Source organism: Schistosoma haematobium, chromosome ZW (genome assembly GCF_000699445.3).
Source record: "Schistosoma haematobium chromosome ZW, whole genome shotgun sequence".
NCBI lineage: Eukaryota > Metazoa > Platyhelminthes > Trematoda > Strigeidida > Schistosomatidae > Schistosoma > Schistosoma haematobium.
In genome coordinates this window covers 31404719-31527236 of record NC_067195.1, presented here as the reverse complement: position 1 = coordinate 31527236, position 122518 = coordinate 31404719, and the positions used below count along the sequence as shown (strand labels likewise).

The following is a 122518-nucleotide window of genomic DNA, read 5'->3' as shown; positions in this document are numbered from 1 at the left end:
ACTGGTCACTAATGAGCCGTGATAAGGCATCCGCCTGACCGAATTGTTGAGTGCGTCGGTACTGGATCTCGAAATCATACCCCAAGAGTGCTAAGGCCCATCTCTGAAGACGATTTGCTGAATGAGTTGGAATGCCAGATTTCGACCCGAATATTGCGAGTAAAGGCTTGTGATATGTGAGAAGCGTGAATCTCCGACCGTACAGGAACTTGTGGAAACGGCGCACAGCAAACACAAGCACAAGAGCTTCTTTTTCTATCTGGCTGTATTTTTTTTCTGCTGGGGTTAGTGTGCGGGCTGCATGCATAACGGCTTTTTCCGATGCATCCGGGAACTGATGGGAGATAACAGCGCCTAAGCCATACGCGGAAGCGTCTGCAGCTACGATGATCGGCATGGCTGGATCGTAGTGTGTCAACAGCAATTCCGAACTAATAATGGACTTCAGTTTACAAAAGGCAGTGTCACACTGTTTAGTCCAGTTCCAAGAGCTGTTCTTCTGCAGTAAGCTATTCAGTGGAGCGCGAATATCATGCATCGATGGAACGAACGCTGAGTAATAGCTGACAAGTCCCAGGAAGGAACGTTGTGCCGAGACATTAGTGGGAGTGGGCATCAGTTTGATAGCTCGGATATTCTCAGGATCCGGCCTGCGGCCGTCGGCATCGAAAATGAACCCCAAGTACTTTACCGACTGCAAATAAAACTGGCATTTCTCTGGGCGTAACCGGAAACCGTTGTCACTGATGCGTTGCAGTACCAATGTCGTGCGTTCTCGTAGCTGTTCTAATGTCGTCGCTACAATTAAAATGTCGTCCAGATAAGCCGCGACTCCCGGGATACCTGATAGAATGGTATCCATTAGATGTTGGAAAATAGATGGTGCAGTTTTGACTCCGAAAGGTAGACGGTTATACTGGAACAAACCACGATGAGTATTGATAGTTAACAGCTCTCTTGATGCTTCATCTACTTCCACTTGCAAATAAGCATCAGCTAGATCCAGCTTAGCGAAAAATCTTCCCTCATTCAGCATGGTAAATAGGTCTGCGGGAAAAGGCAGGGGATAATGATGTTGTTCCAGAGCTGCATTGAGACCTGTTGAAAAGTCAGCACATATACGTATCGTGCCGTTGTCCTTCTTAATAACCACGATAGGTGCTGCCCATGCAGAGTAGGAAACGGGAGTGATAACTCCTTGTTGTTGAAGGTGGTTCAATTCTTCATCTACTGTTTGTAATGTTGCATAAGGGACAGGTCTCTTTGGGCGAAAAACAGGCTTAGCCCCAGTTTTCAATCGAAGTGTTGCTTTCATGACAGAGCAGCGACCCAATCCAGGTTGGAAAATAGTTGAAAACTGCGTCATTAGGTTCCTCGTATAAGCTTCCAAGTCGTGTGGTTGTTGTCGTAGTTGGAGTTGTGATACTAGGTTGCATATGGTATTTAACGGGACATCAGCTAAATTTAAGTGGTCGAACCAATCTAACCCGAGCAAATTTAGGTCAGCTGGCGTTATGTAGCATACCCCAACAAATGCCAAATCGCGGAAAGTGACTGTACATTCCATTTGTCTTAGCAGGTGAAGGTAATTACCACACGCAGTACGAGGCTTTTGCGTTGTATGCTGCAAGTTTGGGCTGCCCATTTTGATCCAAGTCTTACGAGAGAGGATAGTGACATCTGATGCTGTATCTATTTGCAATCTAGACGAATGCCCATTAATGTTAACAGTAATAAATTTTCTCTGACTTGGTGATGAGCTTTGACACGAAGATACTAAGCTCAATGAATTGGTGCGGGATCTAGGAAGGGTCTTTTTGGTATTTTTTGGATTGACTTGGAGTCTTCTTCCTCAGACAAAACCCATCCTTATGACCGATAACCTTACACTTCTTGCATCGATGTTGCTTAAATGGGCAGTTTCGAACGTAGTGCCATGCACCACATTGCCAGCAAGGAGCAGGAGGAGTTGCTTTAGTCTGTCGTCTCGGGCTGGAGTGGGATGGACTGGATGAAGCGGGGACGTATTTGTTTTTGTAAAGTGTCTGTTGCACCGCTCGTACTTCAGATCGGCTAGACCCACCACTCTGGACCATAGAAGTGTCTCGTTGAAGATTGATGAGACGTTGATATTCATTAGCTATATCGTTCAGGGTGAGTTTTGGCTCTTGATCTAAACGACTTAATAGCCTTGTTCGTAAGTCACTGAACTTTTGGTGCTGTAGGGTGCAAATAAGGATCAGGGCTTTAAACTGACCTTCAGTCAAGGACTTTAACCGGAAGCGTTCACATTCACGGTTGACGACGCCCACATGCGTAAGAAAATAATCATCTTCGTTCATAGTTAGCTTCAAGCATCGATAACGAGTATTAAACAGTGACGAGTTATCGCCAAAATGTTGGCTTAATGTTTGAACTGTGTCTGCAAATGATCGGTCATGTGGGTTCAACGGCAAAATCAGATTGCAATACTTGTCCAGCTCATTTGCACCCAGTTTACGAAGTAGCAACCGCACTTTCCAAGCATCATCTTGATTGGCGAAATCAAATTTAAATAGATCTTCATAACGCCTGAACCACATCTCAAAAGTAACATTAGAATCAGGATCGTAATGAAATTCAGCTATGCTGTTTGCGATGCCATCTACCGATGGTGCCGTGGTTGAACTAGACGTGCTTGGCTGTAAGGGAGGCGTAACCTTAGTCTCCATCAACATTTGCATCAATTTCAGCTGCTGTTCAAGTAACAGTTCAAGTTTCGCAGGGTCCATAATTCAAAAACCACCGTCGCCAATTTGTTATAGTTCTTTATTGCTTGAATGCTATTACTGATGCGTCTTACTCGAACGAACGAAGGATCAATGATTCAGCGACTCGATAGCTATTCTGGTTCGTTGTCCCCAACTCTGCTAACTCGATCAAGAAGTCTGGGTAAGGTGTAGAAAGTGTATTCTACAGACAAACAGCAGATAACAAGTCAAATCAAACACACAAATCAAGCGTATTTATACAAATATTTACAATCGATATTGTCATAGAAAATTTTTAAACATTAATCAATGTGTTCATTAATTGACCTATTTGCGCATTTAATCGATAGTTCATCAATTGACCTATTTGCGCATTTAATCGATAGTTCATCAATTGACCCCAATAAAAATATCTAACATTTAATCAATAAGATGATCGATAAGATAAAATTTAAAAATATGAGTTTGGGGATCTATCGTCCCCAACATTCCTCTTGGGCAACTTTTATAGTCTCATGGTGTTTTTCTAAGTAATAAAATAATGGCTCCGCCTGGAGTCCCTCCGGGGGCTATTGCCGGTCCCAAGCCCGGATAAAGGAGGAGGGTTGGGCATGGGGTTAGCGTCCCCATCCCGTAGAAAACTAACTCGCTAAAAAAACGCTAACCAGAAAAAATTATTCAAACCTTTTAAACTCTGCCCTGGGAGTCAGAAGGTCTTCATTTAGAAGAATTATGACGCTTCATGATGAAAGCCGGATTCCTTCAGAAGTTACGAGGCCGATGCCCCTTCTGACAACCAGAGCGACCATTTATTTAGGTACATGGAATGTTCGTACAATGTGGGACACCGGGAGAGCCTTCCAAATTGCTGCAGAAATGAGAAGATACAACCTAGATGTACTTAGGATCAGTGAAACACATTGGACACATGTTGGACAACAACGACTAACTACAGGAGAGCTCCTGTTATACTCCGGCCATGAAGAAGAAAATGCACCACATACACAGGGAGTTGCATTGATGCTGTCCAAACGAGCACAAAATGCACTTATAGGATTGGAATCTCATGGACGCAGGATCATCAAAGCCTCCTTCAAAACAAAGAAAGAGGGCACTTCAATGAACATCATCCAATGCTATGCGCCTACCAACGACTACAATGAAGACGCTAAAGATCAATTCTACGATAGGCTGCAGTCAATCGTCGAGAAGTGCCCAACAAAGGACCTGACCATTCTGATGGGAGATTTCAACGCCAAGGTTGGAACGGACAACACTGGATATGAAGACATCATGGGACGGCACGGACTGGGAGAAAGAAATGAAAATGGTGAGAGATTTGCAAATCTATGTGCCTTCAATAAGCTGGTCATAGGCGGCACCATATTCCCACATAAACGCATACACAAAACCACATGGACTCCACCAGATCACACTACACAGAACCAAATCGACCATATCTGCATTATCAAAAGTTCGGGAGGACGATGGAGGATGTGAGAACCAAGAGAGGAGCTGATATAGCATCAGATCATCACTTGCTGATCACCAAGATGAAATTGAAACTCAAGAAGCACTGCATAGCGAGGCGGACAACATCACAGATGTTCAAAGCGGTCTTTCTTCAGGATACTGACAAACTCAACAAATTCAAGATAGTCCTCAGCAACAAGTTCCAGGCCTTTCATGATATACTCAACGGAGAACAAACTACTATGGAGAGCAGCTGGAAGGGGATCAAAGAGGCAATCACTTCAACATGTTATGAGGTTCTGGGCCACAATAAGCCCCATCACAAGGGATGGATCACTGTTGACACACTGGATAAGATTCAAGAAAGAAGGAACAAGAAGGCAGCAATCAATACCAGTCGAACAAGAGCAGAAAAGCCAAGGCACAAGCTAAATACACGGAAGTAAACAAACAAGTGAAGAGGAGCATCAGAACCGACAAACGTAAATATGTGGAAGAACTAGCAATGACGGCGGAATAGGCTGCAAGAGAAGGGAACATGAGACAATTGTATGACACGACAAAGAAACTCTCTGGAAATCGCCGCAAACCAGAATGGCCAGTGAAAAGGAAGGAAGGCGAGGTAATCACCAACATTGAGGAACAGCGAAACAGGTGGGTAGAACACTTCAAAGAACTCTTGAATCGACTAGCCCCACTGAACCCACCCAACATCGAAGCAGCACCCACGGACCTCCCAATCAATGTTGGCCCACCAACAATTGAAGAGATAAGCATGGCCATCAGGCAAATCAAGAGTGGCAAAGCAGCAGGACCAGACAACATTCCAGCACGGGGACTGAAAGCAGACGTAGCGGCAACTGCAAGGATACTCCACATTCTCTTCAATAAGATTTGGGATGAAGAACAAGTACCAAAAGACTGGAAAGAAGGACTCCTGATCAAAATACCAAAGAAAGGCGATCTCAGCAACTGTGATAATTACAGGGGCATCACTGTTCTCTCAATACCGGGAAAAGTCTTCGACAGGGTATTGTTAAACAGGATGAAGGACTACGTAGACGCCCAACTTCGTGACCAACAGGCAGGATTCCGTAAGGATATATCGTGTACAGACCAAATCGCAACTCTATGGATCATTGTGGAACAATCAGTTGAATGGAATTCATCACTCTACCTCAACTTCATTGACTACGAAAAAGCATTTGATAACGTGGACAGAACAACACTATGGAAGCTTCTTCGACACTACGGCATGCCTCAGAAGATAGTCAATATCATACAGAACTCATATGATGGATTACACTGCAAAATTGTGCATGGAGGACAGTTGACAAAGTCGTTCGAAGTGAAGACCGGTGTCAGACAAGGTTGCTTACTCTCACCCTTTCTCTTTCTTGTGGTGATCGACTGGATTATGAAGACGTCAACATCTGAAGGGAAGCACGGGATACAGTGGACATCTAGGATGCAGTTGGATGATCTAGACTTCGCAGATGATCTGACCCTTCTATCCCAAACGCAACAACAAGTGCAGGAGAAAACGACCAGTGTAGCAGCAGCCTCAGCAGCAGGAGGTCTCAATATACACAAAGGGAAAAGCAGGATTCTCCGATACAACACAGAATGCACCAATCCAATCAAAATTGACGGAGACGATTTGGAAGATGTAAAAACCTTTACGTATTTGGGCAGCATCATTAATGAACAGGGTGGATCTGATGCAGATGTGAAGGCGCAGATCGGCAAAGCATGAGCAGCATATTTACAACTGAGGAACATCTGGAACTCAAAACAACTGTCAACTAACACCAAAGTCAGGACTTTCAATACAAATGTCAAGACAGTTCTACTTGGAGGACTATGAAAGCCATCATCCAGAAAATACAGGTGTTTACCAACATTTGTCTACGCAAAATACTTCAGATCCGTTGGCCGGACACTATTAGCAGCAACCTACTGTGGGAGAGAACAAACCAGTTCCCAGAGGAGGAAGAAATCAGGAAGAAGCTCTGGAAGTGGATAGGACACACATTGAGGAAAGAACCCAACTGTGTCACAAGGCAGGCCCTCACATGGAATCCTCAAGGCCAAAGGAAAAGAGGAAGACCGAAGAACACATTACGCCGGGAAATGGAGATAGACATGAGAAAAATGAACAAGAATTGGATGGAATTAGAAAAGAAGGCCCAGGACAGAGTGGGTTGGAGAATGCTGGTCAACGGCCTATGCTCCATTGGGAGTAACAGGCGTAAGTAAGTAAGTAAGTAAAATAATGGCACAGATAATAGTGTTTCTAATCTCTTATATCGAAAGAAGGTTATTGGAACAGTTTTCAAAGACCGGACATACTATTCTATAGCCTACCATATACCACCGCTAGATTAATGGAATATCAGTCATTGGGGAATGGGAACTAGAAGGAATAAATCACAAACTCTCTCGAAATTTCCCTAGTATTTGGGTAAGGCACATGATCAGCAATGTTATGGGTATAGTTTTAAATACGAAAGACGAATAGGTATAACTGAGTCTATGACGAGTAGAGTTGGAGTAGCCTGAAAATGAACAGTGGCCATGGATTCGATGATGACATTTTATCAGTCCATAGCGGTAGCGACCTTTTATTTTTTACCGTTATGTATGGAAACAGAATTCTAAACTAGGACCATTAACATGTATAAAATTAATAGTTGCAAATATTCAATTACACGACTAAAAACTTATGATAGTGGCTGAGAGCCATTCTTTTTCATGTCTTCTTAATAATGAATAAACTCTGGCTCTTCTCTATATCACTCACCACCTATTGATACATCATCTTCATAATTTCTCACTCTCCGATCAATTTCTTTATGAGTAAGGATGAAGAGTATGTCAAAATGAACTGATACACTTGTTCCGTAGTCTTATGTTTTACTTCTGTTCTACATCTACTACAGTTTACAATTAAAACTCACACTACGAAAATGATTGATTATTCTTTGTTGATAGTCATAATCTTGATTCAATATCATAAACATAGTAAAGTCTCGTAAAACAATGATTATTATCACGGTATTTCGTCATTTTTCGTCTTCGCGAACCAATAGCAAATTGAGAGGAAATTATGCAAAATAATCTCAATCCTACCACTGTACATAATTGGCTCCGTATTTCAATGTTGATCGAGAATTGTTTACTAGTTTACAAAAAATGATAAAATTAAATTATAAACTACTAAAATGATGGTAATAAAAGTGTAGAAATAGCAAGATACATTAAAAGTGGAGATTATAATTCTTGTTTAAATAAAAAGACAACAACGTTCATAAAATGAATTCATTTTTAAAAAAGAATACCTTAAGCAACAGGAGAATACTTGACTGGTTAAGTGATTCAAATAAGGTTACAATGATTCATTTCTCATTGTCATTCAAATGTAATTCGTGCTTAATATGAACGGCATTATGCAATCAATTATTCAATTAATCATTGATCGACTTCAAGTAGCATTTTACTTCACTCAGTAGTTCTCGTCGTAAGTATAATCCTTATTCATAGTTCACCATTCGTATACAAAACATGTTCTGTGATAGAAATCTATGCTGAAAAATGAAATCAACAAACTCTAATAAAAATGTATATGAAAAACCTTACTACTAAAACACTTTTAAGTAGACTAGTATAATCTGAGATATATTCCATGTTTGCATTACGTGATATAAAAGAATTTAGGCAATGAAAGAATTTTTCTCTTCGACAATTTCACTTACTCAAGATGTACGGTAGTATTTATTATTGATTTGCGAATAAAATAGTTAAAGTTATTTAACAATCGAGGATCGAAGAGAGATAATAGGATGAAATCAAAAATGAGGAGGATAATTGTCCGCTTGAAGAGTATGGGAAAGGTGTAGGATAAATAAAAAAACGTGAACGTGATAATCACTAGTAATTGAAATCAAGAATCTTAAAAACACTAGAAGGATGTAATGAAATGAAGTTACTGATTATGGAAATTAGGGGTTAGGGCCATGGAAAAATGATGGTTCGCACATGTCTCTCCTGGATGCAGAGTCCAGATTTGAAAAGATTGATTGCTAGAACCTCTCCAGTGCATAATTTAGTGGTTTTCACTCCTTTCGGATAGTATCATCTGACTACATAGACCATTTGAAACGATTTCTCAGGTGATGCCATGTAACCAGATTTTATAAGATGTGTAGTGACTCACATTTATCACGAGAACACGACTGGTTTATTAAAAACAATCATTATTATAACCAACTGTACCAGTGTTTGTTTTAATGTGCTTTTGTTTGACTGTGCTAATGACAGCTATTTTGTGCTTCCATTCTTATACTTACACTTTGATTGTAACTTCGCGCGAATTCGGTTACGTTCTGTAACCAAGCTTCTATCCTGGCACGATCTCGGTATCCTTTCGATGCCACGAGATCGCCAGCGAATATATCTCGATTTGGTCCATTAACTGTCTTCTGATATTTGGCTTTTCGGGGATTTTATGGATTTATTTGGTTACGTTCAACCCTCGCCTTCTGATTTATTTGGCACGTGTTTCTTGGTAGCGGTGTTCATAGTTAACCTCAACTCGACGCCACGCTACAGATGTTCCAATATTGAACTGTTGATTGAGTGACGTATGCCTTTCAAAAGCCGCATGGGACAATGTTCGGGACACAGCCTATGTAACCTCCTATACAAGAAGAAGTGGACTTATAAATTCACACTGATGTGGTCCGATGTAAGAGTTTATCCTTTTCACATCTACAAATTATGGGGTGGTTTTAAAGGACAATGCAAAGTTTGGCAGCATAAATATTCTCTTGAAGGACTTCGTTAGACGATTATTCAAAATTTCAGCAGCAGTATCTCATCTAAACCCAAGGTTTATGAAAAGTTTTATCAGGAACTGTATGAAGTATTGTAGATTGTAATTTGGGTTTCATGTTTTCGTCAAAAAATTGGATGGATTGAAGTATCTGTCGAAAGTAGGATAACTCCTCGTCTGTCGTGTCTTTCGAGCGTATTCACTTGGACATTGATAATAAAGATTGAATCAAGTTCCTCTTTCTTTGTATACGCATGCAGGTATAAAAATTCGCAAATTGGCTAGGCGAAGGATGTTGACGAAAATAAAATTTTCTTCATCGTCTTAATTCTTTTATATGACGCCATGAGTTGCTTTCGTTAATGTACAATCAATGGAAGAAGAGGGAATACTTTTATAGTATAATAAAATATAAACTCACCAAATGTTTTCCATCCTTTAAACAACTTGATGATTTACCTGAGCATGAATCTGTAGTGTTAGTGGTTCCGAACCAAACAATCCTTGAAGCCGAATAGACGATAACTGAGGAGATTTACATTCAAGATTTAACACCATGGAGAAGGTCAGGAACGGTGAACGTGGGAACGCTTGGTCTGTATGGTATGGCTCGGTCAACTGGGCGTAGTCACTATTTCGCTTATGCCTTTTCATACAAAATATATTATTCTATCTCCAGTCTAAATGTGTTCTTCAGAAATGCTGAACATCATATTGTTGACTGTCATGATAGGACAACTCAATATAGACAATGGTGCGACTTCCATGTAAGGCCTTATAGATTAATTAGTCACATCATAGGTAATCTACAATTAGGCCCATCATTCTGGTAGAAAAGATACATGTACTGAAAGCCGACGTAGACCATAATTCTACGGGTCTATTAAATGAAAGTGTACAGCATTTCAGTTTACTAGGAAGCGACTGTCTCCAAAACTTAACAATTTTTAAATAGACATATGAAGAAAAAATGTTTCTTTTCACACTAATCCACCAACATCTGCAATTATGAGTTTAAACCATTATGAAAAGCAGATTATTGAAATTACGGAAGGCACACTTTCGATGTGAATTTATGATCAACGCCCAAATAAATCATCTTCATTTCACATTCTCAGCTAATGAAAATGAGTTTTTTAAGAATTCACTGTTAATATCATGAAACTCATCAGTCTTGTATTTGACATGATTGGCCCAAAGCGAAGCTAACAACAGAATGAATGGGATTCAATGGAAAGAACGTGAACTAAAATACTAATTACTTTTAATGATTTTTGCATCTTTTGATATCACTGAAAAAAGAATTATACTTAGCTACATAAGTCGATTTCAACAGTCCTTTAATCCAAATCTGGTATGACGAAGAATAGGAAATCATGAATCATGCTTTGGTTGACGGGAAAATTTTAGTTAACAAATCTCAATTTTATATAAGTAAGCGAACGAGTATAAGATATTGTTGATTATATTGTGATGCTTGAACAAAGTATTCTCAACCTTACGCATATATATATTTACTTGCGCCTGTTGCCCCTCGTGGAGGAGCATAGACCCTCCCTTAACAGTCTCCATCGAACTCTGTCCTGAGCAATCCTTTCCAGTTGTTTCAAGCTGCTATTCACCCTTTTGATGTCTTCTTCCAATTCCCGACTCAATGTGTTCCTTAGTCTTCGCCTTTTCTGTTTTCCTTCAGGATCCCAAGTTAAGGCTTGCTTCGTAATACAGTTTGATGATTTCCGTAGTGTATGTCCTACTCACCTCCAACGTCTTTTTCTAATTTCTTCTTCAGCTGAAAGTTGGTTTGTTCTCTCCCATAGTTGCTTGTTGCTGTTGCTATCCGGTCAACGGACATTGAGTATCTTACGTAGATAATTGTTCATAAATACTTGTACTTTTTTATTATGGTTGTAGTAATTCTCCAAGTTTCAGCTCCGTACAGTAGAACTGTCTTGACGTTCGTATTAAAGATTCTGATTTTGATATTTGCTGACAGTTGTTCTGAGTTCCATATGTTCTTCAACTGTGGGAATGCTGCTCTTTCTTTGTCAATCCTTGTCTTTGAATTTGCATCAGATCCTCCTTGTTTATCGATGATGTTGTCTGGTCCTGCATCTTCCCCATTCTTGACCTGTCTGAGGGCTATGCTGATTTCTACGATAGTTGTTGGAGTGACATCTATAGGAAGGTTTATGGGTGTTGCTTCGATGTCCGGTGGGTTCAGTGAACTGGTCTTTTCAAGATTTCTTCGAAGTGCTCCACTTATCAGTTCCTTTGTTCTTGAATCTCAGTGATTGGTTTGTTTTTGTCATTGACCAGTCTTTCTGGTTTACTTTCTCTGATTATACCTGTATGATTAGTAAAATGTCAGTTGGAAGGGAATACCTTTAGTTCGTGTCATTTTAAGGAGGCAGAAAGACAATTCTGTACGAAACATTACTCAAAATAAAAGTTTAAATGAAATTTTTATAAATATTTTTTAGTTAATTTGTCCCAAGAACATAATTTAGATGAAGAAAACAATGAGAATCAAGAATCACTGATCAATTGTTTCTTCCTAGTTTGGTGGAGTTGTTTTCTACGCGACAGGGTTACTAACCCATTGCCAAAACCTTTCTCATTTCTCCAGGATTGGTTCCGCGAGTGAACATAGAAAGGCTAAAGTTGAAATTATTTTCATTCCCAGATGATATTTGATTAATGATCACATGACCTTTTCATATTCTGACTTGTTTTGGTAACTTTTTTCTGCTCAAGAAATAACAGCCAGTTGTTAATTTATGCAAGAGATAATAGGTCCTGTATTACGAGCGTCTGATAATTGAATCACTTCAACCCTAGATACATCATTAAAAAGTGATTTCAGCATTTTTCGAAGCATTTTAATAATAAAAGAAGTCCGATCATCCAATTTACGTGGTAAGGCCGAAACTCCTTGTATGTAACTCTAATGTTGAAATATCCCTATCTTTATCTTTCTATTGCTGTCAATAGCAAAAGATCTTCTAATAACACTTACCGATTCTAAGAACGAGTGACGCTTCGCCTAGTTGTATTCCTGAAGAGGAAAATGCGAAGCCATAATAAGATATAATTTTTCATGGTGTTCTTGCCATTACAATTTCATTATATATCAAAGAAGAAACTTTAAAGGTCGTTAAGCATTAAGTACTATATGGAATATGTTTACTCCAATACGGCCGAGCTGATTTTCTGAAAACGTTTCTAGTGATGGGACATTTTCGCTTCACCGGACTGACAATATTTCGTTATTCCGAGAGAAGGAATCTACTAGCTGGTAGTGGCTATCAGTTATGTTTTTCGGCTACACCGTAAGTCACATGATGTACATAGACAAGTGTATGAACTCTTCAACGCAAAATAATTTGTAAACCCACATACAATTTTGGTCAAAATCTGAAACACTTACTTCAGTATGGTTGCAAAATAAATAAAGGGGAATCATAGGTAAGAAATACAGAATACCAAGTTGAACTACAGGCATAAATTCACACCAAATGAGTGAGTGAATCTTTGAAACCACTATATTCCGAAGAATTTCAAGAAGTATTACAGGAGTTGCCTGAACAGAAGCTCAGCATTGTATTCAGATTTCGGTAAAACGTCGCTTGCTGATTAAATGGAATGTCTTTGAAACTCTTATTTCCGTCTGTTTACTGGAACGCGTTAATTATTCTTCACTGCTAAACACTAAAGCCTCTTCTAATCCGTTTATGTTCGACTAATAATATGTGAACCGAACTTCACGGCACAGAGAGTAGCGAACGAGTACTCTGTGGTGAAAATGTAAGATTAAGTAACTGGCGTTAACCAGTGTGATTTGTAACACTATAAAGACTTATCGTTGCTTCGAAAGTCAAAACAGAAGATGAGGATACTATCAACTCAGTTTTAAAATCCCAATAGTTTCAGTACAACGATAAAGACGAGATTTCAGACATAAGGTTGAGTCAGAGTCTTTATTCTTTCCGAAAATGTCCTGTCAACTAATCTATCTCAAATAAAAGAAATAGACAGATAATATAAAATGGTTGGTTGATGAGATGATAGGGATTAATTGTGTCTCAGGAGGATGACTTTCTTGTATATGAGTTCTGTCAGTTATATGGCTCAATACTGAGCGTCACTTCAAGTTACAGGAAAAAAGTTACGTTAGTAAGGCTATCCTGTTGGTGGTTATGTATCTTAGTTTTGTGCTTAGACGAATCATATTACTGGCGTTGTCCTTTCGATCACTTGGAACCTTTATTTGGTTCCTTAGCATGTTGAGAAAAATTGTCAAAATTGTTGAAGTTATGTCAACCACGACTCCTGTAACTTAAAGCTTTTTATCATGAAGCGAAATGAGTGTGTCGAATTTGCAGTGCTAGGATAGTAACAAAACAACCTATTTCGTAATGAGTACAAGAACCTTCAAGAAAGTCCATATTTCAGACCAAAGGTTAGTCTTCTGCTCATATCGGAGAGAAATAGCTTGCCGAAGTACCTCGATAGGATCAGGAATTTTTAAGGAATTTAATACAGACATGTTCAGTGAACATTTAGCGGTAAATAAATTCCTAACAACAAACAGTTCCATAAGTCTTGACATTAGCGTTGATCTTATTAGTTTTACTGAACACACTTAGCTGAAGAGGCTCGGTCGAGCATCCGCATCAGATCATGAGTGGGTATGCCGCGCTACGCATCCATTGCAACCATTAGCCAACTTAGGACAGATTCTTCTCGACATATTCAGATCCCAGATTTTTGTAGTTAGGACAGAAGGCCTACGGCCTATGTTATTCCTTTTCTGGTATGCTTCTCCGAGTGTCCAGTCCTCTCCTGAAAGATTCAATTGGAGGTGCGGACACCACTGCTTCGGGCAGAAGGTTCCAAGAACTGATGACTCGGTGTGAGAAACTGTATGCCACGGGTATTTTGTTCATTCTTGGCTTTTCTACTCGCCTGCTATGTCCCCTGATATATCCCGATCTAGTGGGAAGAAAAAGATAGAATAAGTTAGGTCCAAAATCATTTCCCAGTATTCTGTACATCAAAATTAGATCTCCCCTTAGTCTGGGATAGAATAGAGTACAGATGTCCACCTTTTCAAGTCGCTCTTCGTATGGTAAACCCCGGAGTTCTGGAATTGCACTGGTAGCCGCTCTCTGTACTTTATCTAAGATATCCAAGCCACCTTTTAAACAAGGGCTTGCAGCCTGAACGCAGTTCTCAAGTTTAGTTCTCACTAAGGTTGTGTATACTGTGGTGAACATGGTAGTATCTAAATCAGTGAATGTTCGTTTTAAAGCCCAGAGAGTTCTAAACCCCTTATCTGCGATCTCCCAGCAATGGGCTGTCGTCTTAAGATCATTACTCACTGTCACCGCTATATCCTTACGAGACCGGGCCACAGGTACAGGCACTTCCCATATGCTGTATTTATTGACTTTTGTATCCCCAAAGTGCATGTAGACACACTTTGCCACGTTGATAGGCATCAGCCACACTTTAGATCAGTTAATCACATTATCTAAGTTTGTCTGAAGTGGGCATTCATCTGCGTCTCCGGTTATTACTCGCCAGATTTTTATATCGTCAGAGAATGTTAGCACTGGGGACTGTAATATACTTGGGAGATGCATTACATGCAGTATAAAAAGTAAGGGACCTAGGACAGAACCTTGAAGTACTCCACTAAATACTGGTCAACAGGTGGAGCACATTGAGCATATTCTTGCTTTGTGTCTACGACCTACTAGGGAATCCTTAAGCCATTTTAAGAGAGGTCCGGCAATACCAAAATTTTCTAACTTCATTAGCAGTCTATTTGTCGGCACCTTATCAAATGCCTTACTGAATTCTATGTAGACAACATCCACTGAGTTTCCGTTGTCTAACGCCTTTATCCAATGTTCCCTTGCTATGAGAAGGTTTGTTGTGCAAGTTAAAGCCTTTTTGAAACAATTTTATTCTCTGTTTAACAAGTTGTTGGTTTCCACAAATGGTCCTTTTTAACTATTATTTCCATTATTTTAACTAGAACACTAGTGAGATTGACATGTCTGTAGATCGATGGAAATTGTCTTGGTCCTGTTTTATCTATGGGAGTGACGATTGCATCATTCCAGTCCATAGGTAACACACCTTGGCCAAGTGGCATATTGAATATCACAATCAATGGGGCTGCGATATATCGTGCAATATGTCTCAAGAATTTAAGGTGTGGTTCATCCGGTCCTGTTGACGTTTCCGTGTTCAAGGTGCTAAGAGCTTCAATTACATCGTATCGGTCAAAGTCCACGATGAGCATGAGGTTTTTTGACTTTGTGTTCGGGTCTAGTTCTTCGTCTATAACAGGTTCCTGAGTGAAAACTGCCCCAAAATAGTTAGCCATGGTGCTTGATTTTCCTGATCTTCCTCTATCACTTCAGATTCACTCCCTTCTTTAACTAGGTTGGGAATCCAATGATGCATCCTTGTTCTGTGGTTTATGTGCGAGAATATTCTCTTGGGCTGCTTGAGTGCAGATTGTGCCAATTGCATTTCATATTTTCTTTGAGCTAATCGAATTTTAGTTATACACGTGTTTTTTTTACCGATCTGTAGCTTTCCATCGGACCTACTGTGTCAAGGCGGATAGCAACATTCTAGCATTTCTTCTTTTGTCTTAGCAAATGTTGAGTATCCCGGTCAATCCAAGGGATGGTCGTGATTCTTCTTCTTCTTTGGGACTGTCCAGAGTATATATGGTTGAGCTACGTGATTGTGTAACCACCTAAAATGAGTCCATGCCTTTTCTACTTATGTCCCTGAGTCAATTTCCTAGTTTTCAGCCGATGCTGCTGAGTTCATTGACTCCATGTTTGCCTTCCATATGTTTGGAAGGGCCTGAGCAACTGTTTGTCAGACCATCTCAGCCATGAATTTGAATAAAATGACTGCATGATCATTTCTTTTTAGAGGTGGAAGGAAAGTCATTTGACCAACGTCATCACCGAGTGTGAAGACTAAGTCCAAGAGAGACGAGGAGCTTAGCAAGTTATATCTGGTAGGATCTCTAATGTGTTGGAATAAAGCTAGTGCGATTGAAGTTCCTAACAGTTTGCAATAGAATGACGTTATCGAGGACCCTACTTCTACGCTAACCCAGTCTATATACGGTGCATTAAAGCCGCCTACTACACGGCTTTTACTCTTGTTACACCAGGACTTAAGTTTACTTGGGAGACAATCATCTACTACACATTCTAGACTGCGGTATCCTACAACTAATCTAATATATTGCCATCTATACTTCAGCCTGCAACGCACCAGTTTATATGTCCCTGAATCATATGCCACTGACTCAACTGCTCTTGTGGTTAAGTTACTTTTCGTGTACAGGATGACTCCACCACCTATACGGTTTAGTCTATTACTTCTACTGGACAAAAATCCAGTCAACTGAGTTTCATTATCGAAAATCTCTGACGCTAACCATGTTTCTGAGATAGCAATACCATCCAGATTTTCTATGACCACCACAGTCATGAGCTCCGTCATTTTATTTTGTAGGCTGCGAGAATTTGTATAGCACATCTTTAACTATGTGAAGAATTTTCTCTTAACACCCAGAGTGGTTTAGGGATCGTTTTGCTTCGAACGTTTACAATTTGAAAACCTTTAAGAACAAGGTTTCTTTCACCGTTTCGGCAACGCTCATTTGTTTCCACTTCTTCAGTTCGTCTCTTAATACGGTCGACTAGGCTGAGATCCTCACGGACGTATATTCCGAGTCCAATAAGTTTACGTGAGTTGCCTAGAATCAAGTTCCTTTCTCCGACAGTGGCTAATGTAACCTTCAAGAGGCGGCTTTTCTGAGGACTTTCCGAATCCACCTTCTGTCCTATTCTTTAAAGCTTAAAGATGCTAACTCCTGAAACTGTTTTAGGGAGTAGCTTGCTTATTAAGGACTTGATATTACTGAGGTCATGCTCAAATCTAGCCTTTGTTTCTTTATCGGAAGATTCTCTTAACTTATGAAAAATGACTGACCTCTCAGCGAGGTCTGTCTTGATACGCTGTGGAATTTTAGTTTCTGAAACCGTTTCTTCTTTGGTCTTTTAAAGCTTGACCAATAATAGACACTGAACACAAATAAAAACAAAGGTTTGTTTATGACTCTACCCAACAATAAAAAATCCGACTTCAGCAGTGACCTTAACACTTATAGATACAAATAATACTGAAAGATATACTCAACGATGAAAAATAAATGCCAGTGCCCTTAGTTTTTTGTATCTGTACTCATAAAATACAGATAATAAACTTCTCTAGAAAGAAATCGGTACTCATAGAGATTACTTTAACTGAAATAAATTCACTTAAAGCAAAAACAGTAGACTTGATGTGCAAGTTAACGATTAACACCATAAAATAAACTCAGAGGAAAATAACCAGTCTTTTTTGAATAGCAGAACTTAGCTGTTGTTGTCGACTGCCTTCTAAATATATTTTCAAACCCCTTCATTTTCGACTTGTGGTTTGATTAAGTTGGAATACTTCGCTTAAAAAGGTACTACGTATAAAGGCGGTGTCAACATTCGGCACCTACAAACATAACCGTATACTCATTTCGGATTATGATATCTGATTGAGCATCTATCTGTCAAATGCACAATTTCAATTCTATCGGCCAACTTGTGGTCGGCTGTGTGACTGATTCAGTTTTCTTAATATTCTTTTGTCCGGTCGCTTGCCTATTTCTTCATCTGTTAGTCGCGTTTCCTTTTGTAGATCACCAACGTAGATGATTTATGTCGAAAATGATTGGAGACCTACTCGAATTAGACGGGAATGGTGTGATGAACCAGCGAACGTTTAAGTCACACCTCGTGATCAGCACCTTACGTGGACTACCCCATTGACGTATCAAGGTACCATAGATGCTTTGAAGACTGTACAACACAGAGGACGTTATTACAGAAACATATTAGTTAAGGTAGATACAAGCGAAAGACCACTGCCGCATGGGCCAGTCCATGGCATACGATTAACTGATGCGCGTTGGTTGTACTTGACCTTGGCAGGGAGCGATGATCTGTTCGATATTCAATGAAACAACTGTCGGATGATTTGGCTAGGGCTCAGTGACATTTCACTGGCCCTACACTTTCTATATTGATGCATAAATACGTGAGACACGTTGAGTTATTGACACTCTGGACAGCTTGGATCTACTTTGGTACATGAAGATTAAATGCAACCTTGGATTAATTACAGTACAGTACGATTGATGGGTATTATATTCCCAGTGTTATTTCTGTTTCAATACAGTTACTGGTGATTATAAGTGGCAGTTTCAACAAAAATCCAATTCAATTACAAAGAGATTTGATTCCGGTTTTAATCTAGAACTGCTACTATTTCAGTCCAGTCTTTTCTACTCAGTCTCACTGTGGTTTCACCTTTTATTATATATTCAGGAACATCTGCATCCTAGTTCTCGTTTGATTCATTTCTGAGTATGAAGACACGAATATGTAAATTCTATGGCACCTCCATCCACGATTCCATGTAGATCTCTTAGGAGTGCGAGTGGTAAGTTTCCTACTAATTTTATCCCTCATTTTCTTACTTCTGGAGAATAAGCTTTTGGGAATGAATCAGGCTTGTCCAGTCGTTGTCCCTGATAGCACTTCACCCCATGCTCAAAATAATTTCAGAGTACAATCTTCTGGAAACGAACATTCATTAATAGCTTTGGCTGTCCAATTAGTACCATCGCACTTGTTTTTATTTACGAATCGTGTCAGCTATTAGCTCAGTGTTCAATTAGAAGGTCAGATGAAATGGAGATAGTCGCGGTTGCCTGCTGCGTCTGCGGCAAAGAAATTCCAGAGGATCAGGCTTTATACTGGTACAGTTGCCGAAAGTTCCATCTACTTCAATTAGCTCTCAATGTAAAGCATTATTTTACTGCAGTGACAAGTGCAGGACTGCGGATTGGATATCTCCGGACAATCCAGATCACAGTCATCAGCAATGGTGTAGCAAAATGAAAGATTTTATGAACTTTGAACCCATTCTTCAGAAACTGCCTTTTACTTTTGCTCCCAGTAAGCTAAACAATTTGTAGTTAATACTACCAGTAACTACTGCTGCAGATTTTACGCAGTTTAAATTAGACGAGGTTCTCTCGCATTTCGGAGTAAATCGCCAAGGCCTCTGGAAATATGAGTTTTGTTCTAATTCACATCATTTCCAGATTTCTCCAGGTAATTTTATGGATCCAAATAAATTATATCATTCCCAACTATTAATGTGTTACCTCTTTATGTACTCTTCATCTATTGTTCTCATTGTGATATTTGTTGGTGTATTAACGTGGAAACCTCCATAACTGTCTGAGCGCATGGTTTCCTAGGTGGATTGAGATAGTGGAGAAATCAGGTTTCCAGATCTTCATCGGTTCGAAAAGCTTGACGGATCAATTTACTTGACTCAGGGCACTTAGAAGTCATTCACCATATCATCCTTTCTGTCTGATAAATATCAAATTCTAAAACAAAATTTGCACATTAGCTACAACTGATTTTGATACTTTTCGTTACTGTTTCCAAAACCACTCCATAGTTTTCGGGATTACTTAATTGCTAACATGTCCATTCATAGCGGTGGTTTTATCAGCCTACAGTCGCTTCGTTCTCATTTTTTTAGAATTATTTTTGATGAGACTATAGTTTATGGGTGAACCAATCCGGTATAGTATAAAAGGTTTCGGTTTTTAGCGCAAAATTCACTCGTCCATTTGGCTAAATAGAGTTTTGGCATCATAGCCAATGTAAGTTCGTGGTGAAAACTCTAAATCTAATTCCTAACATTGGCCATCAACTGTGAGTCATAATTTTGATTCATCACATTGGTTTATAACCCTCATTTGGTCCTAGTTATTAAGTGAACACTCAAGGTCACTCCAGCGTCGCACAGAGGTAGTCCATAAATTATAGTCTCATAATATTTTTGTTTCTTATCTGTTGCGTAGAAAAAAAGTAAGTTAGTTTTTGCTAGTTACAACGTAACACTTCCAGATTATGAGTCACACTTTCAAGGCATTTACACATGAGGATGCCAACATTGAGAATTTTCATACAAACCAGTGATTCCACGTTAAAAATAATGATACATACCTTACTCAATTTGCTTATTGATCGTTGTTTTAGGTGGTGATCTCCCACTTTTCTCAGATTTGTGGACTACCACCACCATGGATTCTGAAAAAATCTCACCGGTCACTCTGTCCTCGTCTTCATCTTATGAGGATGCTCTATTCCGGGCATTCGTGTCCCCGTCACTCGCTGTAATTATGAGTTTGTCTCCATTATATGACTCTCCTGCTCCAGATCTTCAAGATCCAAGCTTGGTGAATATAAATTTGCGTAATTGGCTTGACTACTACAAGTGGCGAGGCCTTTGCTCTCCGGATGAAGAAAGTATTTCTAATCCACTGGCCTTGCTACTTCACTGGCCTCTTACTCTTTATCATATTGTTGCTCACAAGCTTCCACAAATAAGTGAGTTTTCTTTTCAAGCTGCCAGTTTTATTCTATTTTTATATATAGTCATATATCCATTAACCAGTTGCTCCAAAATGGCAATAACATAATAAAGTACAGTAAGTCGTGCCATATCACTGGCCAGTTAAACTCTCCTAGCCCTAAATGGACGTGCTTTTAAAAATCAAGAATTACTTTATGGTGCTGTGAACTTTTGTTTCAGTAACGCATAGAGTCAGTGTTTCTTCCTGTTGAGGAGCCACTAGACAGGGTGATTTTAGTAGTTTTTTTCCTTACGTTTATCAAATCGACTGAATAATATGACGCCTAGGATATTAACTTTCATAAACATTTGAGGCATAATTGGAACAAAAGCTCCAGAAAAGTCAATCGGGCTCTATTTTGATCTACCAAATATATATTCTTCACCACAGTTCTATTTGGCAAAAACACTAATATGAATGAGTCTTGTAGATTCCTGACTGGTTTTTGTCAAACACAGTGTGTGCATGACTCTCAAGATTTCTTCTTACTCTAACTTTTATCATTTGTAGCCCATGAGTTCTGTTCGTTTACTCATCAAAGTGGCAGACCAAAGTATGACGACAGTCCATAAGCTTACTAGTCGTTACACTAATTTATGTACGTAGACACAAACTTCTGATTTTAAATCTGCGAGACGACTGTAATAAGTTGTTGGGGAATGACATGCCTAAAAAATAATCTCGGTATAGAATATACGTTCGTACTTTCTTACCCTTCTGTAGGTTTCAACTTTGTATTGTCCTTTGCCTAACTTCATTTGTTCTACCTATTTTTCTCAATATTTATTTTCAACCTGTTACTTTTTCTATCATTGATTCCCCATTTTCCTTCATCTTGGCGATCTCAACTCTATGTTGTAGCGGTTTGGTAGTTTGGGTTGATCCAACTGATCTTACGTTGACTATAACGCCTGATCGAAGCTGCTACCTTGACGCGGTGGTCGGGCTTGCCTATCGTGATGACCCAACCGAGCTATATTGGCTGGAACATATGTTCCTGCAGGTCGGTTGGTGAACGGTAAGACTAAAAGAAGCAACTCAAGGTCTGAGGGCGAAGTCGTACTGCTGACTGTAGAGGGGTGTGACAGCAGTAAGGTGTTTCCCTCGGACAACCAGCATGACAGCGATGCTGCCTTCCCACAAGGAGGGGTGGGGTTAGAAAAGGTCGACCCTAAAAATGTCACACCTCACCTTACCTCACGGATTTCCGTCTCCGGCGGTAAGGCCCTTTGAAGGACGGAGCTAACACGTCAAAAACCTCCCACGAAAAGGCCGTGCGCGACCGGCCTCAAGCAGTTGTCCCTTGGGCTCTGCGGTCACGCTCCCAGGTCGTCAAGACCAACACTAATCCAATTTCCTTTTCAGGTTCCTCAAGAAATACCCTTCCACGGTGTGGGCAGCCGGGAAGTGACATCAGCCCTCATACCCGTAACAGCACACGAGACCAAGTTGGTCACATTCAAATCCTTCCTACACCTCCTAATACCCCTCTTATCTCCCCGACTAACCCACCTCACGTCTCTTTATCACGTCGCACCGCTAGGGCAAACGATTCGAGTACGTGGAACGCCATTCCTGGTCTCCTGAAACCACGCTATAAACTATACATAGGAGCTTTTAACGTACGAACACTGTGCCAAATAGGACAGCAGGCTTCCTTAGCTAAAACTTCAGAATCTCGCGCCATCGATGTGTGCTGCGTCTCCGAAACGCGCATACAGGATCCAAGTAGCGTCATTCATTTGACCTCACCATGCCAAAATAAAGAACCGACTCGATTTACGCTTCGTGTATCTGGAAGCCCTGATTCTGCTTCCCGTGGCCTCGCCGGCGTAGGTATAGTATTGAGTCCTAGGGCAGAACTAGCTCTCTTAGAGTGGATCCCAGTAGACAGTCGTTTGTGCGCTGTCCGACTGAACGGAACAGTAAGAATCCGGAAAGATAGGGACACTCGTCGTTGCCTCTTCGTCGTCTCTGCCTATTCTCCCACTGACTGCAGCTCAGATGATGTAAAAGATGAGTTTTACAGAAAGCTTTCCGACATTCTCCGAAAAGCTAAGCGCTCTGATGTAGTAATAGTGGCCGGTGACTTTAATGCTCAATTAGGTAAACTAAGCGATAGGGAAAGACACCTAGGTGGATCTTATGGTGTCGTGGCTCAAAGAACAGATAATGGCGACCGTCTGTTGCAGCTATGCTCAGATAACCGCCTGTTCCTTGCAAATACTAACTTTAATCATAAGGAAAAACATCTTTTGACATGGCGACCCCTAATTCGTTCCAACGTTGGACCCAAATAGATCACATCGCTATCAGCCACCGATGGAGGGACTCGATAGAAGACTGTCGCTCATTCTGGAGCACATGCCTAGATTCAGATCATGCTCTAGTGCGAGCGCGTATATGCTTGCGTCTTACTGGACGTAGGAAAGACGCTGCAAGGAAACCTCTTAGGGGCCTACTTAATGATAGTCAAGCTAAGAGTATATTTCAGGAACAACTAGGAAAACAGTTAGGCAGCCATTTATGTGATGCCCACCCCGATGCAGCATGGAATGATATCCGAAAAGCTGTGGAAACAGCAGTGATATCTGCTAGTAAGGTAAACCAGAAGGTTAGGGAGCAACACTGGATCTCAACAGCATCTATCTCACTGATAGATGCTCGCAAGCTTATTCCACCTGGCTCTGAACATAATGAAGAGCGGAGTCAGCTTAAGCGCAAGCTGACAAGAAGTCTACGCAATGATCGCGAACAGTGGTGGGTAGCGAAAGCAAGAGAGATGGAAAAGGCAGCGGCAATAGGTAATAGCAGACAATTGTTCAGACTTGTTAAGGAAACCGGAATTAGGAACCCGACTGTTAGCGAAACACTCTCAGAGAAAGATGGACATATTATTCATTCTCAATCCAGGAGATTGGATCGATGGGCAGAACACTTTAGGGATCAGTTCAACTGGCCTTCAGCCACACTTCGGTTTCCCACGATCTCTAGTCAACCTGAATGGCAAGTTAATGTAGGTCCTCCGTCCCTTTACGAAGTTATCATGGGACCATCGAGTAAGTAACACAGTTGTTAGGAAACGGGTACTAGGTAAGGATGGCAAATCAATTGACGAAGTAGTGAAACTTCATCAGTTGAGATGGCTGGGACACGTGTTACGTATGCCGAACGACCGACTGCCTCGACGTGCGATGTTCAGTGGTATAGGAGTAGGTTGGAAGAAAGCTAGGGGCGGCCAAACCAAAACATGGCACAAGTCCATGAAGTCACTGACAAGTGAACTGAGTCATGTTGGTAGGTGTAGACTACCTGGTTGGGGACCGCGAGATGATAGCAACCGATGGTTAGAGACCCTGAATGACATGGCTCAAAATCGTTTGCAATGGCGCAGGTGCATCCACTCTCTGTGTTCTCCCAAATTCTAATCTTCTGAATTCTTCATGTCCCTTTTTTCCTCTTTCCAAATTTATTTCACTGGATTATACTCTTTAAATAACATCTCCAAACCCTAATCTTCCCGATTACTGCTTATACTCTTATTACCTCGACCACTACGGGATTTGAATTACAACTGCATCTCTGTGCTAATGTGGTGTGACAACTCGAACTGATGTACGTACGTACGAAGTTCTACGTTGTTACTGACTGACTGACTGACTATAACGTATCGAGCTCGCAGTCCTAATCTGAATTTTCACAACGTGGAGTCATGTTGGTTTCTACGTTGTTGAATGTGTCCGTTCGGCTTTCTAACACTCCTTTGCAAATGTATGTTCAACTTAAAACGTTTTACAGTATAAGCTGATAACTCGTCAAAAATAAGTATTGTCTTCTGTGTTCAGACGAATATCCAACATTTTTATGCTTTGGCATAATTGTTGTACTTCTTACTGTAAAGTTATGAGTAATTTATTGATGTGTTTTCATGTCATTTTTCGTTCTTCCTTCCTTTTTCCTAGTAGACCCCTTCTGTATCCCAAAAATTTTGATAAATCGGAAACTTATCATACATGTGATTGGAGTTGAAAAAGAACTCTCTCTTTTGCCAGTATTCAAAGTATGCTGAAGTGATCATTCCATAATTTTGATAATAATATTAGTCTTAACTGGATACGTAGGTTTAACAGTTCTCTTAGTGCATTTCTCTAAAGTTGTATTATTTCATTAGCGATTAATAAACAAGCGTTTTACTCTAGCACTATTTAAGATACATTGTTTTGGATCATAATTTGCTCACTGAATATGCGTTTATGTACTCGACTTTCAGCCGTATGGTACATGTTCAATCGTAGCTAAGTAGATAGGTTGTTTTTTAAATGCATAAACAATGAGTATTGAAGATGACTTCATTTTCTTTTTCTGTTATTCCTTAAAATTGTTTTGTATGTCCAAAAGGATGTGCCTCTGTCCAAATAGATCCTATCACGAATTGTATCTTTTTTTAGTTTCACAGCTTTGAACACAGTACGCTTGCATATCTTCATATAAATAAAAAGAATCTGAAAATTAAGTGCTAACCGAACAAACAAATATTTACGACAGCAGATACGAGTAAACAGTATTATTTTCAAATTTATCTTTATCAGTCTTCACTCTAATACTCAATAATATTAATGTGTTTGTATAGAGATATTAGACCAATCATGGCGGTTTATGAGTTAACGATAACAGAGGAGTGGATCATATGACTAAACACAATAATTGGGTCATTAAACCCTATCCGCCCAAGAAGGTAAGGTCATTGCAAATTTCCTATGAATATAGACACTAAAGTTGCTAGTTCAGATCCCTATGGCTCCCACTACATGTAAGTCAGTCAGTCAGTCAGCTACAACGTAGGACCAGACACATATGCGTCGGTCCAAGTTGCCACACCTCATTAGCACAACAAGATGAACACCAAATTCATATAGTTACTTCAATGGCAATAATATATAAAAGGGAGGTTTGGAAACCTATGTGCCTTCAACAAACTGGTCATAGGCGGCACCATATTTCCACACAAACACATACACAAAACCACATGGACTCCACCAGATCACACTACACAGAACCAAATCGACCATATCTGCATTATCAAAAAGTTCGGGAGGACGATGGAGGATGTGAGAACCAAGAGAGGAGCTGATATAGCATCAGATCATCACTTGCTGATCACCAAGATGAAATTGAAACTCAAGAAGCACTGCATAGCGAGGCGGACAACATCACAGATGTTCAAAGCGGTCTTTCTTCAGGATACTGACAAACTCAACAAATTCAAGATAGTCCTCAGCAACAAGTTCCAGGCCTTTCATGATATACTCAACGGAGAACAAACTACTATGGAGAGCAGCTGGAAGGGGATCAAAGAGGCAATCACTTCAACATGTTATGAGGTTCTGGGCCACAATAAGCCCCATCACAAGGGATGGATCACTGTTGACACACTGGATAAGATTCAAGAAAGAAGGAACAAGAAGGCAGCAATCAATACCAGTCGAACAAGAGCAGAAAAGCCAAGGCACAAGCTAAATACACGGAAGTAAACAAACAAGTGAAGAGGAGCATCAGAACCGACAAACGTAAATATGTGGAAGAACTAGCAATGACGGCGGAATAGGCTGCAAGAGAAGGGAACATGAGACAATTGTATGACACGACAAAGAAACTCTCTGGAAATCGCCGCAAACCAGAATGGCCAGTGAAAAGGAAGGAAGGCGAGGTAATCACCAACATTGAGGAACAGCGAAACAGGTGGGTAGAACACTTCAAAGAACTCTTGAATCGACTAGCCCCACTGAACCCACCCAACATCGAAGCAGCACCCACGGACCTCCCAATCAATGTTGGCCCACCAACAATTGAAGAGATAAGCATGGCCATCAGGCAAATCAAGAGTGGCAAAGCAGCAGGACCAGACAACATTCCAGCACGGGGACTGAAAGCAGACGTAGCGGCAACTGCAAGGATACTCCACATTCTCTTCAATAAGATTTGGGATGAAGAACAAGTACCAAAAGACTGGAAAGAAGGACTCCTGATCAAAATACCAAAGAAAGGCGATCTCAGCAACTGTGATAATTACAGGGGCATCACTGTTCTCTCAATACCGGGAAAAGTCTTCGACAGGGTATTGTTAAACAGGATGAAGGACTACGTAGACGCCCAACTTCGTGACCAACAGGCAGGATTCCGTAAGGATATATCGTGTACAGACCAAATCGCAACTCTATGGATCATTGTGGAACAATCAGTTGAATGGAATTCATCACTCTACCTCAACTTCATTGACTACGAAAAAGCATTTGATAACGTGGACAGAACAACACTATGGAAGCTTCTTCGACACTACGGCATGCCTCAGAAGATAGTCAATATCATACAGAACTCATATGATGGATTACACTGCAAAATTGTGCATGGAGGACAGTTGACAAAGTCGTTCGAAGTGAAGACCGGTGTCAGACAAGGTTGCTTACTCTCACCCTTTCTCTTTCTTGTGGTGATCGACTGGATTATGAAGACGTCAACATCTGAAGGGAAGCACGGGATACAGTGGACATCTAGGATGCAGTTGGATGATCTAGACTTCGCAGATGATCTGACCCTTCTATCCCAAACGCAACAACAAGTGCAGGAGAAAACGACCAGTGTAGCAGCAGCCTCAGCAGCAGTAGGTCTCAATATACACAAAGGGAAAAGCAGGATTCTCCGATACAACACAGAATGCACCAATCCAATCAAAATTGACGGAGACGATTTGGAAGATGTAAAAACCTTTACGTATTTGGGCAGCATCATTAATGAACAGGGTGGATCTGATGCAGATGTGAAGGCGCAGATCGGCAAAGCATGAGCAGCATATTTACAACTGAGGAACATCTGGAACTCAAAGCAACTGTCAACTAACACCAAAGTCAGGACTTTCAATACAAATGTCAAGACAGTTCTACTTGGAGAACTATGAAAGCCATCATCCAGAAAATACAGGTCCCAGAGGAAGAAGTGGATAGGACACACATTGAGGAAAGAACCCAGCTGCGTCACAAGACAAGCTCTCACATGGAATCCTCAAGGCCAAAGGAAAAGAGGAAGACCGAAGAACACATTACGCCGGGAAATGGAGATAGACATGAGAAAAATGAACAAGAATTGGATGGAATTAGAAAAGAAGGCCCAGGACAGAGTGGGTTGGAGAAAGCTGGTCAGCGGTCTATGCTCCATTAGGAGTAACAGGCGTAAGTAAAGTAAGTAAGAGATTTCATGTAAGGATATGATACAGGGAGAAAGAATTAGTTCGTAGAAAGAAAGGCATACAGTAATTTTAATCTCACCATTTGAGGGCAGATATGGAGATGAAATCGAACACCATAAAAAAGCAGAATGTATTACGTTGAGTGATATGATCCTATCTACTACCTCATGTTTTTATTATTTCAATAATTTATATTTTCTTGAGTCTTATCTTGAGTGCCTAATCTTTCTTATTACCATTATTACTGTTACCAATTCTACTATTATGGAATTTGTCCTGACAGTTTCATCTTTATGTGATAAAGAAGTGTGGTAATTTAAACAGATGTATATATTTTCCAGGTTTAAGAGTGTTTGGCTGATTGATCGCTATCGACCAAATGTGATAGAATGGAGTTGTGTATTTTTGTTATACCCTTTCCCAATAACGAAGGGAGGTGTTCATAAGCTGATTTGCTAAGTTGTCTTGTTGTTTGCCCGGTATTACTTTCTTCACAAGAGCTGCTAAATTCGTAAATGTCTATTGATGTGACAAAACTAGGTAACTTATCCTCCAAAGATTTAAAAACATTTGTACTGACACCGCAGAAAACGAAGCACCACTAAAAGAGTATACATTAGTTACATTTTTTTCATTATCATTAAATAAATCATAAAAATGCCATTCTTACCACATTTGAGCAAATTATGTTTTTGAAAACAGGAACTGGATCATTTGTTCAAACCACAACTCAGAATCTATATCTATTTCATTGGTAGGCATTTTGATGTTGCAGCAGATAGAGTTGTTTATCATCTTTCGTCACGATTGTCCGTAAGTGTTTGGAGTGGATTATATCATGAATTTTTGCATACTCAAAAACCAACAAGTGAACTGCCTGATTTAATTATTGGTAAGTAATGTATGTAAAGCAAAGGTGAACTTATTTTGCAAACTGAACATTTCTAACGATATTTCTAAGGGTCGTTACCATTAGAATTGTATATTTGTTGAGTTTTTCAGTTCATAATAATTTTTGGGTATATTTGAAAATATCCCTTTTATTAATCTTAAACTACCCTATAAATAATATGAAGAACCGACTGTTATCTAGATGTCTTTAATCTATGCATTAAAAAATGGATATTTATTCCACTCTAAATTACTCGATAACTTTTCAAATATTTATATATTTATTTAATTTCCATAAGTAAGGCACTGATGACATACATGATATATTCGTGCTCTAATAATCGTTCAGAATTTGTGTATTTAAGCTGTTAAGGGATCAAATCAATTCCGTAGTTTCCTGTAGTAAACTTATGTATATTTCCTGACGCATACTTAACTTAAGAAATAACATGTAGAATGTTTATTTTGAATTGCCTATTTTTAAGACTTCATCTAATACCTTAAGTTTGTTCGTATTACTTAACTTCCAATACAAACGGTTAGAGAATACTCTGGTGAGTACCTATAAGTTACTTGCTATATGATTTTTGATAAAACTTCCTGTCCAGTTCTCAGCACAAATCAATGATAATTACTACTGAAAAAAATGCTTTTACTTCAACGCTTATTCAGAAAAATCCTATTCACAGTCATTTGATAACATTCGTCACGCATCAAAATGGACACAGCTTCGTGTAGAAGTGAACGGGATCATATCTTTTATTCTAACTAAAGCGTTTCTAAGAGTGTTAGTTGTCTTATAGAAAGCTTTGATTTTGTATATTTTCAATATCCGTTGTAACTCTTCTGTTTTACCTTATCGTTAAGATAAAACCATAGTAACAATCCAAGATCTTTCATTAGGATTGTTATTTACAGACGGATAGTTTTATTTTAACCAATATTCTTAAGAAAATTATCGAAACGTAGGATGTGTATTATATTCTCTTTCCTTTAATTTGTCTTCTTAAGTAATGATCCTGATTGCTCTTCTGAAGAGATTCAGGGTTAGGGAAATATTCGCACTTAATGAATGTGCAGAGTTAAAATCAATATACCAATTTGAATGGGGATTTATTCGGTCTTATTTTTGATTGCACAATCAGTTAAATCTTCCAAAGTTTTACAATTACGTTAACCTTTAGTTTCAAGGCTAGCTGTTTTGTTTTCAGGTTTCAATGCTGGTCTCGCTGCCTATCCAACTTGGCCACTCACACTGTCTTCCATCGCTGTAAGTTTACGCAAATTTGTTTGTCGTATTTTTATTAGTGTTCTGGTCTCCTGTGAACTTATAATAAAATGCGTGTTCGAATTGTGATGTTAAGCTAATAATCGGTCTTAACGTTTCCGTAAACTAGGTATTTATTTATTTATTTGAACACAAATATTGGTACAAAGGGGCACCAAATACATATGTGCCCCACAATAACAATGAGAATGTGAAGAGAGAGAATGTAAAGTGCGTATAAAAAAGGCGAATAACGAACAGAAATTAGTGTATGAAAGTGAGATAATAATAATGGGAATCTCAGTTCAGTTGGCAAAGGTACAACCAGAAAGAACACTTCCAGTTAAAGAAGTTACGTCCATTTTTTATGAAGAAAATAAAAGAAAGTTATAAAAGAACGCCACTGGCTTCTGTTCTGAGCCATATCTGATGACATAAATAAAAATAATATATTTGTAATATTTGGTTATTTATTCTCTGAAGAAGTGGCTTACACTAAGTCACGAAACATCAGAAAATCTAATTTTCTACTTATTGGGATATTACAAATATATTATTTTTATTTATAACAATCAACCCAATGCTCGATTTATTCGAAATTATCAAATCAAACCTTGGTAATGATACCTACATATCTGATGACGTTGCATCATCTCTAGGACTCCGACCAGGGAGTCGTGATGGACCAACAGAAGCTAGTCTTGTGCAGCTCTCTTTCATACCATGACACGGTGTCATACACTAACCACCTTCGCTTTTTCCAACCAGTTCCAGCGTCGGCAATTAATACACAACGTGGAATTCTCTGGGACGACATTCGTAGAACATGTCCAAGCCACCGAAGTCGATGTTTCAAGATGGTGACACCAATTGCATTATCATCTCTGTGCCCGAACACACGATGCCGAACCTCTGTATTACTAACATGGTGTTGCCACTGGATGTCAGCAATCCTTAGGAGACAACGATGATTAAACACAGAATCATCTAATATCCTCAACTCGGAGAGACCAGGTTTCACAAGCATAGAGCAGAACTGCTCTCACCAACGCGTTGTAGATCCGACCTTTTACATCCAGACTAACATCACGAAGGCGCCAAAGATGGCCCAGATTGGCATAAGCCTCTCCGGCTTTCACTACACGTGAATTGATCTCATCATTCACGCCACCACCAGCAATTATGCAGCTACCCAGATACACGAACTTCTCGATTATTTCTATCTGCTCACCATCCAGGGTGAGTACAGGATTGGAATCCTGCCAGTCTTGTAGAAGTACTTTGCACTTCGAAGGTGCAAAGCACATACCGTACCTACGGACACTGATTGCCAACTGATTAAGTGCGGATTGCATGCCTTGGGTATTATCACACAGTAAGACAATATCGTCCGCATACTCAAGGTCGAGAAGTCTTTCTCCAGACAACAGATCCGCACCACCATTACTTACATTCATCAGAGCTGTTTCCACAATGTCATCGATCGCAAAGTTGAAGAGGAATGGTGAGATTGTGCAACCCTGCCTAACCCCACCGCTGGAATGGAACAATGGAGGGAGGTAGTTGTATGCCCTCACTCTGCCTGAGGTGTTAGTATATAGGGCTTTTAGGATGTTAACAAACTTCTCAGGCCGTTGTTGATATCTTGACGTGGTGGTCGGGCTTGCCTATCGTGATGACCCAACCGAGCTATACCGGCTGGAACAACCGTTCCTCTAGGTCCTACCATGTCAGACAGGTCGGTTGAAGAGCGGTAAGACTAAAAGCAACAAACCCAAGGTCCGAAGGCGAAGTCGTACTGCTGACTGTACAGAGGTGTGACAGCAGTAAGGTGTTCTCTTCAGACAACCAGCATGACAGCGATGCTGCCTTCTCACAAGGAGGGGTGGTGTTAGAAAAGATCGACCCTAAAAACACACACCTCGCCTTATCCCACGATATCCGTCTCCGGCGGTAAGGTCTCAACAAGTACGGAGCTAACACATAAAAAGGCCGTGTGTGACCGACCTCAAGCAGTTGTCCCTTGGGCACTGCGGTCACGCTCTCAGGTCACTAAGACCACCTCTAATCTAATTTCCTTTTCAGGTACCTCCAGAACAACCCTTCCACGCTGCGGGCAATCGGGAAGTGACAAACGACCTCACAACACTAACACCACTTAAGACCACTGTGTTCATAATCAACCTCCCTCTTCAATTCCTATTATTCCTCCTACATCGACTTTCACCTCTAAACTTCCTTTTTCGGCTTCCCCCTCAAGTGTCACCATAGCCAACGATTCTAGTGCTCCTAACACTGTCCCAGGTCTACTGAAACCTCGCTCCACACTACACATTGGAGCCTTCAACGTACGCACCCTATGCCAAATCGACCAGCAGGCCTCCTTGGCTAAAACCCTAGAATCTCGTACCATTGATGTATGCTGTGTCTCTGAGACACGCATACAGGATCCCAGTGTGGTCATTCACTTGACCTCACCTCGGCAAAACGGAGAGTCAACGAGATACACCCTCCGTGTATCTGGTGACCCGATGGCCAGGTCTCGTGGACTGGCAGGTGTAGGTATAGCACTAACCATGAAGGAGGAACAAGCACTGTTGGAGTTGATCCCCGTCAACAGTCGTTTATGTGCTGTTCGGCTAAATGGCTTCGTAAGAACTCGGAAGGATAGGGACACACGTCGTTGCCTTTTTGTCGTTTCTGCCTACGCTGTCACCGACTGCAGCTCAGATAAAGTGAAAGATGAATTTTACAGAAAGCTGTCCGAACTTCTGCAGAAAGCTAAACGCTCAGACATAGTACTCGTAGGGGGCGACTTTAATGCCCAGATAGGTAGTTTAAACCAAACAGAAAGGCATTTAGGTGGATATTTTAGTATTCCGACACAGCGAACAGATAATGGTGATCGTCTGTTGCAACTGTGCTGTGACAATCGTTTATTTTTAGCAAACACAAATTTTAAGCATAAGGAGAGACATCGTCTAACATGGCGACCCCCTACACCAAATCAACGATGGACTCAAATAGACCATATTGCCATCAGTCATCGTTGGAGAGGGTCGGTAGAAGATTGTCGTTCATTCTGGAGTACCTGCTTGGACTCCGACCACGCCCTAATACGGACACGCATCTGCTTGCGCCTCACTGGACGCAAAAAAGCCACAGTAAAAGGACCCATTAGAACTGAGTTGAGTAGCGGAAAACCAAAAGTAGGTTCCAGGAACAACTGAGGTCACAATTAGGTAGTTCTGAAGACGAGGCTGACCCAGATGTTGCTTGGAAAGCTATACAAACAGCTGTGGAAACAGCAGTGACATCTATTAGTGAATTAAACCACAGAGTTACAAAGAACCAGTGGATTTCTTCAAGGTCTATCACACTGATGGATTCTCGTAAACTCGTCCCATTAGGTTCTGAACACGATGAAGAGCGAAAGCAAATCAGATCTAGGCTAACCAAAAGTCTAAGGAACGACCGTGAGCAGTGGTGGGCAACGAAAGCAAAAGAGATGGAAAAGGCGGCGACTATAGGGAACACAAGACAGCTCTACAGACTAATAAAAGAAACTGGAATTAATAAGTCAAGTGTAAGTCAGACTATTTCGGAAGACGACGACACCCTCATCTGCTCTCAGTCCAGACGTTTAGAACGATGGGCAACCTCAAGTGGTGTCCGTCAAGGCTGTCCACTTTCTCCATTTCTGTTTAACTTCATCATAGACCTACTGATGGAAATAGCATTCTCGTTTACTGAATTCTCGGGTATTGATCTCCTTCCAGGAGGTCTACTTATCGACTTAGAATACGCAGATGATATAGTCCTTTTTGGTGAAGACGCTGATAGAATGCAGAGTGTTTTGGTAGCACTAAGCAACAATGCCAGAATGTTTGGAATGCGCTTCTCTCCCTCTAAATGCAAGTTGTTGCTTCAGGACTGGTCTGCATCAACACCTGAACTAAGGATAGGGAGTGAAGTAGTCGAACACGTTGACAACTTCACTTATCTTGGAAGTCTGATCAGCCCTAATGGGTTGGTGTCTGACGAAATCTCAGCACGGATTCGAAAAGCTCGTTTGGCTTTTGCCAACTTACGTCACCTATGGCGAAGGCGAGATATCCGTCTATCAATAAAAGGACGGGTATACTGCGCGGCACTCCGTTCTGTTTTAATTTACGGCAGCGAAACATGGCCTTTAAGAGTAGAAGACACTTGTAAGCTACTAGTATTTGACCACAGATGCCTTAGAAATATTGCTGGCATCGGCTGGGATCGCCGGGTAAGTAATAGTGAGGTTAGATGCGCAGGGTATTAGGGAATGATGGTAAATCAGTTGATGAGGTTATGAATCTTCATTGACTGAGATGGTTGGGCCACGTGTTACGTATGCCCGAACACCGATTACCACGACGTGCAATGCTAACCGGTGTTGGAGATGGTTGGAAGAAAGTTAGGGACGGCCAAACCAAAACGTGGCATTAGTGCTTGAAGTCACTAACTTCTAGTCTGAGCCATGTTGGTAGATGCAGACTACTTGGTTGGGGTCCGCGTGACTATCGTAACCAATGGTTGGAGACTCTTGGTGACATGGCTCAGAATCGATCACAATGGCGTCGGTGTATACACTCCCTGTCTTCCCTTAAACTAAGAGATTAAAATTGCTTCATATCTTTCTTTCTACTAACTAATTCTTTCTTCCTGTACTGTATCCTTATATGCAATATTTCTCTTATATATTACCACCTTTGACCTAACCACTCCTATGAATCCGGTGTTCATCTTGCTGTGCTAATGCGGTATGGCAACCTGGACCGATGCATATATGTGCCTGGTCCTACGTTGTAGCTGACTGACTGAAACTTCTCAGGCACACCATTCTTCAACAGACAATCCCAGAGAACAGTCCTGTCCAATAAATCAAAGGCAGCTCTGATGTCAAGAAACACTACGTTTGTTGGCCTTTGATAAGTATGACAGTGTTCTAACCTTTGGCAGAGGCTGAAGATATTATCATTACATCCTCGATCGGAACGAAAACCGGCCTGCTCCTCGCGAAACAGTCTTTCTCGGGTTTTGAACATTCTACGAAGTATGACGGGAGCTAATAGTTTGGACGCAATCGGAAGTAGACTTATCCCCCGATGGTTGTTACTGAAACGAGCAGAACAGTCTGATAGATGGTGCCGGGACAGCAGACCACTTAAATTGTTTGCCGAAAAACTCTGCCCATCGTTCGAGACGTCCTTAAATGCTATTGTTTATCATCCTATCATCTTCACAGATTGTTTAACTCACACCAGATTCCTTGTTGCCAGTGGCTCACATGAGTTGAAAGAGCTTCCGGTAGTTACCAGATGTAGCTGCTGGCACGTTCCGACCACCAGGCTTCTTGATCCTTACACAAGCTTTGCCTCATTACGCAACAGTCTTCGTTTATAGTTAAGCTCGCGGTCACTCGGAGTAAATCGACAGGCTTCAATGGGGAGGGGCTTGAAGAAACTCGGCGCTTATAAGCGGGACGTTTCGCAAAGCCGCAAGCGACCTTACTCCCCATTTTTATAGCATCATACAATTGCAGCCAATGCTCATCTACACTTTTCGGTAGGATGTCAGCTAGCCTTGAACCTAGCTCTCACATGACCGCGCGTATACAGCCACTGTCTGGGAAGTCTTACTCAATGCCTTCTCCCGACGGGGGTGTTTACGAAGTTCAGAGAACGGAAAACGAATGTCCGGCGCTTTAACCGGGTTGGTGGACATGAAAGGTCTACCTAGGGGAGTTGGGAAACCCTGATTCCAAACCAATGGTGCACATGGGCTCCAGTATCCTGAAGGAACAAATGGCGTATGAACCTGTTGTTGGTCACCGGCTTCCATGGGACTGCATCTCCTTACTATGCTCCATTGCCTTGTGGATCAGACCTTAAGGTCGAAGGCTCCAGGTGTGGCCCCCTAAGAAAACCACCTGTTTCAGTCTGGACACCCGGGCAGTATCATAGCCCACACGCAAATCAAATGAAATGACAGTAAACTAGGTTACCGTTGCACTTAAGTATTTCAGTAATATGTTGTCGACTTCACATTAAAATTCACTAAGTCCTGCCACACAAGCTAAACTTAAATAAGTGAGAGTTCAAATAAGGTGATACTAATTAATAGATCGTAATGGAAAGAAATATCGTTCATTTTATAGATGACATTTACTGTTTATAAAAGCAAGAAAATAGAAAGACGTAAGATAGTCAGTTTTAGTATATTTCCGATGATGTTTCAAGATGCTCAGTTATTCTACTATTCTTGGACCTATAATACTTTAAAAGTTGTCATCCCACATATGGTTATTCTTTTTGTTGGAGCGTGTCATAAGCTAACTAACTCTTGCATCCTCGAACATGTTCTAGCATCAAAAGACAATACTCGAAAAGTCGTTGAAGCATATATAAGACCTGTCTAAACAATATGGTTTTATTATGATCTCACTGACTGATTGTCTGTCTACACTATAGCCGGACTCGGACGTCAAATTATTTGGGCAATAATCTTACCAAGTGTAGGATTTCCTCCAAATGTAACAACAGTTGTGCAAAAACTCAAAAATTTTCACCTTGAATAGTTCGTCAAGTAGAGCTGCTTGTACTCAAACATTGGACAATAATCATTCATGACCGGGTTAACGTTGCTTGGTAGTTTATAAATAATTCCCTGTAGTTGAATCCTAACAAATAGAGTGACACTGATTGTGAGCATTGATTGAATCATCAAGGAATATATCTATAGTACTTCCATGCGGTTTTGGTCTTATTTACCGTCTGTATATTTTGAGTTTACTCGTTGAAAATACTCTATGGTCACAAAAGAAGCCGAAAAAAAAACCTTGGTAATCGACAACATTTTGATTTCATGACTAAAGTCCTACTGTAATCTGGAAAATGTTGGATGTCCGCATACTTATTGTTCAAAAATATCATCTATACCATCCGAGTCTGCGGGCAGCAATTTGTATTTCCTTAGTTTTATTTTATTAGCAGTTTTCATAACACTTAGCTTCGGTATCTAACACATTTATTGAAATAGTATTAGAATCTCTAAGTCAGTGTAAAATGTTTTCATTTCGTTTTGAAGGAAACTGGTGTGCCAGTGTTCTTTACAGATTCTTGCTTATACAGTTCATTATGGGGTTTCCAGGTATCAAGTTCTTTGGGTTTAGGCCCAAGTAAACCTGATGCCATTTTGGACGATAGTTATGACCAAACCAATGGTTCCAATCAAACATGTCTGTTTCTAAATCCGTTTCGAAGCCCTGTCCGTATTGAGGCGCCTGGTGTGCGATGGAGCTGGTTCTCAAATGCCTTCATATTCTCCCCTTTTTATCCTGCAGATTATTTACAGCAACGGTCAGACCTACCTCAGCGAATGGCTTCAATGAATGTATGACTAATTAACATAGTTTCCGTTTCGTTTTGCAGTGGATATACCCACGTCTCTTATCTCTGTAAATATTCCATCTCCAGTCTCTCCTAACGTTTTTTCCATGTACTATTAAGTGGCAACTCCTTAAAGCTGTTGTGTGCTTCAGTTCACACTCTTTCATTTGTTATCTATGTGAAACATGACCTTATTTGTTGTGAAAGCATTACCTGTTTTTCAAGTCACTATGATCGTTTTATAATTTACAGCCTTTTGTCGGCAAGAAGTGTTTAGCATAGGAGCTTAAATATTGATACACACTGCACTTATATAGTTTGAAATGTTCCTGAGTCGCCGCCTGTATTACTCAGTTTATTGAAAATGCTCGACTATGGCGATAATTAAGGTAAGCTGCTAAATAGGGAACCTAGGACATTCATTGTCTGTGATGGTATCCTTCCGTCACCTAAAAACGGGTCATTTATCACGTGATATATTTGTTTCTTGATCTCACGAACTCGTTTTAATATGCAGGTGACCAATGCTTATTATAGGGATCAAATTAGTGCGAATAACCATCGACAATGTCTTTGCTAGGCTGATAAGGCTAAGAATTAACCGTAATTATAAGAACGGGAAAGGTATATGTTACTCGTCTGTGATAAAGACAGGACAAGTTAGAAAAACTTCTAGGCAGAAAGATGAAGGTAAGCAACTATATATGCAGTTGGACTATGGTTAATTAATTTCAGTGACTTTGTTTTTTAAATGAATTCAGACTCAACTGGGCCTATTGCGCCTTAAGTATATTAATGTTATCAATTTTGAAATCTAGGTCTAACGGAGTTCAAGGTACCTTTCTCTAATAAATCCAAACGACCTCATAGATCTGCATGAAATTGTTTTGTCAGACTTTGAAACCAAATGTACAAAATTAGTGACTGATTAGACGTTCACTCCCACTAAAGATAGATGCTTCCTCTGGTTTAGTGTTGGACTTAAACCTTTCTTTATCTTTGGCTTAGAGTTACTAATAAAACTTGGAAATGTACCAGTATTCCCTACTGTCAGGGTGCGACACATTTGCCAGCGATTGGGAAGGAGGACACTGGTTTTCAGATACACATGTCCTTTATGCTGATAATAGTTCTTAGGCATAATAGTGCAATGCAGAACAGTGTTATTACAGTTACTTTCTGAAAGGCATTTAAATCCTGTGTAGTTGATGGTATGGGAGGACATAATCTTCATGGCACTTCTGTACGATACATACCTGATACATATATCGGTAGTGACTCATCTTTTCATAATGTTTATTCGTACATCAGATGCAGCTTGTTCGTCTTTAAAAGGCATATACTAAGAGACTTCTTGGCATCACAGTAGCGATTGGTCGTCGGAAATCATTTAGACTGCTTACAGAGAGAATTCCGCTAAACCTGTTGTCTAGTTACCCGTCACTAAATGGACAAACGGAAAAGCCATATCCATTACACAGTTTCCTTCCGAAGGGGTAGGAAATTTATTATAAAAATAGATTAGTAAAAGTAGATCAGTGGTCATCTCGTTCCCGATCCAATTTCAAACCATTGGAAAATAGTCTCATCATTCTTACATCGATTTCGTACGAAGGACCAAATGGGGAGCTTGCTTTATTGAGAATATATTCTTCAGTATCCCGTATATTCTGTGATAAAAGCACACGTGCACCTGTGCGGAACTTGATAGAGTAAATTCCCATAAGGATGCATGAGCATTCCGACACCTCACTGTCTGTTTTTGGTCAGCAGCATTTGTATAAATTATTGATCCCTATACAATTCATTGCACGCTCATTACGAATACGAAATGTCAAACATTCACTTGTGTTCATCTGGTTCTCTTCTCCCTACGCCTGTTACCCCCAGTGGAGCATAGGCCGTCGGCCAGCATCCTCCAACCCGCTCTAACCTGGGCCTTCCTTTATAGTCTTATCCAATTGTTGTTCATTCCCATGTCTGTCTCCATTTCTCTGCTTAATATGTTCTTAGATCTCCCCTTTCCTTTGGCCCTGAAGATTGCAAGTGGGGGCTTGCCTTGTGGCTCAGTCGGGTGCGTCCCTCAATGTGTGTCCTATCCACTTCTTCCTCTGAGACCTCGTTTGTTCTCTCGCACAGTAGGTTGTTGCTGATAGTGTCTGGTCAACGGATCCGAAGTATTTTGCATAGACCGCTGCTAATAATCACTTGTATCTTCTGAATAATGGCCGTGGTTCTCCAAGTTTCCGCTCCATACAATAGAACTGTCTTGACATTTGCATTGAAAATTCTGACCTTGGTGTTGGTTGACATTTGTTTTGAGTTCCAGATGTTCTTTAATTGTAAATATGCTGTTCTCTCTTTGCCAATCCGCGCCTTCACATCTGCATCAGATCCACCATGTTCATCAATGATGCTGCCCAGATATGTAAAGGTTTTTACGTCCTCCAAGGCTCCGTCGACTGTGATTTGATAGGTACGTGTTGTGCTGTATCGGAAAATCTTTCAGTTCCCTTTGTGTATGTTAGGACCTACTGCTTCTGAGGATGCTGCCACATTAATCGATTGAAGAGCCAGATCATCTGCGAAGTCTAGATCATCCAACTGCATCCTAACTGTTCACTGTATCCCGTGCTTCCCTTCAGATGTTGACGTCTTCATGATCCAGTCGATCACCACAAGAAAGAGAAAGGGTGGGAGTAAGCAACCTTGTCTGACACCGGTCTTTACTTCCACCAAGTCTGTCAACTATCCTCCATGCACAATTTTGCAGTGTAATCCATCATAGGAATTCTGTATGATATTGACTATCTTCTGAGGCATGCCGTAGTGTCGAAGAAGCTTCCATAGTGTTGTCCTGTTCACGCTGCTAAATGCCTTCTCGTAGTCAATGTAGAGTGGTGAATTCCATTCAATTGATTGTTCTACAATGATCCGTAGTGTTTCGATTTGGTTTGTACATGATCGATCCTCACGGAATCCAGCCTGTTGGTCTCGAAGTTGGGCGTCTACGGGGTCTTTCATTCTGTTTAACAATACTATATATAAGCGAACAATATTGTTTTCGATTAGATCCTCATAAGGCTTTACTTCTAATATACAGTAATATTTATATGCATATATGAAATTATTAAACCAATCAACGTAGTTTATGAGACAATGGTAACAATGAGAACGATTACGTAATAAGTGAAAAGTACAAATTAGTAGTGTGATAACAGGTGCATTAGTTTTTGATAAGAATAATAAAGGTTCAAATCAATGCTACATAATCGGAAATAGGTCAATGATTAGAAAAATATAGACAGTGAGATAAAATCTATAAAATCACAAGATGACGTAATAAGGAGTGTTCAGATAATTGGACCGTGAAACGTATATTTGAGAGAAAATAAACGGTAGGAGGGGGTGAAGAAAAATAACAAACGAAGGGAAAGTTTGAAAAAATAATAAATAAATTCATTTATTAAGGCCAATGGAGAGATAAGGGTGTTACAAATTTCTTTTGAACACAAAGACTTGGCTTGTTGGCTCGAATTCCCATAGCTTCTGCTATGTGTAAGAGACGAGATCGAACACCATAAGGAAAACTAGTGGAAATACGATAAATAACTTTGAACGACTTGTTTCTGTCTACTGTATGACCGCTATCGATCAAGTGTGATAGAACCGAGCTGCGTATTGTTTTGACGTTGCCTTTTCCTAACCACGAGGGGAGGTGTTCACCAACTCGTTGGTTCCGTTGCCTGGTAGTGCGCCCAATATAGCTTTCTCCACAGGAGCAGCTGAATTCGTAGATACACATAGAAGTGGCATAACCAGGTAACTTATCATTCGATTGCGGAATCACCATCGGTCGGGTCGAATACGATAGACAGAGGTTGGCAGCATTAAACGTTCTCTTTACTGCTCTAGTCAATCTATCCCGTAATACATCGCTAGCTAAATCACCATTGAATTGCAGCTTCAAGAAAAGCGGTTTCTTATTAGCCGTCAGTCACTATTTTCTTGTTTCGTACCCGCAAGTGTTTCTTCAGGAACCCCAGTGGATATCCCAATTCAATCAACATATTATGAATGTGCTCTAATTCCCTATCAATTGTGTCAACTGAGCATATCTTAATAGCTCTATTTGCAAGACATTTGACTAAGTTTCTCTTATAATGAAGAGGCACAAAGCTTAAAAAATTTGTGTATTGGCTTGAAGAAGTACTTTTCCTATACACACCTCTGCTGATAGAACCATTTTCTTTTCTACTTAACAAAACATCCAGGAAATTTAGTTTGTTATCTATTTCCTTTTCACATGTACATTTAATAGCAGGATGTTTGTTATTAAATCGTTCCAGTAGTTGTTCTTCTCTAATGTTCTGATCGGCAATGATGAAATAGTCATCAACGTAACGACAGTAGAAATCCAGTTTATTGATAACCTCTAGCCACTAGGTCCCATGCTTGCGGATTTTTTTCTGGCGAAACTAGAAAACGGACTTCTCAAAGAGGTTATCTTCGTTTATTATTTTTCTTCACCCCCTCCTACCATTTTAGTTTATTTTCTCTCAAATATACGTTCCACGGTCCAATTATCTGAACACTCCTTATTACGTCATCTTATAATTTTATAAATTTTATCTCACTGTCTATATTTTTCTAATCATTGACCTATTTCCGATTATGTAACATTGATTTGAACCTTTATTATTCTTATCAAAACTAATGCACCTGTTATCACACTACCAATTTGTACTTTTCACTTATTATGTAATCGTTCTCATTGTTATCATTGTCTCATAAACTACCTTGATTGGTTTAATAATTTCGTATATGCATATAAATATTACTGTATATTAGAGAAAAGTCTGATGAGGATCTAATCGAAAACAATATTTTTCGCTTATATATGTTGTTCTAAATTAACAATACTCTGTTGAAGACTTTTCCTCGTATTGAGAGAAGAGTAATACCTCTGTAGTTGTCACACTTGCTGAGATCGCTTCTCTTTCGTATTTTGGTCAGGTGTCCCTCTTTCCAGTTTGTTGGTACTTGTTCCTCATCCCAAATCTTATTGAAGAGAATGTGGAGTATCCTTGCAGTTGCCGCTACGTCTGCTTTCAGTCCCCGTGCTGGAATGTTGTCTGGTCCTGCTGCTTTGCCACTCTTGATTTGCCTGATGGCCATGCTTATCTCTTCAATTGTTGGTGGGCCAACATTGATTGGGAGGTCCGTGGGTGCTGCTTCGATGTTGGGTGGGTTCAGTGGGGCTAGTCGATTCAAGAGTTCTTTGAAGTGTTCTACCCACCTGTTTCGCTGTTCCTCAATGTTGGTGATTACCTCGCCTTCCTTCCTTTTCACTGGCCATTCTGGTTTGCGGCGATTTCCAGAGAGTTTCTTTGTCGTGTCATACAATTGTCTCATGTTCCCTTCTCTTGCAGCCTATTCCGCCGTCATTGCTAGTTCTTCCACATATTTACGTTTGTCGGTTCTGATGCTCCTCTTCACTTGTTTGTTTACTTCCGTGTATTTAGCTTGTGCCTTGGCTTTTCTGCTCTTGTTCGACTGGTATTGATTGCTGCCTTCTTGTTCCTTCTTTCTTGAATCTTATCCAGTGTGTCAACAGTGATCCATCCCTTGTGATGGGGCTTATTGTGGCCCAGAACCTCATAACATGTTGAAGTGATTGCCTCTTTGATCCCCTTCCAGCTGCTCTCCATAGTAGTTTGTTCTCCGTTGAGTATATCATGAAAGGCCTGGAACTTGTTGCTGAGGACTATCTTGAATTTGTTGAGTTTGTCAGTATCCTGAAGAAAGGCCGTATTAAACATTTGTGATGTTGTCCGCCTCGCTATGCAGTGCTTCTTGAGTTTCAATTTCATCTTAGTGATCAGCAAGTGATGATCTAATGCTATATCAGCTTCTTTCTTGGTTCTCACATCCTCCATCGTCCTCCCGAACTTTTTGATAATGCAGATATGGTCGATTTGGTTCTGTGTAGTGTGATCTGGTGGAGTCCATGTGGTTTTGTGTATGCGTTTATGTGGGAATATGGTGCCGCCTATGACCAGCTTATTGAAGGCACATAGATTTGCAAATCTCTCACCATTTTCATTTCTTTCTCCCAGTCCGTGCCGTCCCATGATGTCTTCATATCCAGTGTTGTCCGTTCCAACCTTGGCGTTGAAATCTCCCATCAGAATGGTCAGGTCCTTTGTTGGGCACTTCTCGACGATTGACTGCAGCCTATCGTAGAATTGATCTTTAGCGTCTTCATTGTAGTCGTTGGTAGGCGCATAGCATTGGATGATGTTCATTGAAGTGCCCTCTTTCTTTGTTTTGAAGGAGGCTTTGATGATCCTGCGTCCATGAGATTCCAATCCTATAAGTGCATTTTGTGCTCGTTTGGACAGCATCAATGCAACTCCCTGTGTATGTGGTGCATTTTCTTCTTCGTGGCCGGAGTATATTGGCAGCTCTCCTGTAGTTAGTCTTTGTTGTCCAACCTGCGTCTAACGTGTTTCACTGATTCCTCCAAACGCCTCCAGGTTGTATCTCTTCATTTCCGGTCTCCTACATTGTACGGGCATTCCATATACCTAAATTGATAGTTGCTCTGGTTGTCAGAAGGGTCATCAGCCTCGTGACTTTCGAAGGAACTCGGCTTTCACCATGAGGCTTCATAACTCTTCGTGAAAGCCTTCTAACTCCCAGGGCAGAGTTTAAATGGTTTGAATTATTTTTTCTGGTTAGCGTTTTTTTAGCGAGTTAGTTTTCTACGGGATGGGGTCGTTAACCCCATGCCCAACCCTCCACATCTATCCGGGCTCGGGACTTGAAGTAACCCCAAAAGGGCTTTAGAAAAACTTCTGCCTACCTTAAACTGCATTATTTCTATGATTCTTAGTTAGAATATCAATTCGGCTACTTCTAATTATCATTTCTAGGCGCTTGAACGCAGTACTCTAATTAAGTATGAAGGGAGAAAGTCAAAAATATTTTATTATCGACATGTCTGAAGATTACGTGTTAACCATTGATTTCTAAAACCACTGGCGTCTATCACACTGTAGTGTGCAGTAGGTTTCAAATCTTGACTAACGATGACTCATATGTCATTGTATCGGGACATCAGGCAGCTCACTGTTATTCGATGTGTATGTATCTGTACCTTGGTAACAAATATGCGTCATAATGGGCTTGTGGGCATTTATCGACAGTTGCCGAATTTTAGACCATTCTGATAATTTCTGCAGATAATTTTGGAACTCTAAATTGTTACCTCAATTCTTATTACTCTCCATATATTGATATTGTCAGTATTTTACAAAACCGACTATGATAAGAGAGTAGGATAATCATTTACATACAGGAGAAACAACACTGAGTTGTAAACTATGGTCTGAGACCTTCCGCTAAGCACTGTCTTCTGGACAGAAAACTTCGAGTTGATCCGTAATCCCTGTTGATGGTCATACAAGAAGTCCTTTATTCATATAAATAAGATGACTCCAACAATCGGTTGTGAGAAGCCTTCTCAAAATCATTTTTGAGGTCAGTGTAATCTACATCTGTAGGTACCAAATTTCACGAGATACTAATAAGTTTATGAGACATAATTATCCCTTAATAAAGCCATCCTACATTTAAGGAAGGATCAGATTCTCGTCCAAACAACTGAGCGACTCCTTCCGAATGATCTTTTTAGGAATTTTAATAACCACGCTGACTCCAAAGATATATTGGTCTAAATTATTTTCAGAATTATAAATACCTGCTGTTTCTGGAAGAACTGAAAGTATTTGAGTGAATAATAACTGTTATATTGAATACCACTATTTTAACTGTTTTTTTAATGCAATTGTTTACTCAAATTTTGAACTTGTTTTCTTATAACTTTGATCACGGACATCTCTGCTTTTTGTTTAATATTTTGGACGTTTTGCTGAAGAAACCCAAAAATTGAAGATTTACTGCGCGACTGTTATAATTAATATTAGACTAACATATCTGGTTTGATTACTTGCGATTTGAGGATAGATTTTGTTACCTGAACTAAAATTTAGTTCTCTTGTTATCTGAGTCGTAAGTTACTAGTGTATCGATCTACTGTGCTTCAACAACGGACTGGATTAAAGTTTGTACGTGAAGTAAAAATACCTCAAATTAGTTTTGGGATTCCTTACGTTTCGTATTTGTTCAGACGCTTATTTTGAGTCGAATTTCAATTTTATTCTTTCATTTAATTGAATTTGGTTTCATATAACTGAGTTTATTGAACGGAGATATGCTATGGAAACGATGAGTGAAAGGTCAAAGGAAATTACAGGTCAGAATCACTTTGTCAAGTCACTTAGGTTATGACAGAGTGAGACAAGTTTAGTATGAACTTTTTGGAAGAAAGTATTTGGTTGCCTGTATACTAATTATGGAGTTACCCGACCATAAACCTGTTGAATATTCAGCCGATGACTTAACTAACTTTGCGATTAGACTACACAATAAATATGTGTAACTTTGGAACAAATAGGATCAATGACCAATGTAAATTCCACAGCTAATTTGGAAATAATTGTCACGTCTGCCACTGGTATACAGAATAAGTGGGCAGAAGTTGCCAATAAGACCATGATGGTATGCAACGAACCAGACTTTGAAGAATTGCTTTCCTTTGCACAAGAATGGGACAGAGTTGTTTACGGTCATGAAAAAGAGACAGGAAGTAAGAGAATGTAGTATATGTCATCTGTATTTGAGAACAGATCACATAGCTAGGTCATTTAACTCAGGCTTAAAGTATGTCACTGGAAATTGAATGATTCATCATCATACAATACTGTATATTGGTGGTAATAATAACCATGTAGTGAACTTACTTTATTTGAGTATTATTGCGGTCAAAATATATAATCCCATAGAAAATTTGGAAACTAACATTCTTATGGGTGGCGGTTCTGATACTTTTCTCGTATGTGGAAGAATAGTTAATTATTTGAGTATTTGTGGTGTTTGAATGAACTAATGATACCATTGTACTTGTTGAATGCTTGATTTCGAACTCTAAATACAGTACATTCGTTTGTGCCTGTCTGGTACTTCTTGATCTGATTACGTTATTTTTGGGATTCTTAGTTCATACTATAATTCAAATAATTCGAAAGATTATAGTATTAAGAGTTAAGAATCCTCGATAAATATATTGACTGTGAATCACACTACTGTTTATAAATGCTTGAAAATAAATTTAGAGATATTTTCTTCGAATGACAATGGATCTGTACAGACTAGTAGAGCTTATGCAAAACCCCTAGTTGGATAACAATTGCAACAGTGGACGCATTTAAAGGATGTAAGTTGTCCGAGCTTGTGAGGCAATCGAGTAGGAGTCTTGATTGGATGTGATCCTTCAGACGCACATTGAGTTTTGTAAAAGCACTAGGGAGATAGAAGACATTGCTTTGGTTTGCTTGCGCAACTCGACTGAATGATTAGGAGTTCTAAGCAAATGAATAGATAAGAAGCGCAAGTTGAGTGGCAGCAGTAATCTCCAAGACACCTTGTGCTACGGGATCTGGAAAGATTGAATGGTCATGAATACGGTATACGGATTGCTAAATTAATTTGAGAATACCTAGGCTTTACCATAATTGTCCTTCACTAGGGATGCAGTACTCCTTAGTTTTATTCATCTTAACAATATGAAGTCTGTTTATGTTCGTACTTATGATTATTACTGTAATTAATATCATTATTAGTCCCTCGACACATAAGATATTCTTTCTATCCCTTCTAAACATATTTTATTCCTAAACATCCAAAGTCTATAACTAAAAACAAATTATCTCACGTTACACTTAAATAAATTAACTTCTTATATTCGTTTTAACTTCACCATGTATATATATATATATATATATATATATATATATATATATATATATATATATATATATTGGAATTAATTGTGATTTTCAAAGCATCATTCTTAATTATTATTAAACAAAGGTTTGTACTAATATCAAGTTTTACTCCGTATACTATTACATAAATCTACATGTATTTATCCGCGTGCACTAAAGGAACTTTTTTTAAATGGTGGTTTACTTCAGAGGTCGATATTCATCACAAACTTATTATTATTATCATGGTTTAACCCTTTCATTAGGTGTTCATTTCTTTTCTCTCTATTTTTTTCATCTAAATAAATGTTATTCTTAAGATTACGAAGTTTGTAATCAAGACAATAACTTGTGTTACATTTAAATTAACTCCTCAGACTCGTTTTATCTTCTCTATGCACATATGACTCATACATATTGATATTTCATTATCTTTTTCACTTAATTGAGACTTTCATAGCATCACTCCAAACTATGACTACATAAACATTTACTCTAACGTCATATCTTACTGCAATGATTAGCTATTTTCCTATTTATTTTGTTTTGTACTTGTTAATCATTTTGCGATACATACATAGTCGTTTATTCCTGTTCTGTGTTCATAAACACGCTTATTAAACTATTTGCGTATTTCACGTCTCCTCCATTTCTATTCCCTTATTTTCTTACTTTCATTCTTTAAGCTCAATTCAATATTCTTCTCAATTACACAGAACCTGAGTTATTATTATTATTGTTCTCTTTTTCAAATTCAGGTTTCCCTTGCTTATCTAACTAAGTGGAGTAATCCCATTACTATAGTCAGTATTTTATTTATTCCATCGCAGGTCAGCGTGGCAATACACAGTAAAATTTCAGCAAGATTATACACTATCGAGTAAGTATTCTGGTGAAACCCAAAGTTTTCGAGGTATATGTTTATTCTATCTGAAAAGTTTGCACAGCTGAAGTCAGTACACACTGTGGTAGACATTTATGTTCATATATCAGACAACCACACAAACGTACTCAGACTGACTTCCAATTACTGAAACGATATATAATAGGATAAGACTAGACGAAGTTATACTAACTGTTTTTATCCTAAGTTTCGTATCGCTAACTTATATTCTCTTTTTAATTATCCTACCTACATATTTATTCTTACTGCTATTTAAGCTATTTGACTTTATGTTTCGTTCTTCAGGTTCGCTGCCACCAAGCAAATCACTGACTGATGACCTGGCAGTCTCTGGCCGCAGTGACCCAAACGATCTGTTAAAAAAAACTAAATTCACCTGTCATCAAAAAGCCCAACATAATAGAGAAAAGGATTATTCATCTCTGATAGAGCCTGAGAATCGATCTTTTGAGCTAGGCTGAGTGCTCTAGCAAATAATTTGTTTCACATTGTCAAGACTCTTAGTTAAGTTTCCTTGAAACATTTATTAGCGTGCTTCGCGCAAGTTTCAAATAGAGCAGCAGTGAACCAACTGCTCTTGCTTGTATTTACTGCATCGAAAGCACAATGGCAGGAAAGAATGCAATAATGTCGTGACTGCTGTTGCTAGGTGAGCTAAAGACCAACTGCGATACATAGAATATGAAAATCTCTTTTGAAATAAACGGGGGGCGAAATGCTATTGGATATTGGTAACCGCAGTTATGAGGTAGTACCTGATGATGCATGGTGGCAATGGTCCTAACCACACAATCTTTGGAGCCGAGTATATAACTCTTGAGAAGGTTTAAAATCAACATATATGCTATGCTTGGAGAGATTATCAGATCACCGAGGAACGGAACGAAGAATCAGCGACACGATGACAAGACAAGCTAAACTAACCCGATGCGCTCTAGTCCCGCTATTTAAGAGGAGAAGTCCAGGTTCAGATGAAGGAAAGTTTACTCCACAAGCGACCAGAGGCACGAACAAAAAAATTCACGCAACTCAAGCATTTATGGAAGGTCATCAATGGTGAGCACCGATCATGCATACGCCTTACGGTAATCCTAGGGTCGGAGGAACAACGAAATCTTTCGTTAACTAGTACTTGAGTTCACGATAACACAGTTAGTGAAGTAAGCCCTGGTACGTCTCTAGAAGACAGAATGAAAAGGAAGACGGCACTATACGGACTAGAAAGACTTCTGATTTACAATTGGTTGCTCACTGGGTGGTAATCAATGTCATGTATGTCAGGTTCTTAGTGCAGATAGAATCCCATCGAACAAGTTGCATTGTGGCCACTGGTCTGGGTTACTCGGCATTGCGAGCACTATTTTGAGATAAGATGGTGGTTGGAGGTAGTCAATATGGTAAAAAATTTTCGCTCAGTGGGTACGTAGAACTATGGTCTAGTTCGGCATTAGTACCACTATAATAATAGATCCAATCTCAAAATTGTAGATATGCCATGGTGTGACAGCCTAATTTATAGGGTCTTACGTGAGAGTCTACACTGGCCCGTTCTGTCGCGGCGATCAGCAATATAACGACTGGCACTCTTGGAAAAGGCATTTGGGCGGGGGGAGGGTAATATACTCGGCTCCAATAGTAAGAGGTTGTAAAAAGTGGAGGCGAGTGCATGCTATTTCGATTCTGTTTTGCTGCGTTTGCCATTATTGACATGCCCTTAGTGTCACACGTTGAATGTAAATATCAGTAACTATACTCTCAGCTTCAAGATCGTGTGGTTAGGTACCAATATCATTACAGGTTTTCGAGTAGTCAGGTCTAGAAAGAGAATGCTACCGAATCTTTCATGAATAGACGCTTCTTTTAAGAAGTCATATACAAATGCTCGTAGTGTAGTAAATAAATTCCATTAGCTTGGAGTGTTAGTGAACGAGTAAAAGCCACTCATCGTAGCTGTAGCCAAACAATGGCTAGTTTATGACTCTGATGTCACTCCAGAATTATAGGGATACAACTACGTAAAAAGACATAGGAATAAATACAGGAAAGAAGTTGGAATCCTTATATACGTAACTAATAACAAAACATCCTTTCCTTTGCTTGTGAATCACATGCCAGTGAAACTTGTTAATCCACAAGCTGTGAGATCTCCTTTAAGGGCTATACATTTATACTCGGTATCATCAATCGTAGCCAAGTCTGGTAAGCTGATGACTTTATTTTAGAGCACATTCAGCTGTGATGTGAAAATTACAGATGCCTGATATTAAGAAACTTTAATGCACCTGATACTAGTTAACAGATATGGCCACCACAAGATCTAAAGACTCTCTTGACAATAGGCTCCCGATGACTATGATGTAGCGTGCTTTAGTACGGCATGTATCCGAACCCACATGTTCCGGTTCAAATCAAGGATATTCTTTGTTAAACCTAGTAATCGGTCACACGATCGAAAATATCGTCCATCTAAATGTTCACCCACTGTTTGCAGATAGTAGTCATGCTGTTTAGCCATACATGTCAACAGCTTGTGACATAATAAACAGTTGGATTAAGTCCCACCTAAATGTGTGGAGAGCAACAATGGACTGGTCAGTAAGTACAAGCTTATCAATTGAAGAGGAATGGTCCATATTTGAAGGTGCACTTATCTTAGTTGCGTCCCCATTCACGCCATGTATAGTACCATGTAGACCAAATAACTGTCCGCCATTGATAACTAAACGAGTCAAGAAAGGCATTATAATACGTTTATCTCTACAGGCTCTGGACAGTACAAAGCTACTTGCTGTGAGACTCAAAACGCATGAAAGCCGGTGATAAGGCTAACGAATCCCATGAAAAAACAATTGGTTAGGGATTGTGAAAATGTTTCTCTCATATACGGAGGTAAGTTCAGAAAACTGGTGGAATCCCACCAACTTTTGTACAGGAATGTCCGTTGATATCGGCAAGAAGTGACATTGGAATCGATGAAAATTTGTCAGAATATTTCAGCCAAGTATTATTTACCGATGATGGCGCGAGACTAACGATTAATCGTAACCACGGTGGCTTGTCTGCGGACCCTACGTTTATTGAGGAAAGAGCTGTCTTGTGATTAGTTCAACAACTCAGACCAGATACGTTCAGTGGTCCTGATGACATTCATCCTGCGATTATGGAAATACTGACAGATGTAACTGAACTCCTAGGCACACTGTCTGATAGTTCTTTGCGGCAGTATAAACTCCCAGGAGACTAGAAATGCGCTATCGCCAGTATAGTTTATGAAGCGGAGGGTATGAACTTACTTAGTAACTATCTACCAGTTAGTCTAACAGTTTAGTCGTCAAACCAGTGGGAGATATTATTCGGATGGGGATTTGAAACTATGTGGAATAGAGTAATCTTTTAGCCTGGGAACCGAAAGGCTTTGTGATTGGCTTATCATACTTGACAGACCTACACATTTCAAGAGATCGGTCCACAACGATGGATAGAAACCTTCTGGTAGATATAATTTCATAGACCTAAATAACAGCTTTGATAAGGTTCCTTACATGGGTCGTGAATTAAGACTGGAAAGTTTTAGGATCCATGAATTTGGTTGGTTGGATGGATGTGCAGGTTTTCGTTGGGAGTTAACTTTAGCATGAGTGTGGTGATACCTACTTACTTACACCTGTTACCCCTCGAGGAGGGGCATTGCTCGGCTATCAACATTCTCTATCCAACTCTGTACTAAGCAATCCTTTCTAGTCCTAGTTGCTATTCATCCTTTTCATGTCCGCCTCCAGTTCTCGACGCAGTGCGTTTTTTGGCCTTACCGATCTCTTTCACGATTTCGAGTTAGCGCCGGATTCATAATGCAGTTTGGTGATTTCCGTAATGTATGTCCTATCCACTCCCAACGTCTTTTCCTAATTTACCCTTCAGATGGGAGCTGGCTCGTTCTCTCTTATGGTAGCTGTTGTTCACGGTATCCAGTCGTCAACGGACATTGAGCATCTTGCGTAGATAACTGTTCATAAGTGCTTGTACATTTTTGATGACGATTGTAGTAGTTCTCCACGTTTCAGCTCCGTTCAATAAGACTGTTTCTACGTTCATATTGAAGATTCTGACTTTAATATTGGTTGGCAGTTGTTTTGAGTTCTGTATGTTCTTCAGTTGTAGGAGTGCAAAAAGTACAAGTGATTTCGAACAGTTTTTCTGTAGATATTGAATACCGTACATCTTTGTGACCCTGCTCGACCTTGATGCTGTTGTAAAAGTTTGACTTCATGGTTTGTCTATATCAGTAGTTTTTGGCCTTTTTTTTCTGTACTCATTATACTCAGTGGTGTCTCTCATTGTTCACCTTCTAACTCTTTTCAAGGAATTTAACATTTTATGACGAATTTAGGCCTGAATCCAAATTAGGACGTGGCTCATCTTCGAATGTGTAAAGCTCTATACCGGTTATTATCTAGGTAATATGAAGACGGTATAGAGATCGTCACACCATTCCATAACATGTATCCTCTTGGTCCTGTTTTGGAATGCCACCGAATTTCTCTAAAAGTAAAACTTGTTTATGCACGACATGTCATTTTTTACAAGCTTAATAGATAATTCCGTCCATTCATTTTATCTTCTTATAGTTCCACTCAAGTGTTTACTTAAAGCTATCAGTGAACTGTTGCTCTTACATACGAGGACTTGCTAGGTAAGTGTCACTCTGTCCACAAATTCGAAAATCTGTTTTTTGGCCTTTGACATCCTAAATTCAAAGATATAGTTCGTTCACCGTAGATTATCTACAAAATCATCCCTGTAGTTTACAAGTCAAGTGAATGTGGTGAGCATTCCGATTCAAGGGAGTTTGGAGATATCAGGTTTCAAAACCATTTACTGCTAACTTACATTTACTCCCTTCGGGAACATCTGTTAGTTGACATTCAGATCCATTGTTCCCTGCCTCATTTTTCTAGAAATGCTGGCCAGATCTTCAATGATTGTCTGACGGGTTGGTATGTGGTCTTCATGATTTATCATTTACTTAGTCAGTTAAGGCATTTTTATTCAATATAACTCTGAATTAGTTTTATATTAACTTCCATAGCGATACTAAAGTGTCGTTTAAACTAATGCTATTGTAAATATACTGGGCTTATTCAGCGCATGTAGATTGCTTGTGAAAAAGGCGGCGAAAAGATTGGAAATGTCGATTTAAAATAAACACACCTGGTCCACGGATTTGCAGTTCAAAAGATACGATTCCATCTTCCTCAGTTCATAAATTACTTCCTACCTTCCTTGTTTCATCTTAGCATCTGAAACTGTTGCCGACATATCTGTTATCTGAGAAATTATCCCTGTTCTTTTGAATTTGTGTTCAAATCTCCATTTCAAATCGTTCCGTAAACTAACTTCTTGTCGAGTCAAAAGACAATGTTCATTGGTCATGATTCTGGAATTCTTAAGTATAAAGTCATGGTGTCTGTTAACTTTAAGCGTAGAGAAAATTATCGTTTAATCTGGTGAATATCAACATTCGCTCAGCTGTGAACACAAATGAGTTGTTAATTCTTAGGGAATGCCATCAAAAGATTCTCTCGTTATGGGACATTTTTGGATTCCAACTATACAATGGTACAAGAGTGTGTTTGTGTACACTTTACAAATGAAGAAGTGTTGGCCATACCGTTATCATAAAATGCTTTAAAGAAATAAGCTAGGGACTGGTAGTTCTATAACTAGAAAAGCACCGACGATTAAAATACAGGGTTTTCTCGGGGAGTATTTTATTACCATTATAGTATAATACAACCAACAATATGACTTTATCCTCAGGCTCTATCATAGATTAAGGGTCTTAACTGCCAAAGTAACTTCTGTAAGCATTAGAGTCGGAAACGTGACCACCTTATTTCTCTACATTTTTTCACGGAATGTTAGTGAATTGCTTAGTTCATATTGGATTTTTGAGTCTATTTTACAGAAGAAGTGGTAAACCGCGCAAAATTAAACATTCAGTTGTTACGGCGTAGATATCATACCCTCATTTTACTTATAATACATTATGTACACCGAATTTAGAGCTAAAATATTCTATAATGTCCTTAAGTTTGGGTATAGAAATATAACTAATATCCAAAGGCTCCCAAGATGCTTTGATTAATTGTCTACTGAAGCACAAATTGGTTATTTATTAAATGTTTCACAAGCACTTCATTTTTGTAGCGAACATTCACGAAGTATTTTCTGATATGTTCGTCCTTTGTAGGCCACGAGCGTGCAATGAAATTGCTGTCGAGTGGAGAAACAACACCGGCATCAAAATCTTTGTATTGCGCCTATGCGCCAAGAAGTTGAAATTCCGCTCTCCGCCCCTTGGCACGATGGTCATAAAGTTAATCCCCCTCATTATGAATTTTTATTTGGAGCAGCAGCCTATTCTGTCAGCGTTGTAGTTCTTTTCCCTTTGTACAAAACAGTATTTTTTCAACAACTTGATGGTATTCCTTGGATTCAAGCCTTAGTTCGCTATCGAATTGAAGGAGTTCGTATGGCCTACAGAGGTGTTTTGCCACCTTTGCTACAACGGGCATCCTCAGGAGCGCTTATGTTTGGTGTTCAGAGTTCATCAGAGCGTTTCTTAGTAAATCACCCTGTGACTTTTAACTACTCACCTATTCTGCACAAAATCGTTTCATCTGCACTTGCTGGGTGGTCTGAAGCTGTACTAATGCCCTTTGAACGTGTTCAAACGCTACTGCAAAAGAAAGATTATCATGACCGATATAAGAATACTTTTCATGCACTAATAAATGTAACTTCAAATCACGGTGTCAAGGAACTCTATCGCGGTTTATCCCCTATCTTAGTGAGAAATAGTGCGGCCAATGGACTTTACTTTTGTGGGCACAAATGGCTAAATGATATTCGCGTTCGTCGCACGTGTGAAAGTACTATGGAACGTAGTTTGTGGAATTTCGCTCTTGGTGGTATTTTGGGAGGTACTATCGGTATGGTTACATTTCCTCTAAATGTCATAAAAACTCGAATGCAGTCAAATGTTGGTGGATCCTTTATTGGTTTTCGCCCAACTCTCGTATCACTAGTTTATGAAGACTCTGATAAACCAAATATTTTAAGACTTTTTCGTGGTGTGCCAGCTAATTTCATACGTTCTGTTTTTTCATGGGGTTTGATTACGATGACTTTTCATTTTTTATTGGAAATGAATTCTATGATATGCTAATATCGAAATTTGCACTATGAATCAGTGATTAGGAAACAATATATAACCTTATACTTTCATAGATTGTGCATACAAATTTGGCCTTCCTTGTTAGTTATAATGTACAGTGAAAATTCCTAAGAACTGCCTTTGTTCAGCTTAAAATTCTGAAAAGATTTTAAATCAGCCTTATTTGTTATAGAACAGATCATGTCGTTCTATTCAGTATCGGTTTGATATTTTGTGAGAAATAATGCTGCTGAACTTTGAAACCTCAAATAAATGATAATGTCACTTCGTCATTCAAATCTTCAATGATGGCACTTAATGTTAAATCCGTCCAGTTTACTGTCTAGCAAAACTGTTTTCCTGTCTGCTTTACTGTGCAAATAACATGACTACATTAGATTTACTTCTCTTTAAGCTTCAATAAAGCTGGAATTCCTATTTAGACACGTAGAGGAAAATAGCGGAGAAATGTTTATTCTAATCAGTTTTCATCATGGATGTACATTATGTACTTTAATCATTCGACATTATTTTCTTAAACAGTGAATTTGTAATATTTATGTAACATAACAACACTTAGTCGTAATCAACGTAAAGACGTGAATAAATATGCATTGGTCTAAGCTAATATACCACATTAGCACTATGTGAAGTAGTCCAAAAGATTTAGTGCCAATAATAATAATAAGGAAAACTAGAGATTAAGAGTGTAGTTCTAGAAAACAGAATAAAAAGATATGTATAAAGAAATACTAAAAATTCAGATCTAGAGTAAAGTAAATAGTAAATATAACTGCACCATTGTAACCAATCCTAAAACATGTCACCCAAAGTCCCCCACCAGTGATCGCGGTTATAGCTCAGATTCAAACCAAGTAGTCTGGATCTGCAAACAGTCAGTGAATATGAACTGATATCATACATTGGTTTGAGCACCTCTAACTTTATTTTGTCTTACTTCCATACCAGCTAACACTGTTTGCAGGGGTAGGCGGTTAGGTATACATAAAACATAAAGAAAATCCACAACCATATAAACTGATTGGCTATCTTTACCTAGTACCCTACGCCTAACCTCAAAATCGCTCACTTGGTTGCTCTGTGAAACGCCAGCGGTGATTTTAAGATGTCTATGGTCAAAAACCTGCGGCCTCTGGATGTCATCTGCTTTCATATGCTATGTTACACAGCCATAAATAAACAAAGCACACTTTTGTACAGTGTACACGCCCTTTGGTTGATAGACAAAAATTTCGTGTACGCTCTAACTGATGGAAGTAAGTTAAAGTCAAGAAAGCTCTCTAAATCCTTACCGGGATTTTGTCTGACACCTGCCCACCACTTGGTTGGTCCCGATTTTATTATTGCAAAATATATATTAGCATAGAATTACAAAAGATTAATTAAGATTTTACTCTGTCTACCTTCTTAAACTTGTTTTAGACATAAAGTACATACAATATCGTGTAAGATTTTTAAGTGAATATTGTCTGCGTAGCAGTGGTTGGGATTAGACTTGTTTTTGATTATAACAGAACATCAGTCACTTATTAGTGGAAAAAAATAAAATAATAAGACCAAATTACGTTTTAATCCTCTACACTATAGTATGTCGTTTTGTTTATCAAGAACAAAATTGCAAAATCTAGCATCATTAGTGTGTCCCTATTCTAAAAAACGTGTGATGACTTAAAATCCAATTTCATGTTTTTTCGACATGTTGACTCATCACTACTATCCTGCGTTCCATAGTGCCATGTCATAAACTGATCACTTTCGCCACCTTATGATGCACTGCAATAACACTTGTTATAAGATTAGTTGTGTCATATTCATACAACAGAAAACCAATATTTTTGTCGATCGCTTACAACTATTTTATCAGTGAGTAGAGACCGGTTTCACATATGCCTAGTTCCCTAATTGCTAATCGAAATTTATAGGTCAATTTGCAATTGGGCTACTACCCGAAGTGATTAACCATTGTATGCATTGTGCTGTGTAAGGCGGATGGAAGTAATCGACAAGAAACCTTTGACTTAAGTTCTTTATTACATAGTACACGTTAGTAGGGCATACCTGCAATGTTGGATGACACATTCGGCTCTAAGGGGAACACCATCCACCTCAAGATTACAAGTGCACTTTGTCGAGTAGTGCCAAATAGCGCGAAATTTATGTCTTGGGTTTCCTGTCGACTGCCTCTGATCACCCAACAGTATGTTGAGCGATATATGTGTATTTTCTCAAAACCATTCACAGATACTGCTCTAACGTTCTCATTTGCAAACTATATCACGTGTAATGTAACGCATAAATATCCATCATATACAGTTAGCAAGATCGTGTGAAGCGATCATAAAGCTACAACAGCAGTTTTTAATAATATGGGAATCTACAAAATGAATAAATAAATGCACATGATTTCGAATAACTAATTACTCTTTGAAAGATAGTTTGAACTCAGATTAGATTGACGGATTAGAACTAGCCTTTCCAGTCCATGTCTAAGATGAATAAATATATTTATTCTTGGTTTGTTCGACCTGCATAAGCGTTAGAAAATGTCATAAAGGTGTGTAAAACAAAATTACTCGGTATTATTAAGAACATCATTTTTCCGTTCTTCCTTGCATAGAATCATTACTTATGCTTGAGATAAATAACGTATATCTACTACCCTATGATGTTCGAATTGAGTAATCTATTCCATGAATGATTTTCAACAAAGGTGGAAACTATGACGTGGCATACAAATATGTGTTTCTATACTAAGTTGCACTTGGATTGCTGAATTTTCTAAACTATACATCAACCTTGAGTTATAATGAAGTATTGTGTACTTCGTGTAGAGGGACAATGTTGTGGTTAATACTCTACGTACGAAAACGATACGTCCAACTTGTCATACGTTCTTGGTCCTGATTCCCTTCCAGTGTGTTCTGGTCTTGCTTTTTTAAAATTATTGTTTTATAATTTTAAACCATTATCATTTATTATTGTCGTTTAACAAATTTTCATGATTATTATTCAGTCATTATTATGATATTTATGTTTTTCGTTTTCATATCTGTCAGGCGGACAATTATCTTTCAAAATTCTAACCCGTAAATTATTTTCATCCTTTTATTCTTTTCTAACCCCCTGATTATTACGCAACCTCATTTGATATTTAGAGTCTCGAGTCACTTTATGATGCAATCTTTCTATAGACATATACTTACCATACAACTATAAATACGAATGTACAGCTTAAGTAAATGATTTTGTCGAAAAGGGAATTTTCTTCGCTGAATTCTCTTCATTCAATGACATAATGGGTTACTTGACGCTTAGTTTGCTGTGATATATCGCACAATTTTTCTTTTTTTTAAGGAGTTGGTATTCGCAGATTCTGATTAAGCGATAATAGGTTACCACAGATTTCCATCAAAAAGGATGGCTTGATGACAAACATTCTGGTTAGCTCGGGTATTACGTGAATTCAGATATATAGGGTTAACGAAATAACTTTTCTGTCCACCCGATTTCGGTTGTTATCTGACGTTACATTCGGAGTAAAATCACGTACAGAACAGTTATTAGACATACCTCGCTTTTACCCTTATAACTTCCTACCGCTTATTGAAACTGACTTCCACGTATGCATCTAAAACAGTTTTTATATTTTTATTAAATCGGTGCTTCTATAGGTTTGCATTTGAATATGAATTCCCTGAAGTTTTTTTACTCCTATTTCACACAATCCTAGGCTGAATTTATTGTCTTTGACTTGTGCGAAACTAATTTCCACCTTAGGAACAATGAAATATGTTACACATTTCGGGAAATAGCTGACATTTTGATGTATTAAGGCTTTCATTTAGCACCATAGTACTGGTTCGCCTAGGTCATATTTCCCAAAAAGGGAACTTGAAATTTGAAGAAAATATTGTTATTTTAGTTTGAGTGCTTTATTTTTGATGTATAGTTATCGAAACACTTACCACTAGGTGAGCCATAATATAGTGCCGATTGTCTTTTCTCAGAGCGATGATAATAGGCTATACCTCTACTAACTCGATATCATGGGAAATAATCAAAACTTGCTATTTCTCAGTAATAAGACCTTGTAAAAAGGGTGACAACACAGTTTTTCTATAAAAAATAGTTTTGTTGTTAATATTCTAATTAATGTATTTTTAGATGTGAGGATTTTATCTCAGATACTTCAGAAAGATATCAACTGCAAAGGATAACCAAAAGATCGACAGCAAAGAAACCCATCCTGACCATCAATGTAACCATGGGCAGATGGACAAACTGTATTACTCGTTTCTACTGTCTACTCTAGACCTTATTCTAATAAATGTGTTTACTTCCGCTCTAGTTACGGTAAATTCTCAAATTTAACGCTGGACTTTGACTTCATGGGTCTATACGTTTTGATATAGATGTTGATTGTAAGACGAAAACGAAGTATGTTGCCCTACAAAAGATCAGGCTTCATTATCCGGATGCTTGAGAAGTTTCTGAATCAAATACGACAAGTAATCTTCAGTGACACTACTTATATTCAACTTTAGGATATATATTAACACAATATTTCTGGTCTTGATTATTTTGCTTTACTGTTTAAGTAGTCTCTGGAAAATGACAAAAGCTTATCAAATGAGTACGTTGGAAAAACGAATTCGATATCCTGAACGCAAGTCTGAAAATAGCATGGGTTTTTCAGTCGCTAACTTCGAAACAGTGCTTTAAAACTGATCTTCATCAATGCTTGATTTCACAATTTGAATTGACTTGATGTACTGGTTATTGGTCTGATGTTGTTTCTCGGTAACTAATGAACTACCAACTTGTATTTAAGAAGTTCACTAAAAATTTATCAAATATCAGTGCTAAAATTGTATCTTCAAACTCAGGAAAATCCAATGAAAATTACAATAGTTTACTCATTCAGAAATAAACTCAATTACAATTAAGTTTTACGAAGTCTCAATAAAAATAAAATACGGGAAGATAAACCATTCTGAAACGAAATATTATCTTTTTGATGTGATTCGTTGAGGAAAAACAATCACAGTATGTTTAGTTGTCGGCTAAATAATACGTAAAAACAGTAATTTAACTATATATGAGCACCATATAAAACTTTCGGAATCATAAAACAAACCGAATACCCTGATGTGAATGATATGTTCTCAATAAATCAGTGGCATTTTGTTATAAAATTACAGAACGGAATGATGGTTGTAATAACAATGAAAGTTTATCTAAAAAGTAACTTCTTTCTGGAATTTTATCTCACCGAATCCTTCAACCGATAATGGTGGGTAATTAAATGAGTTCGCCGTAAAAGCCACATCCAACACTGTATCATCTCCCACACCTAATACAGGATACAAAACTTCACCACCGCTGTCAATACACAGTGGGCTTTGTTCTGTTTGCTCCGAATACACATGAGCAATATCTCCATTGATTGTAAATCTCAATTCCCCTTTATCACAGATCACCCCAATTATATCACCCTCTTCAACAGATTGTTTTAACTGACCAATCACATGACCACGACTCCATATTTTCATATCGTTTCTAAGTATTCAACATGACGAATCATCAGTAAGCGATTGGACAGAATCCAATGGAGTCTAATTTTAGAAATAACAAATAATTCGATGAAGAATCCAAATTAAGGAAATAAATCAACGTTTACTAATTGCAAATAACAAGTGAGACAATAGAAGTTACTGACTTCAAAAAAGAAAGATTTATGAAATTGGTGTAACTTTTAAGAAGATCAAGATTGAAGCATTTACATAAATCTTGTGCATTAAACTTTACAAGACTGAGTATTAGAATGATTCATCTCGCTAGAATATACTTATAAACCGCTATCCATTACAACGTTCTCTATAAATAAATTGAAGTAGGAAAATGAAATTGTCTTCTCTTCTTTGACTTGATTCTTGGCCTCATATCTATTTATGACTTTTCTAGAAAGATAATGAAAGGCTCACGAATAAACCATCATAGTTGAGAACAGGGTTTCAACAAAATCGTCCCCATGAACTACAAATCTCCATTATTTCGGGATTGATTTACCGTAAAGTATGGTTGTTGTAGTTAGTATACCCTTCTGACTAGACAGAAGTTTGTGGGACCTACAGAAATGTTTTAATCCATTTTATCATAACTGCCTAATTAAAATGAAGTATAAGATTCTCAATAATAAACAAAGGTGTGATCTACTTCATTTAAGTTCGTTATAAACAATGTTTTTGTAATAATATTATGAAGAGCACTATAACTAGGTGTCATTAAACATGGACACATTCGTTACATTTCAAAAAATGAAATATGTAAGAGGAGAAAAAAGACAAATAAATCTTGTATTCCACCTGACCTACTGAAACTAAAGGTTTCGTGTCAGTTTGAGGCATCAGAAAAGATAACATATGATCTTGTGCATATTCAAGCCCAGGACCATTAGACTTTTTAACAAGCATGATACTTCCCAACTCACGAATTGGACACCAAGTGTTAGAACGTCTAAGTTTAAATAATTCATGATTTGTCAGTATTCTTAAGTCACACAAAATTTCGTTTAAGCCATTTAGCTAAATATTTTTTCATTAAACAATATTTGTTAATGAGATTACAGAACGTATTTCCCTCCAAAGCACTTGATCAAAATCGATCTATATTTTGAGATTCTAGAATACTAGATTTGGTTTTTGCCAAATCTGAGAACATTCATTTATATTGTAAATGATGAACTGTTTAAAGTGAAAATATTAGGATTCCGCACTTCAAATGAGAGAACAGGAAAAGTGATTTTCAAAACTAACAGGAATTTCGTCGATTGAAAGATGTCTTTAATAGGTTACTTCTCACATTGTAGATAAGTTCAGTTGTTTATCCAGTAAACCGAAGTTAAGACGTTTACGGGTACCATCTACCTAAGTGTTGTACGCTAGAAACCTCTCATTTAAAAAAAATATATGCAACCGTTCCCAATGTGTCGTGGCATATGTCATAGTCTCAAACCATAAACTTTTCACATTTCAACAATATAAGTTTTCCATCGTATTCATACCTGATCGCATATGATACGTTTAAAAACGCGTTTTAGTTCTGCTGTGTGATTGAATATTTATTTAACAGCAAAATTTAAGTAAGATACTAGATCGACAATCGAGAGGACATCAGTCTGCATTCAGTTACAACAACTTTCTTCATCTAACTTTAATTTTAGTGAGATCTTTTTGAAATTTCAAGCAGATTTTAGTTCACCGAACTACACATTTAATTTCAAACGACAAATTACGCAAATCTCACTCATATCGAAGACATCTAATGTTAAGCAAACCTAGTGTTCAAACACCTACCATCACAACGATGATGGTTAGACAAATCAAAATATCATGTTCCAAATAGTCAAATACACTTATTGATTGTAAGTCCAGTAAACTAAACAGACATAAAATTCCAAAACGCAAACAATTGCAACATAATTCATCTCAGCCTTTACTGGTCATTCGAACGTTAATTCTTGTCTTTGCATAAATCAAATGAGAGGAACAAAGATAAGTGGCTATCGCACAACAATTACGATAAAGAGGTTTATACAGAATGGGCGATAAAGTACCAGTTAAACGCCTAAATGTCACAATGATATTTAAATAGGGACTACTGACATGAAACATTCAATAAGATGATAGGAAACCGATGTTTATTGAAGACTTTTGTTCACTTCCTCGCCAATGTTGAAAAAAATGCTCTAATTTTTCTAGTAATAAAACTGTCGTAGATCTCATCAGGTAGTTGGTACGATAGGATGAGAAAAGGATTCATGTGTTTAGTTTCGTGTATTAATGGTTGAGTAACTTCTGCAAGAAGTACGGTACCTAATCTTGGTGGGTCTTGACACTCATCGGATTTTTCAGTTTTTAATAGACTCATTGTAAGAACAGAATGTGATTAACACTAAGAGTACGATAACATGGCAGTTTTAATCTTCTAGTAGTAAATTAAAATACTTCGTCCCTTTCTGTAAAGGATAGGTAAAGCGGAGGCCGAGTAGTTAAGGCATTTCAATTTCAGTCACTAAGTCTCAGCTTCGAATCATACTACACCTACTTTGGGTTGAACAATCAGATAGTATCACCATTACTCACACCTAAAGTGTATCTGGAAGCCAAGTATATGACTATATAATTGGTAAGTTAACAACAAAGGATGCATGTTAGCCTGAATATATCAGTGGTATCGTTTTGAGAGGGCACTCGCTCACGTATGATTAAAAGCAAGGATTAGTAGTAAATAAGAACACTTTAAAGTATTGATGATTTCCTGACGACTTGTTTTCAACCACGCAAGTTCTGGTTCCTGTTGTATCCGAGTGAAGATTAAATCACGAGTGACTTCTGAGACATATTAATTAACTAATATTAGTATAACTATTCAATAATTAGATTATGTATATTTATATTCCTCTTACTGTAAGCTTCATTTTGACCTATAATTTATTATTGTACGATTTACTGTTCTTAGGCTATGTTCAGTTTATTGACTACTGCCTCCCACGTTCACAGCCACTTTTTGGCTTTATTGTGTATGAATGTTATTTCCTATTTTATGGTGCGTTGCGGTCTGTTTGGTTGATATATAAACCCAGTATGTCTCAAATAAATAAATCGGTTCGATTCGCACAGTGGAAGCTGGTATTGTTGTTCTGGACTCAAGCGGACGGGCTAGGCGGGCATAGGACCAATAAGGACGCTAGGCTGCTCATACCGGTCGAACGTCATTGGTTTGGCACAGTGCTAAGGTTGTATAAGTCGTATTTTGATTGGTGGGTGGATCGCGTGACAAAAAGCCGAACATAAAGTCACAGCAATTCCAGATATATAACAAATGAGCCTTATGTTCAAAATATTGAAGTGATATCAAAGCCTAGTTAGCAGTCAAATAACAAAAGTAATTTGCTAGTGTAGCAAACGATTTTTAACTAAGCCTCTTTTCAGATAAAATACAGTGACTATTCGTATATAATTCTCATTTAATTATGCAACTGTTTTCTTTTGTTCTCTGACATTTTTTAACGTGATTGTTAGACAGTTATGAATGAAGAAGAATCTAGCTAAAATGTATACAGTCCAAGTTTGTACACTTCACATCAACACAGTAAAAGATAATAACCAAGAAAAAAATAGTGGGGTGAGGGAAATGTTAGCAGCAACAATAAAATGTTAGAAATGAAGTCAGAAAATGAAAAGTATAGAATAATATAACCGAAAATCATAAAGAGTAAAACTATCTTTTTCATTAACACTTAATTTAACTACGGTTATTTCATTGACACAAAATAATAAACCTCCACACCCCCACATGGTCTGAACCAACAAATAATAACTTCAAAGACTGATCTTATTTAGACACCAATCTTAACCTTTAGCAAGCTGGCCGTTTGCTAGTTAGTGTGGATGTGTTTATGCCACATAAACATTCGAAAATATGCAGATAATGATTTAAAGACATCTATAATCAAATACCAACAACCCTCGTATATTAACTAAATCGTATATCCTTCAAGGAGTAGAAACAATGATTTTATCTTTATGCTACGTGGACGAGATATTTAAAGGAAAAATAACATACAAATATGCTAAGTCATATATTGCTGACTGGTAGTATAAATGACTAATATGTAATGGATCATATTGTGTACAGGTGTTTTTATAATTAAAGTGTTGATCAAGATAATATGAATCAAAATATTGTATAAACAACTTACATTTACTGTACACAGCCCGATTCCCCATGACCCTCTATAATTTTGTAGTTTCACTTCGTAATAAGCATAATCTTGTATTATTGGTATATTTGTTCTAGCAGCACCATTAGAACAAATTCTTAAACCGGATTTTAAAATGAGTACAGATGGAGCAGCAGTGAGTACATTAAGTTTCACATAAAATTTCATCAATTCTCTATCAAGCAGTGTATAATCGTCATCATATATATTATCACGTCGACAACATCCAAATGCTGCAAATAATGACTAAAACAATTAATATATATGCATACATATTAGTTGGATACCGGCAACAATTTCAAATATACAAATAGATTTGAACTTTGTAAATGAATGTAACTGAGGTGATTTGAAAATATTTTATGACTAGAAATCAGTAACAGAAAACTATGGAGAATTGGACAAGTGTTTCGTCCTGGTTTACAACTTATTATCAGTACATATTCACTTTATACAGAATCGAATATAGCATACTCAGGTACTTTGAAGAAATGGATACTATTTAACTAATAAGTTGGAACCTTGAAAAATCCGTATTTTCTAACTTTGAAGTTTACAGTACGACACGATCACCATCCGGTCTCATAGATGAACCTACCTCTTAGCTTGATTCATTTGATGGATAGAAAACCTTTCACTAAGATGTCGAAAAATCCGATCCCAAAGTCATTAAAGAATGGGAAAACTAATTCGAAGGATTTTTTAAAAAATGTTAAGTACGTTCGCTTTCCAGAAGTGTATAAAAAAGTCGCAAATTACTAAATCCTCGTAAATGTAACAACAAAACAGCTAAAAAGTACAAATGGACAACCAAATCTCGTGTTTTCAAGTACTGACTGGATTCTGTCGATCGGTATATGCGACCAACCAACTAGAAATCAAAGTATTAATTCTTAATGGGGACAATTTGTAGGAAACCCGCAATCGAAATCTAAATGTGCTCGGTAGTGGTCAACTGTATCTTTAACTCTGAATTAAATATGCATGCTTCTAAATCCAAGCTTACACTGATTTTAATGATCAGTAAACTCAAACCCTTTGTCTTTAATACTGAACAAAAAGATATCATTTGAAAGATTATTTTATAAAGAATCAAGGACCTCACTAAATCAACAATAAGTAGTAGTAGCAGTCACTAAAAAACCCTTTTCTATATATTATTTCAATAACTTCAGATACGCAGAATTTCGGAGTTTCACATTTTATGTATTTAAGCACACGATCAATGCGTCATAATACCTAGGCTAGTTTCGTCAATATACATAATCAACGTGTGAACTATTTTATCGAAACAAGTGTTGTGTTGATAATTGACTCAGTTTGTAAAATTTAACTTGAAACACTAGAAAGTTTAGGTAGTCGGTTAGTTTATACAAACAGATATATGTATCTAATAGCTGGGAAGCCTTATATATATTATTTTATAGTCCATAGAGTAAGAACTATGAATTAAATACAGATTATTTGAACAGGATAGTGGTTGACTAAAACAAACTTTACCAAAAAGTCATCACTTTCATATGGAACTGCCAGTGGCTAGATGTTTAAAAACTTAGCTACTACTACTCGATTTGAATGCTACTCTTTTCAGTTCGATTTAATAAGGAACTTAGTAACTGAAGTCATGTAGAAAAACAAACAACTAACCTTTTCACAAGTATTTTTATGTCAAATATAAGATATTTTGATTTTCAACTGAAAACCAACTTACCACTTTCTTACAACTCTATGTCAACTGATAACCTAGTTGTGTGATATTTCGTTTTAAATATGAATAGTGCTAACAGTACATGAGTTTAAGAATATGATCACAATTTCACCCACTCCAAGATGAAATTTAGTATATCCATGAGTGGATAACTTAGCCATCTTAAATAAAAGACTTTTGATACAACATATATTCAACTCCTTACAAAATTAAAGCAACAGCATCTTATCCTTTTTTTCGTGTGTATAAATTATAAGTCAGTAAGTAAAATCGTACAACCGATTCTATTGTTCCAACTGTATCCGATTCGTGTTATACAAAAGTTATCATTATGTATAGTCACAAAGTGATTTTTCTTTTTTTTTTTCACCGATTAAACTGAAACTAGGTGCTGATAATACAGACCAGAAAACAAGAAAAACATATATGTTCCGTCATGAGACTGAAATAAACATCGACAGTGTTTTGAATGACCCATTTTTATTTGGCTTCAGCTTATGGTGATGTACCGATAAATTAATCAGCGTAATTAAAATATTAATCGAATAATAGTACGACAAAGGGACATTTAGTAATAATAATAACACTAGCCGTTGACTGAATTATTATTTTGGGATAAAATGAAAACAAGGCAATATTCTTGAAACCAGTAATATAATTTATTTCTTTGATGACATTATATGCATATACATATTATATATAAATCAGAAAACAAGTTGGGATGATATAAATACTATACAAGTAATTATATAGATACAAATGTCAAAAAAAAAAACATTTACACAACAAGCATATAGCCGGTGTCCGTCAATTTGATGCAATAAAACACCATTCACGCATGATGATTCCAAACAATAATTAAACCAATGCATAATAGACAGTAAGAACGTTGTAATCGGATAACCTTCAATCCAATAGGAATAAACCCCGAAACGTTGTATCATATACATGTCGTATAGCTTCTTTAAAAAACGATGGGAATGTAATATAAAAATCAATAAAATTAAACAAATATTTGGTGCTTAATAGAACATTAACGGCAGTCACAATATATAGATAAACCATGTAATAAAGTTTAAGAAATACAGATAGATAGAAATGAGAATGGCATTAGTCGATAAAATCAAGAACCGTTATTCCTTAAGATAACAAAAAAGAATATTTACGGACTCCGTACTATCACTCGAGTTGACCGGAACCCACTGCATAAATTTATACTTTAACAATTTGATTAGCTTATTGATTGCGCTTTTTGATGTTTCATACGCAATTTAAATTCCTTAAAGTTTAAGGAATTTCAGCCAATTTTTAGTTCAAGTGCCGGGAAAAAGGCCACTGCCCAAATGCCCCGAAACGCAGGAATCTGAAGAGTTAGATCTCTCTGTTTTGACCAAGTGAATAATTAAGGATACATATGAATCATCTATATACATTTTTCACAACCACACAGAGACTAAACGAAAATGCAGAAAAATCACATTTTTTTTCTTTCAGAAATAACAACTGCGTATATATACATTTATGAGCAATATTGAGGACACAACCGTATTATTTTTAAAAGAAAAGTATTAAATCAACCGGATTCGAACAATAATCTGACTTGGAAACTAGCTTATTATCTTTCTGTTTAAAACAGTCGTTCATTCAGTGATGATGCGAAATTATTTTAATCATCACATTTAAGTTTGTATATTTAACACAATCATATGACGTATTGACATATATTATTATCATTTATTGATTTCTATTGAACAAATTTAACACAATTTTAGTGGGGAGCGTTTATGTAGAAATTCCTTCTTTTCTCTGAAAACTACATTAAGTTATCTCAATGGATAAACGACTTCACGTGAAAAGTTGGATTATGCTTCTTGTCTATCTGACTAAAAAATGACAAGAAAATGTAAGATTTTCAACATTTACGATTTACTTCGCTTCATAAACACTTTCATAAATTACTTGTTTCAAAATCTAAATGATCATATAGAATTTAAAACATACCCTCTAATTTATGTAAACTTTCTTGTTTAATTGTGAATACCATATATACTTCACGCCCATTAGATCGCCTACAAACAATCCAACAGTGTGAATCTAGCCTAACAGCGATTTCTTCATGCCATGAATTAGGTCTGTCAAAACGTTTGAAGATTAAGCATACCATAAGTAATGCATTTACACACAAGCTTTAATAAGTAACCAGATAAAACTATTTGAATAACAAAAATAAAACTATTAAATCCAGAGTTCAAATACTTAGTACTTGTTCTACCGTTGGTACAAGATTAGGCAGGAAGTGAACTGATCTCAGTTGAAAAAAAACGATTGGAAACTAGATAGCACCGAACAGATATTATGTCCCGGCTTGAGACTTCTCAGTAAGCCATAAATACGACCTCGCCACGTCTCTATATGAATTACTTAACCAGTAAGTTATTCAGATTCTGGAATAATGTACCAAAATCTATCCGTGATAAAATAACTTCCATCCACTGTTTGCTGCACCGATATATACTTCTCCTCTGAAAATGCATTGAATGTTCTTGGACATGTAAGTGTATCTTATTCCACAAGTGAGATTATAAAAACTTTAAACGTCTAATCGTTTTTAATACTGAACCCACTAAGTAAACCTCCCAACATGCGGTCACTTTACACTAACACCGTCCCTGGCAACATTAACTAATTCGAATAACACGAATGGTAGATCATAAAATAACTTGGCATATGTATTGTGATAGACCCAACAAATCTCTCGTGGTAATCACTGCCTTTTTTATTCCGTGCTCTCTGCCTCCGTTTTCATGGTTCAGGAAATGACCTTAAATGCACTGTTCATGCATAAACATGACGTCAACCTAAAAATTAAAAGATCCTGGATGATGCCTTTCATTGTTGTGATAAGTGTGAAAAATGTACTACCTAAACAATTTTTGAACTAGAACACTTGAAACAATCTAATATCACATATATGTCCTCTACATTTAATATTAATATCTATATCAAGAATACAATTCCTGTAAACTGGCAATTCTGTAATTATTATTTTCAGAATATATTATTATTATTTTGAGCTAATTGTTGTCACAGAAGCAGTTTAACTTGCAAATGTATATTGTTTTTAGTAATAATAGTTATTATTATATATATCTTCATTCTGCTCTAAATAACCTAAAAATAAATGATTGTTTTTGTTTTACCAATAAGAAAATAATTACCTCAGAGAAAATTCCTCACGTAGATTCACCATAGCGTCTAGAATTAATTTCGCCCCTTTAATCGGCCGCTTACCAGACCCGGTGTAAAAGTGTAAAGTTGTCATAACAGAACAAGTTGATGAATTCCAATAAATGAAACGATTTGAATAGAGAGATGATAACGGTGAATCAATATAATCCAAATCTTCGATTGCATTACTTACTCCTTCTTCATTGATTGTAAGATTGCCAAGTGTTGGTAGAGTATGTGAATTATTATCTGCTGTACTCTCCATCAGGTGTAAAGGGAAGATGCTTAAACGAAATAAATCAATGATTCATATATCGTGTTGATGATTTACACAAAACAAAATACTCATGTGGAACTTAAAATATCATATTAAACAAATTCGAACTACTTCTAAAGTAGTATGAATTAGATGTTGTAATTGACAGAGATTCTCAACATGTTGAATTTCAGATATTTTTTACTTCTTTCATTACCTCATAGATCATGTACGTCTGTTAATCTAAAAGCTAAAAATTATTGGACAATATTATCGCTTTATAAACAGTTATTCACTATGATTATTTAAGGTACAAGACATCATTATTTATCCACTGAATACGAGGAAAAATCTTGTGTAGCAGTAGTTTTAGGCGGCAATGTTACTTTGTTCAACGAGATTATAAACCTCATCTAGAAAGAACTAGGAAAGTGAAAACTAAGGCAAGTTAGGTCGAGATATTTCTGAAAGATGGTCACGATAATATAGAAACATTCATTCCATCATTTTATTCTGAATCGTGAAGATCACGTTATTTTATGTCTTTGGTCATATATTTGCAACCAATTTTTCAAGCAATATCCTTATTACTATCCCCCACTATTGTCACATCACTATCTGCATTTCATAATTTCCCTTTATCAATTTATTCTCTTTGTGGTGCTGAAGGTTAATAACAAGTTAGGTTGATAAACTAATGATCCAAACAAAAATACTCTTCGCAGACATCTACATACCTGTTTCATTATTATTATTATTATTATTATTATTATTATTATTATTATTAATTCTTTTATTCAATATTATATTTTTGGTACAACATAGAATTATCAGCAGAAAGTATTTTAACAAGTTTTCTTTTCCTGTTTCTTGGTCGATCCTGACGATAAATACTGAGTGATCGCCAGTTAGATATTAGCAGTTGAGGAATCGACATTTGAATGATTTTCATCCATTTCAATGCACATTGACAGCCACCACGATGTCTCTGATTGTATTTTTTTGTAACTTGTACAGCAGAAGATCGTCAAATTTTAATGAACGCCCTTGAATAGTTATTCGGTTAAGGGATATAATGATGTGTTAAAACAAACAAAAACAGATAATTTGTTGAAATATCTAGATAGCAGGGATAGGTAGCCCAGATATTCGAGCAGGCCGCCAATAATTCTCTCCACATTCACCTGGTTGAAGTGGTAACATTTAAATTGGATTTAACTCAATGGTTTGTCACAAACACAGATAAACTATGTTAACACATAAGTATACACATCTACTCACATTTAAAAAGTTTGTAGATTTAAATATACACTTTTTAAACGTGATTTAAATATGCAGACGTGTTTTTTTATCGTGTTTCATGCTATTTTTAGTGATCACGGTAAAATATCGATGGGGTAGCTTAAATGTTTACTTAGATGAATGATTACACTACTTTTAAAAGACGGAACCAAGTATGTGCCAAGGAAAAAAATGAAAGCACACAACTAGTTGTTAGAAGAGTACAATAAAATTGGGATATTTAGTAGAAAGAACAAATAGAGCGAAATTTCTTGTCCATTAGTTTTTCATCATGACTCTACATCAATATATAAAACAATATTGAGTAACTAGAAGAGGTTTATAATGCTACATTGCACAATATATAAAAATGAATGACAAAATATTTTGATGAAATGTGAACATTGTAGTGGTTATTTAAGAATCAAAAGACGGATGTTGAGAATATGTAAAAATACAAATGTGGAACAAGTTAAAAAGTTGTTTAAATATTTTCGGAAGAAGGGGTTGAATCAAAGTTAAGCTAGAAACTATACCGATGGCCAAGGTACGGGAGAGTGTTTGCACAAACTACTTTTGAATGCAAAGGCTGGATTTGTGATAGCCTTAGCAATCTGAAGCAGACGAACTCCTAAACCAAGTGGCACATTTGATAGAATGGGGTGGATGACCTCAAAAGCTTTATTCAAGTTAACTTGATGTCCAGTGTCCGTCAAGTGAGCCAGAATAGAACTCTTAATCATTCTTACCTAATCTTTGTTCAACCAAGATAAATGGTGTTCTGCTATGCGATGACAGACTTGCCAAATTGTACGCCCTATATAAATGAATCCAGTTGAGTTGATAAATACACATGGACGTGGCTCTCCCTCCCTCTCGAAATACTCTCACACGGCCACGTGTATATAGCCTCTGCCAGGGAAGTCCTACTCATTGCCTTTCCGTGGCGGGAGGTTGTTTACGAAAATGAGAGGACGAAAAGCAAATATCCGACTCTTTAACCGGATCCCAAACCAATGGTGCACATGGCGTACGAGCCAGTCGTTGGTCACCGGCTATCATGGGACTGCATCTCCTCATGATGCTCCACTGCCTTGTGGGTTAGACCTTTAGGTCGAAGGCTCCGGGTGTGGCCCCCTAAGAAAACCACCTGCTTCGGTCTGGGCATCCGGGCAGTATCGCAGCCCTCACACAAATATGATGAAATGTCGATATTTATGGAAAATACTTTTCTATTATTGTTATTATTATTCTTTTCTACGCCATTTATTCACTCGATTTTATTCCCACTTTATGTATCCTTATTTTTCGACTTACACAGCAACTCGCCTATGGTGGAAACTCAGTTCTATCTAAACGTTCTCGAATCACTGCCTGGTTGAAAATTGTATGCTACCACCGAATACGAATACTGAAGCAGGTTTTCTGAAACCACGTGCACCATTCAAACTGGCTGCCTTCAACGTTCGCACACTTATGCAGGTCGGACAACAGATAGGGCTGGCTATGTCTTTGGAAAGTCTTAATATCGATGTCTGCTGTCTGTCCGAGACCCGTATTCAAGACTCTGGTGAAGTACTACAAATTCGCTCTTCATCTGTCGCTTTTGTTTTACGTGCGCTTACCCGGGGACCCTGTGGCATCTTCGTCTGGTCTTGCTAGCGTTGGTGTCGCACTAAGCGCCAGAGCTGAGGCAGCACTAATCAACTGAATCCCCATTAACAGTCGGTTATGTGCTGTTAGATTAGAGAGTTCCATCAAAGTGAGAAGAAATCGGCCTGAAAAACGATGTCTTTTCGTCATCTCCGTCTATGCTCCGACAGATTGCAGCCCGGATGCAATCAAGGATGAATTCTACCACCAATTATCTGTTCTGCTCCAGAAAGTGCGTTCGACAGATATTGTAGTACTAGCCCGAGACTTGAATGCTCAGGTCGGGCGTCTAGGTACAGAAGAGAGTCGTTTAGGTGGCCGATGGGAACTTGTAGGTCGCAAGACAGATAACGGGGATCGTCTACTGCAACTTTGCACAGACCACAACCTGCTTTTGGCTAGCACTAACTTTCGGCACAGTCATCGCCGATGTGCCACCTGGCATCCTCCTTCTGCATCTCAAGCCTGGACTCAGATTGATCACATCGCGATCAGCTACCGCTAGCGTGGTTGTGTACAAGACTGCCGCTCCTTTTGAAGTACCCCTCTGGACTCTGATCATGCCCTGGTCTGCGCCAATCTCACCTTACTTCCCAGTGGCCAACAAAGTGACCGCCACCAAAGGATTGATGTCAGCAAGTTGGTTGCAACTTCTGTTGCTAGTAAGTATCGAACCGAGCTAGCTTCTATGCTAGCTACCATTCCACCGAAAAGTATACATGAGCATTGGCTATTGCCTTCCGTCATACTTCGTAGATTGTTCAAAACCCGAGAAAGATTGACTCGCGAGGAGCAGGCTGGGTTTCGTTCTGGTCGAGGATGTATTGATCATATCTTCACACTCTGCCAAATGTTAGAACACCGCCATACTTATCAAAGGCCAACAATCGTAGTGTTTCTTGACATCAGGGCTGTATTCGATTCGTTGGACAGGACTGTTCTCTAGGATTGTCTATTGAAGAAGGGTGTGCCTAAGAAGTTTATTAACATCCTAAAAGCCCTATATACAAACACCTCAGGCAGAGTGAGGGCATACAACTACCTCCCTCCATTGTTCCATTCCAGCGGTGGGGTTAGGCAGGGTTGCACAATCTCACCATTCCCCTTCAACTTTGCGATCGATGACATTGTGGAAACAGCTCTGATGAATGTAAGTAATGGTGGTGCGGATCTGTTGTCTGGAGAAAGACTTCTCGACCTTGAGTATGCGGACGATATTGTCTTACTGCGTGATAATACCCAAGGCATGCAATCCGCACTTAATCAGTTGGCAATCAGTGTCCGTAGGTACGGTATGTGCTTTGCACCTTCGAAGTGCAAAGTACTTCTAAAAGACTGGCAGGATTCCAATCCTGTACTCACCCTGGATGGTGAGCAGATAGAAATAATCGAGAAGTTCGTGTATCTGGGTAGCTGCATAATTGCTGGTGGTGGCGTGAATGACGAGATCAATTCACGTGTAGTGAAAGCCGGAGAGGCTTATGCCAATCTGGATCATCTTTGGCGCCTTCGTGATGTTAGTCTGGCTGTAAAAGGTCGGATCTACAACGCGTCGGTGAGAGCAGTCTTGCTCTATGCTTGTGAAACCTGGTCTCTCCGAGTTGAGGACGTTAGACGACTCTCTGTGTTCGATCATCGCTGTCTCCGAAGGACTGCTGACATTCAGTGGCAACATCATGTCAGTAACGCAGAGGTTCGGCATCGTGTGTTCGGGCACAGAGACGATAATGCCATTGGTGTCACCATCTTGAAACACCGACTTCAGGGGCTTGGACATGTTCTATGAATGGCTTCCCAGAGAACTCCACGTCGTGCATTATTTGCCGACTCTGGGACTGGTTGGAAGAAGCGGAGAAGTGGTCAGTGTATGACATGGTGTCGTGGCATGAAAGAAAGCTGCAAAGGACTGGCTTCTGTTGGTCATTCACGACTCACTGGCTGGGATCCGAGAGATGGTGCTACACAGTGGCTAGAGACGTTATCAGATATGGCTCAGAATACAAGCCAGTGGCGATCCTGCTGTAACCTTCTTTTACTTTCTTCGTAAAAAGTGGTTGTATTTTCCTTAATTGAAAGATTTCTTCCGATTGTACCTTTCCGTTCCCTCATTTCTCTACCACACTACCTCAGACCAATCTCTTCGTTATTGTTCTCTTTTTTTGCGCTCCTTAGCTTTTTTTTTCCATTTCTCTTCGAATTTTCATTGTTTTGTGTGGCGCATATATATTGGCGCTCTCTTGTACCAATATTCGTGTGTTCAAATAAATAAATAAATAAATGATTATGAATACAGTGGTCTTGAGTGCTTTTAGAGGTATGAGGGCGGTTATCACTTCCCGGTTGCCCACACCGTGGAAGGGTTCTTCTGGAGGTTCCTTAAAAGGAAATTGGATTAGAGGTGGTCTTAGTGACCTGAGAGCGTGACCGCAGTGCCCAAGGGACAACTGCTTGAGGTCGGTCACACACGACCTTTTTATGGGTAATTTTGTGCTAGCTCCGTACTTGTTGAGACCTTACCGCCGGAGACGGATATCGTGGGATAAGGCGAGGTGTGCGTTTTTAGAGTCGATCTTTTCTAACCCCACCCCTCCTTGTGAGAAGGCAGCATCGCTGTCATGCTGGTAGTCTGAAGGAAACACCTTACTGCTGTCACACCTCTGTACAGTCAGCAGTACGACTTCGCCTTCGGACCTTGGGTTTGTTGCTTTTAGTCTTACCGCTCTTCAACCGACCTGCCTGGCATGGTAGAACCTGCAGGAACATATGTTCCAGCCAGTATAGCTCGGTTGCTTCATCACGATAGGCAAGCCTGACCACAACTTCAAGGTAGAAACAACGGTCGGGTATGGTTTGATTAGCGATAATCTTATCTTACGTTTCAGTGGTCGAAAATTACATTGTCCTAAACGGATTGATCCAGGCAAATCCACTACAACCTTTGCTACAACTAATTGTCGAGTCGAGTTATATTGAAATCTAGCTATCAACCCGTGGAAAAGTATGGATGAGAGATAGATGCGTTTGCTTGACACCATGGAAATGGTGGGTTACGTTCCTTGTGGCTATGTGAAACGTCCCGCTAATATGCACTGGGTTTCTGCCAACTCCTTACAACTCCTTGAGGCACGTCGGTCCACTTCTTTAGCTGAACTATTTCTCTCAAGTATTTCTGTTTTAAAAAAATAACCAGATGGAAATTCACTTTAACTGTAGGGTAATGTACTGTACCATCCACGATAATCACAGTTATGTTTGACTTACCTACCATCCATAAATGAACAAGTCTGATTTGATGCTAAACGCTCGGCTAACAAAGTTAAACGTGGACCAACCATTCTATCGAATTCCACAAAAAATTCCATCGGAATAGGATCAGTACCTGAAGCACATAATTCTTCATAAAGTAAAAATATTGAGCGCCAAGCAAAAACACATTGAGTATATAGAGAGAACATTGTAAAATCATTCTGACGAACTTAAATGATTCAGATAACAAACCGATTTTGTTTATACAATCTGGTGAATACTTAGAATTAGATAGCTAGAATGTTGTATTTTTCCAGGAAGCCAACAAATGACGATGGATAGTTCTGTTGAATTGTGCGTTAAGTGGATCAACATTGTATTGATGTTTAGGGAAAAAATTTCTTTCAATTATTCTTAAAAAAATAAAAATCATGTAATTCTTACCAAATAAGATTAATCTGCAGGAACTAATGCGTACAGATAAAATAAAAGATTCCTGATTTGCATAATTTTAAACAACAACTTTTAGAATAGTTAGTAAATAGTTCAATTCATTCTATGATAAACAGTTTTTAAAACTCAATGAGATTTGACGAGTGTGCATTTCATAAATCTAAAGTACATTTTCATTTGTATTGGTTGTTTGAATTAGTGCTCAGGGCTGAAATCGATCAGTCTCATTTGGTAAATGTGTTTTATCCTGTAATTTAAAATTGCATTTATGATACAATTCCGCCGGTCCCAAGCCCGGATAGATGTGGAGGGTTGGGCATGGGGTTAACGACCCCATCCCGTAGAAAACTAACTCGCTAAAAAAACGCTAACCAGAAAAAATAATTCAAACCATTTAAACTCTGCCCTGGGAGTTAGAAGGCTTTCATTTCGAAGAGTTATGAAGCCTCATGGTGAAAGCCGAGTTCCTTCGAAAGTCACGAGGCTGATGACCCTTCTGACAACCAGAGCAACTATCAATTTAGGTATATGGAATGCCCGTACAATGTAGGAGACCGGAAATGAAGAGATACAACCTGGAGGCGTTTGGAGGAATCAGTGAAACACGTTAGACGCAGGTTGGACAACAAAGACTAACTACAGGAGAGCTGCCAATATACTCCGGCCACGAAGAAGAAAATGTCCCACATACACAGGGAGTTGCATTGATGCTGTCCAAACGAGCACAAAATGCACTTATAGGATTGGAATCTCATGGACGCAGGATCATCAAAGCCTCCTTCAAAACAAAGAAAGAGGGCACTTCAATGAACATCATCCAATGCTATGCGCCTACCAACGACTACAATGAAGACGCTAAAGATCAATTCTACGATAGGCTGCAGTCAATCGTCGAGAAGTGCCCAACAAAGGACCTGACCATTCTGATGGGAGATTTCAACGCCAAGGTTGGAACGGACAACACTGGATATGAAGACATCATGGGACGGCACGGACTGGGAGAAAGAAATGAAAATGGTGAGAGATTTGCAAATCTATGTGCCTTCAATAAGCTGGTCATAGGCGGCACCATATTCCCACATAAACGCATACACAAAACCACATGGACTCCACCAGATCACACTACACAGAACCAAATCGACCATATCTGCATTATCAAAAAGTTCGGGAGGACGATGGAGGATGTGAGAACCAAGAAAGAAGCTGATATAGCATCAGATCATCACTTGCTGATCACTAAGATGAAATTGAAACTCAAGAAGCACTGCATAGCGAGGCGGACAACATCACAAATGTTTAATACGGCCTTTCTTCAGGATACTGACAAACTCAACAAATTCAAGATAGTCCTCAGCAACAAGTTCCAGGCCTTTCATGATCTACTCAACGGAGAACAAACTACTATGGAGAGCAACTGGAAGGGGATCAAAGAGGCAATCACTTCAACATGTCATGAGGTTATGGGCCACAAGAAACACCATCACAAGGAATGGATCACTGTTGATACACTGGATAAGATTCAAGAAAGAAGGAACAAGAAGGCAGCAATCAATACCAGTCGAACAAGAGCAGAAAAGCCAAGGCACAAGCTAAATACACGGAAGTAAACAAACAAGTGAAGAGGAGCATCAGAACCGACAAACGTAAATATGTGGAAGAACTAGCAATGACGGCGGAATAGGCTGCAAGAGAAGGGAACATGAGACAATTGTATGACACGACAAAGAAACTCTCTGGAAATCGCCGCAAACCAGAATGGCCAGTGAAAAGGAAGGAAGGCGAGGTAATCACCAACATTGAGGAACAGCGAAACAGGTGGGTAGAACACTTCAAAGAACTCTTGAATCGACTAGCCCCACTGAACCCACCCAACATCGAAGTAGCACCAACGGACAACTCAATCAATGTTGGCCCACCAACAATTGAAGAGATAAGCATGGCCATCAGGCAAATCAAGAGTGGCAAAGCAGCAGGACCAGACAACATTCCAGCACGGGGACTGAAAGCAGACGTAGCGGCAACTGCAAGGACACTCCACATTCTCTTCCATAAGATTTGGGATGAAGAACAAGTACCAAAAGACTGGAAAGAAGGACTCCTGATCAAAATACCAAAGAAAGGCGATCTCAGCAATTGTGATAATTACAGGGGCATCACTGTTCTCTCAATACGAGGAAAAGTCTTCAACAGTGTATTGTTAATTTAGAACAACATATATAAGCGAAAAATATTGTTTTCGATTAGATCCTCATCAGGCTTTCCTCTAATATACAGTAATATTTATCAGTCAGTCAGTAACAACGTAGAACTTCGATTCAAATCCCGTAGTGGTAGAGGTAATAAGAGTATAAGCAGTAATCGGGAAGATTAGGGTTTGGAGATGTTATTTAAAGAGTATAATCCAGTGAAAGAAATTTGGAAAGAGGAAAAAGGGATATGGAGAATTCAGAAGATTAGAATTTGACAGAAAACAAAGAGTGGATGCACCTGCGCCATTGCAAACGATTTTGAGCCATGTCATTCAGGGTCTCTAACCATCAGTTGCTATCATCTCGTGGTCCCCAACCTGGTAGTCTACACCTACCAACATGACTCAGTCCACTTGTCAGTGACTTCATGGATTTGTACCATGTTTTGGTCTGGCCGCCCCTAGCTTTCTTCCAACCTACTCCTATACCACTGAACATCGCACGTCGAGGCAGTCGGTCGTTCGGCATACGTAACACGTGTCCCAGCCATCTCAACTGATGAAGTTTCACTACTTCGTCAATTGATTTGACATCCTTATCTAGTACCCATTTCCTAACAACTGCATTACTTACTCGATGGTCCCACGATATACGAGCAATGTTTCGAAGACACCTATGATCAAATACTAGTAACCTACGAATATCCTCTACTCTTATCGGCCATGTTTCACTGCTATAAAGTAGGACGGAACGAACTGCTGCGCAGTAAACACGTCCTTTGGTTGATAGACGGATATCTCGCCTACGCCATAAATGACGCAAGTTGGCAAAAGCTAGTCGAGCCTTCTGTATCCGTGCTGAGATTTCGTCACACACTAGACCACAAGGGCTGATGAGACTTCCAAGATAAGTGAAGCGATCGACACACTCAACTACTTCACTCCCTATCATTAGTTCGGGTGTCAACGCAATCCAATCCTGAAGCAACATTTTGCATTTCGAGGGAGAGAATCTCATCCCGAACATGCTTGCATTGTTGCTTAGAGTGGTCAAAAGACTCTGCATTTTGTCAGCGTCTTCACCAAATAAAACTATGTCATATGCATATTCCAAGTTAACAAGTGAATCTCCTGGTCGAAGTTCAACCCCTGGAAATCTAGACGAGGAAAGTGTTATCTCTAAAAGTACGTCAACGACAAAGTTGAACAAGAATGGAGAGAGTGGACGGCCCTGACGAACACCACTTGAGGTAATCAATTCTGATGACAGTTCGCCATAAGCTCTCACTCGACCAGTTGTGTTCGAGTAGAGAGCCTTTATAAGGTTAATGTACTTCTTTGGTACTCCTTTCAGTGACAAACACTGCCATAGAACCTCACGATCAACAGAGTCGAATGCCGCCTTAAGGTCGAGAAATACTACCATTGTGGGGCGTCTGAATGTGTGTCTGTGTTCTAGAACCTGACGTAGTGTGAATATCTGATCTATACAACCACGTCCAGGTCGAAAACCAGCCTGATTTTCTCTAGTCTGTTCTTCACGAGCTTTAGTTAGACGTCGAAGTATTATTGAAGCTAATATTTTAGACACTATATTTGTCAAACTGATTCCTCTGTGATTGTCACAAGAGGACTTTTGTCCTTTCTTATAGACTGGCACAATCAGTGATTGAAACCAGTCAGATGGGATTACGTCCAGCTCCCAGATTCTACCTAAGACCTCGGTTAATCTCGCTGCTAATACTGGACCACCATCCTTAAAGATCCCAGGGGTAAACCTGTCAGGGCCTGCTGCTCTCCCTCGTTTCAGATTTCCTATGGCTTTTTCAACTTCGTAAAGAGACGGAGGACCTACATTAACTTGCCATTCAGGTTGACCGGAGATCGTGGGAAACCGAAGTGTGGCTGAAGGCCAGTTGAACTGATCCCTGAAGTGTTCTGCCCATCGATCCAATCTCCTGGATTGAGAATGTATAATATGTCCATCTTTCTCTGAGAGTGTTTCGCTAACAGTCGGGTTCCTAATTCCGGTTTCCTTAACAAGTCTGAACAATTGTCTGCTATTACCTATTGCCGCTGCCTTTTCCATCTCTCTTGCTTTCGCTACCCAACACTGTCCGTAATCATTGCGTAGGCTTCTCACCAGCCTGTGCTTAAGCTGACTCCGCTCTTCGTCATGTTCGGAGCCAGATGGGATGAGCATCTATCAGTGTGCTTGATTCTGCTGAGATCTAGTATTTCTCCCTAACCTTATGGTTTACCTTACTAACAGATATCACTACTGTTTCCACAGCTTTTCGGATATCATTCCATGCTGCATCGGGGTGGGCATCACATAAATGGCTGCCTAACTGTTTTCCTAGTTGTTCCTGAAATATACTCTTAGCTTGACTATCATTAAGTAGGCCCCTAAGAGGTTTCCTTGCAGCGTCTTTCCTACGTCCAGTAAGACGCAGACAGATACGCGCTCGTACTAGAGCATGATCTGAATCTAGGCATGTGCTCCAGAATGAGCGACAGTCTTCTATCGAGCCCCTCCATCGGTGGCTGATAGCGATGTGATCTATTTGGGTCCAACGTTGGAACGAATTAGGGGTCGCCATGTCAAAAGATGTTTTCCTTATGATTAAAGTTAGTATTTGCAAGGATCAGGCGGTTATCTGAGCATAGCTGCAACAGACGGTCGCCATTATCTGTTCTTTGAGCCACAGCACCATAAGATCCACCTAGGTGTCTTTCCCTATCGCTTAGTTTACCTAATTGAGCATTAAAGTCACCGGCCACTATTACTACATCAGAGCGCTTAGCTTTTCGGAGAAAGTCGGAAAGCTTTCTGTAAAACTCATCTTTTACATCATCTGAGCTGCAGTCAGTGGGAGAATAGGCAGAGACGACGAAGAGGCAACGACGAGTGTCCCTATCTTTCCGGATTCTTACTGTTCCGTTCAGTCGGACAGCGCACAAACGACTGTCTACTGGGATCCACTCTAAGAGAGCTAGTTCTGCCCTAGGACTCAATACTATACCTACGCCGGCGAGGCCACGGGAAGCAGAATCAGGGCTTCCAGATACACGAAGCGTAAATCGAGTCGGTTCTTTATTTTGGCATGGTGAGGTCAAATGAATGACGCTACTTGGATCCTGTATGCGCGTTTCGGAGACGCAGCACACATCGATGGTGCGAGATTCTAAAGTCCTAGCTAAGGAAGCCTGCTGTCCTATTTGGCACAGTGTTCGTACGTTAAAAGCTCCTACGTGTAGTTTAGAGCGTGGTTTCAGGAGACCAGGAATGGCGTTCCACGTACTCGAATCGTTCGCCCTAGCGGTGCGACGTGATAAAGAGACGTGAGGTGGGTTAGTCATGGAGATAAGAGAGGAATTAGGAGGTGTAGGAAGGATTGGAATGTGACCAACTTGGTCTCGTGTGCTGTCACGGGTATGAGGGCTGATGCCACTTCACGGCTGCCCACACCGTGGAAGGGTATTTCTTGAGGAACCTGAAAAGGAAATTGGATTAGTGTTGGTCTTGACGACCTGGGAGCGTGACCGCAGAGCCCAAGGGACAACTGCTTGAGGCCGGTCGCGCACGGCCTTTTTGTGGAAGGTTTTGACGTGTTAGCTCCGTTCTTCAAAGGGCCTTACCGCCGAAGACGGAAATCCGTGAGGTAAGGTGAGGTGTGACATTTTTAGGGTCGACCTTTTCTAACCCCACCCCTCCTTGTGGGAAGGCAGCATCGCTGTCATGCTGGTTGTCCGAGGGAAACACCTTACTGCTGTCACACCCCTCTACAGTCAGCAGTACGACTTCGCCCTCAGACCTTGAGTTGCTGCTTTTACTCTTACCGTTCTCCAACCGACCTGCCTGGCATGGTAGAACCTGCAGGAACATATGTTCCAGCCAATATAGCTCGGTTGGGTTATCACGATAGGCAAGCCCGACCACCGCGTCAAGGTAGCAGCTTCGGTCGGGCAGTAATATTTATATGCATATACGAAATTATTAAACCAATCAAGGTAGTTTATGAGACAATGATAACAATGAGAACGATTACATAATAAGTGAAAAGTACAAATTGGTAGTGTGATAACAGGTGCATTAGTTTTGATAAGAATAATAAAGGTTCAAATCAATGTTACATAATCGGAAATAGGTCAATGACTAGAAAAGTATAGACAGTGAGATAAAATTTATAAAATTATAAGATGACGTAATAAGGAGTGTTCAGATAATTGGACCGTGGAACGTATATTTGAGAGAAAATAAACTAAAATGGTAGGAGGGGTGAAGAAAAATAATAAACGAAGATAACCTCTTTGAGAAGTCCGTTTTCTAGTTTCGCCAGAAAAAAATCCGCAAGCATGGGACCTAGTGGCTAGAGGTTATCAATAAACTGGATTTCTACTGTCGTTACGTTGATGACTATTTCATCATTGCCGATCAGAACATTAGAGAAGAACAACTACTGGAACGATTTAATAACAAACATCCTGCTATTAAATGTACATGTGAAAAGGAAATAGATAACAAACTAAATTTCCTGGATGTTTTGTTAAGTAGAAAAGAAAATGGTTCTATCAGCAGAGGTGTGTATAGGAAAAGTACTTCTTCAAGCCAATACACAAATTTTTAAGCTTTGTGCCTCTTCATTATAAGAGAAACTTAGTCAAATGTCTTGCAAATAGAGCTATTAAGATATGCTCAGTTGACACAATTGATAGGGAATTAGAGCACATTCATAATATGTTGATTGAATTGGGATATCCACTGGGGTTCCTGAAGAAACACTTGCGGGTACGAAACAAGAAAATAGTGACTGACGGCTAATAAGAAACCGCTTTTCTTGAAGCTGCAATTCAATGGTGATTTAGCTAGCGATGTATTACGGGATAGATTGACTAGAGCAGTAAAGAGAACGTTTAATGCTGCCAACCTCTGTCTATCGTATTCGACCCGACCGATGGTGATTCCGCAATCGAATGATAAGTTACCTGGTTATGCCACTTCTATGTGTATCTACGAATTCAGCTGCTCCTGTGGAGAAAGCTATATTGGGCGCACTACCAGGCAACGGAACCAACGAGTTGGTGAACACCTCCCCTCGTGGTTAGGAAAAGGCAACGTCAAAACAATACGCAGCTCGGTTCTATCACACTTGATCGATAGCGGTCATACAGTAGACAGAAACAAGTCGTTCAAAGTTATTTATCGTATTTCCACTAGTTTTCCTTATGGTGTTCGATCTCGTCTCTTACACATAGCAGAAGCTATGGGAATTCGAGCCAACAAGCCAAGTCTTTGTGTTCAAAAGAAATTTGTAACACCCTTATCTCTCCATTGGCCTTAATAAATGAATTTATTTATTATTTTTTCAAACTTTCCCTTCGTTTATTATTTTTCTTCACCCCCTCCTACCATTTTAGTTTATTTTCTCTCAAATATACGTTCCACGGTCCAATTATCTGAACACTCCTTATTACGTCATCTTATAATTTTATAAATTTTATCTCACTGTCTATACTTTTCTAGTCATTGACCTATTTCCGATTATGTAACATTGATTTGAACCTTTATTATTCTTATCAAAACTAATGCACCTGTTATCACACTACCAATTTGTACTTTTCACTTATTATGTAATCGTTCTCATTGTTATCATTGTCTCATAAACTACCTTGATTGGTTTAATAATTTCGTATATGCATATAAATATTACTGTATACTAGAGAAAAGCCTGATGAGGATCTAATCGAAAACAATATTGTTCGCTTATATATGGTATTGTTAAACAGAATGAAAGACCCCGTAGACGCCCAACTTCGAGACCAACAGGCTGGATTCCGTGAGGATCGATCATGTACAAACCAAATCGAAACACTACGGATCATTGTAGAACAATCAATTGAATGGAATTCACCACTCTACATTGACTACGAGAAGGCATTTAGCAGCGTGAACAGGACAACACTATGGAAGCTTCTTCGACACTACGGCATGCCTCAGAAGATAGTCAATATCATACAGAATTCCTATGATGGATTACACTGCAAAATCGTGCATGGAGGATAGTTGACAGACTTGTTGGAAGTAAAGACCGGTGTCAGACAAGGTTGCTTACTCCCACCCTTTCTCTTTCTTGTGGTGCTCGACTGGATCATGAAGACGTCAACATCTGAAGGGAAGCACGGGATACAGTGAACAGTTAGGATGCAGCTGGATGATCGCACAAACAACGACAAATGCAGGAGAAGCCGACAAGTGTAACAGCAGCCTCAGAAGATTCCTCTCATTCTAATTATCCAGTCACGTCGAGTGAAATCCAAAATCAGTGTGCAACAAATGTTTGAAATGAATCAATTTCTGATCGAATTTCTAATGATGTCATATCGAATGCTGACTATCTTAAAGATTCATTGGTTTGCAATGAAGTCCTTAAGGAATTGGAAGAAAATATTTTAAATGAATTAAATCCTGTTCTTATAATACATTCCTTTATAGTGAAAATCGTGGTCAATATGAAGCACAAGTTCTCAATGGGTTCAAATGTAATTATAGTTCTGATGGTCTCATATTAAATGGTATTTATCTTCACAATCCATTTACTCCTGGTCAGTGTGAGAAATTTCTTTTAAATAAGTCACTTCCTGATCACATTTCAGATGTTATTGTAGTTGATGTTGTATGCCCTTCTCACACTTCATGTATGCCACGTAAAATCCCTACTAAATGCTATAATAAATCAATATATATATATAACACGTGTTTGCAAAGCATTCCCGAAACTAGAATGCACAGGATTGATGTTGATCACACAGTGTGAAAATTAAAATTTAGTCCCCAAGTTTGACAGTTCGAAATCTGGGGTAAGGCTCAATGCCTGTGATGGTAAGAATGAAGATTTATTTAAGATCAAAACGGCCGAACCAGACACTGGCTCAAAAGTTCATGCTTAACTCAGGAAGCTGAGCTCAATTGAAGACAAAATGCATACCAATATTATCTCGCCAAAAACTTTAAATAAGATCAATTCGCAGTGTTTTTCGAAAATTGTATGATGAGCAGTCATCAAATTTCAGTATTCGTTATAGTTATCTACAGATGATATTTATCTTGTTTATTTGGACAAAGTGAATGTCACATACAAAAACGCAAACCTTGTTTCAATAATTCAAAGTCAGCTCAAAGTGCGATATCTGTATGTAAAATGAAGTCATCTACTGATTATGAAACAAATACAAATGTTCCGTTTAAATGCTTTGGAGACAAAGTGAGCGTACATGAATCACATGCATTGTTACTGATAAGTCGAAATTTAAAATGTGCTCATTCGTATTGTGAATGAATCAATGGCATTTTACTTTTTTGTATGAAAGGTGGAAAAATCACCATGTATAATGCTACCCATGAAGGTCAATATAGTACAAAAGGATCCTTCAACCTTTATGTATACCCACACGCTCCAATACTCCCATATGATGAAGGTGTGAATAGTGTTGAGACAGTTCAGATCAATAAAGTCACATTATTTGTAACGTGGGTACATGAAGATCCAATCTTGTTTCGTGGAAGAGGGAGAGTCGTATATACATTGGACGAAGGAGTCGAGCATAGAAGTCAGAAGGTCAAATAGATTGTTTGAAACGAAGCTAAAAAACCAACGGGAAGCTGGAATACGACTACGCGATCGGCCGAGATTTCAGTGAGTACGAAAAAGAACAACAATCATTCGAACTTTCTCTCTACGGAAAACTTAGTCTTACGTATTTCGTTAAAAAAAGAAGGGGAGGTGATATGATGGGATTAGAAAGCAAAATTACATCTTCTTGCTCATTGCGATTTTTAGTCAACATTACTTTCCTTTTTAAATCAATGCGTTAATCATTCGGAGTAATATTGGTTTTATTTGACAGTGTGATATTCTATTCGGTATAACATTAATTTATTTGAGTATCATCTTTATTCAAGATATGATATTCTTGTATTAAACTAATATAAACTATGCACAGCATGACACGCAGCAAGTGGTTCGTTATAGCTCTGGGTATTTTTCATATATGTGATTTCATCCTAATTATTAATCAAGCTTGGTGTACAACCAATATATAAATGAGTGTATTATCGACAAGGGTTTTCGTTGTGTTTTGAGGTTGATAGATCTTCACTTCTATCAGTCTTGGTGTTCATACTTTGTGTGGTGGGAATCGCAGTGGTTCCTCGTTTTACAAGTGTAAATAATAAACGATTTCGATATAACAAATGACGACTATTCATAACAAAATGTACTCAAATTCAGACGAGAAAAAGTTATTTGTGAGGGAGGTAAGTTAATTACCATGGTAAATCATTGACTCTTTTAATTCACATTTAAACGGACGTCTTTGTGAAAGTATAGTGAAAAGTCATTTTTAACACTAGAAAAATCCATTGATAGAGGTTATTCAAAATGTAAAACATAATGCCTGTAACTTGATCTTACAGTGTTAAAAGTACAGTGACTAAGGAAAAACGCTTATGATTCAGGCTAAAAACATGACTTACTAATGCCAAAGTATATTATTAAATAGATAAGAAAATAGCCTGGTGGACGGATATAAAATTTGATTTTAAGGATTAAACAAAGAAAAGTTAGTGTTTAGTTGGCTGGTATTGCGGAGCAATTGTGATAATAGGGTCGAAATACAGTATGCCCTGGCGAAATTACGTAACCTACCTGAATCCTGGGGAAAATACTGTCATTTTTTTACATATCTACCCAGAAAAGGTTGATTTGCCAAACCAGTTGTTAAGGTTATATAAAGTCGAAAGAATTGTTTTGGCCGAAACTCATGAGCTTAAAGATGTTGCATTCAAGTGTGTTGGATGCTACACGCACTTACTAGTAAGCAGTCGACCAGTAGAATTACATCCTGATTTTCAATGTTTATTGAAATGATATCATCTAATGATAAGAAGTGAACTATAACTTACAAGATTTACATACCTGATCAACAATATATTGTGTTCAGGTATAGCTAATCTTGGGAAATAATGAAATCCTCTTAATTCTGAAATCGCTTAGTAGGATTGGTCTGGTCACTAATATAAATATGATTACAAGCCATTTCAACCACTAGTTTCTAAGATCGCTGATATTCATTTTAGTTACTGTTAAAGTAAATCATTTTTGAGATCAAAAGATAAAAATATAGTGATGTGAGGGCGAGAATGATAATGATTGGTTGTCTGTTTAGTCAGACATGTAGATAGTCCGACAGGTGTCAGATGAGTTATATATTCCATTAACCTTATAACAATTATTATTGATTGTTCATTGTCGTTGGATTGTGTCGGGTTTTGATGTGGAAATATATTTACGTTGTGGTCAGGCTAATCACGTGTTCTTGATCTGAGTTGTGTTGAATACCTGTGGAATAGACACTGGGAGGGAATCTAGTGTAGATATTCGTTTAAGGTAAATTAACGTCCCATACGTGCAAACGTGAAAACCCAACTGTTATAACATCAGACGAAGTAAAACCGAGCGTTATAACATGCAGATACAAAGCCTCTCCAGAGTTTTTTTTTTCATTTCAAAATAGATAATGAGGAAAAAGTTTAGTTGTGGAGAATAAGGGTGTAATTATTTAATCTTTCTGTAATTCAAAATGAAGTAATCCATGTTGAGTGATAAGGACATGTTATAACTCATTATTTTATGAAGTCATATAATATAATTTGTTTGAGTACTAATATCCTTAATATTTATACAGTCTATATAATTAGGGTTATGTGATCTTGTAAGCAAAGAATTTCAATGACTACGATTTTAAACTAAATTTCTGTATAATAATAGAGTATAAAAGAAATATATAATATTGAAACAATTTTGAAGTTGAATAGAACGAATACTTTACAGCTTATATGGTTCGGTAGTGGGAAGCAGAATTTTAAGTACGAATACTGACAAAATTAATTTTACAAACTGCAAGTATGACTGAATTTCTTCGTCGCTTATCGTTTCATATTAAAAGTTCTGACTGAACTATGAAAATAGAAACAATTGCCCACAAAACATGACTAAATTATAGTACTTCAATCACATATAATTGCAAACAACTAATGCATACACTTCACGATACCTAAAAAAGTCAGATTTGATATAAACACATGAAAAAATTAATCTCCCGCGATACATGAAGGATCGAAACAGATAACTGGGAAAACTGCTTTTGCTAAACCCTATGTAAAAATACTGATTATTATTATTATTATTATTATTATTATTATTATTATTATTATTGATGAACTCAAAATTGTAAACCAGAACCAGTGGGCTTACACTTACTGTGCGAAATATAGTGGGATGCTTTCTGGCTCCATAAATCTTGCTCGATGTGATGATTTTTGTGGAAGTTAAGTATCTGAACAACAATATTATACCAGGGTGAATAAATAAAGATTAAAAAATTCAATCTACAGTCTAATAATCAGTATCCGAGTACAATAGTCGGTTTGGACTATTTTAATTACATGTTAATTGTTACATGTTTAAAAAAAATGATACCTCTGTCACATTCGTCAGCTATTAACATAACATATAACCAATGAGATTTGATCTTAATGATGAATTAGTGATTTACTGATTAGAATAAATAATCACTTAACCACAATGAGACTAATTTGAACTACTCTAGTTAATTCTCTCTAAGAACTAAACAGTAGCTTGTTTAGTAAACACAAAGAGTTTGGCTAAACTGTGAGTCACATCTAATGTGTGAATACTAATGATAGTTGAACACAGACAGTAACGAAAAGTTATGTATTTCTATTTCTTTTGGGGAAATACTTGAAACCCTAGTTACTAATTTTTGCAGTATGAATTCTTGAAGTAAATCACAAAAATAAACATTGATTAAAAGACATGAAAGCTAATTTACTTACCTTTAATAAGTAAACAAAGAATAGCTCTTAAAGCCTGATAGGTAATTAATTGACAATTGGGTAAGTGGGAACCTGGGGTACAAATTAATGGACATTTAATTTGCAGCGACAAATCAGATAAGTCCTTTGGACCAACAAGATATCTGAATAATAAACCATTAGGAACGTGAAAGATTATTGACTGGAAAGTTATTACATGGTGTAACTTGTTGGTGTCAAATAAATGGAGAAAAACTAACAAGAAGCCTTGAATCCAGTTTTGTGTTCATTAGAGCATGTCATCTGCATCTAAAAGGGAATTGATTCTCATCTACAGAATGGAACCAATGTCACAGCGTGATAGTCAGGTACACTAATATTGAGCTATTCGTGCTGACTAGTTTTCTAAATAGTTGGACTGAATAGACTGGTCATTCGTTGGATAGTAACCGCTATCATACATCGTAGTTCTTGATTATTACTGAATATGGCTTGTGTTATATCCGAACGAAGAATAAATGAATGGTAACTTTTAGGAATTATTTATGGAATGCTATTACACACATTCTAGTCAGGCAATTAATAAGTAACTAGATTATATATATATTTATATTTCTTTTATCATAAGCTTTCATTTAACTCATTGACTACTGTTATACAATTTACCATTCTTAAGTTATTCCCAATTTAAAATTTACATTCACACTCACAGCCACTTTCGGCCTGATCCGGTAAAATTGTTATTTTCTATTTTACGGTATGATGAGGTATGGTTTGCTTGTAAATAAACTGCCTATGTCTGAAATACATGATTTATACAGTGGAAGCTACGATTGTGTTCTGGAATCAGCGGGCACGGTTAGGTAGGAAGAACCAATAAGGACTCAGTTGAGTCTAGGCTGCTCGTGCTGGTTAACCCGTCATTGGGTTGGCACAGGGCCAAGGTCATATAAGTTGGTGTCCCGATTGGTGACCTTGTCACGTGATAATTGACGGGCCATAAGAACATAACATTTTGCCACATTAATAGTGAAATAGTCCGTAATAAGGATACGAAATTTCAAATTCCCTTGATCATAATGTTAATAGGGTATTTGAAAAATATTTATCAACCGTAAACTTTACAACTCAGTGATTTCCTCGGTTCCATTCCACACCAGTATTGAAGTTACTGAAGTAAAAAGGAATAATAAAAATCACACAATCCTTAAGAGATATTTTAGGGTTTCTGTAACCAGCTTTTCGAAAATACCGACGTCTCAAATATGTTTTTAACCTTTAAAATTAGTTCTCCAGGAAAATATGTTAGTAAAAATCAATGTTTAAAGTGATTTAATAAAGCTCTTAAACATTGCATTGATTGAAAACCAGGCTTCTAAATACAGCATTTATGTATCATCAAACGTTAATATATTCAATACATCATTTATACAACTAAGAATATCATTACCTTCCTAAATGTTTAGATTTTGTTTTCATAGTAGTCGCATGCGTTAAATCTGGTTGCTCAATAAATAGAAATGAATTTAAATAGTGATAAATATGACGAACATAGGTTAGATCCAAAGTAGAACTAAAACAAAACAATTGGAGAGACAGGAAAAGAAAGGATTTGTATGAAATAGTTCATTAGGAGAAAATAAAACCCACTTATTAAGGTGATTAAGCAAGACAAGGCATTAGTCAAACTGAAACAAAATATCAACATCAACGCTGATACTATGTGACCAGACATAAATATAAATAATTTATAAGTATCAATATTTAAGAATCGGGATTTTTGCTTAGCTTTCGAATTCTCTGTGAAGTTGTAGCATAGTGGCTTCTAATCAGTAAGCCTCAAATTGAGAACCTGTTTTACCTATTTCAGGTTCGGCAACCGGGTTATATCACAGTGTCGCAAAACCGAGTACATATACCTATACTTGATGAATGAATTAGCTCTTGTTGAACTCGTTCTACTTATATCAAGCAAACTTGCTATAAGTTACCTTGATAATGTTCATGTCTTTGAGTTAACCACAAGCAGCCATATGGTTGGGCTGCCTATGCTCCTCCGCGAAGGCTAACAGGTGTAAGTATGCAAACAGACGGTTAACAGAAAATGGTATTTAAAAAATAACCTTGGTTATTGGATCTAAATAAATGAACATTTTTGTCAGAACAACGAAGGTTAAATTATGGGTAACTTTCGGGAACCATTTATGAACTGTTATAATATGTATATACTTATTGTATGACTGTTAAGTAACTGGATTATATATATTTATATTCCTTTTATCATAAGCTTTCATTAGACCTATATATGGTTTACAATCCTTATGTTATTCCCAGTTTATTAGTGACAGTCTCTCACAGCCACATTTTGGCTTGATTCTGTATAATTGTTATTTTTTGTTTTATGGCGTAGTCTGGTTTGCTTGCATATAAACCAAGTATGTCTGGGAAATATTATTCATACAGTGCAAGCTGATATTGGTATTCTGGACTCAACTGACAGGGCTACGCTAGGATCAATAAGGACTCTAGACTGCTCGCACTGGTCAACGCGTCATTGGCTTGGTACAGTGCTAAGATTGCACAAGTCGTGTTCTGATTAACAAATAAGTCACGTGATAACTAACAAGGGCACAAGTCAGCAGATAGAAAACTATGTAAACACCTTTTGAACTAAAGTTGGATTGTATAAATTTCGAGCTGAAGCCAGTAATGAGTTTTTTTTCTGTAAAAACGATACGATATGCCTATGGAAATTCTGTAACAGACATTTACAAGGGAACGTCAGATCGAAAACATACAGTCAAAATTAGGAAACAAATTCGAGTATCAATTTTGCGCACTCGATTCTGAACAACTTGAAAGTTGAGTGTTGAAAACATATAAAGATTCCTCCATACAAGTTTACTGATTTCAGTCAGTCAGCTACATCGTAGGACCAGGCACATATATGCATCGGTCCAAGTTGCCATACCTCATTAACACAACAAGATGAACACCGGATTCATAAAGTAGTTAATTCAGAGGTGGTAATATATAAAAGAAATATTGCAATAAGGATATAGTACAGGAAGAAAGAATTAGTTCGTAAAAAGAAAGATATGAAGCAATTTTAATCCCTTAGTTTAGGAGAAGACAGAGAGTGTATACACCGACGCCATTGTGACCGATTCTGAGCCATGTCACCCAGACTCTCCAACCATTGGTTACGAAAGTCACGCGGACCCCAACCAAGTAGTCTGCATCTACCAACATGGCTCAGACTAGAAGTTAGTGACTTCAAGCACTGATTCCACAATTTGGTTTGGCCGCCCCTAATTCTCTTCCAACCATCTCCAACACCGGTTAGCATTGCACGTCATGGTAATCGGTGTTACCCGACCGAAGCTGCTACCTTGACGCGGTGGTCGGGCTTGCCTATCGTGATAACCCAACCGAGCTATATTGGCTGGAACATATGTTCCTGCAGGTTCTACCATGCCAGGCAGGTCGGTTGGAGAACGGTAAGAGTAAAAGCAGCAACTCAAGGTCTGAGGGCGAAGTCGTACTGCTGACTGTAGAGGGGTGTGACAGCAGTAAGGTGTTTCCCTCGGACAACCAGCATGACAGCGATGCTGCCTTCCCACAAGGAGGGGTGGGGTTAGAAAAGGTCGACCCTAAAAATGTCACACCTCACCTTACCTCACGGATTTCCGTCTCCGGCGGTAAGGCCCTTTGAAGAACGGAGCTAACACGTCAAAAACCTTCCACAAAAAGGCCGTGCGCGACCGGCCTCAAGCAGTTGTCCCTTGGGCTCTGCGGTCACGCTCCCAGGTCGTCAAGACCAACACTAATCCAATTTCCTTTTCAGGTTCCTCAAGAAATACCCTTCCACGGTGTGGGCAGCCGTGAAGTGGCATCAGCCCTCATACCCGTGACAGCACACGAGACCAAGTTGGTCACATTCCAATCCTTCCTACACCTCCTAATTCCTCTCTTATCTCCATGACTAACCCACCTCACGTCTCTTTATCACGTCGCACCGCTAGGGCGAACGATTCGAGTACGTGGAACGCCATTCCTGGTCTCCTGAAACCACGCTCTAAACTACACGTAGGAGCTTTTAACGTACGAACACTGTGCCAAATAGGACAGCAGGCTTCCTTAGCTAGGACTTTAGAATCTCGCACCATCGATGTGTGCTGCGTCTCCGAAACGCGCATACAGGATCCAAGTAGCGTCATTCATTTGACCTCACCATGCCAAAATAAAGAACCGACTCGATTTACGCTTCGTGTATCTGGAAGCCCTGATTCTGCTTCCCGTGGCCTCGCCGGCGTGGGTATAGTATTGAGTCCTAGGGCAGAACTAGCTCTCTTAGAGTGGATCCCAGTAGACAGTCGTTTGTGCGCTGTCCGACTGAACGGAACAGTAAGAATCCGGAAAGATAGGGACACTCGTCGTTGCCTCTTCGTCGTCTCTGCCTATTCTCCCACTGACTGCAGCTCAGATGATGTAAAAGATGAGTTTTACAGAAAGCTTTCCGACTTTCTCCGAAAAGCTAAGCGCTCTGATGTAGTAATAGTGGCCGGTGACTTTAATGCTCAATTAGGTAAACTAAGCGATAGGGAAAGACACCTAGGTGGATCTTATGGTGCTGTGGCTCAAAGAACAGATAATGGCGACCGTCTGTTGCAGCTATGCTCAGATAACCGCCTGATCCTTGCAAATACTAACTTTAATCATAAGGAAAAACATCTTTTGACATGGCGACCCCTAATTCGTTCCAACGTTGGACCCAAATAGATCACATCGCTATCAGCCACCGATGGAGGGGCTCGATAGAAGACTGTCGCTCATTCTGGAGCACATGCCTAGATTCAGATCATGCTCTAGTACGAGCGCGTATCTGTCTGCGTCTTACTGGACGTAGGAAAGACGCTGCAAGGAAACCTCTTAGGGGCCTACTTAATGATAGTCAAGCTAAGAGTATATTTCAGGAACAACTAGGAAAACAGTTAGGCAGCCATTTATGTGATGCCCACCCCGATGCAGCATGGAATGATATCCGAAAAGCTGTGGAAACAGTAGTGATATCTGTTAGTAAGGTAAACCATAAGGTTAGGGAGAAATACTAGATCTCAGCAGAATCAAGCACACTGATAGATGCTCATCCCATCTGGCTCCGAACATGACGAAGAGCGGAGTCAGCTTAAGCACAGGCTGGTGAGAAGCCTACGCAATGATTACGGACAGTGTTGGGTAGCGAAAGCAAGAGAGATGGAAAAGGCAGCGGCAATAGGTAATAGCAGACAATTGTTCAGACTTGTTAAGGAAACCGGAATTAGGAACCCGACTGTTAGCGAAACACTCTCAGAGAAAGATGGACATATTATACATTCTCAATCCAGGAGATTGGATCGATGGGCAGAACACTTCAGGGATCAGTTCAACTGGCCTTCAGCCACACTTCGGTTTCCCACGATCTCCGGTCAACCTGAATGGCAAGTTAATGTAGGTCCTCCGTCTCTTTACGAAGTTGAAAAAGCCATAGGAAATCTGAAACGAGGGAGAGCAGCAGGCCCTGACAGGTTTACCCCTGGGATCTTTAAGGATGGTGGTCCAGTATTAGCAGCGAGATTAACCGAGGTCTTAGGTAGAATCTGGGAGCTGGACGTAATCCCATCTGACTGGTTTCAATCACTGATTGTGCCAGTCTATAAGAAAGGACAAAAGTCCTCTTGTGACAATCACAGAGGAATCAGTTTGACAAATATAGTGTCTAAAATATTAGCTTCAATAATACTTCGACGTCTAACTAAAGCTCGTGAAGAACAGACTAGAGAAAATCAGGCTGGTTTTCGACCTGGACGTGGTTGTATAGATCAGATATTCACACTACGTCAGGTTCTAGAACACAGACACACATTCAGACGCCCCACAATGGTAGTATTTCTCGACCTTAAGGCGGCATTCGACTCTGTTGATCGTGAGGTTCTATGGCAGTGTTTGTCACTGAAAGGAGTACCAAAGAAGTACATTAACCTTATAAAGGCTCTCTACTCGAACACAACTGGTCGAGTGAGAGCTTATGGCGAACTGTCATCAGAATTGATTACCTCAAGTGGTGTTCGTCAGGGCCGTCCACTCTCTCCATTCTTGTTCAACTTTGTCGTTGACGTACTTTTAGAGATAACACTTTCCTCGTCTAGATTTCCAGGGGTTGAACTTCGACCAGGAGATTCACTTGTTAACTTGGAATATGCATATGACATAGTTTTATTTGGTGAAGACGCTGACAAAATGCAGAGTCTTTTGACCACTCTAAGCAACAATGCAAGCATGTTCGGGATGAGATTCTCTCCCTCGAAATGCAAAATGTTGCTTCAGGATTGGATTGCGTTGACACCCGAACTAATGATAGGGAGTGAAGTAGTTGAGTGTGTCGATCGCTTCACTTATCTTGGAAGTCTCATCAGCCCTTGTGGTCTAGTGTGTGACGAAATCTCAGCACGGATACAGAAGGCTCGACTAGCTTTTGCCAACTTGCGTCATTTATGGCGTAGGCGAGATATCCGTCTATCAACCAAAGGACGTGTTTACTGCGCAGCAGTTCGTTCCGTCCTACTTTATAGCAGTGAAACATGGCCGATAAGAGTAGAGGATATTCGTAGGTTACTAGTATTTGATCATAGGTGTCTTCGAAACATTGCTCGTATATCGTGGGACCATCGAGTAAGTAATGCAGTTGTTAGGAAATGGGTACTAGATAAGGATGTCAAATCAATTGACGAAGTAGTGAAACTTCATCAGTTGAGATGGCTGGGACACGTGTTACGTATGCCGAACGACCGACTGCCTCGACGTGCGATGTTCAGTGGTATAGGAGTAGGTTGGAAGAAAGCTAGGGGCGGCCAGACCAAAACATGGTACAAATCCATGAAGTCACTGACAAGTGGACTGAGTCATGTTGGTAGGTGTAGACTACCAGGTTGGGGACCACGAGATGATAGCAACTGATGGTTAGAGACCCTGAATGACATGGCTCAAAATCGTTTGCAATGGCGCAGGTGCATCCACTCTTTGTTTTCTGTCAAATTCTAATCTTCTGAATTCTCCATATCCCTTTTTTCCTCTTTCCAAATTTCTTTCACTGGATTATACTCTTTAAATAACATCTCCAAACCCTAATCTTCCCGATTACTGCTTATACTCTTATTACCTCGACCACTACGGGATTTGAATTACAACTGCATCTCTGTGCTAAAGTGGTGTGGCAACTCGAACTGATGTACGTGCGTACGAAGTTCTACGTTGTTACTAACTGACTGACTGACCAATCGGTGTTCGGGCACACGTAACACGTGACCCAACCATCTCAGTCGATGAAGATTCACAACTTCATCAACTGATTTACCATCATTCCCTAATACCACGCGTCTAACCTCACTATTACTACCCGGCGATCCCAGCACACGCCAGCAATATTTCTAAGGCATCTGTGGTCAAATACTAGTAGCTTACAAGTGTCTTCTACTCTTAAAGGCCATGTTTCGCTGCCGTAAATTAAAACAGAACGGAGTGCCGCGCAGTATACTCGTCCTTTTATTGATAGACGGATATCTCGCCTTCGCCATAGGTGACGTAAATTGGCAAAAGCCAAACGAGCTTTTCGAATCCGTGCTGAGATTTCGTCAGACACCAACCCATTAGGGCTGATCAGACTTCCAAGATAAGTGAAGTTTTCGACGCGTTCGACTACTTCACTCCCTATCTTTAGTTCAGGTGTTGACGCAGGCCAGTCCTGAAGCAACAACTTGCATTTGGAGGGAGAGAAGCGCATTCCAAACATTCTGGCATTGTTGCTTAGTGCTACCAAAACACTCTGCATTCTATCAGCGTCTTCACCAAAAAGGACTATATCATCTGCGTATTCTAAGTCGCTAAGTAGACCTCCTGGAAGGAGATCAATACCCGAGTATTCAGTAAACGAGAATGTTATTTCTATTAATAGGTCTATGATGAAGTTAAACAAAAGTGGAGAAAGTGGACAGCCTTGACGGTCACCACTTAAGGTTGCAAAAGCAGATGACAGTCCGCCATAAGCTCTGACTCGACTACTAGTGTTCGAGTAAAGAGCCTTCACAAGGTTTACGTACTTCTGAGGTACGCCTTTCAATGACAGACACTGCCAGAGAATCTCGCGGTCTACCGAGTCAAATGCTGCTTTTAAGTCAAGAAAGACCACCATTGTCGGACGCCGATTAGTATGCCTGTTCTAGAACCTGACAAATGGTGAATATGTGGTCGATGCAGCCACGACCAGGTCTGAAGCCAGCCTGGTTCTCTCGTGTTTGCAGTTCACGAGTCTTAGTTAGGCGTCTGTTAATTATCGAGGCTAGTATTTTAGATACTATATTAGTTAAACTAATCCCTCCATGGTTGTCACAGGATGGTTTTAACCCTCTCTTATATATTGGGACGATAAGTGATTGTGACCAGTCAGATGGAATAACGTCTAACTCCCAGATCTTAGCTAAAATATTAGTCAACCTAATCGCTAAAATTGGACCACCATCCTTAAAGACTTCTGGAGCCAATCCAACTGAACCAGCTGCCCTTCCTCGTTTCAGATTAACTATAGCCTTTTGAACTTCTGCTAGAATTAGGGGACCTACTTCAATGTCCCATTCACACTGTCTGGGAATGGAGGGTAGTTGTAGAGTAGCTGAAGGCCAGTTGATCTGTTCTCTGAAATGTTCCGCCCATCGTTCTAAACGTCTGGACTGAGAGCAGATGAGGGTGTCGTCGTTTTCCGAAATAGTCTGACTTACACTTGACTTATTAATTCCAGTTTCTTTTATTAGTCTGTAAAGCTGTCTTGTGTTCCCTATAGTCGCCGCCTTTTCCATCTCTTTTGCTTTCATTGCCCACCACTGCTCACGGTCGTTCCTTAGACTTTTGGTTAGCCTAGATCTGATTTGCTTTCGCTCTTCATCGTGTTCAGAACCTAATGGGACGAGTTTACGAGAATCCATCAGTGTGATAGACCTTGAAGAAATCCACTGGTTCTTTGTAACTCTGTGGTTTAATTCACTAATAGATGTCACTGCTGTTTCCACAGCTGTTTGTATAGCTTTCCAAGCAACATCTGGGTCAGCCTCGTCTTCAGAACTACCTAATTGTGACCTCAGTTGTTCCTGGAACCTACTTTTGGTTTTCCGCTACTCAACTCAGTTCTAATGGGTCCTTTTACTGTGGCTTTTTTGCGTCCAGTGAGGCGCAAGCAGATGCGTGTCCGTATTAGGGCGTGGTCGGAGTCCAAGCAGGTACTCCAGAATGAACGACAATCTTCTACCGACCCTCTCCAACGATGACTGATGGCAATATGGTCTATTTGAGTCCATCGTTGATTTGGTGTAGGGGGTCGCCATGTTAGACGATGTCTCTCCTTATGCTTAAAATTTGTGTTTGCTAAAAATAAACGATTGTCACAGCACAGTTGCAACAGACGATCACCATTATCTGTTCGCTGTGTCGGAATACTAAAATATCCACCTAAATGCCTTTCTGTTTGGTTTAAACTACCTATCTGGGCATTAAAGTCGCCCCCTACGAGTACTATGTCTGAGCGTTTAGCTTTCTGCAGAAGTTCGGACAGCTTTCTGTAAAATTCATCTTTCACTTTATCTGAGCTGCAGTCGGTGACAGCGTAGGCAGAAACGACAAAAAGGCAACGACGTGTGTCCCTATCCTTCCGAGTTCTTACGAAGCCATTTAGCCGAACAGCACATAAACGACTGTTGACGGGGATCCACTCCAGCAGTGCTTGTTCGGCCCTCATGTTTAGTGCTATGCCTACACCTGCCAGTCCACGAGAGCTGGCCGTCGGGTCACTATATACATGGAGGGTGTATATCGTCGACTCTCCGTTTTGCCGAGGTGAGGTCAAGTGAATGACCACACTGGGATCCTGTATGCGTGTCTCAGAGACACAGCATACATCAATGGTACGAGATTCTAGGGTTCTAGCCAAGGAAGCCTGTTGACCGATTTGACATAGGGTGCGTACATTGAAGGCTCCAATGTGTAGTGTGGAGCGAGGTTTCAGTAGACCTGGGACAGTGTTAGGAGCACTAGAATCGTTGGCTATGGTGACACTTGAGGGGGAAGCCGAAAAAGGAAGTTTAGAGGTGAAAGTCGATGTAGGAGGAATAATAGGAAGTTTACTAATTTACAACAGAAACATCAAATATTTGAGCTAGTGAAACGAAATACTGACTAGTATATGTGTTTGCATGACCATCTGTGAAAGTACGGGATAGATGAAATAAAACTGCTATACTGTTATTAGCGATGTTTCTTGTTTAGTCGATGCAGAACAGGAGTACTGATTTGCATCAGACCATGAACTTAGGGTTACAACGATTCCGACTACCATAATGATACAAATCAAATGTTATGAATTATGAAAACAATGTGCGTTAAAAGGAATTTTCGACTAGTAATTCAAACAACTCACTATATAAGTCTGCCTTCAAAGAAAAACGCTGAATGTTCGGTACAATTAAAACTATATCCAATCCTGTTAAGAAGGCCATGAACACGACCAAAATCAGTTGGTTCAATCGATATAAATTGAATTCCGTTGAAACAATCCAATATATCACAGTATTCGAAAAGCATAGTACGTAAATACTACAAAAAATGAACAATAATTTGTAATTTTTCGGTTTATTAGAATGTTCCATAAACCAAACACTTACTCGAGAAAAGAAGTGCTCTAATTTAGCCTTTAATATTTCATAATCATAAGTTTTAACGATCTCAGTAACCTTTCCATGGAACAGCTTTGAAAAAAATAAAACATAAAAGGAAGTGAAGAATCATAAGTTCTAACAAATAATTTTAAAAAATGTGGATAAAAGATACATTTTTCATAGAAAAAGGATATTAATTTTGCTCACTTCAAAAGTTTCACAGGCAATAGACAAAACTGAATCAATAATTTCATTGTGTAAATAATCATTTTCAACTAGATTATCATTTGCTGAACTCACAAAAGACGGTACTGAAATAACCTAAAAAAGTGCAATTTTTATAAAACTGAATGTACGTCTTACAATTACAATTTGTATACTGGGCGTTAAACTTTTGAAAAGTCTTTTCGTATTTTTCGTACGTATTGATGTACATGGTGAATTGAAAGAACTATAAAATGTATTTTTAGACGATAAACACGATAGTATATGGATATATTTATTTATGTAACTTTACTTTGTAAAAGTTGCAATAGCTTCAGATAATCCAATAGAATTCAGCTTATCATCAAGTGATTTTTCGTTAGGAAAGAAATATAAGATCTTTTTATATTCCTGAAACAAAAGAATATTCGAAAGTATTGCATATATCAAATTTACATAAAATGCATAATAGCAATTTTCTGCTTATAGGAACACTTTTTGGGACTGATAATCGATACCACTTGACATCCTTATTTGATCAAAGCTGAAAGACGGCAAACAGTTTACCTTATTGTTATAGTGAATGAGTTTTCAGGATTTGTGATGAGCACGATTTGTGTTGTTAAAATGGTGAGTGCAACAGTAATCAATAGACGATGAGCAACGACACAATATAGTCCAATGAAACCTGCTTCCCATATCGAATAAATAATGTAACCCATGAATGAACCGATATCAAAATGTAATATAACCGGAAAACTCAGTCAGTCAACAACAACGTAGAACTTCGTACGTACGTCTATCACCTCAAGTTGCCATACCACATTAGTACAGATATAGAAAACAGAAATTCGGAAAGAGAAAAAAGAGGGACATTAAGAATTCAGAAGATTAGAATTTGACAGAAAACAAAGAGTGGATGCACCTGCGCCATTGCAAACGACTTTGAGCCATGTCATTCAGGGTCTCTAACCATCAGTTGCTATCATCTCGTGGTCCCCAACCTGGTAGTCTACACCTACCAACATGACTCAGTCCACTTGTCAGTGACTTCATGGATTTGTACCATGTTTTGGTCTGGCCGCCCCTAGCTTTCTTCCAACCTACTCCTATACCACTGAACATCGCACGTCGAGGCAGTCGGTCGTTCGGCATACGTAACACGTGTCCCAGTCATCTCAACTGATGAAGTTTCACTACTTCGTCAATTGATTTGACATCCTTATCTAGTACCCATTTCCTAACAACTGCATTACTTACTCGATGGTCCCACGATATACGAGCAATGTTTCGAAGACACCTATGATCAAATACTAGTAACCTACGAATATCCTCTACTCTTATCGGCCATGTTTCACTGCTATAAAGTAGGACGGAACGAACTGCTGCGCAGTAAACACGTCCTTTGGTTGATAGACGGATATCTCGCCTACGCCATAAATGACGCAAGTTGGCAAAAGCTAGTCGAGCCTTCTGTATCCGTGCTGAGATTTCGTCACACACTAGACCACAAGGGCTGATGAGACTTCCAAGATAAGTGAAGCGATCGACACACTCAACTACTTCACTCCCTATCATTAGTTCGGGTGTCAACGCAATCCAATCCTGAAGCAACATTTTGCATTTCGAGGAGAGAATCTCATCCCGAACATGCTTGCATTGTTGCTTAGAGTGGTCAAAAGACTCTGCATTTTGTCAGCGTCTTCACCAAATAAAACTATGTCATATGCATATTCCAAGTTAACAAGTGAATCTCCTGGTCGAAGTTCAACCCCTGGAAATCTAGACGAGGAAAGTGTTATCTCTAAAAGTACGTCAACGACAAAGTTGAACAAGAATGGAGAGAGTGGACGGCCCTGACGAACACCACTTGAGGTAATCAATTCTGATGACAGTTCGCCATAAGCTCTCACTCGACCAGTTGTGTTCGAGTAGAGAGCCTTTATAAGGTTAATGTACTTCTTTGGTACTCCTTTCAGTGACAAACACTGCCATAGAACCTCACGATCAACAGAGTCGAATGCCGCCTTAAGGTCGAGAAATACTACCATTGTGGGGCGTCTGAATGTGTGTCTGTGTTCTAGAACCTGACGTAGTGTGAATATCTGATCTATACAACCACGTCCAGGTCGAAAACCAGCCTGATTTTCTCTAGTCTGTTCTTCACGAGCTTTAGTTAGACGTCGAAGTATTATTGAAGCTAATATTTTAGACACTATATTTGTCAAACTGATTCCTCTGTGATTGTCACAAGAGGACTTTTGTCCTTTCTTATAGACTGGCACAATCAGTGATTGAAACCAGTCAGATGGGATTACGTCCAGCTCCCAGATTCTACCTAAGACCTCGGTTAATCTCGCTGCTAATACTGGACCACCATCCTTAAAGATCCCAGGGGTAAACCTGTCAGGGCCTGCTGCTCTCCCTCGTTTCAGATTTCCTATGGCTTTTTCAACTTCGTAAAGAGACGGAGGACCTACATTAACTTGCCATTCAGGTTGACCGGAGATCGTGGGAAACCGAAGTGTGGCTGAAGGCCAGTTGAACTGATCCCTGAAGTGTTCTGCCCATCGATCCAATCTCCTGGATTGAGAATGTATAATATGTCCATCTTTCTCTGAGAGTGTTTCGCTAACAGTCGGGTTCCTAATTCCGGTTTCCTTAACAAGTCTGAACAATTGTCTGCTATTACCTATTGCCGCTGCCTTTTCCATCTCTCTTGCTTTCGCTACCCAACACTGTCCGTAATCATTGCGTAGGCTTCTCACCAGCCTGTGCTTAAGCTGACTCCGCTCTTCGTCATGTTCGGAGCCAGATGGGATGAGCATCTATCAGTGTGCTTGATTCTGCTGAGATCTAGTATTTCTCCCTAACCTTATGGTTTACCTTACTAACAGATATCACTACTGTTTCCACAGCTTTTCGGATATCATTCCATGCTGCATCGGGGTGGGCATCACATAAATGGCTGCCTAACTGTTTTCCTAGTTGTTCCTGAAATATACTCTTAGCTTGACTATCATTAAGTAGGCCCCTAAGAGGTTTCCTTGCAGCGTCTTTCCTACGTCCAGTAAGACGCAGACAGATACGCGCTCGTACTAGAGCATGATCTGAATCTAGGCATGTGCTCCAGAATGAGCGACAGTCTTCTATCGAGCCCCTCCATCGGTGGCTGATAGCGATGTGATCTATTTGGGTCCAACGTTGGAACGAATTAGGGGTCGCCATGTCAAAAGATGTTTTTCCTTATGATTAAAGTTAGTATTTGCAAGGATCAGGCGGTTATCTGAGCATAGCTGCAACAGACGGTCGCCATTATCTGTTCTTTGAGCCACAGCACCATAAGATCCACCTAGGTGTCTTTCCCTATCGCTTAGTTTACCTAATTGAGCATTAAAGTCACCGGCCACTATTACTACATCAGAGCGCTTAGCTTTTCGGAGAAAGTCGGAAAGCTTTCTGTAAAACTCATCTTTTACATCATCTGAGCTGCAGTCAGTGGGAGAATAGGCAGAGACGACGAAGAGGCAACGACGAGTGTCCCTATCTTTCCGGATTCTTACTGTTCCGTTCAGTCGGACAGCGCACAAACGACTGTCTACTGGGATCCACTCTAAGAGAGCTAGTTCTGCCCTAGGACTCAATACTATACCCACGCCGGCGAGGCCACGGGAAGCAGAATCAGGGCTTCCAGATACACGAAGCGTAAATCGAGTCGGTTCTTTATTTTGGCATGGTGAGGTCAAATGAATGACGCTACTTGGATCCTGTATGCGCGTTTCGGAGACGCAGCACACATCGATGGTGCGAGATTCTAAAGTCCTAGCTAAGGAAGCCTGCTGTCCTATTTGGCACAGTGTTCGTACGTTAAAAGCTCCTACGTGTAGTTTAGAGCGTGGTTTCAGGAGACCAGGAATGGCGTTCCACGTACTCGAATCGTTCGCCCTAGCGGTGCGACGTGATAAAGAGACGTGAGGTGGGTTAGTCATGGAGATAAGAGAGGAATTAGGAGGTGTAGGAAGGATTGGAATGTGACCAACTTGGTCTCGTGTGCTGTCACGGGTATGAGGGCTGATGCCACTTCACGGCTGCCCACACCGTGGAAGGGTATTTCTTGAGGAACCTGAAAAGGAAATTGGATTAGTGTTGGTCTTGACGACCTGGGAGCGTGACCGCAGAGCCCAAGGGACAACTGCTTGAGGCCGGTCGCGCACGGCCTTTTTGTGGAAGGTTTTTGACGTGTTAGCTCCGTTCTTCAAAGGGCCTTACCGCCGGAGACGGAAATCCGTGAGGTAAGGTGAGGTGTGACATTTTTAGGGTCGACCTTTTCTAACCCCACCCCTCCTTGTGGGAAGGCAGCATCGCTGTCATGCTGGTTGTCCGAGGGAAACACCTTACTGCTGTCACACCCCTCTACAGTCAGCAGTACGACTTCGCCCTCAGACCTTGAGTTGCTGCTTTTACTCTTACCGTTCTCCAACCGACCTGCCTGGCATGGTAGAACCTGCAGGAACATATGTTCCAGCCAATATAGCTCGGTTGGGTTATCACGATAGGCAAGCCCGACCACCGCGTCAAGGTAGCAGCTTCGATCGGGAGTGCATGACATGGTGTCGTGGCATGAAAGAAAGCTGCAAAGGACTGGCTTCTGTCGGTCCTTCACGACTCCCTGGCTGGGGTCCGAGAAATGGTGCTACACAGTGGCTAGAGACGTTATCAGATATGGCTCAGAATAGAAGCCAGTGGCGATCCTGCTGTAACCTTCTTTTACCTTCTTCATAAAAAGTGGTTGTGTCTCCCTTAACTGAAAGATTTCTTCTAGGTGTACCTTTCCGTTCCCTCATTATTACTACACTACCTTACACCAATCTCTTCGTTATTGTTCTCTTTTTTGCGCTCCTTACCTTTTTTCCTTTTCTCTTCGAATTCTCATTGTTTTGTGTGGCGCATATATACTGGCGCTCTCTTGTACCAATATTTATGTGTTCAAATAAATATGTTTTGTTCAGCTGTGTAAAAAGGTTTGTAGATAACTAAATATTGGTGCAAAGGGGCACTGAATACATATGCGCCACACAAATCACTTGATTTGTGTGTGGGCTGTGATACTGTCCGGGTGCACAGACCGAAGCAGGTGGTTTTCTTAGGGGACCACACCTCGAGCCTTCGACCTAAAGGTCTGATCCACAAAGTAGTGGAGTAACGTAAGGAGATGCAGTCTCATGGTAGCCAGTGGCCAACAATTGGTTCATACGCCATTTGTTCCTTAAGGATCGTGGAGCCCATGTGCACCATTGATTTAAAATCAGGGTTTCCCAACTCCCATAGGTGGGTCTTCCATATCCACCAACAGGTGATTTAATATCTAGTTTCTTATCTAGCGTCAGTTAGAAGGATCTCTCTAAAGTATACGATACTGCTACCCAAGGATAGTTGCACGATATACGATAAATTGAACAAGTGCTGTTTACGGTGGAAAGATAATGTGAGTAACTGTTGTCACTGTTAATTTATATTTTCCGTCTTTTAGATGCAGGCATCCAATCTTGATAATATTCTGTATGTCTTTCCGTACTTCATAGCATTTGACAAAAAGACGTCCATAACTGTGGACGGAAATGCTTTTTTTTATTGACAAGGGTGCTATAGTGGCCACTCCATTTAGTGTAATTCTTTTTCGATAAATGTTTCTCTTTAATTACTATATTTGAGTACATTGAAATGAACTAGATGTAGCACGTTGACGTTTGTACGCATTAGTATTTAGTGTGAAGCTTCATAATAGATGTACACTAACCGCGTGTTAACTTCTTTCAAATTATAGTTTAAGATAATTTTGCCGTCTGACTCTCGACGATATAATAATATTATTGGAATCCATTATTAATTTTTTTCTCATGTAAATTGTTATTTTTATTCATATCAAGTGCGTAGAGTTTGGAAGCTCCTATGAATTAAAGGTGAACTCCACTAATACACAGACGGTACTAAACTAGTTTAAGTTTATCGAAAGTTGACTTTAGCGTGTTAATTCTTCTAAACAGTATACATCTTTGCTTCAACTTGGGGGGAGGTAGACAATTCAATGTCAATTTAGAGGAAAATTAAACAAATCAGTGTGAATTTTTCTGGAAAAGTAGATATTTAGGGAAAGATAAGTGCTAATAATGATACTTTTCCTCTCAGTGTAGAAATTCTGGGAACAATTCGCACTATTTACTCCCGGCTGCGGAAAAAAGTAACAACTAGGCGCATTCCGTTCTATATTCATAACTTTTTTGAAGGAATTTCCCCAAAGTTAGCCTCCATTTGTAATGCATCTAACGGAGATCCACGAAATCAGGTCGGGAACCCAAATTCAAGCCTTATGAAGAGCGCCTTCAATCACTAAACCTTTGCTCATTAAAGTACAGGAGTTTTAGAGATGACCTAATGGCTTACAGCATCTTAAATACTCCTGGACATACTCTTAAACACTTAAGTATAGCTCCAACACAAACCTAAGGAGTAACGCCCAGAAACTGGAGACACAACTTCTACTCCTTAAGAGTTGTCAAATACTGGAACTCGCTGCCGGTTGAGCTAGTCCAAGAGACTTCCCAAGAGTCCTTTAAGACGAAACGTGACATAGACCGATTTCTTTTTCTTTTACGGTTAACATATCTAGGTTCCTGCCTGGAGGTCTTGGTGATCCAGTGCTACTAGACACGGTAGCCCGTTAAGCGAAAGCACCTATCCCGCCCAAAAACATTTTAGCGATAGTTTTCAGTATGAAAATATGATAAGCACGTACTTCACTGCTGGTCCTTCGATTTTTGGGGGAATCCTACCAGTTCTGAAGAACTTTTTGGAAATCTGTAACGGAAAATTGTAGGGGAATGAGACAAAAACCTCAAGATTTCAAGTTGTTATAAGGAAATCCCCGATATGTGTGGAGAAATCTTGGGTTTCCCCCAAATGTTCCCTCAAAATTTCCACAGACTGTGAAAAACTACGAATTCTATTGTGACTTTAGAGGAAACTTCAAAATTTCCCCAAAATCCGGAGAATGGGTTTCATTGACTTTCCACATGCTGTAGCCCCATAGAATGTCCTTTACTGACACAAATCATATACATGGTGGTCTATGTTTCTACGACTAAGTCTTACTACACATAGGATAATCATCAATAATGAGGAAAGATGTATGACAACTAATGTGAAAACAACTTGACACCTATATTACGCCGCTTATGACACGTGAAATATAACGTCATAGAGGAATAAAAGAATACATAAAAGCGACTAGATAATCTTACGTCTCCCACTTCGCATTTATCTCTGGTGTAAATGAACAACTCCAGGACCTTAGGACGATCAACGACAAACATGGCGCCTTGCCTCACCAACCTACATAAAACCTTCATGTAGCTTAAAATAGTCAGCGGTCACATGGACTAAGTTGTACATAGTAGTCCTGAAAATCAAAAAGACTGCAAAAACTAATCAAAACTTTAAAATTGCAACGGATATATGTGAAATTCACTATGATCATTTCCATCAAATGGGTCCAATAATCATTATTTTCATGGCTAGCTAGTACAAATCATTTGATTTCTTTTTGCTCCCATCCTGACACTAAATTAAGTTTACAGGTTTTTAGTAGTTCTCTATGATATGAAGTCTTGCGGTTACTGCTACAAAAATGTCTTTCGAGCAAACTTTGCACCGACAACGTTGAAGCTCATTTTTGGTCAGTTAGATGACAGAACTTCCCCCTTGGTCTTCAGCAGTTTTATTCAACCCCATTCAGAGTACGAAAACACAGTGTTTCTCATCTCCCTCCGAAAGGATAAGAATTCATTAGAACGTATCCAAAGGCGAGCCACGAAATCAGTTCGAGAACTCAATATCAAGCCTTATGAAGAGCCCTCGAGTCACTAAACCTTTACTCATTAGACTACAGGTGTCTTAGAAGTGACCTTCTAACAACTTAAAGCATCTTAAACACTCATAAACATCCCCTTAAATACCCACTTAACCTCAGTCCCAACACAAACCCTAAGGGTAGCACTTTAAAGTCGACGACAGAACATAGAAGAACGGACTCTAGGCACACCTTCTACTTGTAGGGCCAGTAAAGTGTCACAGTTCACCAATCATCGCCAGGTTCAAAAGCAATCATCGTGCACCAATTGATCTCACGCCATGGCCTGTCTCATGCGGTGGTGGCCCCACTTTCGCTTGTACCCACTCCAGTTAATATAATCCTGTGGTAACGTCCTTCGTGTTACACGGTCTCTAAGGCAGCCATAGTGCCTGGATGCTCCGTAAGAGTAGTCCACGTTAGGTGCTGACCGCGAGGTGTGACTTCGACATTAGCTGTTGGTCACACCATTTCCGTCTAACTAGAGTAGACCATATACACTGGCGATTTATATACTTTATATGGGTAGTCGAATTCTGAAATCCGGTGTTGACTGAGCCAGGTCAAGTGACTACCTAACGTATTATTAAGTACTAGTGAAAGTATCTCGCTATAATTTACCAATATTTTTTTATCTTTCATCATCAAAAATATCTAGCTTCCTACCCAGCGGCATTGGTGACGCATTGCTACTAGAAACAGAAACCCGTTAAGCCAATGCTTCTTCTACCCCGTTCACAACCATTTGAACTATTTCAACGATTTAGTTTTATCAGTCGTCAGCACTAGCGGAAGGCTTTGAGAAATCATATTTTGTACTAGGCATATCGTGATTTGAAAACCAGATATTTCTTTCTAACTACATAACAACTCAATACCATTTCTAAGATTAAAGACGCATCATTCATTGCTAGTAGTTTCTCGATTCTTGATCTATTTACATTAAGATCCAAGTCATTCAGTGGTTGTATTCCAAGACCAAATATACGATAGTATAGTTGGAATCGTGACTGGGAAGTAATGTCTGCTTGCAAGCTAAACAGAAACCCATTCACAGAACCGGTTGATAATTCGGTAGTTGGCCTCGTGACAATGGGTGATGGTACTGATTTGGGTGGCCATCTAACCAAAAACTGGTATAAGGCTTTTTATTTATCAGCCCAACCTACTAACTGCAGATGATCAGGACGTTCTACTGGCAGAATGAGATAAAATCTAGACAAACATACAGGTATATGTATGGACACTAATACCTCAGATGTTTGAGCCAAATTTTGACAAATGATGTTCATCCATCAACTTCCACTTTTCATTTTTTACTGAATTAGAATGTGCCCACTGGTACGTGCTGTGTTTGGATTAGACCAGTTTATAAGTTTCTATACTGTAATGGAAGCCTTGCAAATCTACCTTTACTTTGTAGGTATCATTACTTTCATGAAGACTTGTCAAGCGACTCAAAAAGTAATTTAGAATTTGCTTTAGCAATGTTAGCTCGACATACATTTTCAGCATGGTTAGTATATAGATTTGAGTCTCAAAGAATCAATATACTTGGATTATTTTCTGGTAAGAATGCTCCCAACAATGTGTTTGGATAAATCAGACCATTTATATACTCGCTAATTCAGTTCTTTGGTCTTACTCTGCAGAGCAAAAGTTTCGCCATATAAGCTGGTTCTGTATGGCACATACTACACTTCAGCAATCAGCTAGGATGTTATATGGATTCTGGCAACAGCTTATGTTATGCAATCAAGTTCTTATAATCCAGACTTGTTTAAAGAATGTGTGGAGTTCATATGTCCAGCCACTGAGAGCGTTTATCATATTTTGCACTTGGTAAAAGTGTAGGGAAATTCGGCTAGAGCATTTCAGGCTTGAAACGTTTGTAAAGAAAAAAGATGTTTTCCGAGGGTCAGTCGAGTAACACAAAAAATTAATTTACAAATCAGTGTTAACATCTGGCTGTCAGGTAAATCCTTTATTACTAAAATACTTAATCTTTGAAATGCTACGACGACAGACAAATCAACCCTCAAGAATTTAAAGCTTAAGCAGGTAATTAGGGTTAAAATTGGGGTCTTGTTGTTGAACGAGTTGTAGTATTGTATCAACAGGGTCTTTTCCACAAAAAGTCAGTTACCTAGTAATGGTGACATGTTTCAAAGGTGGCATCCGTACGAAATAATTCAGAATCGATATATCGTCTTCGGAAGACAATAAATATCTTTTGACATGATTTTAAAAGTCTGCAATGAACTAAGAACGTTTTGTCCAACTGACAATCAACAGAGGCTCCTCAAAAAACATCCAAAAATAAATGATTATGTATTTCATTTGCTCGGGCAATTACTTATTTCGTTATTAGGTAGATTTTCAGAGGTTTCTAGTGATTAAAGCCATCTTAAAACTCCTGGTTAAACTTTTTTTTCTATGCATAGATTGACCATAATGTGAAGATTTTACCTATACTTAGGGTCTTTTCTCTATTGTTGAATTCCATGCGCAGAACCAATGTATGGATATAGAAAGTCATTAGGCCGAACTTTAAGTAGGAGACTAACGAGGCTTATGAATTTTCTATGTTAGGGGTGGGTTGTGAATATTTTAACTGGCAATACATTTTGTGATGCTATATATAGGCAGATATATGTCTGACTCTGAAGTATTTAATGGTCGTGTCTCCGGTACGAACAACACTGCTTCATAATTTTCGACGATCCACAAGGAAGAACCTTTGACTCTGTCAACAACTGAGAGTATTTGGTCACCCTTATGCCATAAAGAGCATTCGATTCCATCGCTTTCACTACAACTGATCTGTACAATCTTTTTGATAGTTCCTTCATTTTTATGAATTTTCAATTGCATTAATAGTGTAGTGAAGGAGAACACAGGTAAGAACAACCAAATTATATTTAGCACGAAATTACAGAGTTACTTGGTAAAATAGAAAAACCATACTATAATACTTAATTTGCAAAATGTTCAGTAATTGTCTCGAACTTCATTGTTCTTGCATTTCCATACTAATTACTTTCTATCCCTACTCTTCCTTTCTTGATCTTCCCCATCTTCTGCTGCCAGGCATTACATTCCTGATTCACGTCATATACTACTTATATCAATATAAGTAGCACGCACCACACTCGTCCCCTTTTTAATAAGTTGTCGTCGTAGTCTTTCTGATCGCCGTACAGCTGTCTTCTTTGGAGCTTTTCGTGACTCACATACATGATGATCTTGAAACCATCTCTGCAGTTGACTGGCATTTGCGCGCTTCTGCTTGTCTTCTCTCCGGATCGTGTAAACCGAGCCACGTCTCTCCGTGATAACGTATGGTCCTTCCCACTTTGAGATCAGCTTTCCCGACCCTGGCCCCCCTGCTATGTTACTTTCCTGTTCTGTGCACTTTACTAAGTCCCCCACTGCAAAAGGTTCCCATGTTCTCCTCTGTTGTTGCGCCTTCTTTATGTATGATATTTGTTTCTCTTCCACGTTCCTTACTGCCTCCCTCCTCTCTTTTCTTAACCTTGTTGTCATCCACTTCTATTATTGTGGCCAGGTCTTATTATATATTGGAAATCGTGGCTGTCTGCCATACATGAGCAAGAAAGGTGACTTCTTGGTTGTTCCTTGTATGGAGAAACGATGCGCCAGCAAAATCAATGGTAACTCTTTCTCCCAATTTCCTCCTTTAGATGCTAACCATTCCTTTAACGTCCGGTTGTTTCTTTCTGTAAGCCCGTTTGTCTGAGGATGATACGGTGTAGATCGTATTCTCTTGATGCTAAACTGTTTTAGACGGGCTTTAAACTCATCACTTTCAAAACAGGGACCCTGGTCAGTTAATATCATCTTCAGTATTCTGTAACACGCTACAATATGCCGGATTACCACTTTGGTCACTGTTCTTGCCCGCTGGTCTGCAATGGGTACGGCATCTACCCAACGTGCAGCATGTTCCGTCATCACTAGCAGGTACTGGTTACCGCTCGCTGTCTGTGGAAACAGTCCCATCACATCCACCGACCATAGATCACCAACTGCCGTCACTAGGATTGACTGTAATGGCGGTTGTGCGTATAGATCGCTTTTTATTAGTTGACACTGCTGACAAGTTAACACATATTGAGCCACATCATCTCTCATGCCCAGCTAGTGTGCACTTTTTCGTAGTAAATCCGTCGTTCTTGTGATGCCTGTATATGCTACCTGGTGACACTCGCGTATCATCTTACGCCGCCAGTCTTTCGGGGTCACAGCCACCCAATTCTCGTCATCGTCCTGCCAGTTTAGGACTCCATATACGTTCACTCTCAGTCGTTCCTCTTGCCGAAGCAGCGTTATTACCTCCTTGTCCATTGTTCGTTTCTCTACGTCTGCTCCCTCTTTTATCACTCTGATGACCTCTCGAAGGTTAGGGTCAGATTTCTGCTGCCGGACGAGTTCTAACGGGCCTCCCTCTAAACCATTCACCGCATATACCGTCATTGGAAGATCGGCTCCTATATCTGGTCTTGACAAGTAATCCGCCATTACGTTTTCCGTTCCTGGAACATGGCCGATACTGAATTAGTACTCTTGCAGAGTACTTTCCTCGGGGGTCTCTTGCTGTTTTCAACCAGTGCAGGGGTTCACGGTCAGTCTCAATGTGAAGCCGTCTGCCTAAAAGGTACGGCCTCCATTTGTCTACTACTCACACGACTGCTAAACACTCCTTGTCTATCGTTGAATACATCTTTTCAACGGGTGTGAGAACACGACTCGCACATTCAACCACTCTATTAGACTGACTCAATACAGCACCTATACCATGATCACTTGCGTCTGTGGCCACTGTGAACGGTTTCTTGGGTTCAGGCAGTCTGAGCGTCATCCGACGATCGTCTAGCATATTTTTGATTTGGTTAAACGTTTGTTCGGCAGTCTCAGTCCACGTAAACTTGGTGTTGTACAACAACTTATATAAAGGTGCTGCTATTTCGTTGAAATTTTTGACAAACCGACTGTAGAACGACGCTCTTTCCAGGAACTGTCTCAACTTCATTTTCGAATTAGGGACTGCAATATTTTTATGGTAAGAATTTTCTCCGGCAATGGTTTTATTTCGCCACTTCCCACTTAATGTCCCAACAACGTGACGCTATTTTTTGTTATCTGCGATTTGTCCTTATTAATTCGAAGTCCAAATCCGTTAATTCGTTTTAAGACCGCTTCCACATGCTCAACGTGATCCGTTTCTGTCAGGCTGTACACAACTACATCGTCGCCATATACCTCGACATTATCTGGATTTTTTAGCATTAGCGCCATTAGTCTTCTGAACGTAAACGGTGCACCTGCCAACGCGAATGGTATTCGTTTAAATTGATACTGTTTGTCACGTACAGTGAATGCTGTCTTGCTTCGATCGCTCTCTTTTATAGGCAGTTGCCAATAACCTGACCATAAATTCAGTACTGTAAACACCGTGGCATTCTGTAGCCGATCTAATGTTTCCACCACTGTTGGCATTGCACAACGTTTCAGGTCTGTTATATTATCTAGTCCTCTAAAGTCGACACAAAATTTATACTTCCCATTCGGTTTCCTTACCAAGAGTACCGGTGAGCTATATGGGCTGTCCGCTTCCTCAATTAAACCTTCTTTCAACATCTCCTGGACTTGTCGATTTACCTCGGCCTCTAAATGCACCGGGACACGACGTGTCGCAAATATATTTACTCGATCGTTCCTTATTGGGATTTTGTGCTTTACTTTGTCACAAAATCCATAAGGCTCCCCATCTCCAGTGAACAGTTTCTCATACTTTGTGCACAACTCGTTAGTGTTTGGTTTCTTCGACGAGACATCCGCTGCCACTCTTATTTCAGCCACTTCGCTACTTTCGTGTATTGGCAATGAACCATACTTTGTGACCACCTTACCGCTTCTCAAGTCAACTATTGCTTTTACTTCTCTTAGGAAATCTGCTCCTAATATCGGTCTCGATAAGCTTGTGATTACCACAAACGGAAAATTTATCTCAGCATCACCCACTTTTACGACACTGTTAGACACCCCCAACACTTCTAACATGTGCCATCCTATAGTGTGGAGAGCTAATGTACACGGCTTGAGTCTCTTACATTGCTCTTTGTCTATTAACGATACTGCTGCCCCCCATATCGATCAGACACACTAAATCTCATTCATTTATGTTCACTCTCGTATAAACTGCCACTGTATCTACTAAGGCAACAACCCCCTGATTCCTAGGGTAGAAAGAACACACGTTATGACTTCTAAAATATCTGCGTCTTCTTCTTGTTGGACGGTTTGTATTCCAATGTCCTGTCCCTCCACAAGCGTAACATTTATCGTTCCTTTTATGATTCACTCGTATTGCCTTAATCTCACGCTCCAGCTCCTCAGTCTTATTCTCGACATTACTTATCTCCTGCTTTTGACACCCGACCGGGGCTACTGTTCGTGTCATCAGCTGTCGAGTCACCTTCGTCAGTTCACTGATATCCAGAGGTTGTGCTGCGTTTACTAGTTTCAGCTGCTAGGAAACGGTGGCAGGCACACTCTCGATAAACTGCGACGCCAACAACTATGACTCCGACTCCTCATCCAGATTCGGCAGCGCACGGCGTAACAATCTGTTAAGCTCCACAGTCAGCGCCAGTGGGTCACCATCGACCGACAACCTCGCCAACCGTAACTTCTGCAGTGCTTCATCCCTGTCCACCGGGCTGTAGAACTCCGCCACCAGCCGCTCCGTGACTGTCTCCCATGTCGTCTTTCCGCCAGCACCGTCCAAGCTGTCATATACAGCCTTCGCCCTGCCTCTCAGCAGCGTCCCCAGAACCGCCACCTTCGCCCTCTGCTCCTTCACTCCGACCAGTTCCGCCACGGCCTCAAACTCCTTCAGGAAGCTCAGCATATCTCCGTCCTCAAATTCCTTCGGCCATGAAACCTTCATCCTTAGTGGAGGCAGTGACACCAAATGTAGTGAAGGAGAACACAGGTAAGAACAACCAAATTATATTTAGCACGAAATTACAGAGTTACTTGGTAAAATAGAAAAACCATACTATAATACTTAATTTGCAAAATGTTCAGTAATTGTCTCGAACTTCATTGTTCTTGCATTTCCATACTAATTACTTTCTATCCCTACTCTTCCTTTCTTGATCTTCCCCATCTTCTGCTGCCAGGCATTACATTCCTGATTCACGTCATATACTACTTATATCAATATAAGTAGCACTCACCACAATAGTACGCACTTCGGAGTTTTTAGCCAGTTCCCATTATTTATTATCATGACTTATTTACGATAATTCTTATCACATGTTACACGGGTGACCGACTAGTGTCAAATTGGAGTTAAGCTAGCTTGGTAATGCTTAAAAAGAATCTCCTAACAGTTTCAAATACTTTATTCTTCTTCGTTATACTGATCTTCCCTCTGCCGTTTTCTTCATTTGCCATGTATTACGAACGATAAGAAGGGAAATGTCTTAAAGCTATCGGTCAACGAAATCGAAGTGTCGGAACTATTTTTGATCGTATCGAAATTCCATCATTTGGTGTCAGTACGTAAGTCGTAGTTGGATCAAAAGATTATGGGAATCGTATCAATTAGATGTTTGTTATGACAGCCAATATACAAACTTCATGAACAACTTTATATCCGAAGTGACAAAAAAACCTTAACGAAATACGGTACTGTTTTGTTATGACATTATATATGTAGAAATATTTGTATTCTATATGTCCTTCCTATACGTACTGAATTCAAAATATTGAAGATGCCACAGGTATTCGGAGTTTGACAACGCTTTAATCAGTAACACCCTCTAATATGAAGCGTACCCACCAAGTGAAATCAAAAGACAGAAGCGAGGAGGTTAGAAGATATATTTGATAGGCTATCAATATATCGAGGGTCATCTGATCTAATTTGGCTGCCAATTGCAGGGATTGTTGAGCACGGCGTTCCCACTCGTGATCTGGTGCGGATGCATGACCGAGCGCCTTCGGCTAGGTGAGTTCATTAAAACATGTGGTCAGCATCCAATGTCGAAAGCTTACAGAGCTATCTATTTTGGGGATTTATTTACCGCTACAATATACTGCCTATCACACTAAATATTCCATTTAGGTTGCCTTCTACAGCATGAAAGATACACTGATCCTCCGTCATCCCCCGCTCCTGCTTCACTCAGTTGTGATATTTACAGTACATTATAAGTGCGTTGTGTAAAATTCGGGTAATCCTTTATTTTATGGGGATGCTGGCAACAGTTGTATCAAGAAAACATAACACTATACGTATTCCTACGGTCTGTTTGATGCCAGATAGGAAGAACTACTTTTGCTCTCCGGACGTTAGCTGTAAGTAAGAAATCTCTCAAGTGACCATTTTTTGTGTTAAGTGATAATGATCCGTCATATACCACCGTACATCTCATTTGTATAAATATACCCACTTTTTCAAAGTTAGCAACATCTATGTGTAAATTTTTAACCTAGACTACAGATTTTATTAAATACAAACTCGGAGGACCTTGACCCAGTGAACTTCAATTTGTAGTTCAACTACATCAGTTTAATGTTTCCTACCTTTTGGTGATTGCTTTTTATTTTTTGTATCTAAATTTGAGGTCCAGTGAAAAAGCCTTCAAGCCTGTCGAGCCAGATGACTGTGAGGAACTGAATGTGTTGAATTTAGTCAATGTATGTCGCTTGCCACCAGAATCTGATCAATACAGATTGGAGTTCCTCAAGCCCAAGAGTGTCCTGTTGTCAGAGTATTGACGGCTAAGATACCTCGGAAGTTTTCTGATTTAGTAAGCATTGTTTCACTGAACGAAGTGAGTGATGATTTCTAAAGGGGTCATCCAGATTATTACCATGTATGATGCGGAACATTTGAATCACCTGTTGGTAGAATACGAACTAATGTGTCGCGTTCCTCATTACCGTCAACCATTTTGTCATTAGGCATATGTCTTACATTAACACTTACACTACAAAATTATCTTGCCCAAAATTACTTTAACTGCAAATGTATTGATGTTATTTCCTATGTTTCCATGACAGTTAAAAACTGAGGCTTGTATTTCTTTGCTTAAAGCAAAAGTAAGGGTGATTACAATTTAAGTTTGATTGGAGAATTTTTTCTAAAGGTAAAATTATTTCAGTTAATATAACCAATTACTAGAGTACATGAATGATTTAAAAACGACGCTTCTAAGAAAACAGCAACGACGAGTATTTGTACCACAGGGACTGGATAATAGCTCCCATTCGCTCCTCAGAAGAAATAATTTCAGCCTGTTTTACATTCGGATTATGACGGCTTATTAATAATAACGTGATATGATAGGAAGGTTTCGGTAAAAAAGCTTGGAAACTGGACGTAATCAACATCGACTAAGTTGAACCGGTTTTCATCAGAAGCGAAAATCAACCGGTAGGAGTAGATCCTTTAAAAATAGTCTCAACTCAGATACGCGAGTTTCATTCATCAACTACGGAAACAGGGAGAAGAAAAGAGAGGCCAGTAACAACGAGATATGCTGATATAGTTAAATGACCGTAACAATATACGGCACGATTTCGAATTATCAATTTATTCGCTGTTTTAGATAAGAAATACCTCCTCTGTTTTGTACGTTGGACGTACACTATCCACTATTAATTTCGAGGTATCTTATATACTTTTACGTCTTTATGTATGACGTCTCAAAAATACTACCACATTTCTTCGATCTATTGTCATTTCTCTCAGCCCCGGAGTTCTGCGCAAACTCAGACACCCACGAACAAATACTGGCATATGCAGCAGCTTTTTATTACAATTTAATTTGTATGAATCGATGTTTTCTGTATAATATGATAACTCTGTTCAGCAAAAAGTTGTTTTCGCAAACGCAGACACACTCAAGTATCCATGGTCAGAGAAAGAACTTATCATAGCTTCAAACTTACACTTGAATCTGTATACGATCATTTTTATTATGTTCTTTAGGTGACATGTTCTACGAACTTTGTCACTTGAAAGTTAACAATTTGCCTGTTTCTTTGTGTCATTATTACCAACGCATATGTACAAGCATATATGTTTGATTATCTGAAAAAATGGCCGTATGACTCGTTCGCTTTCGAATATATGTGCTTAAATTCTGTCAAATGATTGACAACTTTATTCGCCTTGGTTCGCTGACATCATCATTTCCACTCGTGATCACTAATGTGTTTGTCCCCGACCGTAGCTGCGACCTCGGCGTGGTGGTCGTCCTTGCCTATCGTGATGACCCAACCGAGCTATATTGGCTGGAACATATGTTCCTGTAGGTTCTACCATGCCAGGCAGGTCGGTTGGAGAACGGTAAGAGTAAAAGCAGCAACTCAAGGTCTGAGGGCGAAGTCGTACTGCTGACTGTAGAGGGGTGTGACAGCAGTAAGGTGTTTCCCTCGGACATCCAGCATGACAGCGATGCTGCCTTCCCACAAGGAGGGGTGGGGTTAGAAAAGGTCGACCCTAAAAATGTCACACCTCACCTTACCTCACGGATTTCCACGTTGTGGGCAGCCGTGAAGTGGCATCAGCCCTCATACCCGTGACAGCACACGAGACCAAGTTGGTCACATTCCAATCCTTCCTACACCTACTAATTCCTCTCTTATCTCCATGACTAACCCACCTCACGTCTCTTTATCACGTCGCACCGCTAGGGCAAGCGATTCGAGTACGTGGAACGCTATTCCTGGTCTCCTGAGACCACGCTCTAAACTACACGTAGGAGCTTTTAACGTCCAAACTACTTCATGAATCCGGTGTCCATCTTGTTGTGTTAATGAGGTATGGCAACTTGGACCGATGCATATATGTGCCTGGTCCTACGTTGTAGCTGACTGACTGACTGACGCTCTGAACTACACGTAGGAGCTTTTTACGTCCGAACACTAAGCCTAATTGGACAGCAGGCTTCCTTAGCTAGGACTTTAGAATCTCGCACCATCGATGTGTGCTGCGTCTCCGAAACGCGCATACAGGATCCAAGTAGCGTCATTCATTTGACCTCACCATACCAAAATAAAGAACCGACTCGATTTACGCTTCGTGTATCTGGAAGCCCTGATTCTGCTTCCCGTGGCCTCGCCGGCGTAGGTATAGCATTGAGTCCTAGGGCAGAACTAGCTCTCTTAGAGTGGATCCCAGTAGACAGTCGTTTGTGCGCTGTCCGACTGAACGGAACAGTAAGAATCCGGAAAGATAGGGACACTCGTCGTTGCCTCTTCGTCGTCTCTGCCTATTCTCCCACTGACTGCAGCTCAGATGATGTAAAAGATGAGTTTTACAGAAAGCTTTCCGACTTTCTCCGAAAAGCTAAGCGCTCTGATGTAGTAATAGTGGCCGGTGACTTTAATGCTCAATTAGGTAAACTAAGCGATAGGGAAAGACACCTAGGTGGATCTTATGGTGCTGTGGCTCAAAGAACAGATAATGGCGACCGTCTGTTGCAACTATGCTCAGATAACCGCCTGATCCTTGCAAATACTAACTTTAATCATAAGGAAAAACATCTTTTGACATGGCGACCCCCTAATTCGTTCCAACGTTGGACCCAAATAGATCACATCGCTATCAGCCACCGATGGAGGGACTCGATAGAAGACTGTCGCTCATTCTGGAGCACATGCCTAGATTCAGATCATGCTCTAGTACGAGCGCGTATCTGTCTGCGTCTTACTGGACGTAGGAAAGACGCTGCAAGGAAACCTCTTAGGGGCCTACTTAATGATAGTCAAGCTAAGAGTATATTTCAGGAACAACTAGGAAAACAGTTAGGCAGCCATTTATGTGATGCCCACCCCGATGCAGCATGGAATGATATCCGAAAAGCTGTGGAAACAGTAGTGATATCTGTTAGTAAGGTAAACCATAAGGTTAGGGAGAAATACTAGATCTCAGCAGAATCAAGCACACTGATAGATGCTCATCCCATCTGGCTCCGAACATGGCGAAGAGCGGAGTCAGCTTAAGCACAGGCTGGTGAGAAGCCTACGCAATGATTACGGACAGTGTTGGGTAGCGAAAGCAAGAGAGATGGAAAAGGTAGTGGCAACAGGATACAACTATCCAGACTTGTTAAGGAAACCGGTATTAGGAATCCAACCGTTAGCGAAACTATCTCTGAAAAGGATGGACATATTATTCACTCTCAACCCAGGAGACTGAATCGACGGGCAGAACGCTTAAAGGGTCGACCCAACTGGCCTTCAGCCACACTTCGGTTTCCCACGATCTCCAGTCGACCTGGATGGTAAGTTGACGTAGGTCCTCCAACTCTTTACGAAGTTGAAAATGTTTTAAAATTAAGATGAATGGGATACACACGAGCTGAAGGGTAACGATATTGGAAGCACTATAGAGAACCATTATATATTCACTCCTCTAACTGACCTTAAATAATGAACTTTACGTAATAGCTCAAAGCGTCAAGTTAACGAAACGGTGAAAAGATGATAGGGTTCACAAAAATCGAAAAGTATTCATTTGAGCTTTCAAATAATATTACAACAATAGAGAAGCGGGAGGCAGACAATGAATTTGAACGTAATTTGTCGAGTCTTCATGCTATGAATATTATCCCATCATTTGACGCTGAGCACCTAAGAAATTTACGGAACTTCGCTCCTGATTGTCTCCCAGAGCATGATCTCGTGTTTGTAAACGCGGGGACTTAGAGATCAGTTTAAACAACATGGATGATGCAGCCACGGAAAACGAAACTTTCCATTCCATGAGAAGTCAACTTAGCGCAGTCACTCCAGAATTGTTCCTAACTCTTATCAAAAGGTACACAAGGCCCAACCTTGAAGTCAGCAATGTCGCTGCGCCCCATCTCTTCAAAAAAGACATAAGTCTCTTAGACCGAGTACAGAGACGAGCAAATAAGTGAGTGATGGGGCCAAGGTATGAATCTTACGAAGACAGACTTCAACGACTAGGATTATTCTTACCGAGCTTTAAAAGAACAAGAGGTGGTCTGACGATCACATATATCTCATCAAGTGCATCAAGCAATCCTAACATGGGTATCTCATCATAACATTACCTCCATGCTCCTTGTGACAACCTCTAGAAAACTGCACGACAAGGGGTGAGAACCTGGGTACTCTCCTTCCACTTTTCGTTAAGGTTTACTCTGTAGAATTATGGTCTACTATGATATTAGTGCTGCTCTAACAATAGACCTAATCCTAAATTTGTAGATTTGTCATGATATAACTGCCTAATCTATAAGATCTTATGTGGAAGTCACACCACCGACTACGCCAACTCACTGTATCGTATCAATTACCAATACATGATGTAGAACAACGTTAGGCTAGAGAAGGAACAATATATTTAATATGAATAGAAGATATAAGGTAACATTCAGATGGACCACGCCTGCATGGCCGAGCCATGCCATCCGATT

General features: G+C 39.4%; 4 protein-coding genes across 8 annotated transcripts; 1 reads left to right on the top strand and 3 right to left on the bottom strand.

Annotated features, from left to right (window-relative positions):
• Window positions 1–18864: 18864 nt before the first annotated feature.
• ZMYND15 (Zinc finger MYND domain-containing protein 15) lies at window positions 18865–60317 on the top strand. Of its 5 annotated transcripts, XM_051211035.1 has the most exons (9): window positions 18865–19001; window positions 19036–19157; window positions 19191–19316; window positions 20262–20398; window positions 20442–20612; window positions 24601–24698; window positions 28581–28770; window positions 29981–30039; window positions 37156–37685. In XM_051211035.1, coding segments are annotated over exons 1-5 (411 nt in total). In that variant the 5' UTR covers window positions 18865–18999; the 3' UTR covers window positions 20466–20612; window positions 24601–24698; window positions 28581–28770; window positions 29981–30039; window positions 37156–37685. The 5 variants fall into 5 exon arrangements, with proteins under 5 accessions (XP_051071066.1, XP_051071064.1, XP_051071065.1 ...); XM_051211033.1 differs by having other exon boundaries at window positions 20262–20612; window positions 24604–24698; window positions 37156–37687; XM_051211034.1 differs by having other exon boundaries at window positions 18865–18958; window positions 18994–19157; window positions 20262–20612; window positions 24604–24698.
• Window positions 60318–60725: 408 nt separating this feature from the next.
• On the bottom strand, window positions 60726–66536 carry SPRYD7 (SPRY domain-containing protein 7; the record flags this gene model as incomplete). The annotated part of the gene is made up of 4 exons (XM_051218717.1): window positions 60726–61047; window positions 61621–61652; window positions 65252–65505; window positions 66512–66536. 4 exons carry the CDS (start codon window positions 66534–66536, stop codon window positions 60726–60728), a joined length of 633 nt encoding a protein of 210 aa, XP_051071061.1.
• Window positions 66537–67886: 1350 nt separating this feature from the next.
• Window positions 67887–108528, bottom strand: CCZ1_2 (vacuolar fusion protein ccz1; the record flags this gene model as incomplete). Its single annotated transcript, XM_051218718.1, has 12 exons — window positions 67887–67942; window positions 68982–69112; window positions 70199–70492; window positions 76660–76777; window positions 90204–90346; window positions 91633–91755; window positions 100681–100856; window positions 100925–101008; window positions 101126–101239; window positions 101282–101369; window positions 101436–101533; window positions 108421–108528. The coding sequence occupies 12 exons, from the start codon at window positions 108526–108528 to the stop codon at window positions 67887–67889; spliced, it is 1533 nt and encodes a 510-aa protein (XP_051071060.1).
• Window positions 108529–112583: 4055 nt separating this feature from the next.
• MS3_00003283 (uncharacterized protein) lies at window positions 112584–113183 on the bottom strand (the record flags this gene model as incomplete). The annotated part of the gene is made up of 1 exon (XM_012944863.3): window positions 112584–113183. The coding sequence occupies one exon, from the start codon at window positions 113181–113183 to the stop codon at window positions 112584–112586; it is 600 nt and encodes a 199-aa protein (XP_012800317.2).
• Window positions 113184–122518: the final 9335 nt, after the last annotated feature.

What these genes read in the sequence shown, in the direction of transcription:
- ZMYND15 (XM_051211033.1), top strand. An exon ending in TCACAAGCTTCCACAAATAA is followed by an intron (nt 20,613 to 24,603) that starts GTGAGTTTTCTT and finishes TTTTCCTAGTAG; the next exon opens with ACCCCTTCTGTATCCCAAAA. An exon ending in CTCTTTTGCCAGTATTCAAA is followed by an intron (nt 24,699 to 28,580) that starts GTATGCTGAAGT and finishes TTTTGAAAACAG; the next exon opens with GAACTGGATCATTTGTTCAA.